A 144,179-nucleotide genomic window follows, 5' to 3' on the forward strand; every position below is an offset into this window, starting at 1 on the left:
TCCAATACCTCTGCCTAATTCTAATCCAACAAATTACTAAAGGCACAATGGGCCCGATCCAATTCCCTTTATTCTCCTAGGTGATATTTTCACATTATAAATAAAATGCCTTTTAAGCCACCAGCAAGCAAGGTAATACAAGAGAATAAGAGACACGTGTCACCTACTTTTTGGCACTTTTGCAAATGCAGAGTGCTGAAAAGTTAGTTTAAACAGAAGATGAAAAATTATAGGAGTTAACTTAGCAGAAAAAGTGAATTAAATCTGGCCTATTACCTTTTTCTAACTTAACCTGGCCTTCCTGACCACAAACTACTGATACAACCTACTTATTGCTAAGAAGGTTCAGCAGTCTTCCGGATGCCGAACTAAAATCATGTGATGCCAAATACTATTGTTTGATGTGAAGCCAAATACAGTTGTAGGCCCTGTGATGTCTATTGCCAGAGTAATGACTCAGAATCTGCCTGTTAACCCTTTCATTACAGGGGTCTGTGAGTGTAAGGAGATTCCAGCGCAGCATTGTCATCCCAGAGTTTCCCAGGGAGACTTTTCCCTGTAGGCCATGAAGTCTTTTCTGGAAAGTGCTGATTAGGGCTGCCTCCAATGCTAAATCAAGGTTGAGGTTTACATAAAACCAATGGATAAACAGACAGGAATTACAGGACACAGTCTGGATAATGGAATACATTATTCTTAGTGATATATGCTAAGAAGGCCAAAGCCTGTGAGAGAAAAATAAAAGAGCATAAGGTCAGTCCCTTCACAGGGGGGATCCCTACTGATGTTGTGGGGGTTTCCATAGCAATTTTAAAATCCCCTCCTCCCCTTTAATTTGCATCCTATATTCATAATTAAGGTATCTCACAGTGAGGATCCTGGGATAAATCTGGCAATTTCTGTTAACCCCTCCTGTTCTAGGTCAACACCTCAAATGATGCCTTAGGTCAGGTTTGGGTTTGCTGTTTAGGCCTAGTGCGGTGCAGCTCTGGTAAGGATTTCAGGAGATTTTAATATATTTTGCATTTTACATGATAAAATATGAACCATCTGGAAAATAAATCCTGATGTTTGAGGTGCCTGGGAACTTTCGAACTAAAGATGGCCCTACATGAGTTAACAGCCACCTAATTATACAAACAGTTCACTACTTTCCACTGTAAGTAGCCAGCTATAGGTGCCCCCAGTATAGGTAGCCAGGAATAGGTGCCCCCAGCAGGGGCATAGCTAGAAATGACTGGGCCCCATAGCAAAACATTTTTATGGCCCCCCCCCCACGACCTTCCAACCCTACGAAGCATATAGGTTAGCCAGACATGGCTGCCACTGCCCCCCCCCAGCATATAGGTTAGCCAGACATGGGTGCCACTGCCCCCCCAGCATATAGGTTAGCCAGACATGGGTGCCACTGCCCCCCCCAGCATATAGGTTAGCCAGACATGGGTGCCACTGCCCCCCAGCATATAGGTTAGCCAGATATGGGTGCCGCTGCCCCCCCAGCAAATAGGTTAGCCTAGGGTGACCACATTTTGATTTCCAAAAAAGAGGACGATCACAACAGCATGTGGGCGTGGTCATGGGTGGGGCCAAATATACAAGACCTTAGCAGTGTGCTGTCCAACTTCGCGGGTATGGAGGGCCATTTTTCTTCCAGACCACATGTTGGAGGGCCGGCCGACCACAAAATGCAATCTTATTGGCAGCAGATTTCCCCCCAAAATGCAATCTTATTGGCAGCAGATTTCCCCACAAAATGCAATCTTATTGGCAGCAGATTGGCCCACAAAATGCAATCTTATTGGCAGTAGATTTCCTCACAAAATGCAATCTTGTTGGCAGCAGATTTCCCCACAAATCCAATCTTATTGGCAGCAGATTTCCCCACAAATGCAATCTTATTGGCAGCAGATTTCCCCACAAATGCAATCTTATTGGCAGCAGATTTCCCCACAAATGCAATCTTATTGGCAGCAGATTTCCCCACAAAATGCAATCTTATTGGCAGCAGATTTCCCCACAAAATGCAATCTTATTGGCAGCAGATTTCCCCACAAATGCAATCTTATTTGCAGCAGATTTGCCCACACAATGCAATCTTATTGGCAGCAGAATTCCCCACAAATGCAATCTTATTGGCAGCAGAATTCCCCACAAATTGCAATCTTATTGGCAGCAGAATTCCCCACAAATGCAATCTTATTGGCAGCAGATTTCCCCACAAATGCAATCCTATTGGCAGCAGATTTCCCCACAAATGCAATCTTATTGGCAGCAGATTTCCCCACAAATGCAATCTTATTGGCAGCAGATTTCCCCCCGACCCCCATCCCCCCCTTCCCCCCGCAGCCAGCACCAGGCACAACAACATATACATATATACTTACAACAATTCTGCAGCTTGCGTGGGGTGGGGTGACGGGTCAGGTCGGGTCGCACCGGTCTCTGGTGACGCACGGGTGGCCTCCGGCTCTAGGGCACGCTTCTCCGCTCCGGGGCACGCTCCTCCGCTCCGGCTCCAGTCCAGACAGTCGGACTGAGGAGAGGCAGTGTAACAATTGGTGTAGCAACACAGACGTCTGTTTATTGTGTGATCTGCATTATCACCAACAATGCAGACACTATACCTGATTATTTGATGATCTGCACAGTCACCAATAATACAAGCATAGCTAACAGATATACTGAGTGTGAAGTGCTTGGTGCAACAGTACTGAATAGTTTTACAAGACTTCACCAGAGGAGCTGGTGGGTACTATCAGAAGAACCTCACCAGTGACAAGGGCTCACTGGTGAGTAGAGTGGTCAGACAGGCTAGGATTGGTAACAGGCGGGCATAGACAGTACAAAATCGGCAGGCAAGAGAGTAGTAATATACAGGCAGAGTCAGCAACAGAATCAGATGGGCAGAAGTATAGAATCGATAAGCAGGAGCAGAGGTCAGAGGTGAGCCAAAATCATACACAGAATATCAAGTAATAACAATAGTACAATAATCCTAGTCTTGTGTGAAATCCCTGGTTTCCTCCCCGATTAAAACACACCGGATACTGTCTAAGGTCTGAGCGCCAGTGGTGCTCACCGCCAGGTCGTGATCACGCTTACGCGTGGATTCACGACCATTTTGACGCATTCCGCCTCGGACACGCTAAGCCGTGAATAGATTTTCAACCACGAAAATCTACTTCGGCTTCGCGTGAATGCGAACAGAAATCCGCATTCACGCTCTTGAAACCCGGCGCTGAAGTCGTGGTTTGCGGAAATGCATCAAACTATGCGGAAGTGACACATTGCAGGCCAATCAGAGTGCCCCAGCCAGGCCCTAGCAACCAATCACAGGAGGGGAGCTATGCCCTCCCCTCCTGAATATAAAGCGGCGGCCATGATGGAAAAGCTCTGTCCTTGCTAGACTGTGGTGCTGAGAGGATTATCTCCAGGCCATTGTTGTTTGAGCAAGTGCATTTATTGTGTTAAAAACAAAGCGGTTTTTTTTGCTAACATTGCTCTTATACTGTACACAGTTAGCTAGTCAGTGAGTGATTGCTGTAGTTAGTTGTAGTCAGTGTAGTGTAGTGGGAGTGTGGGAGTCTAGTGATTATTTAACTGTGTGTAGTGCAGGCAGGTTCAGTGCTGCAGTGTAGTCAGTGTAGTGGGAGTGGGGATTATCTGTGTGTAGTGCAGGCAGGCAGGTTAGTGCAACTGCAGTGTTCACTTGTATATTCCAGTGACAGTTATACACTTGTACTATTTGCAGGCAGCCAGTCACACCACCGGCGCCGCCACTCTCTGCCAGCGCTGTTCATTCATTCTGTCAGTGACCTTGTGCCGTGCCCAGTGCCTACTGCTCGCTCGCTGGCATATGAGCATCTCATTACACAGTGTGACATCCTTGTGTGCCCACTGCATCCTTCAGTGACCTAGTTGTATATCCAGTGCCCACTGCTGTGCCCACTGCATCCTTCAGTGACCTTGTGCTGTGCCCACTGCATCCTTCAGTGACCTAGTTGTATATCCAGTGCCCACTGCTGTGCCCACTGCATCCTTCAGTGACCTTGTACTGTGCCCACTGCATCCTTCGGTGACCTAGTTGTATATCCAGTGCCCACTGCTGTGCCCACTGCATCCTTCAGTGACCTTGTACTGTGCCCACTGCATCCTTCAGTGACCTTGTACTGTGCCCACTGCATCCTTCAGTGACCTAGTTGTATATCCAGTGCCCACTGCTGTGCCCACTGCATCCTTCAGTGACCTTGTACTGTGCCCACTGCATCCTTCAGTGACCTAGGTGTATATCCAGTGCCCACTGCTGTGCCCACTGCATCCTTCAGTGACCTTGTACTGTGCCCACTGCATCCTTCAGTGACCTTGTACTGTGCCCACTGCATCCTTCAGTGACCTAGTTGTATATCCAGTGCCCACTGCTGTGCCCACTGCATCCTTCAGTGACCTTGTGCTGTGCCCACTGCATCCTTCAGTGACCTAGTTGTATATCCAGTGCCCACTGCTGTGCCCACTGCATCCTTCAGTGACCTTGTACTGTGCCCACTGCATCCTTCAGTGACCTTGTACTGTGCCCACTGCATCCTTCAGTGACCTAGTTGTATATCCAGTGCCCACTGCTGTGCCCACTGCATCCTTCAGTGACCTTGTACTGTGCCCACTGCATCCTTCAGTGACCTAGTTGTATATCCAGTGCCCACTGCTGTGCCCACTGCATCCTTCAGTGACCTAGTTGTATATCCAGTGCCCACTGCTGTGCCCACTGCATCCTTCAGTGACCTTGTACTGTGCCCACTGCATCCTTCAGTGACCTAGTTGTATATCCAGTGCCCACTGCTGTGCCCACTGCATCCTTCAGTGACCTTGTACTGTGCCCACTGCATCCTTCAGTGACCTAGTTGTATATCCAGTGCCCACTGCTGTGCCCACTGCATCCTTCAGTGACCTTGTACTGTGCCCACTGCATCCTTCAGTGCCGTTGTACTGTGCCTGGTGCATCCTTCAGTGACCTTGTACTGTGCCCACTGCATCCAGTGATTCATTACTAGCAACATGTCTGGCAGGGTTTCGCGGGGTGAGAGGAAAGGGAGTTCAATTGCCTCAGCCACTTCTGGGACTGCTCCACGTCCAGGGAGAGGACGCCCAGCTGTACGTGGTCGTGATGCAGCAGAAAGGGGGGCAGCAAAGCCTGGGCCAAGTCAGCGGACGCCATTGTCCAAATATTTTAAAGTTTCTGGTCCCTGTGTGGTGGTTGAGCAAATGGAACCTGACGTACTCATGGACATCATGACTTCCTCCCAGACCTCTACTGTGAGCACCACTCCAAGCAGCAGCAGCAGCCAACGTCCCACGCTTGTTGTGACATCCACCCCAGCACCCACTGGTCAGCAGCCCTCCCAGGATGACAGCGTTCTTTCCCTCAGTCCGGCTTCTGGGAACCTGCTGATGCAAGAAGCTCAGGACTTACTGGGGACTGATGTGGCAGAGATTGAGATCGGGCCACAATCACAAGCGTTGTTGAGTTCTGGTGATGAAGAAGAGGGGTCTGTGTCTGGGGATGTAGGGACAGAAGAGGAGGCGGTGGAGTCAGAGGAAGAGCTGGATTATGAAGATGCTGCTGATGATGACGACGTTGTGGACCCTAACTATGTGCAGCCTGCTGAGTCCGTGGAAGAATGGTCAGAGGCAGAGCAGGATGACGAGTCACCTCGGCCTAGGCAAGAATATCGCCATATGTCAGGCAGGGGCAGGGGCATCGGCAGCAGTGGGCGTGGAGGAAGTAGACAGGACACTGCTTCAGCCGGCACCACCACCATGCAACCCCCGGCAACTACTACCACACATTGTTCCGCAGCACCCTCTGCTAGTGGGGGCCGCAGTAAATTAAAGTCACCAGTGTGGGATTGCTTTGACGAATGTACTGATGACAAAAGGTATGCGGTGTGCAGGTTATGCAGCAAAAGATTGAGCCGTGGGAAAAGTCTGAGCAAGATGGGTACCTCATCCCTCCAGGGCCACCTGAGAAGCCGCCACTGCCGCGAGTATGCGGAGTTTAAGAGGAAGCAGGCACTGCTGGCAGGGGTTCCTGAGAGCAGAAGGCCCACCAGCGCAGCAGCATCATCCCTCCCTCAGGGTCGTGAATCCCCCACAGCAGCAGCAGTAGTAGCACGCAAGCGCTCTTCCACCTCGGCTACTCAGGACACAGACATTGAGGCTGGCAGCCAGTGTTCGTCTCTCTCCTCTGTCTCCCCTGCATCCCAGCGTCGTCAGACCCTGCTGAGCGACACCTTTCAGGGTCTGACCAAGCCTCTGCCTCCAAGCCACAGGCGGATCCGCAAACTAAATGGCTTGCTGGCCCGGGCCATGGCATCACAGCTGCTTCCCTATTCCCTGGTGCAGGAGGGGAGCGCCATGCGGACGCTGCTCCAATTTGGCATCCCCGAGTGGCAAGTCCCCAGTCGCCACTATTTCAGCAGGAGCGCGATCCCAGCACTCCACAAGTTTGCGGTGGAAAACGTGGCCCGTTCCCTGGACTACTCTGTGGGCAAGCGGGTCCACGTGACCATGGACTCGTGGAGTAGCAAATTTGGGACAGGTCGCTACCTGTCCTTTACGGCCCACTGGGTGACACTGATGGAAGGGAGGGAGGACAAGAGCGCATCAGCCCAGCTAGTGGTGCCACCACGCGGGATCAGGGGGGATGCAGAAGGGTCCTGTGACGACACTCCCTCTGCACCCGGAAAGCAAGCCCGCTTCGGCAGCAGCAGCGCCAAGCCTCGGCACTGCCAAGCCCTTTTAAAATTGGTGACCCTGGGGAAGGAGAGGCTTACGGCCACCAACGTCCTGGCCGCCCTCAGGAAGCAGGAGCGGAGGTGGCTGACCCCCAGAGGCCTGGAAGTGGGGTATGTGGCAGCCGATAACGGGGAAAACCTGGTGGCAGCAGTGCAGCAGGGAAACCTCCAGCACATCCCCTGCTTGGCCCACGTGCTCAATCTTGTGGTGCAGCGCTTCTTGCGCACCTACCAGGGGATGAGCGAGCTGCTGCAGGATGCCCGGGCGGTGGTACGCTTTTTCCGCCTGTCAGCCACTGCCTCTGCACTCTTGTCCACCTTACAGCAGCAGTATGGAAGGCCACAACACCGGATGATCATCGACATGCCAGTTCGCTGGAATTCGACTCTGGCCATGTTGGAGCGGCTGTGTCAGCACAGGCTGGCTCTTAGGGCCTACATGCTAGACCCAAGTGTCCCCAGCAACCAGCAAGTCCCCATGATTACTGCCACTCAGTGGACACTGATGCAGCAAGTATGCCTGGTGCTGAGTCCCTTCCTGGAGGCAACCAAGATGGTCAGTGAGGAGCGGGCCTCTGTGTGCCAGTGGGTGCCCTTGGTTTGTCTACTGGAGCAGGCAATGGACAATTTAATTGAGCGTGGGGATGAAGCCCTGAGGCAGTTGGAAGAACAGGAGCAGATGGCAGCACAGTCCAGCTCAGAGGAGGGCTCACAGCAGGTAGTGGAAGAGTTGGAGGTCCCTAACCTGAATGAGGAGGAGGAGGAGGAGCAGAGTGCAGCAGGCGTTGTACGTGGATGGCGGTTTGAGGAGGACAACGACATGGCACAGGAAGAGGACAGGCATGCGTTATGGGACAATGGCGAGGACGAGCAAGATCTTGCTGGCAGGGCCCACTTGTTTCCCATGGCTGTGCACATGTTGCGCTGCCTTCGCAGGGACCCCCGGGTGATCCAGATGCGTTCAAGGGAGGACATCTGGATTACCTTGATGCTTGATCCCCGTCTGAAAGGGAAGCTGGGAGACTTAATGACGCCATCCACCACCGAGCAACGCACAAGGGAGTTGAAGGAGGCCCTTGTGCGCAGACCACTGGAAGCATTCCCCCAGCCTTCCACCCCCACTGTAACTGCTCTCCCAAGCCAGCAAGAGGTGCCTGCCATTGCCACTAGCAGCACAACAACAACCACCAGCAGCAGCAGCAGCAACTGGCGCCCCGGAGACCTGAAGAGCCTAAGCAAGAGCCTGTATGCAGTGCAGCAGCCCAGAACAGAGGTGCCCGCCACAGCATCCACCACCAACCAGCACAAGCAACGACTGACCACCATGGTGTCTGACTATATGGGGTCATCCAGCGGGCTCAATGACACCGACAGCCCCGTGGACCCCTTGGAGTACTGGGTCAAGAGACTGGACATCTGGAGCGAGCTTTCCCAGTACGCCCTGGAACTCCTATCCTGCCCTCCTTCCAGTGTCCTCTCAGAGAGATGCTTTAGTGCGGCCAGTGGCATGGTCACAGAGAAGCGCTCTCGGCTCTCCCACGCCTCTGTGGACAAACTCACCTTCCTGAAAATCAACCAGGCTTGGGTGGAAGGTGAGTTCCTGGACCCTATTGTCGGACACAGGGGGACATGAAGTGGCTGCTGCATGTGCTGTCGTTAACTATGCCTGCCTTTATAAAGACAGTTACTACCTGCCTAGTGCCTACCTTGGTTAATTTTTTGGTGTTATGGTACTACTACCAGTAAGTTGCCATGGTCCTCCTTCTGAGCTGCTGAACTGACCGCCCGCTTTGTCCTCCTGACTCAGTCGCTACTACACTCTGCGTTCACACTGCCCGGGTCACTGGGTGCATTTAATTTTTTGGCCAGCACTATGACGCTGTGCTGCTACTACTAGCACCAGTATGTTGCCATGGTCCTTCTGTGCTGCTGCTGCTGCTGCTGCTGCTGCTGAACTGAACGTCCGCTTTGTCCTCCTCCTCCTCCTGACTCAGTCGCTACCACGGTACCACCAATGCACTCTGTCTGCGTTATCACGACCCGGGTCACCCGGGTGCATTTAATTTTTTGGCCAGCACTATGACGCTGTGCTGCTACTACTAGCACCAGTATGTTGCCATGGTCCTTCTGTGCTGCTGAATTGACCGCCGGCATTGTCCTCCTCCTCCTGACTCACTCGCTTCCACCAATGTACTCTGTCTGCGTTCACACTGCCCGGGTCACCGGGTGCATTAAATTTTTTGGCCAGCACTATGACGTTGTGGTGCTGCTACTACTACTACCAGTATGTTGCCGTGGCCCTTCTGTGCTGCTGAACTGACCGCCCGCATAGTCCTTCTCCTGACTCAGTCGCTACCACCACTGCACTCTGCGTTCACACTGCCCGTGTCCACTGACAACTCTGCTGCGATGTCATTGCTAATTGCTGCAAAAAAAACAAAAAAAAATTACAAAAACCTCTCTGGGGCCTTTTTGGCGTCAGCCACTCATCCTCCTCCAGCGGTACCTTCGCCGCCAAGTGCCATTGAAACTCGCCTTCACCTCTTTGACTGCTTAACGCGTATATCCCTTTTTAAAACCACTTATTACCAATTAATAGCCCCATTTAAAGTGTTGATTTCACTTTAAAATCCATTTTCTCTAGAAAAAAAAATTGGGGGGGAATTTTTTATGTTGAAGTTATGTTGCCTCTTATCACCTCGATAATCCATGCAATTTGGGGGATTGTAGCATGTATGGGGGCTTTGTTATTAACGTTAAAAGAAAATCAGCCTCCGGGCGGGAATCCACGTGATTACGCCATTCACGGCAGAAAATCCGCGTGGTTGCGTGGACGCGAACGAAAATCCGCATGCATTTTTTTTGCAACCACGCAGATTGCCGAATTCGTGGATGAGGCACATCCGAGCATCCCTGCTGAGCGCTCACACAGAGTATTCGCAACAGCAGACAAGTTGTGAGTGATTCGCAAAGGCTTAAGAAGCAGAGGAGACCCCACAACCGTGCCCACTCCAATCAGCCAATCAGGAGCGCCGCGAGTCTACTCTGACGTCAGCCGACCGGCTGGTCAGCTGACGCGCCTCCTCCCAGCATAAAGGTCCTGTCTGTGCGCGCGCCCGCGCGATACAGCAACCCTATGAGCAACTGACAATCCCGTCCTCGCCATGCTACACGCCGGAGGAACGGGTGAACCACCCGCCACGGAAAGCGAGGCAGCTGCGGAAGCACTCTGCGTGATAATAATTTTAAAAAAAAATGCTCTGAGCTACAGGCCCCCTGTGATGTAGGGCTGCCGCGGGCCCCATAGCAACTTCTATGGTTGCTATCGTGATTGCTACGCTCCTGGCCCCCAGTATAGTTAGCCAGGAATAGGTGCACCAAGAATAGGTAGCCAGGAATAGGTTCTGCCAGTATAGGTAGACAGGAATAGGTGCTCCCAGTGTAGGTAGATAGGGATAGGTGCTACAGTATAGGTAGACCGTAGCCAGGAATAAGTGCCTGCAGTATAGGTAGCCAGGAATAGGTGCTCTAGTACAGGTAGCCAGATGGAGGTGGACACAGCGGCGGGCACACAAGCAGAGGCTAAGGGGGTCATCAGTTACTTACATTGTCATTGCTCTGCATGTATCTACTGCTTCCTTTTTGTTGCGTTCCATCTCACAGTAACAGTGCCCCCTAGTGGGCGCTGTTACTTATGGATGGAATGCAGAAATAGGAAGTAAGTAGTACATGCAGCACTGGACCCCAACAATGTGAGTATTTGATGACCGCCTCAGCTGCTGCTCATGAGCTCACTGCTGCCCCCCCCCCCCCCCATGCTGCACGTGGGGAGGACGAGCGGGCCACCCAGCTCTGGGGCATCAGGGACAAACCCACCTGGGGGTGGCAGGTGGGCCTATGCCATTTCTGTCCACAGCCCCATTGTGGCTAGAACCAGCCCTGCTCCAATGACAATAAATTAAATGAATTGCGAGTTAAAGAAATTGATTTTTACAGTTGATATTGCAATGGACAGAGGTAGGACATTTATTTCTAAATGTATCTTTCCAATGTTTTGTATGATCATGAAAAAACAGTCTGGTCTGCTCCTGTAATGCCACTATATTAAGCAAGGAGTCTAAAGTTTTGAACAATGCATGATGCAGGTCATCATGCATTAGCATTAAAAAGAATATGAATTACAAAAGTTGAATGATTTCACAAGAAGCCAGCTCTTAACACTTGGTGGAGTGACTGCTTTACATCTCTCTCAGTAAATCCAGTGATAAGCTTGCATTCCCCGGTCAGCAGCATACCTACCACAAGTACGAACCGGAGATCCTACCACTCTCTCGCATTTTTAAACTGTTAACAGAATAGTAAAGCTTAAATTGCTTACATAACTAAATCTTTTCAGCACTGCACCTACAGTTTCTTGCATTGCTGACCCTAACATTATACTAATAGAAAGGAAGTGGCTGCACAGCTTGAAAAGGGAAGCACAGACACAACGAGTGCCCAAATAGCGCAATATGTCACCAACACAAGTATTATGAAGAGAACTAGAAATAGCAGTATTCACAAAGGTGGGTTGCACTGGGGGGCAACCGACCACACGAGGCAGGTGGAGATTCACCACCTTAGGGTTAGGCACCAGCAGGGAAGGGTTCTGTGTTAGAGTAGGGTTAGGTTTAGCCAAAGAATATATCAGTAAATATTAACAATATTTTGCTATCAAAATCCAGTAGTAGAATAACGCTAATCTTAGCGATATTTTGCTAATGGCAATCCCCTGTGCCATTTTTTCCAGGCTACTTTTTCATGTATGCAGTTGGGGAAACCCTACTTGTGTATGTAAATATAAAAAAAACCTGTTTGTATATGTATCTAGATGTGTTTTATGTTTTATATTTGGAGTGCTTGTGCACTGAGCTCAGGGGAGTAACAATAGCCCCTGCAAGGGATGCATCTGCAGGGGGGCCCTTAGGGGGAGAAGCCTGAGGGGAACCCCTGGCTCTGGGGCCCTCCAGGGCCATTTTTAGGGGAATGAGGGTATACCTTGCAGATAGGGGAGCAGCAGGCACAAACAGCAGCAGGGAGGGGGGTCCAACTCCCCTCCTCCCTCACCTTGGGCTACCATCACTGCTGCCCCATCCAGCAATGACAGCTAGGGGGCCCAGCCAAAGTTTCGCAGGGGGGGGGGGGCAGTGATTTCCAGTTATGCCCCTGACTGAGCTCCTTGTATTTAATAATTTTAGGCACTATTATTTGGCCAGAGGAAGTGAGCTCAGACCCAGGAAACGTGTTGCCAGTGCATAGTAAATTTCATTTCTATATGAAGTTGTCTTTATTAAGGTAAGCCACCTACTTTTTCCACTTTTAGTTGTTTTTAATCTAATTTTATATAACTCTGGGTGCCTCTTTATCCCCCTTTATTATACTAACAGTACCATCAGTTGCGGATCCAGCTTCAAATTTTTTGGAAAGGGCACAAAATGGGCACAATGACTGGCTGGGGGAGCCCCTTTGGGCATTAGAGATTATTATTATTATTGATTTATAAAGCGCCAACATATTCCGTGGTGCTGTACAAAGTAAGAAACAAACATGGGGTACATAATAATACAGACAATGGTGTACACCAAAATACAAGATACATAATTAGTGACAAAATACAAAGAATGATACAAAATACAAAATATAGAATTGGTAATGACAGTGATAAAAGTAACATGATGAATAAAATGTATAATTGGTTACCAAGACACAAAAGGGGGAGAGAGCCCTGCCCTTTCAAGCTTAAAATCTAAAGGGAATGGGGGGGGGGGGACAGGAGGAGGGGTAGTATGCAACAAATATATAGAGGCTGTGTGTTTTAGGATACCTAGTAGGAGTGCAATTTGGTCTTAGGACAAAGGGAAGTAGCCTAAGGTAGCGCATACGCTTGTCGGAACAAGTGTGTTTTTAGAGAGAGTTTAAAGGTAACAAAGGTAGGCGAGTGACGGATGTGTTGTGAGAGGGCATTCCAGAGGAGGGGTGAAGCGCGTGCAAAGTCTTGTAAACGTGAATGTGAGGAGTTGATTCTAGAGGAGGACAACAGAAGATCATGTGCCGATCTGAGATTGCAATTGGGTTTGTATCTGGAAATTAGTCAGGATATGTACCGGGGAGAGAGATTGTGGAGAGCTTTGTAGGTTAGGGTTAGGAGTTTGAACTGAATCCTCTGGTTAATTAGCAGCCAGTGAATAGCTTGACAAAGAGGGTCGGCAGAGGAAGATCGAGAAGAAAGATGAATGAGAGGAGCAGCTGAGTTCAGTACCGACTGGAGCGGGCCCTCTGTTAGAGATGGCCCAAACCTCCGATTTTTTTGCGAACTTCTGCATGGAGTTTTTGCATGGAGGAGTGGGATGGACGCCAAAAGTCCCGGGGAAAAATCTGGATTTGCTGCAAAGCAGTGTTTTAAGGGCAGAAATCCCATTGAAGCTAAATTGCAGGCCTAAAGTGCTTTAAAACATCTTGCATGTGTATACATCAATCGGGGACTGTAATTTGAGTACTGCTTCACACTAACACATTAAACTCACTGTGGAATGCACCGCAAACAGCTGTTTGTGTTGTGATGGCCGTGCTGGACTGGTGTGCACCATGGCGAGATTACAGGCGATAGCGGTTTTCAAGCCCATATGGTTGCCAGACTGAGGTAGCTCAATGACAGAACAACAGTGACTGTCCAGCTGATCAAATTTGGTCTGTCCACAATGAAGCAACGACCTTACTATCTTGGGTGTGCCTCCCCCCCCCCTCCAAGACACTCATATCGCCGTCGGTCATTACTTCATTGTGATATGCAAGCCCCTTCACTGCGGCAAGGTAATGATCATGAAGGGGAATTGGCACATGTACATGCCTTTTGTTTTGTTGTTGCAGCTGCAGTGCAGCCAGAAAAATTAGGCAGGCATGTACACGCACCAGAAAAAGTAGTATAGCGGCCTTAAAAATTCAGGAATCCACCTGGACCTGTTGGTGGTGGCGGAGAAGGCAGTCAAGTGGCCTGCGGGCAGAAGTGCTGTGTGGGGAGCGACTTAGTCTTGGGGCAGGCAGTCACACGGCAAGCAGGCAGAGATGCTGTGTGCGGGGACTGACTTAGTCTTGGGGCAGGCAGTAGTCCTCCAGGATCCATGCCTCATTCATTTTGATAAAGGTGAGGTACTGAACACTTTTGTGACTTAGGCGACTTCTCTTCTCAGTGACAATGCCTCCAACTGCGCTGAAGGTCCTTTCTGACAGGACGCTTGAGGCAGGGAAAGACAGAACTTGGATGGCAAATTGGGACAGCTCTGGCCACAGGTCTAACCTGCGCACCCAGTAGTCCAAGGGTTCATCGCTGCTCACAGTTTCTACATCCACACTTAAGGCCATGTAGTCGGCTACCTGCTGGTCCAGGCAATGGTGAAGGGTGGATCCAGAAGGGCTAAGGCGAGGCGTTGGACTAAAGAATGTCCGCATGTCTGACATCACCATAAGATCGCTGGAGCGTTCTGTCCTTGCCTGAGTGGATATGGGAGAAGGATTACTGGCAATGGTACCTTAATTGCGTTGTGCTGTGACATCACCCTTAAATGCATTGTAAAGCATAGTTGCCAGCTTATTCTGCAAGTGCTGCATCCTTTCTGCCTTCTGGTGATTTGGAAACATGTCCGCCACTTTGTGCCTATACCGAGGGTCTAGTAGCATGGCCACCCAGTAATTGTCATTCCCCTTGAGTTTTTTATACGGGGCACACAGACAGACAGGTACCGGACAGGCACAGTGACACTGCGTGCGCTCACATAGTTAGGTGGGTGCACTGTGAACAACAGGTAGGCTTATGCAGTGATGGGTATTACAATGTGCACCTGTCACACACAGACAGGTACCGGATAGGCACAGTGACACTGCATGCGCTCACGTAGGTAGGTGGGTGCACTGTGAACAACAGGTAGGTATATGCAGTGATGGGTATTACAATGTGCACCTGGCACAGTAGTAATAATTATACCACCAAGGGGCCAAAGCCCAGCTGCGACTGACTGACAGGGCTGTATATAATGCAAGTGGGCCACACAATAAAAAAATAGATCACAAGAACAAGATTAGCTCTCAAAAGAGCTGTTGAGGGGTGCTTTTTTAGCAATAAGAATCAGCAAGGAGCAAGCTAAGAAGCCTACAAGAGCCTAACTAAGCTTTCCCTATAGCTCTCTCTGCAGCAGCTCTCCCTTCTCTAATTACTGCAGGCACACGAGTGAGTCCAATTCCTGATGCTGCCTACCTTTTATAAGGGGGGGAGGGGGTGGGACTCCAGGAGGGAGTATAGTCTGATTGGCTACAATGTGCCTGCTGACTGTGATGTAGAGGGTCAAAGTTGACCCTCACGATGCACTACGGGGGCGAATTGAACTTCTAGAAAAGTTTGTGGTTCTCCGTGAACGCGAACCACCGAAGTTCGCTGGGAATCTTCGTGCCATCTCTATTGGGCACATGACAAGGAAAAAATGTACCCACCAATAATCTATTACAGTATGTAAAGTGTATTCAACAGATGTTTCATGCCATGTCCCATGCGACCTCAAACACTTTTACAACGGGAGGGGGAGATGGAGGTGAAGGGTGGATTACAATGGCTGCAGCTGCTGCTAATTCAGATCTTAGCCCTTAGATGAATGGAATCCAACATGAAACCCCAAATGAACTTTCCTCTTACTTGACATGACCTTTCTGACCTCCCAACTAGTGTCCATTTCCTTACTTCCTGAGCCTGCAGTGCCCACTTGCTAGGTGTAGGCACACCTGACTAACTACAAAATGACCACTGTCAGAAACTCTGACCACAGACTGTTTTTACCTGATTTCCTGCACCACTCTTGTACTGTCATCCGTTGGGAAATGCCTGTGGTCTCTGATATGAACAAGGTTGATGGTTTAAAACGGATCAAAGTTTGAAAATGGATCAAAGTGTTGTCTCCACTTTATAAAGCACCATTTCTACTACAAGCGGCTGTCTGTGTTGTTTATGTACACAAAAATGCATTACTTCTGACAGCCTATGTTAATCAAGGGGTTGGTTTATACTGAATGCATTTTTTCATGCACAAGAAAACACCTGACACCATGTTGCTTTTTTACAGACATTGCTTGATTTACCTATGCAATACAATAGAACGGCAGTGGAAAACATATGCATTTTTCTATACAAACATGCATGGTGTCCGGAAAGCCACATGCGGGCTTAAAAAGGAACTCCAGTGGAAATAATGTAATAAAAAAAAGTGCTTCATTTTTACAATAATTATGTATAAATGATTTAGTCAGTGTTTGCTCATTGTAAAATCTTTCCTCTCCCAGATTCACATTCTGACATGTATTACATGGTGACATTGTTACTGTGGGCAGGTTATGTAGCTGTTTCTAGCTGTTCTGGCTGTTATAGACAGCTGTAAACAGCCATTTCCTGTCTGTGAACATTGTTACATTGTGGCAGTTTGCCGAGAGTACCACGGTACCCAGAGCTTCTTGTGGGAGGGGTTTCACCACAATATCAGTCATACAGTGCCCCCTGATGGTCTGTTTGTGAAATGCAATAGATTTGTCATGTAAAAGGGGGTATCAGCTACTGATTGGGATAAAGTTAAATTCTTGGTCAGAGTTTCTCTTTAAAGTTAAAGTAAAAAAAAACTCTGTGGTTCTGGTGTACTCCCCTCCTCCTCCAGACTGATAGACCAGCAATAGCCAAAGTTTAACCCTCTGTATGCTGCTTCAGCTACTACAGTTCTTGCCTAACTGCTTTATACAGGGCAATGCTATTGGCCATCAATCTCCTACTGCTCCTATCCTGCGCCCAGCCCACAGAGATTTTCCAACACGTCCATCCAATCAGACTTTCAATCAATAACAGCACAAAATTATTTGATTGGATATGCATGAACAATACATTACTGGCAAATTCAATGAAAGTGATCAAAATCGATGTGTGTATCGTTAGCTTTAGATATTTTTTGCCTAACTCAGGTGAGAAAATGAAGGCTAATTAGTTCAGCAATGACAGGAACCAATTGTGAATATCACAAACAGAACTCAAGGGCTTTTGAGCATAGCAGATTGTTCAAAGGATGGTGCTATCATGGAAGAAAAGTTAGCTACAGTCTACAGATGTACTTGGATAACATGCTTCTAGCCTTTCTTACTAGCAAGCTTCTCCTGTGTGGACAGATAACACACAAATCATTACTGCCCCCCAACCTGTGGCTACCGACTCTAGCTGAACTAAAGGGAGGGGTAGGAGGCAGTATGGAGAGAAACACTGTCTGCGTAAATCCTTATCTGTTTAGTTGAGCATTCTGGCACAGAGCATGTTTTTAGAGACAGGAAGTTTTGAATCAGGATTATAGCATTTATTGGCTAACTTAAAAGAAAAACAGTAAGCTTTTGCCTAATAAGCCTTCTGCAGACCCTATTCCTAGAGACTGACAATGTTAGGACATACAGTTTACATACATGTAATACACAGAAGGAGGCAGAGACATTTTTTGCAAATATAAATGTCATCCAGATACATTAATTACAAGGGAGTTTGCAAGGAGTGTGAGGTATTTATGGCAGATAGATAAGACCATTTGCTTTGTTAACCCCTAATTAGACTCAGGCTGACATGGAGAGTTTTTTATGGGGTGGGGGGGTTCTCAGGAGGGGGCACAGTGATTCCCAGGGGGCCAGTGCCCGGTGCCCAGTGCAGGGCCGCCACTGAGTACCATAAATACAACAATGTGCAAAGATAGGCTTAATATACTTAATGAAGCATTCATGTTTTGCTTCCCCACTCTGGATCCACCCTCAGATTCTGCCTGCGATGTTCCTAGTGTCCGGGAAAGATTTGAAAGCAGCAACTGATTTTGTTATTGTTATTGTCTCTGCCCAGAACACCAGCAACTCAAACTGTGGCAATTGAATTTCCACCCCTAGAAATCCTAGCTGTGTACAGTTATTTTTTATAATTATACTGCTGTGCTTTCTCCATGGTAAAAGAATGAGGGATATGAAGGTTGTGATGTTTTATTCCCTTTCTCAAAATGCCAGTTGCTGACTGTCATGCTCATGTTTTGACTTCAGCATTGTCTGAGTTACTGACCTGGAGCAAGGCTACAGCCATCGGAGACACCTGAGTGAGATCACTCAGTCTGGGTCAATTATTCAGAAGATATTAGAGGCGCATGATAAGCACAACAGTTATATAAGTGGTATTTTTTAAAAGAATATCAGCAATAGTAGCCCCCATATTTCTCTCATTTTAGGCTTCTTTTCAGTAGACTCCTCAGCATTCCTTCTGCGAGCTGAAGGCCATGGCTCACCTTGCATCAGGAAACCTTGGTAGACACAGGGAAGCCAGTCATGCCATCTTTTAAACTGCGCTGACATCTGTTGTTATGGAAACGCTTAGGTGGATGTGAGCAAGCCGTGTTCCCACTGCTGAACTAAATAAAGAGAAAAAAAAACCAGGATGATGGCCCTTATCATGTACTGTGTCTACACAACCAACCAAGCTCTTTTCTTAACCTGCAACTTGCTGGAATGAAAAGAGGCAGGAATAGAGGAGCCCACATTTTGTCTGTCATGTGTTTATCAATCTCTTGTTTCTTTTTAAACAAAGAGAGTTCAGTTCTCACAGGTTTAAATCACACACTGATTTGAAAAAACATAACATTTGCCAAATCAGTCATTTGTTTTAATTACAAAAGACAGATTAAAATAATATGGATTATTCAGGTGTACTGGGGATGCTAGATAATGTATACAGTACAGTGACAAGTAAGGTGTGATGGTGTTAGGTCCTCATATACTGTGCTACATGCTAAATAGTAAGGTTTACTGAGATTTTGTACTTTACAGGCATTCACTAGCAGCTGTTTTTCAGAGATTTACTAAGAGGTATTCTTCAGAAGTTCACTGAGATTCACTAGTAAGTACTCAGCAGAGATTCCTAACAGATACTGTAACACTCACTTTTCCATGCTCTTGGTTGCACACCTATTACTGTGCACGCACACATTGCTGGACTTGGGTTTATACTCTTGGTCAGGGGCTTGCACACAAAGGAACACAAAGTACACATGTACGCAAGTACGCATGTACGCATAAACACAAGTATGCATGTGCAAGATCTGAAAATTTGTTCCAATGTAACTTCATCTTACCTATAACATACCCCTACTACAAGCACCCAGCGCTGTAAGTTCTGAAAGCTGTAATGAATATGCCCAGTCTTGTGCTGTGTGTTTAGCCTGCTTTTCTGCACCTGATTGCTTCTTAGATCCTGGTCCAGTTTGCCTATCCATAATCTACTCCATTAAGTTGACCTTGGCCTGTTACCTTGACTGGTCTGCCCAGACCTTGACTTGTTACTCTACTCAAGAATGTTGTTTGCTTGTACCAACCTCTACTTGTGACTTCAACTATCCCTGCCTGCTTCCTGCCCTGACTCAACCTAAACTTGGACTATGCTTTTGCCTATTCCCTAATGCCTTCAGACTGTGGTGTTACCTGTTCTCCTTGCCACCTGTAGGAGACCTCAGGGATCATGACCTGGTGGTCACTGGCAGAAAACACATCCACCACCCAGATGGTCCATCCTCCCTTGAAAGGGATTCTGGTGAAGGTCAGGTGGCGACCACTTAAAGAACAACTATCAAATAAACTGTTTTACTGTAAACACCACATACCTTAGAGCTTTTAGCCAGCAAAACTAAAATGCTTTTCAGAGGTCTTTCAGCACAGCCTGTGTGAAAAAAAACTTGTTTACCAGCTGTTTTGTAACAATTTTGTGAACTGTTTTGTGAACTGTAACCTGGCTGTAAACTGATTACTTTATGTTTACTTTACACTGAGTGGCAGAGAGCAACATATAGACAGGGATACGGAGCTTCAGCTGATGATTATTTATGCACATTTCAAGCTATATTTCTGCTTCCTATCATTTCGAGCATATTCTAGTCACAGAGCCAGTGAAGATTGTTTCTGACTTTCTGTATGCTGGATGTGCTGGGCACAGTCCTCCATAGTAATGCCCACAGTGAGAACTGTTCTCTGTAAATGTAATTCTCTTCATATAAAACATGAAAAGATAAAAAAAGCCTTTGATTTGCTATTTGCTAGTAATAACTGGAAATATATGTGGGATTTAGACTTTTAGTTAACTTTGATAGTTGTCCTTTAAGGCCTGTACCCCCTCGTGATTTGTCTGACGATTTTCTTGCTGACTGGCTATTTTTTAAGAGACAATTGTCCGTTTACACAATTTTGCACTGTGGGTACAGGCGCACAATCATGCGAACATCGCTTAGTGTCGCGCAGTGGCGGATCATATCTTTCTGAAGTATTTTTTGCGCCTGTCGTGTAACGTCGCTTGACGTCACATATACTCGCCAGCCGGAGAATAGAGGAAGATGGATCTGGGTAGTGCTCGTCGTCAGGGAGATGTCACTGGATCCATCTCCATGCATCGCGAGGTGAGTACATAGCTTTAGATTTTGCATCTTGGGGACATTCTCATCATTGCCTGTGGGAAGGTCAACAGTGCTCCACGCTAGATTCATGAACTGCCACCCTACTGAGACATACAAAGAGGCACTTTACCAGGGATGTAACTACAATTCTTTTAGCCCCCCAGCAAAAATTTTATGGGCCCCCTTAATGTTTACACACCTTACCTTGCCTTCCCTTGGTGACCTCACAGCCTTGGGGTCAATGTCACAAGGGTCATAAAACAAGTGTGGCCATCATGATCTTCACAACCATAATGTGTAGCCACAAAAACACCTGATCTGAAATATTGCAGGGAGGGAAGGTTAGTAGTTGTCCTCTCCCCCCATGTCTCTAAACCCCTTTGCAGTTGCTGCAGTCTGTTCCCCTGTAGTTATGCCCCTGCACTTTACAGAGATCCCTAAGAAATATTATACTGTGATTTACTAACAGCTACTCTATGGAGACATACAAAGATATTGCACTGTACAGAGACCAGTAAGAGGTACCTTATATAGATTCACATTCTTTCTCTAATGGTACATACAATACTTTCCTCAATTTGTGATCATTTAATTGAATTGTACAGAAAACCACACAGTATATGAAGAAAATTGATGTGAAATGATCAGAATTTTGTTGATCAGAAAGTTGGATTTTACAATCGTATCTGAAGAAAGTGCCATAATGGTACCATTTATGCAAACCATTGATAATGAACTTCCTATTACCTATGATCCTGCAAACATGATTGAATTAACACATTTGAGGAAAATATTTTACTGTTAATGGGCACCTTAATATTAGGTACAGATGATGCAATTTTCTATGAAATTGACTGGTTATCGGATTGGAAATTTGCATCATGTGTACATGTCTCGAGTGACCAGACGTCCCGGATTGCCCGGGACGCGTCCCGGATTCGGGGTCCGCTGACCCAGGCAGCATGAGGTCCCGGGAAACATCCCGCTTTTAGCAGCGGGACGTCCCGGCCTCGGGACTCTGGCCACTGTTTCTGCATGAACTGGCAGCGGCGTCTATAGACACCGTGCCAGTTCATTGCCTGCAGCCCCGCTCCAGCCTCCTCAGTGTCTTGTCTTCTTCCGGTGTTCCGACACCGGCAGGTGAGCAGGGCTACGGCAAGATGGCTGCCAAAGCCCTGTACTGGAGACTATTTGTGTCTCCAGTACAGGGTTCGGGTGCCATCTTGCCGTAGCCCTGTCAGCGCGGGAGACAAGAGAAGGAGGAAGGTGGTCCAGGGAGCAGTGCGTCAGAGGCCGGAGACTTCTGCCAGGTGAGTAAATGCTTTATTTTCCAGATGAAATGTTTACCCGCATTGCGTTTATTTTCTGGTAAAATGTTTGCCCGCATTGCGTTAATTTTCTGGTAAAATGTTTGGCCGCATTGCGCTAATTTTCTGGTGAAATGTTTGCCCGCATTGCGTTAATTTTCTGGTGAAATATTTGCCCGCATTGCGTTTATTTTCTGGCGAAATGTTTGCCCGCATTGCGTTTATTTTCTGGTGAAATGTTTGCCCGCATTGCGTTAATTTTCTGGTGAAATGTTTGCCCGCATTGCGTTAATTTTCTGGTGAAATGTTTTCCCGCATTGCGTTAATTTTCTGGTGAAATGTTTGCCCGCATTGCGTTAATTTTCTGGTGAAATGTTTGCCCGCATTGCGTTTATTTTCTAGTGAAATGTTTGCCCGCATTGTGTTAATTTTCTGGTGAAATGTTTGCCCGCATTGTGTTTATTTTGTACTGACATGTTGCCTGCATTGCGTTTATTTTGTACTGACATGTTTGCCCGCATTGTGTTTATTTTGTACTGACATGTTGCCCGCATTGCGTTTATTTTGTACTGACATGTTTGCCCGCATTGCGTTTATTTTGTACTGACATGTTGCCCGCATTGCGTTTATTTTATACTGACATGTTGCCTGCATTGCGTTTATTTTATACTGACATGTTGCCCATTGCGTTTATTTTGTGCTGACATGTTGCCCGCATTGCGTTTATTTTGTACTGACATGTTGCCCGCATTGCGTTTATTTTGTACTGACATGTTGCCTGCATTGCGTTTATTTTGTGCTGACATGTTGCCCATTGCGTTTATTTTCTGATGTCTGGGGTAACTGTTACTGCATTTATTATTTAATGGTCATAGATGGCTATGTTTGCTTCTTTGTGGTTACGGTATACTATTAGCATCACACAGTTTCTGCACACCCATGAAGCAAAGTCTCATTTGACCACATCATGGCGTAAACACTGCTTTCTTATGCCTCGTTGTTACATCATTACGTTAGCTCCGTCCATACAACGTCATGGCCACGCCCATTTTTCGCGCCCCCCCCCCCCTCCCTGCCCCAGGTTGGACCCACAAAAATCTGGTCACTCTATACATGTCCAAACTGCTCCCGATCGATAACAGGATAGATTTTCAGATCATCACTTCACAAAATTGATCCTGTTATCAGAAGCTGATTGGACTAGTCAGAAATAATCGTTGTGACCAGTCAATCTGATGGGAAGTTGCACCGTGTGTACCCAGCATTAGAGTAGGCAGTAAAAATAGATTTCTTTCCCTTATCTCTAGTGCTGGAGAATCAGAAAAGGTAGAGGCCTTATTCCTCAAGGAGGTTGGGCTACGTGCCATTGCCCAGCTGATACAGGGCTCTGGTGACACATCTATTGCAGGCTGCCAGCCCGTTATAACTAAATCTCGCTAGAGGGTTGAGTTGTTTTTACTGGTCACCAAATAGGGCTGCTGCTAGCTACAAGTGACCCACGCGTTAGCTTGAGGCCTTACCCTCTGCAGGGGCTTCTTGTTCTGTGCCTGCAGGTAACTATTTCCAGGAGCGCCACTACTGTGATTACCGATGGTGATCAGTATGATCACATCAGCAGATAGCAGGACTAGCTTCATGCTGCGCCCCCCAGCCCCTGCAATATTCGCCACTGCTGATGATCGCTATGATCATCAGCAATAGCACCCCCGTGTTTCTGTTCAACCTTTCCCAACACAGAACTGCTGGTCGTTCATGCCGCTTCGCCCCCTTTCCTTCTGAAAGCTGGGACGGCATTATGAGGCAATGAGACTCACTGCACTGTGCAGCAGCAGCTGGTCACTGGAGGACATTTCTGGCTCTGTATATCTCACCCCTCCCATTTCACTGGTCTGGCTTTCTGTGACCAGACTACCAGCAAGACATTCCATTCCTTTTTCCATTCATTGGTTTATTGCTGCACTGTGACAGGTCAAGACCCACTTGTTCAATGAAAAATGTTGAATGTGTAGTTGCTCCAGGTTTACCCTTCAAGTTATATGAATAAAGTTTGTTTTTTAATGACCACAGTGGACAGCATTGATCTGCTACATGTGCCAGACACATATGCATGTTTCTGCCCTCTTTGCCCAGCAGCTTTCTCAAACGTCTGAGCCCTTCAGCCTCCACTGTCACCCACTACCAGTTATGCCCTCCCATCCCCCCATGCCTGTACACAGCTGTGAGCAGGCACACAGTATTTAGTTGCCTATCAGATGACACAAAGTCTTGCATGTCCCAGCATTCAAAACCCAAATATTGATACTATATCTAATGGTAGTACACTTTGCAGAATTGCATGCATTTTTCAGGAGTGCATGATTCTGCAATGTGTGCTCCCAGCATCAGTGAACCAAAGATGCCCAGTCTAACTTACCTGGGGCTTCTCCTAGCCCACCATAGGCAAATGCAGGGGGGGGGGGGATTACAGCTGCCCATGATCCCTCCTCAGACCAGCGCCAGTGCAGTGTCTGGGGACAGGCACTAGTTGAGACACCAGAATATCTGCAGGTATCCTGCAGCTCACTGCACTGCCTCTGCTCCTTTCCCTGTTACAGTTGCCTTTGGATGGAGCAGCAGTGTGTGTACAGAGCATGGAGCAGCTCCGGAAAACTTGACAGAGTAGGTATGAGCACAGCCCTGTGCCCTGCTGTGTTAATGCTTCAATTTCCTCTTCATTACCAATGTCAGCTGTCCACATTATTATATGTATTTAAACTGCTCCTGATTGATCCCGATGTCTTTCGATCGGACAGGAAATTGCATTATGTGTACCCAGCATGACGTCTTACCATATTATTATACTGTATTGTGCGTGGCTGAGGGTAACTTTTCAGGAGTCCTCCCTTCGAAAATCCTGGGTTTGCCCCTGCCCACTGTAGTCCTTCAGGTTCCTCAGTGTCGTTCTGGTCTGATTCTTTTACCAGCTGTGCCCCTCTGAAAGCTGGCTGACAGTGCATGCCTGGGCACAGCCACGTGCCTCCTCAATCACGCTTCCATGGCCGGGAGCATTTGGCGCATGCGCAGTACCAATTTTTACTAACTGGGAAAGTGCACAATGCTCTCTGGCTACAGGAGCACAATTGAAGAGGCGTGCAGGCCGAGGTCATGCATGCAGCTTCCAGAGGGGGGCAGTTGCTAAATAAATCAGCACAGAATGATAGTGAGGGACCAGGAGGACTACAGGGGGGAAAGATAAGTTACACTGGGCACCTTAAATTGAGTTAAAGTGTACCTGAACCGCAGCTCAGGTTCAAAATCACATACTTGCCTTTATCCTAATGAGGCTTCACTCTGCGACCTGCGGTCCCTCAAAAGTCTTGCACACCGTACCGGCGGGGGGGGGGGGGGGGGGGGGGGGGGAGGTACGAGATTTATGTGTCGCTTGGAGCCAGAAAACCTTAGCTCCACCCCTGTCACCAGAGGTGCGCTTTAAATGACTTAAACGCAGTGAATGTGTAGAAATGCAATTATTTATGTACTTCATGCATGCATCCAGACCAACCAGTGAAAGATATGTATTTACCTAGGGCTGTCTCTGAGACAGCATGGAAATTTTATTGGAGCCATTGGAGAGTTGCGGATTTGTGTCTACTATTTGCACTAGTTACCTTCAGAAGATGTCTCTTACTACACCTCTATGTCAGTGGCGTAGTTAAGGAGCTTTAGGTCCTCGATGCAAGTTTTTCATTGCCCCCTAAGCACTCAATACATAACAATTGATACGGCACACCAAAACGCACCAAGGACAACGGCAGTGTCAGAGGGCGTACACCTAAAAATGGCGCAGGGTGAAAAATGGCGCACTGTTCCGCCAATAAATGTATCATGAAACGCTATATACCATTTTAATGTAATACATTAAACCGGTAAATAGCATTTTAAGATACATTTATTGGCTGAATGGTGCGCTATTAAAAATGCAGGGGGGCTAATGTTAGGCAGCGGGGGCTGGGAGGGAGAGGCAGCAGGACACTGGTGTCAGGCAGTGGGGTGGAGGGAGTAGGATTAGGTGGAGGGAAGATGTGTGCATAGGCAGTATACATTACCTAGGGCCAGCCGGCGATCTCTCCTTCACTTCTTTTGCAGGAATCCTGCAGCCAGCCAATCACCATGCGGGGAATGAAGCCACATGGTGATTGGCTGGATGCAGGACTACAGAAAACTAACTGAAAAAGTGAAGGAGAGAATGTTTGTTGCCTATGCATTGCACACATCCGATCCTCCCTCCACCTAATTCTACTCCCTCCACCCCGCTGCCTGACACCAACATCCTGCTGCCTCCTGACATCAACAAGGCTAAATAGTGTTTTATAATTTAACTTTTTGCAATACATTTTTAACATTTAACATGCTATTTAGCGTTTTACAGTATTTCTTAGTGCCCCCCCGTCAACTCCTCACAGCGCTGAGGACGTTCGTCCGCCTAGCCGCCCCTGGTTCCTAAGCTATTGCAGAGCTCAACCAAGTAAGTACTTGAACACGCTTTATATTAGCCTATCCTAGCAAGCAGTGGTTCTCTCCTTTTGTCTACCTCACTCTCCCTCACCCTTATACCACTAAGGTCAGGGGGCAGTCTTATATATAGGGGGCAGAGTCTTATATATATTAAGTTGGCTGTGTGGCCCATTTACCTGCATTGTCATCTTATCTTATTTCACAGCATCCCTTAAATTAAACCTACATTATTTGGATCTACACTTGATGACATTACATTGCATATAAAAAATTCTGAAGTATTGCTTCAAATTGAAATATATCTTTGAAAATGAACGAACAGTGTTTTAGCATTATTACTGTTTTAGTTATAAAGTACAACTGGTGGCAACACACGCCATACAATTTTTTAAATATCTGTTCAATTTAAGAATTGCAATCAATTTTTCTGACTGATTGTAACATTTCAAAAATATGACTAATGTACCACACCCGTATGTTAAATTTTTTCCCAATTATGATAAAAATAATTGGAAACTCTGAGAAAATTGCTAGGATGTGTATATTAATAAATTGACAATCTAACACACACCATACAATCTTTAGTAAGATTGAAGAAACATATCTGGCATTCCGGATCGATAAAAATCGAATAAAACGGGAAATCCGATCGGATTTTTCAGTCGAATGAAAAAAAAGCTTTCGATTTTTCGGGAGATCTGATAGTTTTTATTGAATTACCGTAAAATCGGATCATTTTATTGTATCGGGTGTGGTCACCTACATTTTGAAACATGAAAGGTTACATTTTTTTCTAGCTGCACTTGCTCCTCCACCTATAAGGTGTTGAGTTTGTGAGAGAGTGTTGATTTTCTGTTGTAGTAAAGGAGTCTCAAACAGTAAATAACTAAATGCCTACTCTATAGACTTGACCAGAAAAGCCTTGTGCACATGTTCAATAGTTGTCCCCTAGAATAATTGTTAAGCCAGTGCCGGATTTTCCATATGGCACTGTAGGCACGTGCCTACAAGCGCCTGATGATGGAGAGTCGGCTCACTCCCCTCTCCCCGAGCGCCTCCCTCCCTCCTTCCCTATGCAGAGTAGAGCGTAAATGAGAGGTCACCCAGCTCTCGGCTTTCCACTGACAATCGGGGGCACCACTACTTACTTAATTCTGAGAGTATTGGCTACCTAATGCTAAGGGGCACCTGTAGCTACCTATGAGGGGCAAGGGAAGTAAGGGAGAAGTGACAGCTGGGCCAGCCAGCACACTTGTTTGTAGGGGGTTTGTAGATTCATGGAGGGCGAAGTCTAGGATCCCAGGACATCTGTGCCTATAGGCTCCTGTGAGGTAAATCCGGCCTGTGTTAAACGATTGTTCTGGGTGACAAAGTACAAATGATCGCTGTATAGACAAACTTTTTGCCTACAGCCAAGCAGGTTGTTGCATTGTATATAGAGAGAAAAGGGATGACAAGTGCTGCTACATAGCAGGAAAAACAATAGTAAACAATAGACATCAAACAAATGACAGCGCTCATAGGCTGCAACTGAATTGTAGACCAGCCAATTGGTCTACAATTCAGTTGCAGCCTATGAGCGCTGTCATTTGTTTGATGTCTGTTTGAAAGACATGTGTATACCATTTTATGACTAGCAGCACTAGGGAAAAAAACATGTTTTTATCGTTAGACTAGCGGTAGGTCTTCCCCGAGAGGACCTGTCATCGCCATGGGGAAGTCTAGTAGGAAATAATTTGTGCACATAATATTTATACTGAAGCTAACGTCCTCCTTTGCTGTACCTGTTTTGAATGCATGTTGTGAATTTTAGTCCACAATTGTGGAGCTCTGCACATCTATTGCAGGTAGTCAATTCGGGTGCAGCCTGTTTGGAAGCGCTGCCAATGTCTCCTGCTGTACAAAACAATAGTAAACAATAGCACTCATTTCTAAATTCTTGTTTGGCAATCTGTCATGACCGATCACTAAACAATATTGGGCCCTATACTATTCCCTAACTCACCAGTGTTAAGTGCTGGTGAGTTCTAAAATCAGGTGATGATAGCGTCCCCTGATCCACTTACAGTTAGCAGGTGTAGTACAAAAACTTTCAATGCCTATATGTAACATTTACTATGTTTCTAATTCTTTTTTTATTGTTACTAAATAAAGTAATTAAATAAAACTAATACGCTAAAAGAAAAAAAAATAACTCATAACAAATCTTTAGCAGGGGCGTAGCAATAGGGGGTAGCAACCGCATCGGGGCCCTTGGGCCAGAGGGGCCCCGAAGGGCCCTCCATCAACTTCAGTATTAGCTCTCTATTGGTCCTGTGCTCATAATAATGTCTCCTATAGATACTTTGAATAGTGGTAATCATTAACAAGCTGCTCCCTTTTCCCTTCTTGCACCTCAGACACTGTATTTGTCCTCGGCAGGTTTTGGTGCGCCTTATCAATTGTTACGTATAGAGTGTTTGGGGGGGCCCCCAATGTAAAACTTGCATCAGGGCTCACAACTCCTTAGCTTTACCACTGCTCTTTAGAATGACTTAACCACAAAATAATAATACTGCTTAGAAGTTAAAGGGCTTTGCAAGTAGGATCTGCTCACCTACCAGACATTCTGGAAATAGACAATTCATAAACAAGTGGCTCTAGGTAGAGCAAGAAAATTAAGGAGCAACTAGGAGGCAAAGCCTGAATATTTGAAGCTGGCCATATATTGGTTGATTTTTTTCCAAGAGATGTAATCTGCTGGCTATCTGTTACCCCTACATGCCACATCGATAAGCTCATAGGGAACTTTTCCTCAATTGGTTGGGGATGAGAATTGGTGTGGTATTGACAGCTCCATAGCATTCTGCTACAGCAAGCTGTACAATTAGGTCCCATTCACTAATACTTACTATATACTTGGGGGCACTCTAGCTAATTAATAGTGAGGTCTGAGGGTACGTCTGGCTACCTAGTACTAAGGGGTATCTGTAGCTACCTATGATGGCCAAGGGAAGTAAGGGAGGAATGACAGCTGGGACAGCCAGCACACTTGCGGTGCAGTTCAGCGGGGGTTTGTAGGTTAATGGAGGGTGAAGTCTAGGGTGCCAGGACATCTGTGCCTATAGGGTCTTGTGATTTAAATAAGGGCCTGGGTTGGACTGATTCTCATTCTCTGCTGGAATCTAATCAAGATTAATTGACACAAGGAGGTACACAAACTGATCCTTTTTTGGCTAGTGATGAATTGATTGCTTGTCCATATGACCCATATGAGTGACTGGTTAAGGGCACCGCCTTTGACATGGGCAACCAGAGTTCGAATCCATTAACTTTAATAGCACTGGCCACTGGTCGTTCACTTTTCACCCTCTGTCACATGTCCCCTGGTGGCCAGACCGCACAATGTCTTCCAATCGGTTCCAGCACACAGACCATGCAATCTGTGGTTGCAATCGGTGCGCAGAAACCACTGGAATTTTGGCAGCAGACAGGCTAGAAGGGAGCTTGTGAGTTACAGTCAGTAACACAAATTACACACTATTTCAGGGTATTGACCTGCCACCACTCCTGTAGAAGGGCAGGAGACCTAACCTCACTGATACTAATACGTGCAAATAAAACAGTTAAAACACACTTTATTTTATCTAGCTATTAACAGTAGTAGTGACTCTTCGCAAGGCTAGGATTCGTTTTGTGTTGATGAATAGTAGGCATACCCAAAAAATAAATGACTTTTAGAAGTTAATTCTATCATCATCTAAAATCAACAATTATGGAGACAATAGTAGGCAGTATAAAAATAAAAAGGAAAGAAAATATGAATACTTAAGCTCAGGTAAAAATGTCCTTCTGGGTATGCACATTAAGTTTCTTTGTTTCCGGAGCAAAGTTCAAACAAATATGGTCGCTGCTCAGTCCTCAGAGTCCCTCTCAAGTTCTTTTGAATGACCCACATTTTTGGGTGGGGTCTCAGGTTTAGCCCAGGGGCTGGACAGGGTGCGGTTAACCTTCTTGTGGGTTTCTTGTGCCCACCATATATGACATTTTCTATATCTCAGCTTACGCTTCCCACACACACATAACAGTTACAGATTCAGAAACCTTACAATATGACAGTACATATGACATCAAACGTGGTTGGTGTCGCAGGTTCTGTCACGAAGTAGCGGAATACCTCGGGTTCTGGGTATGTCAGTGGCATCAATTTAATATTAAAATATTCACCAGATCCAGACCAGCAAAATGATATAACTTTCATACCTCTCATATAAACAGCATTCCTTAAACAGGCTAAAATCATATACTACATTTATGTTTAATGCTGATGGGAAGGCTCCGCTGTGGCTGGTGGCTGGCTGGTGGTTGCTTTTGCTCGAATCCCCAAATGATATCTTTTCAAAGGGCATGTTCACAGTTGGGTGTCAGAAATGTTCATGTAATTGCGCTCTTGGCATAACAGTTTATGCATCCACCTCTCCCCCCTTCATGGACTCACTCACCAGATGTTGGGGTCTCAACAAGACCAATTTGCGCCTTCGGGGTGTATGGCCCCCCGTCACCTCACGAACTCACTCTCTCTCTCCCTAGTCGGGTGCAGAGCTGATCCGAGCCTGGTTAGGTCCTTGAGGTTATGAAAGCATGTGGGGAGAAGAACACAGGAAGACCAGCCTCATATAGTGTAATTCTGATTTATTGAAAAGGGCAAATGTCCAATTTAAAAAACTATAAAAAGAAGCCAGCACTGCTCGGTACACATATGGTTCAAGTGGAGTCAACTCCTGTGTGGCTGCCAATGACCAACGTATCCCCTCAGTGTTAAACCGCCATGTGCTGCTCAATGCCGCTGAGATGCTAAGCCAGCTGCCAGCGCTTGCTCTACGTGTTACGTCACTCCGTGGCTCCGCCCTACGCATTTCGTTGCCTAGCAACTCATCAGGGGCTACACGGAGTGACGTGTGCGCCCTCAATTTATGATGCAATAAGACTTATGCAATTAAAACGATTCAATCATATTCTCATTTACTATTGTACTAAAACTTAATCCAAGTAAGTATCTTTTACTGATATTGTCATCCATGCACAGGATAGATTGTGCACACCCATGCCCCAGCGGGTGTCACCACCCCATACCATGCATACTCAAATCCATATTCATTGGATAACTTATGAATTCATCCTGTACCATACATACTCAGGTCCATACTCATTGGATAAATTAAAAATTCATCCTGCACACAGTAGTCCATAAACGACCAATATGCACTAAGCCCGTTATTACACATAACTGCAGGCCCACCATGAACACACCAGAGCTCAAAGGGCCTATCACAGTAATTATAAACACAAGCTCAGGACCTAGTATCCCAGCCCCACAATTAAATTGACCCAGCAAGTTCAACACAAACAAATGACATCGTACTCAGGGTTGACGGATAGCACTACACACAAGCCAGTAAGAGTCCATGCCAACAGCAAATGCCCTGTGCACAATGACAATAAAAAAAAAGGAAGTGAAGAAGATCAGGGTGATAAAATTGTTTCAAGAATTGTTCAGAAAGCAGTTTGTAAGGAACATGGAGGAAGCAGCTGCGGGTAGTCCTGCGTCCTCCGCAGCTGCCTCCATTCCGCTGCCCAGTGTGTCTGTAGGGAACATGGAGGAAGCAGCTGCGGGTAGTCTGGCATCCTCCACAGCTGCCTCCATTCCGTTGCCCACGGTGTCACTCGTGCCTCCGGCGTCTAGTACGCCGAGGACAGGTTTGTCAGCTGCCCATAGGGTTGTTGTGACGCGTGCGCGCGCGCACCGTCATGGCCTTTATGTGGCGAGGAGGCGGCTCAGCTGACCTACGGGTCGGCTGACGTCACGCCATGCGTCCGTCGCCACTGATTGGCTTAACGTAGGGGGGCGAGCTGCGAGGTGTCCTCGGGCTCTTAAGCCCGGAGGATTCAGTCTTTCTTTGTCTGTTGTTGCGAATGCTACGTGTTAGCACTCAGACCCTTAGATAGATCCGGTGTGCTTTAATCCGGGAGGAAACCAGGGATTTCACACAGACTAGGATTTATTATTGTTATTTGATATATTGCTTGATACTTGTGTATGACTCTGGCTCTCTTCTGACTTCCCTTTCGCTTAATGTCTCTGTACTATAGCCATCTGATCCTGTTGCTAACACTGCCTGAAATACCTTTATCCTCTTGCCTGCCGATTCTGTACTGTATCTTCCTGTCTGTTGCCAAACCGATCTGTCTGACTACTCTACTCACCAGTGAGCCCTTGTCACTGGTGAGGTTCTTTATTGTTAGTGCCCACCAGCTCCTCTGGTGAGGACTACTGTATTGATAGTCTCCACCAGCTCCTCTGGTGAAAACTACTGTATTGATATCATTCACCAGCTCCTCTGGTGAGAGTCCCTATACTGATAGTACTCACCAGCTCCTCCGGTGAGGGTTACTGTACTGATAACATCCTCCAGCTCCTCTGGTGAGAGTCGCTATACTGATAGTACTCACCAGCTCCTCTGGTGAGCTATCAAGTATTACTGTTACACCAAGCACTATTTATCATATACCTCCTGTGTGTGGCTACACTGTTACACCTTCTGTATTTGTTGTCACGGCAGCTTCTGATATACCAGCATTATAGGTGATTCTGCAGATCACCTTATAATCAGGTATATATCTGCATTATAGGTGATACTGCAGATCACCTAATAATCAGATTCTGCCTCTTGCTGACGCGTACGTTAAAAAGGGGCGCTGGGAAAAAAGGGTGCGGGGTTTTAAACGATAAGCATGGATAACGTTTAAAAATGTATTGTACTGTATTTCGTTTAAAATTAATGTTTTATAAAGTTATAAATCATTAAATAATGTGCATTAAATCGGCAATTGTAAAAACGTTAATCTTCCGTTTAAATAGTGAAACGTATAATAACGTTTAAAAAAAAATTACTAAGTACCCCTCCCTGTACCTACCCCTAACCCCTAGACCCCCCTGTTGATGCCTAAACCTAAGACCCCCCTGTTGGTGCCTAAGTAACCCTCCCTGTACCTACCCCTAACCCCTAGACCCCCCTGTTGGTGCCTAAACCTAAGACCCCCCTGTTGGTGCCTAAACCTAAGACCCCCCTGTTGGTGCCTAAACCTAAGACCCCCCTGTTGGTGCCTAAACCTAAGACCCCACTGTTGGTGCCTAAACCTAAGACCCCCCTGTTGGTGCCTAAACCTAAGACCCCCCTGTTGGTGCCTAAACCTAAGACACCCCTGTTGGTGCCTAAACCTAAGACCCCCCGGTTGGTGCCTAAACCTAAGACCCTCCTTAGTGCTCACTGTATTGTGTGTAGAATAATGTTTTAAAAACAGTAAGGGATAAAATATATTACAATTTACATTACGTACTGATCGCTTTGTTTCGTGAATAATAATGTTTTACAAACAGTAAGGGATAACATTTAAAATAATGTTTTATTGAAATAAGAAACGTAAATCATCACAAGCAGTTATAAAACATGAAAAATCTTCCGGCGCCGTTGGAAAACGTTATTATTCTCGGGCGCCCTTTTTTTCTGTTCGGCGCCCAGTAAACGATAATTATTATAGGAGTGAATGGCGGTGCCCGATTTGTCCACTAGCCTCCTGCGCCATTTTTTACTGTTACCCTTGCTGACACAGATCGTTACACAGTTTAAGTCTATCTCAATATTCAGACCTGCTGGCTCAAGAGTTTCTAATTAAAAAATGTTTTTTGTTTCTAATTTTGACAGTTCTCGAATCTTATTGCTGCCTCGCCAAGAAGGCTGCAATTTCTCTATGCCTATCATTGTCATATTCTTGAGCCTGCAGGAATGACCATTGACAAAATGCCTTGGGACACTATGATTTATGTGTCCTTTTTCAATCTTATAATAGTGTTCGCCCAATCGCTCTTTCAGCTCCCTGCTGGTCCTACCAATGTATTGCTTGCCACACATGCATGACAAGCAATACACAACATATTTCGTGAAACACGTAATAAATCCCCTTATTTTAAATTCATGGCCATTCGTGCTTGAAATTATGCTAGAGGCCCTTTTTGTAAGGCCACCCTGGCACAGTCTGCAAGATCTACATGGATAAAAGCCGTCTTTTTGCCATGGGTTTTTTTGTCTTTTGGGCGGGTTCACATAGCTAGGGGCCAACAAAGACTTCAAGTTATTGGCCTTCCTATAGATAAATTGTGGCCGATCTGTCAATGTAGGTCCTAATTGAGCATCTGTTTTCAGAATGTTCCAATTCTTTCTAGTTCACGATACTGACGGCTAAACCCTGTGATGAATGGTATACTATTGGGATCCCTTTCCCTGTTCTTTCTTTTGAGGGTCACACTTGGGTGTCACTGGCCCATGAAGAAACTTTTTTTGATCAAGTTAATTACACAAACAGGTCTGATCAGAGAGCATACTTGGCTCTCATGAAAAGAACTCTGCTAACAGCTATGAAGAAAACAGAGCCCCCCAGGCTTGACTGCAAGGACCTACACATCTAATTATGATCTGGCACGTCAACAACAATCGGTGCAGAAAACTGATTGCGATTGCGTTTTCTTTTCTCACGGCTCTTCAGTGACACCCTCCACTTTGTTTATTCAGTAAGGAGTTCTTAGGCAAAACTCCCTAACAGTGCAGGGTGGTCTCTTGAGCACTTCCCAGTGGCTTCAGTTCTTGAGCGCTTTGAGTCCGACAGGAGAAAAGCGCTATACAAATGTTTGGTATAAGGGTTGCTATGGCCTCAAATAAGTCAGGTCATAGTATATACAAAGAAAAAATAAGGTAGCTTCAACTAGACACCAGTTTTATGCTCTAGAGGCATGAAGCAGAAACATTTGCATCAGGTGCAGAGATTACAGGGTCGGCATGTTTGTACTGTGTTTACACTAACAGCATGCAGTCAGAGTAGGAGGAGAAGCGAGGGGAGAGCGAGGTGAAGAGGTCATCATTGGGGAAATGCAGCTTGTTGTGCTGTGTGAGGAGTTTGACAGTGAGTGAGGAGTGGAGAGGCAGGAGAGCAGAAGTGTTTCATTTGCAGAATGGAGGAGGTGGCACTGTTGTCCTGACTGGGGAGGAATAGAGTGGCTGAGGGTGAGCAGTTTGTCACAGACTCGCAGGCAGCCAGGTGTGCTATTGTGTTGAGCTGCAGCATGTCATGTGAGAATATTAAATCAAGCAGAGTAAATTACCGGTGCTGCGCGATCATTCCAATTTGGGGTGAGGGCGCGTCCTCACAAGTTTGCCCCCAGGCAGCAAAAAGTCTACAACCAGCTCTGCTAAACATTAAACTCTTTTATTATTATTGTGTATTTTATATAATGTTGACATTTTCTGCAGCGCTTTACAGAATTTATAGTCGCTAATTTCAAATGCCTCCCCCAGCCACTAATATTAGGCTGGCCTTATGCCCCTCTCGCTAGAATTTGGTAGCATTTGAGTCCTCCCAATAGCAGAATAGGAAGCTCACCTGCTTCAAACAGTACAGGGTCACATCTGCTGTTCTCATAGCTCAGCCTGGTCCGCAGCTCTGAATGGCTCCCATCCTGGTTGTTCTTGCATGTCATGTGACAGGACAGTTGTATGGCGCTGTGGTGCTGTGAAGAGTGGATCTGACCCTTTGCTGGAAGAGGAGGGTTCCTGCACTATTCTACATTTTTGGGATGGAGACAGAAAAGTGGGTCCCCTCTGTGGCTCCAGGCCCCACCCCCTGTGGTGGTGGAGATTGCAGGGTCTGCTATTACGCTCATGATAACCCATTCACTTATCTATGTTTTTGAGATGAGAGAGAAAGCCATGGTTTCCATAAGAAACGTATCCGAATACAGAGAGAACCTGCAAACTGCATGCAGATAGTGTTCTGGCCCAGATTTAAACTAAGGACCTCAGTGCAGCATGGCAAGAGTGCTATCCTCTATGCCAATGTGCCATCCATAATTCCGGGTAGTCTTAAAAGGCATTAGAACCAGTTTTGTGCTTTAATTGCTGTTTCTGTCAATATTGTAAATAAAAACCCCTATTTTCTGACCGGACAAATGAGTGGGTAAGTTAATTGAACAGCAACTGAGATGGCAAGAAATGAAATCTGTCTTTGTAACACGAGAAATGCGTAGGCCACAAGGGTCCATATTAAATGCATGGATGGAAGCACCACACAATGAGGGAGGAAACATCCCCCTGCAGGAACACAGAAAGCAATAAAAACATGAGGGGTTCTATCCCCTTTCCACACTATCCAAAACTTATTTTTCCCCAAAGTCAGACACATCTCTCCCTCTCTGTATGCAGTATGTTGTTTGCGCTATTGATGTACCGCTACTGACATCCCTTCGGAATGATTTAACATGATTATATTACACAAAAAGCTCCTCTCTTCACAAGAGTTCATTACTTGTTGACGCAAAAGGGAAACGTAATGACAGATGATGAAGTGGTCAGATTATTTTTTTTGGGGGGGGGGGGGGGGAAGGGGTGATGTCTAAGAGTTTGACAAACGGAGAAAAGTGGATGGAGACAACTAAGAAAAGAACAAAACAAAAACCAGCAATGAATTTTAGTTTAAGTTCTTAACAACCCTGGGTTTGTTTTGCTGAGATAGAGGGAATTCCAGTCACCCCCACCCCCTCTTGCACCCCTATTTCCTCCTCTGAAGAAAAAACTGCAGGTGCGGGAAAAAATGGGAAGATAGAAGCTTTAGAAAACAGAATCTGTAGCCAAACTGAGGGAATGGGAAGAGTCTGAAAGAGGAGGTTTGTGGCACCGATGTGAAGGATTAAGAATTTATGCACGTGGTAATCAGACTGACACGACAGTGTGTCCTGGACCGCAGCAATTCACTACTCAAATTGTGGGGGTCAAAAGGTCACTCAAGTTCACAGGGGCTCTGCTTTTGTCATGCAAATGTGGAGAACCAGTCACTACTGTTCTGGCAAAGGCTGGGTACACCAAAGGATGAGAAAAAAGGGGGGAGAAAATGCCAAGACTGGAAGAGAAGGAGGGGGTGTCTCTTAAAATTCTGTGTATAAAAAAAAATAACTACTTCATTGTGCGCAGAGCCTCCCAATTTTAACTCGTATTAATTGCCATCGTAAAAAGGCGAAAAAGAATGGGGGGGGGGGATTTCTGACTATAAAGGATAAAAAGGAAATCCGTTTGATTTATAGAATGGTAGCCTGGATGTCAGGCTCAGTGGATGTATGTGTGTGGTGTTTTTATTGTCCTAGCAGCATTCCTGTAACACAAACGTCTGCGGGCAGAAGGGTGGTTTTCAAAGGGCCTGGCAGCATGCCTTGACAGAGCCCCATTTTTTTTTTCATTGCTAGGGGCTGGTAAGAGAATCAAATGGTTTTCCTCTGCTCGTCTCTATCTCCCTCTGTCTTTCTGTCTCTCCTTTGCTTTCTCTCACCACCAGGCCTCTGTTCATTTCTTATTGGCTTGCAGCGGCAAAGGTAACCATGGTGACCAAAGCAGGCTATGAAAATTCATTTGTAGGTGCAATCTGTGATGCCAGATGATGAACGGAAAAGAAATACAGCTATAAATCCTGTGTTCTGACTGATTTATTTATTTTTGTGTGTCTTAAAGGGTTACTCTCCTTTTCAGGAGGAAAAAAGAAAACTAACCATGACAACTATATACTTTGCAAAGATTTTCGCAAACTTTCTGAACTCAGCTTACTTTTGTTTTGCTTTTAGCTTCTCTCAGGTCACTGTCAGTAACACAGATGAAGAGACTCAAGATCTGAAAGGAAGTGGTAAATGGGTTTGCTTACAAATATTCAGCACAGAGCTATGAACAGAGATATGCTCTCCCGATCCGATATGAGTGAGCACAGTTTCGTGAGAAGCATTATGGTACCTCATGTGCACCAGGAGGAGACCACAGCCAAGAGAGTGGAGCAACCTATATCTCCGCTGTGCTCCATCCTCCTGACTAGTGTTGGGCGAACACCTGGATGTTCGGGTTCGGGCCGAACAGGCCGAACATGGGCCAGATGTTCGGCATGTTCGGCCCGAATGCCGAACTCAATGGAAGTCAATGGGACCCCCGAACATGCCCATTTTGGGGGCCCTATGGGGTCGCAGGCATAAGGGGGGAGCATGCCCCGATCGCGGGGGGGGGGGTCGGAAATTCCCCCCACCCCCTCTGCTAGCGCTCCCCCCTCTGCCCGCTTCCCCATAAAAAAAGTTTAAGGCAAGTTAAATAGTACTTGGTGGCTGGCCTGGCACTGGCAGTGGAGTGAGGAGGAGGAGGAGTCCGAGTAGCAGAGTGACGCATTGAGGCCGGGCAGCGGGCGGTTCAGCGGTAGTACCCTTGTGGTACTTCCGCCCTTTCTCTGACCTCATGTCCTCTGCATACGAGGGTACGCGTCACGCGTACCCTCGTATGCGTCATCACGTAGAGGACGTGAGGTCAGAGAAAGGGCGGAAGTACCACAAGGGTACTACCGCTGAACCGCCCACTGCCCGGCCTCAACGCGTCACTCTGCTACTCGGACTCCTCCTCCTCCTCACTCCACTGCCAGTGCCAGGCCAACCACCAAGTACTATTTAACTTGCCTTAAACTTTTTTTATGGGGAAGCGGGCAGAGGGGGAGCGCTAGCGGAGGGGGTGGGGGGAATTTCTGACCCCCCCCCGCGATCGAAGCATGCTCCCCCCTTATGCCTGCGACCCCATAGGGGGGCTGTATTGCGGCATGTTCGGGCGAACAGGGCCCTGTTCGGCCGAACAGGGGCCCTGTTCGGCCCTGTTCGGCGGCCATTCAGTAGTTCGGGGCGAACCCGAACTTAAAAGGCCGAACACCATCAGGTGTTCGGCCGAACTCGAACATCACCCGAACAGGGTGATGTTCTGCAGAACCCGAACAGTGGCGAACACTGTTCGCCCAACACTACTCCTGACACGCGTACTTTACAGCGAAACTTACAGACTTAACCCTCTTTGCCGAACCAAAGAGGGTTAATGGGATCCCTTAAAATGTAGGTATCCCTTTGGTTAGTGCAATAACCCTGGTAGCAAATACAAACATGCTTTTTCCGGGGTTCCCAGCAGTTCAGCAGCAGTAACTGTGGGTGTTGTGTGAGGGGTGCCAACATGTGTCAGGGTTGCTGTGGGTGTTGGCAGGGGGTGCTATGGCTGCCAGCGATGGGTCCTATAGGTGTCAGCGGGAAGGTGTCCAGCAGCCGGCAGCAGTCACATGTGGACTAAGAGGCTTGCTATACTAAAGTATAGGGAGGTGGATTCCTATTGGTCTGTTAAAGGACCAATGGGGAGCCCAGCAACACATTTAAATAAACTTTGCCAGAGCTTGCTATACATTAGTATAGAAAGTCCCGGTAGTGGGTAGCAACATGTGCGGCAAGCAGTGGAGTAGCAATAGGGGATGCAAAGGTTGCAACCACACCGGGGCCCTTGAGCCAGAGGGGTCCACTAGGGGCCCTCCTTCATCCATCTTATTAGCTTTTCATTGGTGCTATACTGGTAATGTACGCCTCTGTATGTGCATTACATTGTGGTTATCCTTAACTAACTGTTTCCTTTACTCTAAACACACCGCTCTGACACTGCAGCTGGCCTTGGTATGTTTTGGGTCTCCATATCAATAGAGTGTTTGGGGCCCCACTTGCGGCTAGTGCATGTGTAACCCTCTAAAAGAGAGTATTGTAATGTGGGAGTGTAATGTACAGGTGTAATGTGAAATTAGCATGTTAAGTGAACTGTGCCTTTAAAAAGGGGTATTGAGAAGTAGGAATGTAATTTGCCTTTATTCTGTGAAATTGACATACTGTGTGCACTGTGCCTTTAACAGTGATAATGTGGAATCAAAACCACGCACAGATGGGCCCATGGGTCTAGTCCTGGAAAAAGAGGTGAGTGGACTCACCCTAAAATGGGCGTGGTTAAGCATAGCGTGGGCGTGGTCATGCGTGGGGCCAAATATACATGGCCTTAGCAGTGGTATAAAAGGTCTGCCAGGGGAAGTTTGAGCTCTGTCGTAGTGTATCCCCAAAAAGTAGATGTAATCTGACAGCATTTCACCAAAAATACACATAATCTGGCAGAGGTTCCTCCAAAATACAGATAATATGGCAGTTGTTCCCCCAAAATAGACAATCTGGCAGCAGCAGTTTCCTCAACATACACATAATCTGGAATCAGTTCCCCCAAAATACGCGAAACCTGGCAGTGGATCACCCAAAATACACGTAACACCCAAAATACATGTAATCTGGCAGCAGTGGTCCCCCAACATACACAATCTGGCAGCAGTTCCCCAAAATACACGTAATCTGGCATCACCAGAATAGGTGGCCAGGTATATAGATGTCCCCAAAATAGGTAGCCAGGTCTATAGGTGTCCCCAGTATAGCCAGGTGTCCCCAGTATATGTAACCAGGTGTTCAGGTGTCGCCAGTATAGCCAGGTGTATAGATGTCCGCAGTATATGTAACAAGCTGTATAGGTGTCCCCAGTATATGTAGCCAGGTGTATAGGTGTCCCCAGTATATGTAGCCAGGTGTATATGTGCCCCCAGTAAAGCCAGATGTATAGGTATCCCCAGTATATGTAGCCAGGTGTATAGGTGTCGCCAGTATAAGTAGCCAGGTGTATAGGTGTCCCCAGTATATGTAGCCAGGTGTATAGGTGCCCCCAGTATAGCCAGGTGTATAGATGTCCCCAGTATATGTAGCCAGGTGTATAGGTGCCCCCAGTATAGCCAGGTGTATAGGTGTCCCCAGTATATGTAGCCAGGTGTACAGGTGTCCCAAGTATATGTAGCCAGGTGTATAGGTGCCCCCAGTATAGCCAGGTGTATAGGTGTCCCCAGTATATGTAGCCAGATGTATAGGTGTCCCCAGTATATGTAGCCAAGTGTATAGATGCCCCCAGTATAGCCAGGTGTATAGGTGTCCCCAGTATATGTAGCCAGGTGTATAGGTATCCCCAGTATAGCCAGTCTATAGGCGTCCCCAGAATAGGTAGCCAGGTGTCCCCCAGCAGGAGGGGATCAGCGCAGTGGAGAGGAGCATTGTGCAGAGCAGTGGGGAAGGGTGGACGTCTCCCCACCTTCCCTCACCTTGGGGCTCCTCTTCCTGACTCTCCCCTCCAGAACGTTTGCGGCGGTGGCTGGCAGCGGCCATCAGTGGGCGGGACTTACCTCCTCCTCGTTCCGGCGTGTTGAAGCTGTGCGTGCCGCTAGTCTGGTCTAGTGAAGAACAGAGCAGCGGCACGCACAGCTTCAACTCGCCAGAACAGGAGGAGGTAAGTCCCGCCCACTGATGCCCACTGCCAGCCACCACCATTGCAAATGTTCTGGTGGGGAGAGCCAGGAAGAGGAGCCCCAAGGTGAGGGAAGGGGGGGGGGGGAGACATCCGTCCTTTCCCACTGCTCTGCTGCACAACACTCCTCTCCACTGCGCTGCTCCCCTCCACATATGCTAGAGTGAACGACGTCCACTCTCCAAAAAAAGTAGGTGGACGTCGTCCACCCGCGTTCACGCAGGACTCAACCCCTGGATGGGCCCAAGTGGCCAGATAGTCGCTTAGCAGGGTTGCTAAGGAGACCACATGAACAGAGAGGGGAATGTTCTGGAAGCCCCGCTTGAGCCAGAGCGGAGCAGAGTGAGACACAGAGCAGAGTAGAGGGGGCATGGCAGCCTGAGGGAACTGGTTTAAACCAGTTCTACTCACAGAGCCAGTCACTCAGAAGGTGGCGGTAAGGGAGGAAGGAGGCCAGTGAGAGCAGCCGTAGCAGCAGGGCCGGGCCGAGGCATAGGCTGGAGAGGCTCCAGCCTCAGGGCGCAGAGTAGGAGGGGGCGCAGAATTCATTCAGCTGTCATTCCTAATTGTGTTTGAAGCAGAAAGAAATAAGAAAAGGGGATACATGGCAGTGACTGCAAGCCAGATAACTAGATATTAAGGTGTTGGGGAGGTTGTGGGCCCTGTGGCGCCTCTTAGTCTAATAGCAATCAGTGTGTGATGGCTGGGGTGGCAGGGATGGAGGGACGCACTTTGGTGTCTCAGCCTTGGGTGCTGGAGGACCTTGTCCCGGCTCTGCGTAGCAGCCACCCCATGAGGCAGAACGGGGGCCAGGTGGCAGCATCCAGACCACCAGCAGAGCGGGAGCAGCAGTGACAGAGCCCAGGCAGTGACCAGAGGCAGTGTTGGAGATACAGCAGGCAAGATCCAGGCGGGCACAGGAGGAGAGAGATCCTGCAAGGCTAGATGAGTATAGGCCTTGCGCCAGCATCAAGCCACAGATTGTGATCAGAAGTGGGCCAGAGTTCATTGGAGGTTTTCTGAGTATAGTAAAAGTTAACCCAAGTTACTGAAGGGCATATTCTGATGAAAGTGGTGTGACTAAAATCTGCCTGTCTGATAAAGCTTTAAAGAGACAGTAACATTGTGATGATAATCAGCTTATTAATGCAAGATAGTGCTGCCCTGCCAATAAACAGACTGCAACCAAGTATATTAAGTGTGAGTGCCTTTTTTGTCATCAGAAAAGTGATCAGCCTCTAATAACCCCCTCAGAACTAATACAGCTCAGCCGCTGGCAGTGATCCTGACATTTTTCCTGTCAGTCTATTCAGTTCATAAGTCATCAGTTCATCAGTTGATTTGTTCTGCAGTGTTTACTAAAAGCCTGATTTAAGAAGTGAACTAAAGTGTTATTTTGTGTTGCTGGAGTGCACGGCCTGAGAGAGAGAGAGAGAGAGAGAGCAAAAGCCGTGGAGATAAAGAGAACCTGTCAGTAGTGAGAAATAATTAAGTCTGTTAACCTGTCAGCCGCAAAGAAGAAGATTGGAGGCGTGTCACTGCATCTTGTGTTACTAAGTGAACTACAGTGAAATACAAAGTGACATCTGTCTGAGATAAAGAGTCAACATAGTGGAGATACAATTTTTGCGACATATAAAAATTAGAGCTTATTCAGCATCAAGTTCAAATAGCATTAGAAAAGAATTCTATTGAAGGAGTGTGATATTGATGGTATAGCTGGGTGCATTGGTCAATTTTGTGCTTTTATTTTGTTTTCTTTTTATTTCTCTTACCCTTTTTGATTATTTGATTCTTTATTTATTTTGTTTATTATTTTGGGAAGTCCCTATCCAAACAAGTAGTTCCTAAGAGATACAGTAGTTTGATTATTGCAGTATATAGAGTAAAAGTCTGAGAGATCTTCTGAGTAAAGTGAACATTCATTTGGATGCCAAATTGCCAACCAACGAACGGTGGAAATTGCTTCAGTACCATAGTAAAGAGAGTCATGAGTCCCCTAAGGTTTTGCTGAGCAATATAGCTAGACTTGGCTACAATGGCCTGAGACTGTATAGTAACTGAATTGCTCAGTAGACCCATCCCTACCCAAGCCCCTATACCTCAGTGAATGGTACTGTGATGAAAGGTGTTGTACTGTAAAGTGGTTGATGATTGTACAAGAAGATCTGTTGTAGCTCAATTTTATTTAAAAGTTTCTGTGTAACTTAACCTTTTTATTCCGCAGCTTTTATAGGGGCACCGGCTGTGAAGAGGAGAAGATTGTAATTTTTTTGACTTGTGATGTGCAAGGAAACTGTATTTTTTGTGTTGAGAGTTACTGGTTGAGAAAAGTTACCAGTTGACCCCGTTAGGTCACAAATAAATCCTTGATATTCGCATCTGAGTTAGTGTCTGGTGGATTCCTCTCAGCCAAGTGCTAAGGATAAATCGGGTTATACATGGAGATCTTCAAACAAGGTCAAGAGATATTCGTGTAAGGCATTTCTGAGACCATTGGTGTGGGATCATTAATTAGAGGTAAGTCTTTATAGTTAATTAAGAACATTAAAGTACTTTTTTGGCTGCGATTTTACTTCAACTTAAACCTCTGTGTAAATGTGCAAATTTCCACGGCCAAATTTCAGTGCAGGGTGAAGGCGTAAGACCTGCTGAAAGAACCTAAGGACCAATGGGGCTCCTTGGAGCCCAAATTCTAAGATGCTTAGAGAGCTCTGAGCTATATAGCTCAGAGCTCTGTCGGGTCCGCGCAGGACGCTAAGTCCCCGCCGGCTCCCGCTGCCCTCCCCGCCTCTCCCACATGTCACCCACATGTCACCCACATGTGGGTGACAGATGTGGGCGGGGTGGACAGCGGGAGTCGGCGGGGACTTAGCGTCCTGCAAGGACGCGTAAGTGTATGCGGCGGCTGAGCGGCGAGTGACGTCGGGTGCGGCGTAGTTACAATGTAACAAAGTTGTTACATTGTAATAACTTTGTTACATTGTAACTGATAGAACATTTCCGAGGCTATTGTGAGGGATCATTTATTTAAAGGGACAGGTAAGTATTAATGGTTAATTAAGAATATTAAAGGACTTTTTTCGTGGTTATGTTTTTTGTTCAATTAAAATACTTTTTCTAAGTGTTTGTGTGTTTATTTACTTTTAACTCTTAAAGGAAATGGGTAAGGGGTACAAGTACCCCTATACTCATTTCTCCTGGGAGGGGGGGTGGGCATCTGGGGGACCCCTTTTTAAAGGAGACTCCCAGATGCCACCATGAACCCCTCCAGGAAATCGCGGCCTCCACCTCCACCGCCCATCGGAGGTGGAGCAGAGCCCCTTGTCCTTGGATTGGACAAGGGCTCAGAGGGGGAGGGGAAAGCTTGGCTGCCCCTCCCCTTCCGAGACCCCCCAATCCATGGACCATGCGGGCTGGTATAGTCAGGGTGCGGAGCCCCACGCGGCCGGTGCTCGCATTCTGGCTATACCAGCCTGCATGGGGGACAAGGGGTTAAAGAGGTCTGGGAGGGGGGACCCCACGTCGTTTTTTTTTTATATTTCCCACACTCAGAACGAAGTAAGTAAAACTCTTCCCACTTGGGGCAATCTATGAAAATAATACACTATTGTTACCTGTGCAAAAAAACCTGACATTTTCCACATTTAAAAGACATTTTTCCCCTTGAAACTTAGAAATCGATTTTCTCAAAAACTATAAGGTCTTTTTGAAAAAAAAAATTTTCCTCTTATTCCCACTGATCCCCTTAATATACCCTGGGAATTTGGTTTTTTTCTAAATTTTAAGCAGGCTTTGCTATTAACCGTTAAAGTCGGCGGGTTTTTAAATGTATACATTTTTCCTTTAAAACTTTAAAATCGATTTTCTGAAAAACTATAAGGTCTTTTTGAAAAAAAAAATTTTCCTCTCATTCCTTCTGATCTCCTTAATATATTCTCCAAATTTAAGGCTCTTAGCATTTAAGGGGGCTTTGCTATTAACCCTTAAAGTCGGCTGCTTTTTTATATTATACGGGAGCGTAATATTACGCGATTACGGCAGACTGTGTAATTTCAATAGGAGTTTACGGTCTTACGCGTAATTTGTTACGCGTAATAACGTAACTTACGGTCTACGCGTAATTAATTACGTGTAATACCGTAACCTTACACGTAAAGCTTGCGGTGCATTTGTAGTGATTTACGATGCGTAATTACGCTAATGCGAAATTTCGGCCCAGCACTGCTATGAAGTACCCGCTCCCCCAAACCCAGGCCTGGTGTTGCCATTAAGGCAAAGGGAGCAATCGCTCCAGGGCCCGACCACTTCCAGCCTCCGCCAGTCCTGCCAGGTGGTCTCGCCTAAACTGCTTCCCAGAGACCCTGCATGATTTGTGGCTTCATTGTAGCTCAATAGCTCAACCATCTTGGCACACTGCTCCATCTTCAGCCCCACTGCCTGCCTCTTCTCCATGAGCCTCCATTTCCACATAACCTGCACCCAGTCATGGAGAAGAGGCAGGCAGCAGGGCTGAAGACAGAGCATGGACAGAGCAACTTGCCGGGTAAGATGAGCAACAAAGCCACAATTCGTGCAAGGGCCCTGGGGAGATGTACAGGGAAAAGTAGAGGGGAGACCCACCTGGGGGAGGGGGGAGCAGCAGCTGGCTTGGGGTCCCTGCAAGGTGAGTTTGCAGCTGGGGAAGGAGGACCCACAGGTTACCTTTGCCCTGGGGCCACAGTGCCTCTTAAACTGGGCCTGCCCAAACCCTGGTTATATGTACCTCAAATTTGTGCCCCTTCACTCAAAAGTGAATATGTCCAGTAGTAATGTTAAGTTGAAGCTAATAGATGGATTTCTTTCAACTCCTTGAAGATGGTCCCCATATCATTGCCACAGCTGAGTTTCCTGATTTCACTTACATTTAGGCTCTCAGTTTCAGACTGTGATTTTCTTGCTGTTGTTGCTTGGATTGTATTATCCTGCTGTTTAGACTGTAAGGGGGAGGTAAAGGTTGAATTGGCCTAAGAAGATTGCAACCTATAGTACTGACAATCTTTTGGTGTAGGATGAGGCCAGTGTCTAGGCTACTTTAGTAGTGATATATTTGCCATTACCTAAGCAAGGAGATTCCAAACAGACAGGAAGAAGCTCTGCTTGCACTACACATGTAGGTAAACATTTGTCTTTGGAATTGGGCTTCAACAGACCCCTAGATATGGTCAGAATTGCCAAATTCTAAATCTGCTGCAATTTCGCACAGATTTCCAAAAGTATTACACTTTTTGTCGACTCCAGGTTTTCATTGTGAAATTGCATTTTTGCATTTATGTCCCTTGACCATGCTCGGTAGACATTTTTCACTATTTGTGTGAAATACCTTCATGCATTTCCCAAATGTAATTTTGCATAACTTTGAGAATTTAGATATCGGAATTCCGACTTTTAACTCAAAATTGTGAAATTCCAATGAGAAAAATCAGAATTTGGGATTCCCCAAATTCCCTGGACTTATTCCTACTACACATGTCTAACACTTTCTAAGCACTACGATACAGACACACAGTAAATTCTCCTTCTGTGGGTAATTGTGGATGGGCGCTAGGGTATTTTCTAATGAAATACAGAGAACTGCTAGATACTACAACCTTCCAGGGACCCATGTCAGTTTTTAGACAGCAGCTAACAAACACGCCTTGTCATTGGTAGGTTGCAAGGTTACAGAGAATTCAAAGGAGAATGGCACACGTAGGCAAATGGTTGCAAATGTCAAAATAGCTACCTGAATATAATAAATGTTAGTGTAATGTTATACAAATACTGCAGTAAGAAGTTTGTGACATTAGGGTAGATGCACACAATTGTGATAATATTGCCATGCACAGGCAGCGCGTGGCAATATTACCCTTACTTCCCCCAACAGTACTGTGATTTCTGCTATTAGCAGTTCTGGAGGTGTGTTAAGCTTCCAGGAACTACAAAGGGGCGATTTGCATATTCAGCAGTAATGCACTGTGGTAAACCTCATACGCCGTCGCTCACACATACGCTAAATTTCTGCTTTGCCTAGCATTTTTAGTAAGTTTTTTGGTCCTTTTTAACCCCATACACATGCCTAATAAATATACGCTCATCTAAAGGATTATTAGGAACACCATATTAATATGGTATTTGACCCCTTTCGCCTTCAGAACTGCCTTAATTCTACGTGGCATTGATTTAGCAAGGTGCTGAAAATTTTCTTTAGAAATGTTGGCCTATATTGATAGGATAGCATCTTGCAGTTGATGGAGATTTGTGTGATGCACATCCAGGGCACGAAGCTCCTGCTCCATCACATCCCAAAGATCAGTGGCATAGCTAGGGTATTTGATACCCGGTGCGGACTATTCACAGACAACTCCCCCTTTTCCCCGATCAAGCAATTTTTGTGTGGTGTGCGTGTGCATTGGGGGGTAGTGGAGGGAGTGGCATGCTGTGTTGCAGCCAAAGTTTGGGGAAAAGGAGTGAGTGCAGCGTGTGGGGCACACCACAAGGAAAATGGCTGTGGCCAAGGCAGGGTGTGTTCTGAGCCAACTGCAGTGTAGCAGCAGTGTAACTCAAAGGCAGTGGGCCTGCATTTCCTCCTAAAACACAGCTAGCAAAGTAAGGTAACTGCCATGACCCTAAAAATTAAGGCAGTTCTGAAGGCAAAAAGGGGCCAAACTCAGAATTAGTAAAACATACTTAATAAAGTGGCCAGTGCAATATATCAATTTTCGTAATGGTGGAGTAGTGGTTAGCACCTTGCAGCGCAGGGTCCTCGGGTCGCATCACAGTCAGGGCACTATCTACACAGAGTTTGTATGCTCTCCCTGTGTCTGCGTGGGTTTCCTCTGGTCAATCCGTTTTCCTCCCATGTCCCAAAAACATACAGATAAGTCAATTGGCTTCCCCCTAAATTGGCCCTTAACTGTGATACATACACTGCACGATACATACATAGACATATGACTATGGTAGGATTAGATTGTGAGCTCCTTTGAGGGACAGTCAGTGACATGACTATGTACTCTGTAAAGTGCTGCAGAAGATGTCAGTACTATATAAATACATAATAATAATATGATAGGACATTAGACTATGACTATGGTAGGCAGTGGTGTAGCTATAGCTACAGTGTCAGAGGTGCAAGAAGGGGATGGGGAGCAGTTTGTTAATGATTACCACTATTCAAAGCATCTATAGAAGTGATTATTAACACCACAGGACAAATAAACAGCTAATACTTTGGTTGATAAAGGGCCAGATGGGGCCCCTCTGGCCCAAGGGCCCTGATGCGGTCGCTACCTCTGCAACCCCTATTGCTACGCCACTGATGGTAGGATTAGATTGTGAGCTCCTCTGAGGACAGTCAGGGCCAGATTTGTATTCTATACTGCCCAAGGCCACTGTCAGCAGCTGCCCCCCTTCAGCATAGGTAGCCAGATGACCTTTTCCCCTCCCTCCAGTATAGGTAGCCCATTGACCCTTCCCTCTAGTATATGCAGCCATATGACCCTCCCCCACCTCCATTATAGGTAGCCAGACAACTATCACCCCTTCAGTTTAGATAGCCCCTTCCCTTTAGTATTAGAAGCCAGATGCCCCCCCACACACACACACACACACACGCACACTTCCATATAGATAGTCTGATGAGTGACCCTCCTTCCTCCAGTATAGGTAGCCAGGTGACCCTTTCCCTGCCCCCGGAATATAGCCTGCTGTCCACCCGCCCCTGATCCTGTGGTGCCCTAGGCCATGGCCTATGTGGCCTTGGCTTAAATCCAGCCCTGAGGACAGTCAGTGACATGGCTATGTACTCTGTACAGCACTGGGGAAGATGTCAGCGCTATATTAATACAAAATAAAGTCAATACTAGGGAAAAGTAAAGGTGACCATACATCAGACGACTCAGCGGTCTATCATCCATCTGGGCTCTGTGGCAGGCAGCAGTGGACAGTATAAATGCATGGGTAGGGGAGCACATTTACAGGGGCAGCGACGGAGGTGGCAGATTCCCGAGAGATTTCATGCTGAAAGTGATTGGGAATCACCCTGCGGTGTATGGGTGGACAAAAGATCTCTCTCTGATCAGATTGAATCAGAGAGAGATCTGTCTCTTAAAGGTAGCCATACATCTAGCGATGATGGGCAGATTTGACCAAGACACAGATCTCTCTCTGATCCAATCTGATAAGAGAGAGCTCTGTCAGCTGCCTATACATTGCAGGCCGATTCACCGATCAATTTCAGCATGAAATCTCTCGGGAATCGTCCAAGCATGCCACAACCTCCGCCTTGCCGCTGTTTGTGTATGTATGTATGTGTGTGAGTGAGTGTAATGTGTAAATATGCTGTATTGTGCATCTATACATTACCTGTCCTGTGTCGCGGTGGCCGTCCATCTTCCGCCTCTCTTCAATTATCCACATACACGCTACCGTTGTGGTACCTGTGATGTTGCGTCGGCATGCTATGCGCCAGCAGCATGTATGCGGGTAATTGAAGAGAGGCGGAAGATGGACGGCCACCGCGACACAGGACAGATATTGTATAAACGCACATTACAGCATATTTACACATTATATATACACACACACATATATTACGGGAACAGCGCCGGGGGTTTCGTCACCCATCCCGATATCACTCGCTGTTACCGTCGCACACCCTATCAAGCAACTTCGCCCTATGTCCGACTGACTAATACAGCCAATTTCAGCGTAAAATTGGTTACATTGTCCGCCAGGCATGATCTTGACGGCACAGATTTTCATCCGCTTTTGACTATAATAGGATGGTTGATCGCCCGCCAAGTTGCCTGATGTATGACCCCCATAAGAGTAAATGTATTGCAGCTTGCAGTAAACAGTACATGAAATAAAATAAAAAAACATTCATGTACTATGAACTAATATACAATAGAATCAATTACTGTTAAAATGAAAATAAACTGTCCCATTAAAAAAGAGAACATGTGTGTGCCATGCTAAGCAAAAGTGTAGATGAAAAAGGGAGAGGGAGGAGGCAGACATCGGCCAGAAAGTGCAGAGTGGAACTTCTTAACGTGCCCATACACTTAATCAATTTCCCGCCGATAGACAGCAGATTCGATCACTGTGATCGAATCTGCTGTGAAATCGATACGCAAATGCTGACCGATCGACCGATTTCCATCAGAAATTGATCGATCCCGTCGATCCGTCCATACGGAAAATTTCACTCGATTACCGGCGGGTCAGGAGTGCGGCGATAGCGGTGTTCGAATGTCCGACGACCGACGCTAGCGGCAATACATTACCTGTTCCGCTTGCGCATGTCCCCGCTGTCCCCGCAGTCCCTTCTCCGCACTGGGCTCCGGCTGGCTTCACTTACTTCCTGTCAGGGGAAGTTTAAACAGTAGAGCGCCCTCTACTGTTTAAACTTCCCCTGACAGGAAGTAAAGTGAAGCTGAAGCCCAGAGCGGAGAAGAGACAGCGGAGACCGGGGAACTCGCGCCAGCTGGATAAGGTAATGTATACAGGGGGCGGCAGCAGCGGCAGCTCCACAGATTGTGAATCGATTTCATTGTGAAATCGATTCAAAATCTGTTTGCAATGTAGGCAGCCAATAGATCCCTCTTTGATCAGATTCGATCACAGAGGGGATCTATCTGCTGGTCGATCTGGTGGCAATCGACCAGTGTATGGCTGCGTTTAAGCTAACAATAATAAAGATAAGATCACACAGAAACAAAAGACAGGACAGCTTATATGAACCTGGCTGCAGAGTACACAGGAATCCGAGGAGGATCGTTTCGCTCACAGACACGCTGCTCTCTCCTGCAGCTGCTGCTGGTCTCCCAGAGATTGTGTGGTTGGAGAGAGGCACCAGCATGGCAAAGGGCTTTACTGATTGGAGGGTGGGAAGAGAAGGGGAAATTATACTTTTGCTGTGGTCGGAGATCCCCTGCCTGTACCCAGAGCAATGCATTTTTGTAAATTGCAGGCGGCATTGAGCTCTACTGCAAGGAGGCATTATAGACAGGATGGCATTGGTAAGCCTGTCACCCCTGGCATAGTGTCAAGTGGGGTGCGGATCGCACCCCCGCACCCCCTAGTGACGCTAGTGCCAAAGATGCTCTATTGGGTTGAGATCTGGTGACTGTGGGGGCCATTTTAGTACAGAGAACTCATTGTCATGTTCAAGAAACCAATTTGAAATGATTAGGATTAGAGCTTTGTGACATGGTGCATTATCCTGCTGGAAGTAGCCATTAGAGGATGGGTACATGGTGGTCATGAATGGATGGACATGGTCAGAAACAATGTTTAGGTAGCCTGTGGCAATTAAACAATGCCCAATTGGCACTAAGGGGCCTAAAGTGTGCCAAGAAAAAATCCCCCACACCATTACACCACCACCACCAGCCTGCACAGTGGTAACAAGGCATGATGAATCCATGATCTCATTCTGTTTATGCCAAATTCTGACTCTCTCGAGACTCATCAGACCAGGCAACATTTTTCCAGTCTTCAACTGTCCAATTTTTTTGAACTCGTGCAAATTGTAGCCTCTTTTTCCCATTTGTAGTGGAGATGAGTGGTTCTCGGTGGGGTCTTCTGCTGTTGTAGCCCATCCGCCTCAAGGTTGTGCATGTTGTGGCTTCACTTTTCACAATTCTTTGCTTCATACCTCGGTTGTAACAAGTGGCTATTTCAACGTTGCTCTTCTATCAGCTTGAATTAGTCGGTCCATTCTCCTCTGACCTCTAGCATCAACAAGGCATTTTCGCCCACAGGACTGCCGCATACTGGATGTTTTTCCCTTTTCACACCATTCTTTGTAAATCCTAGAAATTGTTGTGCATGAAAATCCCAGTAACTGAGCAGATTGTGAAATACTCAGACTGGCCCATCTGGCACCAACAACCATGCCACACTCAAAATTGCTTAAATCCCCTTTCTTTCCCATTCTGACATTCAGTTTGGAGTTCAGGAGATTGTCTTGACCAGGACCACACTCCTAAATGCATTGAAGCAACTGCCATGTGATTGGTTGATTAGATAATTGCATTAATGAGAAATTAAACAGGTGTTCCTAATAATCCTAGGTGAGTGTATGTGTGTTGTATATGATGTTGAGAAATGGTACTCTATGCATCGTTTCCTAATTCAGTCTCTAAACAGGAAGCAGGAGGATCATTTTTACAGGAACAAGATGTATATTGAGAGCAATGTAATCAGGGGTGGTATAATAAAATAATTATAGTGGGAACATTTTAGTAAGGGCATTATAATGGGGGAAACTATATATCTACAATGTAGAGCCCTGTAATGGGGACAACAAAAGACTGAAAAGAGTCCTCTTGTCTCTTCAAATACAGTAGATTTTAAATGCATTATTGATTTAATTTTAGGGCAGCTTGCAGTTATTTTGTTGAATTCATAAGCACGCTTTTTATTAAAAATGATCCTGCTTTATGCATTGGTTTTCCCATTTTTACATATTAATCAGGAAAAGAGTAACTATAGTTCAGTTATCCATTAGAACAGCAGAATGTGAGCAGACACTTGAATCTGACAGTTAACTGCATTTAAAGTCAGAGTCTCCTATAGACGCTGATGCTAGGACAATGTTAATTTCATAATAAAATGGTTGAAACAGCTGTAGATGATAAAGTGCTGGATGGACAGCCTGAGAGTGGAGAACCCCTAGATCAAAGCTCCTCCAGGAGCCCGTGAAGACATTTCTGAGACATCATCTGGCTCTTGTGACAAACATGACCCAAAGGGCCTTGGTGATAAAAAATAGAAAGAAAAAAACTGGAACTGAGATTCCACCGCATGGGGTACCGTCTTGAGCTGTGACCTTGGACCTAGCCTTGCTCATTTCCATAATAATGTTAGTTAATATTAAACAAGTGTAATTGACAGCTATGTTCTCAGACATGCAAGAACCTTCAAGACCTCTTCCCCCTGCGTTTACCTGCTGCCTGCCACCCTGCTGAATTCCTTAGTAGGAATTATTACTGATAAATAAGGATACGTCTTGGGTCACCCTGTATTTATTTCCTAAACTGAGAGGAATACTGAAAATGCCTTTATATAGTTCCTTTTATAAAATGCTACTAGTCCGCCTATAATACTGATCTCTTGCTTTAAGCCTTTTGGGCCGGTTTACACTTGTGTTTCCAAATTAAACACCGACACCTGTATCAATGCGTGTACGCATGCAATTCCCTCTAGTTATGCTATGCATGGCTAAGGGGGATCGCATGCGTGGGGCAAAATTATGCTGCATGTCTTCTGTTTATTCCTGTTTGTGAATCAGAGAGCAGCCTATTGATTTCAATAGGCTGTGTTTCCCCCTCTGAAATTGCATGCTGAGGAACACAGTGAATTCACTTAAGTGGAAATGGGCAGTAAACATACCAGTGCAGTATATGTATTTTCATAACTTATTAAAATGTTGTCTGTTTCAATCAGCAGCTATCTATGAATTTTCAAAAACTGATGCTCCTATCTGACACTTTGGCCTTGATTCACAAAAGGGTGCTAAGTGTTAGCACGCCAGTGAAAAGGCACTTAGGACGCGAAAACGGCTGCTTCACGCGCTAATAAGTGTGCAAGCGTTTGCACGCGCAAACATTAGTGCGCAAAATAGCCTGAATAGCTATTTTACACGTGAACACTGCGACGTTTCGCGCGCACCGCTGCAAGGTTTCGGGAGCACCAATTTAACGCGCGATCAGTAACAGCTTTGGACATGCAAACTACTTAGCACTCTAGTTTGAACGTCCAAAGCTTTTAGGCGTGCTAACTATGTTAGCACCCTTTTGTGAATCAAGCCCTTTGACTTGTGAACACTTGCCACTGTATGCGCAAAAAAAGAGGTAGCTGAAATAGTGTTTGTGATTAGTGTATCCACAAAAACACCTGATCTGAAGTATAGTCCCGTATATCAGAGGAAGGGAAGGTTAGTAGCTGGGGCCCCAAAACTACTCTGGGCCCCCCTTTTTTTATCATTGGAGCAGTGGTGACAAGCAGCACTTGGTAGCTGTAATCAAAATTAGAAAAAAATAGAAAAAAAAAGAACAAGAGAAAAGGCTGAAAATCAAAGGGGGAAAACTATGAAGAGAGACCCTTATATATGAACCATACAGAATAAGACAGAAGCAAGCAGGAGTACATACAAATAGAGGAATGATACCTGGGAGGGGCAGACATGATCTTGGTGCTCCTAATTATTAATAGGAGCTTCCAGAATCCACAGTAAGAACCAGGTGAATTTGCAGGCCAACAACGTTTTATAAAAATATTTGAAACACATCCACAGTAAGAACCAGGTGAATTTGCAGGCCAACAACGTTTTATAAAAATATTTGAAACACATCCATTCCCCGCATACAGAGTAAATGCATCAGTGCAGCAGATGTGCCTGCTATTGATTCAGCTTAAAGGAATACTGTAGGGGGGGTCGGGGGAAAATGAGTTGAGCTTACCTGGGGCTTCTAATGGTCCCCCGCAGACATCATGTGCCCACGCAGCCACTCACCGATGCTCCAGCCCCACCTCCAGTTCACTTCTGGAATTTCCGACTTTAAAGTCTGAAAACCTCTGCACCTGCGTTGCCGTGTCCTCGTTCCCGCTGATGTTACCAGGAGCGTACTGCGGAGGCACAGACCATACTGGGCCTGCACAGTACGCTCCTGGTGACATCAGCGGGAGCGAGGACACGGCAACGCAGGCGCAGAGGTTTTCAGACTTTAAAGTCGGAAATTCCAGAAGTGAATTAGAGGCGGGGCCAGAGCATCGGTGAGCAGCTGCGTGGGCACAGGATGTCTGCAGGGGACCATTAGAAGCCCCGGGTAAGTTCAACTCATTTTCTCTCGACCCCCCCCCCCCCCCCTACAGTATTCCTTTAATGCATTCCACTTCACAGTCAGCGTGGCAAGGGGCCTGTTTTTGCTAAATGTGTTTATGCCAGTTTTTGGAGTATGCACCACCTGGACCACCAATTTAAAATAGTAAATCACCCTCCCTCTGCCTTTAACACCTTCAGACATATCAGATTTCCAAAATTATCTCATTAAATCTAAGAACAGTGCCAACAGTGGCAAAAGATGGAAATAATTATCTTTCCGGAAACATGAGTATTTGGGAATGTGTTGTACACATGTTTGCAAAGCAGTGAAAGTTGAAGCCTCAGTTCGGGCTTATATTTTTAATGCATGCTTTCTGGTATATATATATATGACTAGCTGATGGCCTGGCATTGCCCGGGTATGTATTTGGCTGGTGTTGGCTCCGTCCACTTTTTCTAACGCTAACACACAAATAGGCCTAGTCCACACTAGGTCCGGAAACGTATCCGTAGCTCCGTTTTTCAGTCCTGATTAAAAATGGAGCCACAGATACTAATGTTAAAAATAGCAGCCGACTTCACCCAAGAAAAAAAACGGATCCATCTGCGTTTGCAGGGACCCGTTTTCAAAACCTGAACGGAAGGTCCAGATCTACTGCATTTTCACACAACGGATCTGGACCCTGATACACGCAGGGGTAGTGGCAGGCAATGGGAAAACGGATTTCCCTCTACACAGGCAAATTTTGACACAGAAATGGATCTGTTTCTGTGTCACTGCCTGGGGGGGGGGGGAGAGGGGGCCGCCATGCTGGAGGGTGATAGCAGCCAGGACAGGAGTGACAACGGTCGGTGGGGAGGGGGACGCCCCCCCTCCCTCACTTGGGTCCTCCGTCCCTGCTACCCCTCTAGCTACTTTGCGCAAAGTAATTAAAAGGTTGCTATATAACTGAAAATAAAAATATGAGACTTTTTTCTTTGCTACTAATGTTCTATTAGTTATCTGTACTACACATACAATTAATTATATCATACATTTTTTTTTTTTGCTTCGGTGTCACTTTAAGGCCATGTATTTACTTGGGTGCCACGTTCGCTTGGGAAACAAAGGCGGCACCCAATTGGAAATAGGGCCTTATGGCTGCGAATCTCTATAGCCATAGGGATTCGGATGCGTGCAGGAATAAACTGCAGCATGCTATCCAGAATCGCACCAGCATACAACTTGGATCCAGGGAAATTGCATATTCGTTCAAGTGAAAACGGGCCCTAAAATAATTGTTTTATTTTCATCAACAAGGTGAAGTCTATCTCCAATCTACAGCAATCAATCAAGTTGCAGTAGCCAAAGATATACTGCAGCAGAGCCAAATCACCAGACTAGACAGGTCACACAAACTGTCATTCAAGTTTCTTTGCATATTTGCCTGTAGTTGGACGGTAGCTGTCAGCCATACTATCTCAGGAAAAAAAACATATATAAATAGACAAATACTTGCTCTACTTACATAAAATATGTATTGCACTGTCCACGTTTTGATTTAAGTGATTCTTCTACAGTAAAAATAGAGAAAACACTTCTTAGCAGTTCCCATTTTAACTGTGGCTATTTTGAAGCCAATCCTGATGTCATTTCCTCCCTTACTCTCCTCTGCCTGATTTGCCCATCCTTTACTATAGAAAGTGCATTGTCTCAGCATGAGAAATATTGGCCAATCAGAGAGGAACAGAGGTGTGGGAGGGGAAAACAGGAGGGAAAGAGGCTTCAGCCAATCAGGTTGCATTAGTTAAAGTGGACCCAAATTAAAAATACAAGATTTCAGAAATAAAATCTATTTTCTAAATTATAATAATAAATAGCAGCTTTTTTTCAGCTACATGATGACAAATATAAAATATTTTACATTTATTGGAGGAACCCCTCCCTTCCTTTCATATTGCCGGGACAGAATCCGGCAATCTGGTGGAGTAGGAGGTCTCTGGCAAAGGAGGAATTGCTAATGGCTGCCACCTGTATAACCCTAGTTATGAAAAGAGAAGGGTGAAAAGCATGCACTGAAAGGCTCATAGGCTTGAAGGAGTTTTTATTTATCTTTGCATGTGTCAGAGTGGTGCAACTAAATATTTTGAATTAAAAAAATGTTTGGTTTGGGTCCGCTTTAAGTCTGAGGGGAAGTAGAGAAGCAAAAAAGGACAACCCAGCATGCCCTGCAACTTCCTTTTTGTGTACCAAATTTTGTGTGCACCAAATAAGAGTCAGATAAACTAGGGAATGATCATTAAGCAACAAGAAAAGTTATAGTGATTTTAACTTTGCCTGATTAGCATCCCTATTACTTGTTTACCAGATAAAAATATACAATTTTTTTTGATTTTATGTCCAACAGTTACACTTTAACCTCCTTGGCGGTCTGATTCTTTCCAGATTTTAGGGTCTAAAAGCGGTGCAATTTTTTTTCAGTCTTTCAGACCCTAAAACCTGAAAAAAATCATTCTGGCAGGGAGATCTGCAGCAAAATAAAAAAAATGTACCTTCCTGGGCTCCTGTGCTGCAGTTTTCTCTTTGCCCACAAGATGGCGCTAATATACATATAAACGAACTTCTCTATATTTCTCTAATATAGAGAAGTTCGTTTTCAATATTAGCCCCGCCCCCGATGACATCACGCTGCCACCACCGCTCTGCTGCCACCACCACGGCTGCGCTGCTCCAACTGGCTGCCGGGTCCCCGGAAGAATAGCGGGGACATGGGGGATCCCGGCGGCCAGGGAAAGACCCCACACTGCCGGGGAGAGAGGCTGGAGTCCCGCTGCGCAGCGAGATCGCGCGCGGGACTCCACAACTTCAAGTAAAGCTCTGCAATGCATACCCCGACCTGAGCTCGGGATCACCGCTAATAGCTTCTTTTTTCTACCCCGAGCTCAGGTCGGGAAAACCGGCAAGGAGGTTAAAGGATGATAGACTATGCAAGGCTATCTGCTTTTATGTGTTCATTCAGTGAGGGTACAGCGGTTCACAAAAGTATTCGGCCCCCTTGAAGTTTCCACATTTTGTCACATTACTGCCACAAAAAATGATTCCAAACATTTTTTACAAATCAATAACTGCAAAGTGGGGTGTGCATAATTATTCAGCCCCCTGAGTCAATACTTTGTAGAACCACCTTTTGCTGCAATTACAGCTGACGGTCTTTTAGGGTATGTCTCTACCAGCTTTGCACATCTAGAGAATGAAATCCTTGCCCATTCTCCTTTGCAAAACAGCTCCAGCTAAGTCAGATTAGATGGAACAGCAGTTTTCAGATCTTGCCACAGATTCTCGATTGGATTTAGATCTGGACTTTGACTGGGCCATTCTAACACATGGATATGTTTTGTTTTAAACCACTCTATTGTTGCCCTGGCTATATGTTTAGGGTTGTTGTCCTGCTGGAAGGTGAACCTACGCCCCAGTCTCAAGTGTTTTGCAGACTCCAATAGGTTTTCTTCCAAGATTGCCCTGTTTTTGGCTCCATCCATCTTCCCATCAACTCTGACCAGCTTCCCTGTCCCTGCTGAAGAGAAGCACCCCCAGAGCACCCCCAGAGCATGATGCTGCCACCACTATATTTGACCATATTTGACAGTGGGGATGGTGTATTCTGAGTGATGTGCAGTGTTAGTTTTCCGCCACACATAGCGTTTTGTATTTTGGCCAAAAAGTTCCATTTTGGTCTCTCCTGACCAGAGCACCTTCTTCTACATGTTTGCTGTGTCCCCCACAAGGCTTGTGGCAAACTGCAAATGGGACTTCTTATGCTTTTCTGCGAACAATGGCTTTATTCTTGCCACTCTTCCATAAAGGCCAACTTTGTGCAGTGCACGACTAATAGTTGTTAGGCCTGTGAGTTTAGGTGGAAGGCCTTGTCTTGGTTGGATTACAGTTGTGCCATACTCCTTCTATTTTTGAATGATCGCTTGAACAGTGCTCCATGTTCAAGGCTTTGGAAATCTTTTTTTAGCCAATGGCCTCAATTCACGGAGCTTTATCGAACACTTTATCAAACGTTTGATAATTTTCCTCATGGGTAAAATTTAATTTTGAATTCACTAAGGTGTTATAGATTTATTGATCATTTCACCGATAAAACATTCGATAAATCTATAACACCTTAGTGAATTCAAAATTAGATTTTACCTATGAGGTAAATTATCAAATGTTTGATAAAGTGTTTGATAAAGCTCCGTGAATTGAGGTCAATGTCTGCTTTAAATTTCTCAATAACTTTATCCCTGACCTGTCTGGTGTGTTCTTTGGACTTCATGGTGTTGTTGCTCCCAAGATTCTCTTAGACAACCTCCGAGGCTGTCACAGAGCAGCTGTATTTGTACTGACATTATATTACACACAGGTGCACTCTATTTAGTCATTAGCACTCATCAGGCAATGTCTATGGGCAACTGACTGCACTCAGACCAAAGGGGGCTGAATAATTACGCGCACGCCACAATAACTGCAGTTATTGATTTATAAAAAATGTTTGGATTCATGTATGATTTTCGTTCCACTTCTCACATGTACACCACTTTGTATTGGTCTTTCACATGGAATTCCAATAAAATTGATTCATGTTTGTGGCAGTAATGTGACAAAATGTGGAAAACTTCAAGGGGGCCGAATACTTTTGCAAACCACTGTAAATTAACCTAAATGTGACAAAGCCTGGAAAAACACTTCAAGACTAAATGGCGTAGTGGAGAGTTGCTGTATTGTTGTCTGACCTCCCATTTGACACAACATACAGGCTGCCTATTATTTTCAAGTCTCCCCTTGCCCTGACTGCCCTGACATTGTCCTTGAGTGGTATAGAATGGTTGGTGGCCTGAATATACTCTGTAGGTGAATGTCTTTTATGAGTGCTCACTTCAAAACCTACACCTGCCTCATAACCTCATACTGTTAGAGGATCTAGCGCTCCTGTCACATTATGGCCACTGCTCTGACGAGCTGAATGTACTTAACCTGGGGTTCTAAACATTGTTGGGTCTTGATTTTTTTTTTTTTGAAAACTAGTAGTACGCAGTGACCATTGGGGTTGTCTATACTGACTGATGCTGTTGTTACATGTGCTCACTCCACTGGCTACCGATACAATGGAGAATTCTGTTTAAGATTGGCTTACTGACATTCAAATCCTTGCACAATCTGAGCCCTGGATACCTGAAGGACTTGTTGCAACTGCATCACACACCCCACAATCTTAGATCAAAAGGACGTAACACCTTGGTCACCCCCAGAGTCCACCTCAAAACCTTTGGAGACAGAGCCTTTTGTCATGCTGCCCCTACACTTTGGAACTCCCTGCCACATCCAATCAGGACAGCTCCATCCCTGGAAGCATTTAAGTCTAAACTGAAAACCTACCTCTTCAGTCTGGCATTCATGAACATCTGACTATCTCCTCTGTAACACAACCCAGCCTGCAACCCTGTATTGATCTGAGACACAACTATGCGCTTTGAGTCCTATGGGAGAAAAGCGCTTTACAAATGTTATTGTATTGTATTATTGTATTGTACATTGTGTCACACTATTTGGCTCTGCTCAGAAGCTATGCATGCACATCAGCGGCCAAGGCCCCAAAGTAGAAATATTGTGGGGCCCCCTGCACCTCCCCTTCACACACACACACATAAAGGCTGTTCTTAAATGCCTCTGTAGTGGCCAGCTATTACTATCCTCCCCATTTCCTGCAAAGTAGCACAGAAAGCGCCGTTATAATTATCTAGTCCATGTGGTATCAGTTAAAAAGGGCGCTAGAGCAGTCTGTGTAAAAAAGGGCACCGCTGGCATCAGTTTTGAATGTGTTTCCATGGATGTCTTCAAACATAAATCTGTACATTTCCGGTCCAGGTCAGTCCTGTCAGTTTTGTATCAGGTTTGTATGTATGTCTATGGGTGTGTTCATACATAAAAGGTGTACGTTTCTAGTCCAGTCAGGTAAAACTGATAGAAAATGAATGCAAAACTGATGCATAAATGACCAGTACTGGACTGGAAATGTGCAGATTTATGTGTAAACCAGGCCTTAGGGTTATATTCTGAAAGAGGCTAGATTTGGTCCCTTTTCTAAACAGAATTACACTAGCTACAAACAGGCACCCTTTTATAAATGAAATCACATTTATCGGCTATATCTGGTGCCCTTTTATAACCAAAATCATTTTTCCAGGCTGTGTCAGATGCCCTTTTATAACAGAAATCTTTTTTTCAAGCTACTGTATTTTTTGGACTATAAGACTCACTTTTTCTGTCCCAAAAATGGGGGAAAAAAGTCACTGCGTCTTTTAGTTTAAATGCAAGGAGTTCCTGACTCGTGAACATCTGCCAATATGAACCTCCGAAACGGAGGACACATGGGGGACAAAGGAGGTCACAGGGAGACACAAGAGCTACTAGGGAACATGAGGTACAAAGGGGGCATAATCCACAAGATGCCCCTTCACCATAGACACACCAGATTTAGTATATATATTTTTCCCCTGTTTATTGTTCTCTAAACCTAGGTGCGTCTTATGGACAGGAACGTCTTATAGTCCGAAAACTCCGGTAAATCCAGCGCCTTTCACTTTTCTCGGCTATATCCGGTGCTCTTTTATAACCGGAATCACTTTTCTTGACTATATCTAGCACCCTTTTATAACCAAAATCATTTTTTCTCGGCTATATCTGTCTAGTGATGAGCGTAATGACCTAATTACGTTTACGCAACATTTCACATAATTCGCGAAATTATGATTACTGCCGTAATTGAAATTTCATGAATTTCACAAAATTACAAATGTTGTGTTTTGGGGGAATTTCGTAATTACAATCGTTTTTTGTAATTCAGATCATTTACATAACACAAACAAATTAGAATTTCATATTAAACATGGAAATTCGTCTGTTCTCGAAATTGTGTTCCAGTCAAGAGCCTCCTGATACATTTAAAGCAACAGCACTTGCAGGTACCTTTGCATTATCAGATATTGCAAGGCCCAAAACCAAGTGTCTCAGCATGCATGACCACTAAGTGCACCTTGACAAAGAGCACTTGTCTTAGAAGTGGCTGCGGGTGGAGCCTCCTGATACATTTAAAGCGACAGCACATGCAGGGACTTTTGCATTATCAGATATTGCAAGGCCCAAAACCAAATGTCTCTGCATGCATGACTGCTAAGTGCATCTTGACAAAGAGCACCTGTCTTAGAAGTGGCTGCGGGTGGAGCCTCCTGATGCATTTAAAGTTACAGCACGTGCAGGGACCTTTGCATTATTAGATATTGCAAGGCCCAAAACCAAGTGTCTCAACATGACTACTAAGTGCATCATGTCAAAGAGCACCTGTCTTAGAAGTGGCTGCAGATAGAGTAACCTGATACATTTAAAGCAACAGCATGTGACTTTGCATTATCAGCAATTGCAATCAGTAATTGCAATCAATGAGTGACTTTCCTGAGTTTAGTCGTTACCTAAATGTGAATAATTACTATTAGAAATGAAATTACATGCATTTTCGTGATTAAATGAACTTTGTTTCTATAGAAAACATGAAATTATGAAATTTCGCGTTAAACATGAATTTGCGCTGAAACGCAAAATTACAAAACCGAAATTTTCTTTACGGAATTCTGAATTATGGTTTGTATGCCAATTATGAAATTATGAATCTGTGTCGTAGCGGCAAAATTTGCATCCGTAATTAAAGAAACGCAAAATACCGAAAATTTCAGCTCAACACTAAATCTGACGCCCTATCACTTTTCTCAGTTATATCCGGTGCCTTTTTATAACCCAAAAATCACTTTTCTCTGCTATTTTCGGCACCAGTAGCAGGAAAAAGGGCGCCAACTGAGGGTGAACGAAAAGGGTGCCGCCATAGATTCTAATGCAATTATCGTTAATATGGCAAAAAAAAAACAGAAAAAAGGTGCCCAATTAATATAGTTAACAGCATTAGAACATTACAGTTTTTGAAGTATGTTATAGTTTTAGAAGTTTGCAACATTATAGTTTTTGTCATATTATTTTGTTTGTATGTACAGATTTTACGTTATCAAAGATATTACCGTTTCTATGTGTAAAAGGGTGTTTCTGCAGAGGGAGTGGTTAGGGTTAGACACCACCAGGGGTAGTGGTTAGGGTTACACACCCCGGGGGGTTGGGGTTAGGCACCACCAGGGGGGTTAGGGTTAGGCACCACTGGGGTTGGAGGGGGTTAGGGTTAGGTGCCACCAGGGGAGGGTTCTGTGTGAGAGTAGGGTTGGGTTAAGCTGTATTATTGTTAGTTTTAGGCAACACCGGGGGTGGGGGATTTTTAGGGTTAGACACCACCAGGGGGGTGGTTAGGGTTAGACACCCCAGGGGGGTTAGGGTTAGGCACCACCGGGGGGGGGGGGTTAGGGTTAGGCACCACCAGGGGAGGGTTCTGTGTGAGAGTAGGGTTGGGTTAAGCTGTATTATTGTTGAATTACGTAACGACTTTTAACGTTAATATCTTTTCGTTATTATCTACCATCTGTTTTTAAAACTGTATTTATCGTTAACCAAGTTTGACGCTGTATGCTGACTTTCCCTGGCTCCTGATCACGTGACATGCATCAGGAGCTGGAGTATGTCAGCATACAGAATGTGGATGCCAGAAGAAAAAGGAGACTAGATGCAGTGTGGACTAGGTAAATATAAAACCACTCCCTGTGCTACTCTACAAAACAGAGGGAGTGAGGGCTCCTATAGCCACTGTATTGTTATGCTACTGTATGCATGCATGTTGTGTATGTTTTCCAGCTCTTTTTATTAAGCCCTTTTTAACATTCCTGGCTGAAGATTTTATAGAACTTGGTATCCTTGCCTGAACCATAGGAAGCTTGCCATTGCCAAAACAACCCATACCTGGAGTCCATCCAGCCACATTTATGGTTGTATTTGCTATATCACTTTCTATTTAAGCAGCCTTGGCATCTGGGACCAGCAATGTCTAGCCTGAGGAGGCAGGGCCGGATTTACCATAAGGCACTGTAGGCTTGTGCCTACAGGTGCCTTATACAGGAGAGGTAGTTCCCTCCCCAAATGTCCCCCTACCAATTTAATACTGGAATGGAGGCCAATCCGTAGTACCTATACTGCACAACATTACCAAATACTGGGTAAAATCTGTCTACCTAGTCAGGGGAGGAGGGAAGTCTACCTAATATGGAGGTGTGGCCTGAGTTGAAGGGCAGAGTTTAGGGCACCAGAACACCTGTGCCTACAGGCTCCTTTGTTGTAAATCTGGCACTGTGAGGAGGCATAAAGTTTCCCCCTGGTTACAGGGACGCTGAAACAGGATCACCTATCTTTCCCATTTTTCATAAAGTAAAGAGAATGATTGGGATGGATGATAGCAACTGTTGGATAGGCATTATGTTCAATGGCTAGTTGGTATCTAGATCCTGCAGACGCATGAGGCTGCCTGAAATAAGATAACTACTGCTACTTGTTCACAACTGCTACTTGTTCACAACTTTGCAAAGCAGAAATCTCTTGTAGAGAAATTATGTAAAGGCAAAATATTTGTACGTGGTGTATCATTTATAAGTTTAGCATCTTTCCTTATTTTAGTTCATGCTTTTTTTCTTAACTTTTTAGACATTAGTATTAGCATGTTGTGCTAGGGGTAGAGGCGACAGTGTCCCAAAGTGACTGCAGGCTGACAAGGACTTCCCATCTGACGTTGAATGAATTGATGACCTTGATTTATTGTACATGCTTAGTCCAAGTGGCCGCACAAGAGGCCTGTCGTATCTCATTGAGTGCCGTTTGGAGAGACTAGGCCTTTCGGTCTTTCCAACAAGGGGGGTTGTGGAGGGGGGGGGGGGTCATCATGTCTGCAGTGAGAATCATGTAGGGTAGACTTCCCCAAGATAGAGAAATGAGAATGGTGACAGGCCGTGAAATCCAAATGAATAGGCCTCATCCAGTCCAATCTGCGGGACATGTCTGAGGAATAAGTAAATTAGCTCCCCCATCCCCCCATTAAGTGCCTTAGTGTGGAGACTGCTGGAAAAGGGACACAGCTTAAAATATTCAGTCTAGGCAGAGTCTGGGGAAAGATCAAAGACGCTATCTAGTTGTGAAAGGCTTACCTCACGTCATCCCTTGAAAGCCTTTCTTTGCGTCTGGGCTTAGAGTTTAATCACAATTTAGTAGCTTATTTTAGGCCTCCTATTTTGTTGATAAAATAAGAGCTAAAGGATTTTTTTTGGGTGGGGTGGGGGGTTGTTTGCAGTTCGGTCTTTACTCTACTATGGAGTGTCATCAATCATCCCATGTAGAACTGCATCGCAGATTTTGGTGGGACCCCCCCCCCCCTTCTTAAAATTCCTATGCAAAGCTATGTTGTGATTGCATCTGGATGAGTAGTCGCTTAGTAGTAAAGGATCCTAATATTTTATTGTGGAAATCTAGGTAAACAGAAAAGTAAGGTGACATGTTCTAATTCTTTACTTTCTTAGACACTTAAAAACTTTTTTGGTTGAAGTTCCATTTTAAAGAGTCTGGGCCTAATACATTAAACTAACTTTTTTGTGTACATAACAAATATTTGATCTCATATTGTAAGGATTTTTTTTTCTTCAGTTTACCCCATCATTCACCAACAATTAAAAGGCTTGAGCAAGGTTTTATGTTATTTAAAGGGACACTTAAATCTGTGGAAAAAAATGAGTTTTACTCACCTGGGGCTTCCAGCAGCCCCCTGCAGCTGTATTGTGCCTACGCAGACTCCATCAGATGCTCCTGGCCCCGCCGGCAGCCACTTCCGGTTTTGGCGACAGGAGCCGAACAGGCAGGGAATGTGAGTGATTATTCGCGTTCCCAGCCACAATAGCGCCCTCTATGCTGCTATAGCATAGAGTATATATCATATAGCAGCATAGAGGGCACTATTGTGGCTGGGAACGCGAAGAATCACTCGCATTCCCTGCCTGTCGGCTCCTGTCGCCGAAACCGGAATTGGCTGCCGGCGGGGCCAGGAGCATCTGATGGAGTGTGCGTGGGCACAATACAGCTGCAGGGGGCTGCTGGAAGCCCCAGGTGAGTAAAACTCATTTTTTTCCACAGACTTAAGTGTCCCTTTAAGTGCCTAGTTATGCATATAAATTGATGTACGGTATATGCAAAAATTGGGCATAAAACAACTCAGTTCAAATTTAACAATCCTAACTTTGGCTCTGACAATTATAAGATCATCCTGTCAATATTTATTCTGGCAATATTTTATTCTGAAGTATTTGCGGTTCTTTTTGAGGACTCCCATGATCAAGGCTCCTGCCTTGTTGATAACAGGAGTCTCCTCAAGTTTCTTCCAGTCTTCTATTTTGCGTTTAAACTCTATGAAAGATTTCCACCCTCTTCAAGCTCTTCTGCTTAACTAACGTCTTGTGGCCAACTCCTCCTCTATTTATTACTTTAGTTGTGTCTCCAAATTGCATAGCCTGATCAGGACTGTAAGCAAAAGAAGCCAGTGGCAGTCTTTTAGTTGGGAAGAAGAGTCAAAGAGAATGTACCTCCTCAAAAGACTCATGATAATTGCAAGCAACATGACATTACAAATGTAAAAAGAGAGACGGCGCTAAGGATATACAAAAAATGCTGCACAGTGTCCTTAAATTAACCATGCACAGAAAAAGTTGAAATATCAAATCTATATGCTTCTACTTTCAATTAGAGATTATAATTGCCATCAACTGCATTTGATAGGTCCAATTTCGAACTGCAAACAAATTTTTAAAAAATGTGCATATAGCCTGAAAAATTTCATAGATCAACCTTCCCTTCTATGAACAAGACAGGAGCCATACTGTAGTGAAGTTATGTGTGTGTTTGTGCATGTGTGTTTGTGTGTTTGTGCATGTGGGGGCAAAACATTCAGAATACAATATTATAACACTTCTCAATGTTCCATTAGACTCTTAAGTTTTACACACTGCGCCAGTGTATATGGGGTCTGAGGATTTGGTACGCATTAGCTGAAACAAGGGGTGATTATCTGATTGGTATAGATTTGGAGTGATTGTTCCCCATGTGGTTCGGAGCAAAGCCCCTCTGCTGGCAGATGCAGGACTTGTTTAGGGGAAGCCATGCTGTTTTTTGCTGCCTCTTCATGGAGCGCCGCACCGAAAAACTCAGGGCTTCAGGGAATACTGAGTTACTACACAGTATTCCCCTTCTGGTATCCGGCCTAACAGGAAGTGATGCGCGCTTGTGGTCACTTCCTGTTTAGGAAATATGGAAGTGCAGGTAAGCGTATTGTAAAAATAGGCTTCCGCGCATGCGCGCCGCACCACCTCCATCATATTTAAAAATACATGTGTTGCCATAGACTTACTTGACTTCCAGCCCGACGCAGAGAGCCGCAAGCCGCCGCAGAACGTAAGTTTGGAAGTGCATTAGATAGGGCACTTCCGGCGCAGTGTACTGCAAAGTGAGGCGTGTGAACTCCCCCATTTCCTTAGGCTGTGGTAGCAGTGCGGCAATTTGCCGCACCACACCGCCACAGTGTGAAAGGGTCCTCTGGGCGAGTGCGCAAAAACCTATTCCCCACTGAGACTAAGGCACACTGTTTCAACAGTATAGGAAGCCAAAGGTAGCCCCCCCAGTATTAGTAGCCAGAAGTACCCTACAGTAGTTGGTAATCAAAGGGGTACCCAGTATTAAGTAGCAAGAGGTGCCCCCTAGCATTAGGCAGCCACCAGTATAGGTAGCTAGAGGTAGCCCCCTGTAGTTGATAGCCAAAGGGGCTTCAGTATTAGGTAGCCAGAGGTAGACCACAGTATAAGTAGCCAGAGTAGCCCCCAGTATTAGGTAACCAGAGAGGACCTCCACAATATAGATAGCCAGATGTGACCCCCAGTATAGATAACTAGGGCAGCCCCCAGTATTGCTATGGTTCCACTGGCATCTGGAATTAGGTAACCCCCCAGTACATGCCAGGGCTGGATTTCTGCAAAAGCCCCATAGGCTGCGGTCTTGGGCAGCTGCTAAACAAGGGGACAGCTGGACATAGAAGAGGAGGCTGCAAAGGGAACATGAAGACTCCAAATTGGGAGCAACACATAGAAGAGGGGAGTTGCTGCCCAAGGGAGGAAAGAGAGGAGCTGCACATGGAAGAGGAGCGGTGTTTCAGGTGTGTGATTCAGACAGACATTACTAATATATGAAAAATCAGCAGGATGCCAGACAACCAAATCCTCCTCAGGTCAGTTGTCCCTTTAGATACCTTGACAAACAGTGCAGGGAAGATTAACCTCCTTAGCAGTAACCTTGAGTCAGGCTCGGGCCGGAAAGCTGCAGCTCACAGTGGTAAGCCTGAGTGAGTTATATGCAGGGGCTGTTGCAGATCTCTCTGCGGTATGCATTTTTTTCCTGTTTTTAGTGTCTTAAAGCTTGTGAAAAAATTGCACCACTTTTAGACCCTAAAATCCAGAAGTAATAGGGAGATTAAGGGTGGGAGAGGGATCAGGGAATTTTGTTATACACTCATCATTGTCACTGCAGTAGTGGTTTCCTGTGAAATCTGAAAATTATCAATAGTTGCAAAGAATAATTGTTTGTGGAATGATGTACAAGTTCAACTGTTCAAACATCCCCCCTCCCCCCAGCCCTTGTTTTATCATTACTATATAGGCCATGCTATAATTTAAAGCCCTCCTCTTGCAAAACATTTTCATTGTAGTTTTGGATATTATGGAAGAGAGTACAAATGCCATTTTTTACAGCTGTCTGTCATAAATAGAGAATTTTTTTTTATATTTCTTTTCTGCTTCTGAGATGTACATAACCATATAAACATAGACAACCAGGGGCGAAACAACGGGGGGAAGAGGGCGTTGGGGGCAGAGCCGTAAAGGGTCCCCAACTACTACTTTACTCCCTCAAGGGGTACATCCTTCAGATCAGGTGTTTTCGTGGTACATATTTCATGTGTGTGAATATTATGATGTCCACACTTGTTTTATGACCCTTGCAAGATGGGCCCCTGGGGAGTGAGGGTCACCAAGGGTAGGCAAGGGAAGTGAACATTGGGGGGGCCCCTTCAAAGTTTTGCTGGGGGGTCCTATGATTTGTAGTTGTGCCACTGCAGACAACAGTGACATTCATTTATTCTCCACTGGTTTCCTTTTATATTAGCGCTTGAACATAGGCAATGCACTCATTGGTATTGAACAAAACATTCGGACCAACATTCTTTTAGTAGGTAAATGCAGTTTCAGACAACATATCACATATACAGTATGCTAGTAAGGTCACACACTACAATGATAAAGGCTTGGCAGCTGGCAACAGGGCTGGCTCTTCATAGAGATAAACTAGGCCATTGCCCAGGGCCCCAGAGCCTGTAAGGACCCCCCCAAGTCTTCAATCTGAACTACACTATTGAGGTGCTGGGAGGTGGCTGACAACTGGTCCAAGTAACATAATTGATAAAATTGTTTATTTTTTACACTATTTTCAATTATTAATCTTTCCTCTTGTCGATTTTGCTTTCTGAGATTTATCACAGGTGGCAACATCTTTAGTACTGGCAGGTGATCTCTGTAGAATGTTCATTTACTGAGAGTACTAAAGCCTGTATAAAAGATGTCTAGTCTCCCATAATCCTCTTGGGGGATAATTCTGCATTATAAACATCCTATATTTAGCCCCAGTGGGAGGGTGGAGCTAAATACCTATATATAGTAATATAAAATTATAGGAAGTATTTCTGATGCGGAAACCAGCATTTTAAAAGTAAAAGTGGGTAAAACTGAGAACGTTATTTGCAATGTAGTATTTACCCCCCCCCCCCCCCAGTATAGGTAGCCAGATATAGGTGCCCCCAGTATAGGTAGCCAGGTATAGGTGCCTCCAGTATAGGTAGCCAGTCATAGGTACCCACTGTATAGGTAGCCAGGTATAGGTGGCCCCAGTATAGGTTAGCCAGGTAAAAGTGCCCCAGTATAGGTTAGCCAGGTATAGGTGCCCCGGTGTAGATTAGCCAGGTATAAGGTCCCCAGTATTGGTTAGGCAGGTACAGGTGCCCCCAGTATAGGTTAGCTAGGTATAGGTTCCCTCAGTATAGGTTAGCCAGGTATAGGTACCCCAGTATAGGTAGCCAGGTATAGGTGCCCATTATATGGTAGCCAGGTATAGGTGCCTCCAGTATAGGTTAGCTAGGTATAGGTGCGCTAATCAGGAAGTAGTAAGAGTAAGCGGCGCTGAAGACAGAACATCCTGGCAGCAGTGAACCTCGCACGGAGCCCGGAAGGTGAGTCTTTAGTACACCACTCCCACTACCATACATTTTTCTCTGCAATGGAGGGGGGGGAGGAGAGGGAGGGAGGAGTTGGGCTGAGTCCCAGTGTGCCACTGTTCCCCCCTCCATCACTTCACAGGGTGTACCCTCCTCCCTCATTGCACCTCGGGCAGACACCCACCTCACCCGCCCCCAGAAACAGGGGCTGCATATATCATTAGTGCATACAGGACTATGGGAAGCAGAAAAGAGGCAACGTTGAAGAGGTACAAGAGGCTGGAGCGAGCTAAGGAGGGAAGTAGAGGAGGGAGCAGAAAAGATGAGATATGACACTCCGTTGTACACTCTGCAATGTTGGGGGGGGGGGGGGGACAAAGGCCTCCTAATACTGCTATATGGGGGTGGTTGCATAAAGGCCACCTACTACTGCTACATGGGGGGGGGGGGGACTTTATTCAGTTTTTCCCCATTTTGCCTAAAACTGGCCCTGGAGAGGTGCAGAGAAGCTGTCAGACAAGCAGGCAGCACCCCTGCAGAGTTTGGCATACAGTAGGTGTACAGAATATTGGTAACAGAAAAGTGCATGTAGCAGCCAGAGGGTTCCAGTGTAAAGTGCAGTTTAAACATTTGTATTGGATACATTTATTTAAACCTTTTAATATAAATGTAGCACTGAATAAGGTTGAAAGTTGCCTTTTCATAGCCTTCTCTCAATACAATTACAGCCGTATTGTTGTATTATAAAACAACTTGCATGCTGCCACCTATTATTCAGTCGGGCCAGGATCACAACAATTGGAAGACCTCCAAGATGCTGATGTGAAATATGTAGCAGCAGTGAGGCCTACAGCATGTTCGTGGTAAGCACAGAGAAGCAAGAAAGCAGCATCACTTCCATTGCAAGGGCAGAATTAGCTGAGAACCTGTTGTGCTTCATTTGTCTGTAAAATGAAAAAAAAAAAAAAAAAAAGAATGATGGGAAATTCCTCACACATAACGATTTCAAGGCTTAGCTGGGAGCAGCAAGTTGAAGGACAAGAAAAAGCCTGAGAATTTGCACAACAGTATTAGGTAGACTGTGTGCAGGGTGTCTTAGAGCCTCTAGTGGCCACAGTTGTGTAATGCAGCTTGCATCATGATCGTAACAAAATTATTTTCTTTGAAAGCATAAAATTCTAGCCTTTCATAATGTTTTTTTATTATGTACAAGTAACATTGTAAAGAATAAGCAATGTTATCCATTACATGATATTTAACATGTTTCTTGTTTAAGGAATTGTAGCAAGAAGAATATGGAGGCTACCTTTACTTTTTTATAAGCTTCACTTGCCTGTTTGATTTGCTGATCCTCTCTCTCTCTCTCTCTCTCTCCCGTACAGGCACTCATGGCGGACAGGGATAAAGATGCAGGACAGAGTAGGAGGTGTGCTAACGGCCAGATGAGTCTGCAACACTCACTACGGGCCCAGGGGGTACATAATTTACATGGAGGTAGATCAGCCGGGGTCTTTCGGTTATTAGGAAATCAAATGCCGCTACTGCTTTGCATCCGACCGAGCCCTTTCGAGCGAGATCTTTGGAGCCTGCCTGATCAATCAATTTGATCAAACTTGACTGTAAAATGATTGAAATGACAAATGATGGCTACGTTGTGACATTGATCTCTGTAAGATGCAATCATTATGATCGAATAGGCCAGATATCAATGCCGAAAATCAAGTAATGTATAGGCACAGGGATGGTCAATGAGATGCAAATTATTCTGAGTTGATGTAAATTGTATGCTAATATTATGTAAAATATATGCAGCTTGAAACGGGACCAATCAAATTTAGTTGCTGTTGCATTTGATTGGTGCCCTTTTTAAGTTGCAAATATTTCCACAAAACTGTACATCAGCTCAGACTTATTTGCAACTTATTAACAATTTCTTGTCTCTAGTCCTTAGAGTCAGTGCCCTAGGACATGTATGCAAATTAGATGCTCTAATCTCACTTTGCTGATTTGACGCTGGTTGCATGCTTGTTGCAGTCAAGAACCAATGAAGTGAAAAGACCATCATGGCAATGGAAAATTAACATATACAATAGACTTTTAACCACTTCAGTCTATCTGGATGACTATAGTCATCCAGATAGACACCTCTCAAGCCTAACTGGATGCGTATACACGTCCAGTGTTATAGCGGCGAGTGCGCCCGCATGTCCACACGACCCCCACTATTACCTGGCGGCATTTCTGTAGCAGCGATTGGGAAAGGGAACTGTTGCTTGTTTCAGGTGTGATTCAGACACTTCTGCAGCCAAATAGATCAGCAAGGCTGCCAGGCAACTGGTATTGTTTAGAAGAAAATAAATATGGCAGCCTCCATATCACTCTCACGTAGGTTGTCCTTTACGGTAAAATGGACTGTAGGTGGAAGCAGGGGCGTAGCTAGAAATCAATGGGCCCCATAGCAATTTTTTTTCATGCCCCCCACCACAGTAAATTACATACACACATTATGGGAATATTATTGTGGCTCTGTTCCCCAGCTGTCCTCCTCTGACTGCTGCATGTATGGCCCCCTTGGCCAGGAGCATTCTGCTCTTATGCAAATAAAAAATTGCTTACATCAAAAGTCAGCACAGGTTTAAAAAGTCATTGTATGTAGGGAATAATAAATTCTTCACCACAATACATCAAATGCTCAGAGGTAGGTATCCGCCAAACATCAAAACAAGAAAAGGCTTACCAGCTCCCAACAATCCACATTGTAAGGTTGTAAAATGGCTCAGGTCACAGATAACGCCCAGGGAACATCAGACGTCGTGAAGATCCAGTGGACATCCGTATGGAGGTAAAGTTTCAGGAATTTACATAGGAAAACAAAAATGGCAATATCTAAGCGTAACCCGTTTATTTAGATAACATTTCTTTAAAAGGCAGTAGATATAAAAACAATAAGTCACATACAGGGCCCATAAACTGGGAACCCCGGAAGATTAGCACGCATGTAATGGTCAATCATAGATCAATAGACAATGGTGCTGCCTGTTACCTTCCCGACCGGTTTCGCAGTCTTGCGTCATCAGGGGAGAGGAAAAAAACTGTACATGTGCAGAAAGTTCCAGGCAACAAGAGGAGGATCAAAGATATGTGCGGCCATGCAGCCGATGACTGGCTGAGTCACCCAGCTTTTCAGAGTGGGACAGCGGAGGAATGGAGTAGCGTGGAATGATGGTGAGGGAGCAGGAGGACTTCAGGGGCTGAAAGAAACCCCAGGTAAGTAACTTGACACATTAATATTTTCTTCAAGCAATACTGAATTGAATAAAAGAAACAGATACTTACCTATGGCAACGGAAGGCCCTGGGACCTATAGAGCCTTCCTGCTCCTCTCACAGTCCCCTCGTTCCAGCACTGTCAGCCCCTTTAGATGCCATGGAAGGCTTCAGGAGCCTGAGTGCTCCCGAAGATGGACGGCTCCATACTGCGCATGCGTGTGTGTGTGTGGGGGGGTCACCCCAGCAATCCTGAATGGCCCTGCACCCATGATAAAAAAAAAAGCACAAAACAAAAATAGACAGCAGGACAGGTGGGCCCCCTAGTTGTGGTGAAGGGATCCGGGCCCCATAGCAATTGCTCTGGTTGCTATACTGGGGGCACCCATATCTATCTAACCTATACTGGAGGCACCAGGGCCGGCACTATAATAGGGGCAAACAAGGCAATTGCCTCAGTGCCCCAGAGCCTGTAGGGCCTACAAGGTTGCTGCTCTTTGAAACTGTCACTACACAGGGGCCCGGCAGCCCATCCTAATTGATCAAAACAGTATCATGCTTGATGCAGGGGCTGATCTTCCTCATAAGCTGCTCTGTGCAGCACCTGGCATGTGTACAGGTTTTCTCCCTCTCCTCGGCTGCAGCGTTTGCCAGACTGCTTGAAACTGGGAGAGAAGATCAAAGCTGCAGAGTAAGCCCCGCCCCCTATGGATAAAGCCCCGCCCTCACAGACATGGTAGAGATTTGTCAGGTAATTTCTCTCTCACCCAGGCACCTCTCTCCCCTTTCCAATTCGTTAGTGAACCCTTCAGCCTGCAGCCCCCAGGAGACCTGTTTTCTTCTCCTCCTGTACCCTAGCCCTCGCTCCTGCAGACCCCAGTAGCCCCCCTGTTCTCCCGCACCCTCACTCTCCCTCCAGTAGCCCCCTGTTCTCCACCCTGCACTCTCCCCCCCTCCTCCCCTGCAGACCCCAGTAGTCCCCCTGTTCTCTCGCACCCCCACTCTCCCTGCAGTAGCCCCCTGTTCTCCACCCTGCACTCTCACCCCCTGCCCCCCATTCAGACCCCCAAGGCCAAAAAGGCCACGGCCTAGGGCGACAAAATCAGATAAGATAAGAAGGGCGGCATGACTTGGAGAGAGAAGAGGTCATTTGTCAAAGTAAATCATCTCTTCTGATCCCGCAACGCAGCCAGCCAGCGCCCTGCTCTGCTGAATGCCAGCGTTCCCAATCCCTGCTTCTCTCTCTCACATTTCCTGATGTGTTATAACAATCAGGATCAATCATAAACTGTGAGTTGCAGCTTGCGCCAATTGGTTTAATTCAGCAGCTGATTGGACCAGGCGATCCCCAAAAACCTCAATGTTAAATAGTTATGAAAATGTCCACAGCGCTTAAAAGATAAATATCTTTAATGATCCAAATTCATAAAACAATGATAATTGATCCTAGGCCACAAGAAAACTTATAGCACCTTCCCCACTCTATACAAACATTCAACTCTCACACCACTCGCTCTGTCTCACTGCAGTGAGTGCGTGCAAAAATGCCGTAAAAAAAGGGATCCCAGTAAAGAATCAAAAAAAAACCAAAGTTCCACAGGCACATGAATAAAAGGTTCAAGTTGTAGGCGTCGCACTGATTCCAATGCAAGTCCCAGTCAGCCTGCCTGCCCAGCAGTAGCTGACCCAAAGTTCAATCTTCAATCAAATTGGCAATAATGTTGCTCATACGTTACCCTCCTGAATTGGGGCAAGATCACGGCTCCACGTTCTGCCTCAATCCGTCACCCGTTTGGCCAGTTACGTGGTTGCGGAGAGGCTAGTTGTATAGCACTGTCGGGGCTAGATTCCGGATAGATGCGGAAGTGAAACGCTCCACAGCGGTGGATTAGTTTTCAGGGACGTCACTCTAACGTGCGGCGCAGGGTTGCTGACGTTTCAAGGGGTACGCCCCTCTTCCTCAGAGCTGTCCATTCGCCGCCAGTCCACCGCTTATGAGCGTCCACTCCTCCTCAGAACTCCGCCCCTTCACCATGGAGATTAACCAGCGTATTATGACTTCCTCATTCCTCTATTAGCACGCAGTATAACCCCTCTGCATTACACATAGGTAGTCACTGATGTTTGTTTATTACTTGACATTTACTCAGCATTTCTCCGGCATTTTCAACATTCCTTAGCATTTTCTCAGCATTTATATAGCCTTTTTATGGCGTTTTTCGTCAGTTAGTGGAATCGCATTCTTTGTTTATGACATAATGTATAGGTGAAAAACCAGCCTATATATTCATTTATTCCAGTCTAATTCTCACAGGGAGACTGTTCTAATCCTCTTACTTTATCATAAAAATTTGATTGTAACAATAATTGTAAAAATATTTGTAAAAATATGTATACATATAATCATACTAAAATCCACATGTCCACAATTCTCACATCAATCTTCAAGCACTCCTCCTCCATTTTCAACAGATAGCCTAAAAAACACACATATGATTGTGGCCTAGGATCAATCATAACTGTCACCTGATAATCCATTCCTCTGTATGGTGGACATACAGATCAATGTGAGAAATACCAGAGATTTACAGTGGCTTGTAAAAGTATTCAGCCCCCTTGAAGTTTTCCACATTTTGTCACATAACTGCCACAAACATGAATCAATTTTATTGGAACTCCACGTTAAAGACCAATACAAAGTGGTGTACATGTGAGAAGTGGTACAAAAATCATACATGATTCCAAACATTTTTTTTAAAATAAATAACTGCAAAGTGGGGTGTGCATAATTATTCAGCCTCCTGAGTCAATACTTTGTAGAACCACCTTTTTGCTGCAATTACAGCTGCCAGTCTTTTAGGGTATGTCTCTACCAGCTGTGTACATCTAGAGACTGAAATCCTTGCCCATTCTTCTTCGCAAAACAACTCCAGCTCAGTCAGATTAGATAGACAGTGTTTGTGAACAGCAGTTTTCAGCTCTTGCCACAGATTCTCGATTGGATTTAGATCTGGACTTTGACTGGGCCATTCTAACACATGGATATGTTTTGTTTTAAACCATTCCATTGTTGCCCTGGCTTTATGTTTAGCGTCGTTGTCCTGCTGGAAGGTGAACCTCCGCCCCAGTCTCAAGTCTTTGGCAGACTCCAAGAGGTTTTCTTCCAAGATTGCCCTGAATTTGGCTCCATCCATCTTCCTATCAACTCTGATGAGCTTCCCTGTCCCTGTTGAAGAGAAGCACCCACAGAGCATGATGCTGCCACCACCATATTTGACAGTGGGGATGGTGTGTTCAGAGAGATGTGCAGTGTTAGTTTTCCGCCACACACAGCATTTTGGCCAAAAAGTTCCATTTTGGTCTCATCTGACCAGGGCACCTTCTTCCACGTTTGCTGTGTCCCCAACATGGCTTGTGTCAAACTGCAGTGATTGGCATTACAAATGTGCAGCTGTCACACTCACACACATACAGGCTACAGGTATGGTGAACAGGTGCAATGACTGGTGGTATTAACAATGTATGCGCTCACGTAGGTAGGTAGGTAGGTGCACTGAACAGTGAACAGGTGCAGTGATTGGTATTACAAATGTGCAGCTGTCACACACAGGTACCGTGAACAGGTGCAGTGACTGGTGGTATATTACACTGCTTGCGGTCACGTAGGTGCACTGAACAGGTTACAGGTATGCACTGCAGTGATTGGTATTACAAATGTGCAGCTGTCACACACACACAGGTACCATGAACAGGTGCAATGACTGGTGGTATTAACAATGCGTACGCTCACGTAGGTAGGTGCACTGAACAGTGAACAGGTGCAGTGATTGGGATTACAAATGTGCAGCTGTCACACACACACACAGGTACCGTGAACAGGTGCAATAACAGGTGGTATTAACAATGCGTGCGCTCACGTAGGTAGGTAGGTAGGTGCACTGAACAGTGAACAGGTGCAGTGATTGTGATTACAAATGTGCAGCTGCCTGTCACACACACAGGTAGTCACTGAATGTGCTGGGCCTGGCAGTGGCACAGTAGGAATTACCACCAAGGAGCCAAAGGCCAGCTGCGACTGACTGACAGGGCTGTATATAATGCAAGTGGACCACAAAAAAAAAAATAGATCACAAGAACAAGATTATATCTCAAAAGACCTGTTGAGGGGTGTTTTTTAGGAATAAGAATAAGCAAGGAGCAAGCTAACAAGCCTACAAGAGCCTAACTAAGCTTTCCCTATAGCTCTTTCTGCAGCAGCTATCCCTTCTCTAATTACTGCAGGCACACGAGTGAGTCCAATGCCTGACGCTGCCTGCCTTTTATAAGGGGGGGGGGGGGGGTTCCAGGAGGGAGTGTAGCCTAATTGGCTACAATGTGCCTGCTGACCGTGATGTAGAGGGTCAAAGTTGACCCTAATGATGTAGTATAGGGGCGGACCGAACCTCCGAAAAGTTTGCGGTTTTCCACGATCGCAAACCACGGACGTTCGCTGATTCCTGTTCGCCTGCGAACCGTTCGGGCCATCTCTATTTACAGTGCGTTTAAGGGTGATGTCACAGCACAACTCAATAAAGGTACCACTGCCAGTAATTCTTCTTACATGTCCACGCAGGCAAGGACAGGACGCTCCAGCGATCTCATGGTGATATCGGACATGCGGACATTCTTTAGTCAAACGCCTCGCCTTAGCGCTTCCGGATCCACCCTCCACCAATGCCTGGACCGGCAAGTAGCTGACTACCTGGCCTTAAGTGTGGATGTAGACACTGTGAGCAGCGATGAACCCTTGGACTACTGGGTGCGCAGGCTTGACCTGTGGCCAGAGCTGTCCCAATTTGCCATCCAAGTTCTGTCTTGCCTTGTCTCAAGCCAGAGCAGGATCATCCACCAGGCATCTTAGGCAGGTTCTTGGGGCCTAGTGGGTGTCAAGGGGCCCACTTCCTCCTTTGACCTCTCTTCACTTCAGCTTACCACAAAAAAGAACCACAAGGGGGGCGCAAATCTACTACATTGCCTAGGGCCCCATTACATCTTAATCCCTCTCTGCCTCAAGCGTCCTGTCAGAAAGAACCTTCAGCGCAGCTGGAGGCATTGTCACTGAGAAGAGAAGTCGCCTAGGTCAAAAAAGTGTTCAGTACCTCACCTTTATCAAAATGAATGAGGCATGGATCCCGGAGGGATACTGCCCGCCCGAAGACTAAGTCAGTCTCCACACACAGAATTTTTAAGGCCGTTGCTAGCAGCGGCCGCTATAATAATTTTTCTGGTGCGTGTACATGCCTGCCTAATTTTTCTGGCTGCAACAACAAAACAAGAGGCATGTACATGTGTCAATTCCCCTTCGTGATCATTACCTTGCCGCGGTCAAGGGGCTTGCGTATCACAATGAAGCAATGACCGCTGGCTATATGAGTGTCTCGGGGGGGGGGGGGGGGGTACAGTGGCACAGTAGGAATTACCACCAAGGAGCCAAAGGCCAGCTGCGACTGACTGACAGGGCTGTCTATAATGTAAGTGGGCCACAAAAAAAAAAAATAGATCACAAGAACAAGATTATATTGAGGTTCGCGAACCAAAAATCGGAGGTTCGAGCCATCTCTAGTTGCATTTTTTTTTCAGACACGCCACACCTATAATGCACAGTACGACTCTTCAGCTGTGGTGCGATGCTTCCGAATCACATCGCAAACGCAGTGCATAAGTATAAAAGGACTCTCATGGAAAAACAACATTATGCAGCAAAGATCTAATATCCATGCACATGAAAGGATGAAGGCCTGCAACTGAGTGCGTGTTGTGCTGGCCTCTATAGGTACTTTCACACTGACATGTTTGGTTGCGTTGTAACTAACACTGTTTTTCACACCATAAAGTTTTGTGTACATGTCCAAGTGTCTGCATGTGCATGTGTGTGTATCTGGAAGGTGCTGTGATACAGAAATAAAGCCTTTAATGCAACCAATTCAAATTATTGGAGAAGAGGAAACAGACCACGTCAGCAAAGTATAATTTAACATTGCAGCTGCACTTTAAAATCTTAACTGAAATTCTGAATCTCCATTACTCTAGGATTTTTTTATGAAAACCTGAGCAATTAATGTAGCATTGTAACAAAAACAAAAAAAAAACCTATTGAAAACCTTGTATTCTTGTGTTCAAAGTCTTCGAAGGTCAGGCAGGGAATTCTGGAGCCTTTACAACTCCCATCTGAATGATAATGGTGAATCCCTGTGATTATCTAATACTTGTGTGAGTTGAACCTGCTGGATAAACCCCAGCTAGTAATATTCTTTGTGAATGGGGAGCATTGTGTTCAAGCAATAACAAACTCAGTGTGCATGTGGGACAACAAAGAGGAAGCACTGCGTCAGGATTGGGGGATGCTGTGAGAAACGCATCACCCTCTTATTCCTAAAACTGATTCTAAAAGGGTAAAATGATTGGAATTAATCCACTTAAATAGAATAACAGGCCCACACTGCTGCTCCAAGAGTAAAGCACTATATATATATATATATATATATATATATATATATATATATATATATATATATATATATATATATATATATATATATATATATATATATATATATATATATTAGAGGTGGCACGATCCTCCGATTTTCGGTTCGCAAACTTCCGCAAAAGTTCGGTTTGCGCGAACTTTCGCGAACAGCAATAGACTTCAATGGGGAGGCGAACTTTGAAAACTACAAACACTTATGCTGGCCAGAAAAATGATGGAAAAGATGTTTCAAGGGGTCTAACACCTGGAGGGGGGCATGGCGGAGTGGGATAGATGTCAAAAGTCCCAGGGAAAAATTGACGCAAGCAGCGTTTTAAGGGCAGAAATCACATTGAATGCTAAATTGCAGGCCTAAAGTGCTTTAAAACACAATCTGGGAGTGTAATTAGAGTACTGCTTCACACTGACACACCAAACTCACTTTTGGTGGTGGCGGAGAAGGCAGTCAAGCGGCCTGCGGGCAGAGGTGCTGTGTGGGGAGCGACTTAGTCTTGGGGCAGGCAGTCACATGGCGTGCAGGCAGAGATGCTGTGTGTGGGGACTGACTTAGTCTTGGGGCGGGCAGTAGTCCTCCGGGATCCATGCCTCATTCATTTTGATAAAGGTGAGGTACTGAACACTTTTGTGACTTAGGCGACTTCTCTTCTCAGTGACAATGCCTCCAGCTGTGCTGAAGGTCCTTTATGACAGGACGCTTGAGGCAGGGCAAGACAGAACTTGGATGGCAAATTGGGACAGCTCTGGCCACAGGTCAAGCCTGCACACCCAGTAGTCCAAGGGTTCATCGCTGCTCATAGTGTCTACATCCACACTTAAGGCCAGGTAGTCAGCTACCTGCCGGTCCAGGCGTTGGTGGAGGGTGGATCCGCAAGCGCTAAGGTGAGGCGTTTGACTAAATAATGTCTGCATGTCCGACATCACCATGAGATCACTGGAGCGTCCTGTCCTTGCCTGCGTAGACATGGGAGAAGGATTACTGGCAGTGGTACCTTTATTGCGTTGTGCTGTGACATCACCCTTAAACGCATTGTAAAGCATAGTTGCCAGCTTGCTCTGCAACTGCAGCATCCTTTCTGCCTTCAGGTGAGTTGGTAACAAGTCTGCCACTGTGTACTTATACCGAGGGTCTAGTAGCATGGCCACCCAGTACAGCTCATTCCCCTTGAGTTTTTTTTTATACAGGGGTCCCTTAACAGGCTGGACAGCATGATGCTGCACAAAGTTGGATGCAGACGTACTATCCATCTTCTCTTGCTCTTCCTCAGTACCACAATACCACGGGAATGTTGAGCAGCACAAGCCCCCTGCAACGCCTGCTGTGGTTGTTCTTCTGCCGCCGCCTCCTCCTCCAAAGAAACACCTTCCTCATCATCCGAGTCTGACTCCTCTTCCCCACACGACTCTTCCTCCTCTTCCTCCTCCCCCCTCTGTGCTGCCGCAGGTGTTGAGGAAACATCTGGTTCTGATGAAAATTTATCCCACAATGCTTCCTCCCGTAACTGTTCCTGATCACGCTCCTCCACAGCTTGATCCACCACTCTATGCACGGCACGCTCCAGGAAGTAAGCATCCGGGATCAAGTCGCTGATGGTGCCTTCACTGCGACTCACCACCGATCAGTTCTGAGAGCGCCGAAGTTGGGAGCCCCATAGCAGCAATGTTATGCTGCGCGGGGCGCATAGTAGTAATTCAGGACTCCGGCGGCTGCCAGACCCCGAATTACATCTCCCTTCAAGTTGTGACTACTCGGAGGGGGAATAGTATTTAATGCCGCCTCGGAGTTTTATGGCAGCGGTGAGAGCTGTCATTCAGCTCTCCCCGCGCCGAACTGAGCGGCACCGAGTTAATATGTACTCGACTCACCAGGTTGGTCACCTCCTCAAACGGCCACATGAGCCTGCATGCATTTCGCATGATTGTCCAGTTGTTGGGCCAGAACATCCCCCTCTCCCCAGACTGTGTCCTTCTACTGTAGTTGTACAGGTACTGGGTGATGGCTTTCTCCTGTTCTAGCAGACGAGAGAACATAAGGAGGGTCGAATTTCAGTGAGTCGGGCTATCACAAATCAGGCGTCTCACCCGCAACTTGTTTCTCCGCTGAATGTCCGCAAAGCGTGCCATGACCGTGTAAGACCGCCTGAAATGCCCACACAACTTCCTGGCCTGCTTCAGGATGTCCTCTAAGCCTGGGTACTTTGACACAAATATTTGAATGACTAGATTCAGCACATGTGCCATGCAGGGTACATGTGTCAGCTTTCTTAAATTCAAAGCGGAAATGAGATTGCTGCCGTTGTCACACACCACGTTGCCGATCTCCAGCTGGTGTGGGGTCAGCCACTGATCCACCTGTTTGTTAAGAGCAGCCAGGAGAGCTGCTCCAGTGTGACTCTCCGCTTTGAGGCAAGACATGTCTAAGATGGCGTGACACCATCGTACCTGGCATGCAGCATAGGCCCTGGGGAGATGGGGCTGTGTAGCTGGAGAGGAGATCGCAGCACCAGTAGAGTTGAACTGCCACTCAGCCAAGGAGGAGGGGGACGACGACAGCGAAGAGGATGTAGCAGGAGGAGAGGAGGTGGCAGGAGGCCTGCCTGCAAGCCGTGGAGGTGTCACTAGTTGGTCCGCTGCACAGCCACGTACTCCCTGCTTGCAATCGGTCACCAGGTTGACCCAATTGGCTGTGTAAGTAATGTACCTGCCCTGACCGTGCTTGGCAGACCAGGCATCCGTGGTCAGGTGGACCCTTGACCCAACACTGTGTGCCAGAGATGACACCACTTGCCTCTCAACTTCACGGTACAGTTTGGGTATCACCTTTTTAGAGAAATAATTGCGGCCTGGCATCTTCCACTGCGGTGTCCCAATGGCCACACATTTACGGAAGGCCTCGGAGTCCACCAGCTGGTATAGTAACAGCTGGCGAGCTAACAGTTCCGCCAAGCCAGCTGTCAGATGCCGGGCAAGGGGATGACTGGCAGAAGTTGGCTTCTTCTGCTCAAAGATTTCCCTCATGGACACCTGGCTGCTGTGGGCAGAGGAGCAGGAACCGCTCAAGGTCAGAGGCGGAGTGGAGGAGGATGGCTATGAAGGTGCAAGGGAGAAAGCAGCTGAAGATGTTGCACCTGAAGGAGGAAGAGGAGGAGGAGGGTGGCTTTTCTTTTGTGGGCTGCTTTTCCTCTGGTGCTCTTCCCATTGCAGTTTGTGCCTTTTCTCCATGTGCCTTCGTAAGGCAGTTGTCCCTATGTGAGTGTTGGCCTTTCCACGGCTCAATTTTTGGAGGCAGAGAGAACAGATGGCATTGCTCTGATCTATGGCAGAGACACTAAAAAATGTCCAAACCGCTGAGCTCCCCTGGGGTGATGGCACTATGGTGGCCTCAGCAGCTGATGTTGAAGGGCATGTTGGCTGGCTGTCCATAGGTGGCGATACATGGCACCGGACACTGCCACCAGCTGTTTCTGATGATGAGCTCCCTCTGCTTCTTTCAGGAACTCATCTCCTCCTACTCCTCTCTGACTCCCCCTCTGAACTGTCCCCCTGTTCATCCCCTCTATTGGGAACATACGTGGCATCCGTATCATCGTCATCATCATAATCATCCTGCCCAGCTTCGCTTGCCTCAGACACCTCCAAGACTGCACCAACAGCAAGTACTTCATCATCCTCCTCCTCACACATTACGTCCATAGTGTCGCCTAACTCAGACATGTGAGGTGGTGTAACTTGCTTAGCGCCTTCATCTGGTTGTAACAATAATGGCTGTGCATCAGTGATTTCCCCACCAAATAACTCCTGCAAACTGTCAAATGGAACGGATGTGGTGCTAGAAGTAGCGCTGGTGGCTGCGGAAGATGAGGTGTTCTGTGTTAAATAGTCAACCACGTCCTGACAATCTTGGGAGTTGATGGGACGTGCCTTCTTCTGAGCACTGTACTTTGGTCCAGGGCCGCACAAAATCACATCAGCATGACCTCGCACAGACCTGCCGGATGGCCTTCCTCTGGGTCTGCCTCTACCTCTGCCTCTACCTGTTTTGGCCATATCGGGGGGGATGAAGTGAAATGTATGCACTGACTTGACTAATACAATGTGCAGTCACACAGGTGCAGTTAACAGGTATTCACGGAGTGGTATATCACACTGCGTGCACTCATGTAGGTATGTGGGTGCACTGAACACAACAGGTAGGTATATCCAGTGATAGGTATTACGAATGTGCACCTGTCACACACAGACAGGTACCGGACAGGCACAGTGACACTGCATGCGCCCACTTAGGTAGGTGGGTGCACTGTGAACAACAGGTAGGTATATGCAGTGATGGGTATTACAATGTGCACCTGTCACACACAGACAGGTACCGGACAGGCACAGTGACACTGCATGCGCTCACGTAGGTAGGTGGGTGCACTGTGAACAACAGGTAGGTATATGCAGTGATGGGTATTACAATGTGCACCTGTCACACACAGACAGGTACCGGACAGGCACAGTGACACTGCATGCGCTCACGTAGGTAGGTGGGTGCACTGTGAACAACAGATAGGTATATGCAGTGATGGCTATTACAAATGTGCACCTGTCACACACAGACAGGTACTGGACAGGCACAGTGACACTGCGTGCGCTCACGTAGGTAGGTGGGTGCACTGTGAACAACAGGTAGGTATATGCAGTGATGGGTATTACAATGTGCACCTGTCACACACAGAAAGGTACCGGACAGGCGCAGTGACACTGCGTGCGCTTACGTGGGTAGGGGGGTGCACTGAAGTGAACAATAGGTAGTAGGTATATGCAGTGATGGGTATTACAATGTGCACCTGTCACACACAGACAGGTACTGGACAGGCACTGTGACACTGCATGCACTCACGTAGGTAGGTGGGTGCACTGAAGTGAACAACAGGTAGGTATATGCAGTGATGGGTATTACAATGTGCACCTGTCACACACAGACAGGTACCGGACAGGCACAGTGACACTGCATGCGCTCACGTAGGTAGGTGGGTGCACTATGAACAACAGGTAGGTATATGCAGTGATGGATATTACAATGTGCACCTGTCACACACAGATAGGTACCGGACAGGCACAGTGACACTGCATGCGCTCACGTAGGTAGGTGGGTGCACTGTGAACAACAGAAAGGTATATGCAGTGATGGCTATTACAAATGTGCACCTGTCACACACAGACAGATACTGGACAGGCACAGTGACACTGCGTGCGCTTACGTAGGTAGGGGGGTGCACTGAAGTGAACAATAGGTAGTAGGTATATGCAGTGATGGGTATTACAATGTGCACCTGTCACACACAGGCAGGTACTGGACAGGCACTGTGACACTGCGTGCGCTCACGTAGGTAGGTGGGTTCACTGTGAACAACAGGTAGGTATATGCAGTGATGGGTATTACAATGTGCACCTGTCACACACAGACAGGTACCGGACAGGCACAGTGACACTGCGTGTGCTCACGTAGGTAGGTGGGTGCACTGAAGGCAACAGCAGGTAGTAGGTATATGCAGTATACCTTTATGTGTGGGCCACACACAAAAAAAATAGATCACAAGAACAAGATTAGCTCTCAAAAGAGCTGTTGAGGGGTGTTTTTTTAGCAATAACAATCAGCTAGGACCAAGCTAACAAGCCTACAAGAGCCTAACTAAGCTTTCCTTATGAGTGTCTGCAGCAGCTATCCCTTCTCTAATTACTGCAGGCACACGAGTGAGTCCAATGCCTGACGCTGCCTGCCTTTTATAAGGGGGGGTGGGGCTCCAGGAGGGAGTATAGCCTAATTGGCTACAATGTGCCTGCTGACTGTGATGTAGAGGGTCAAGCTGACCCTCATGATGCACTATGGGGGCGAACCGAACTTGAGGAAACGTTTGCGGTTCTCGGCGATCGCGAACCCCAGAAGTTCGCCTGGAACCATTTGCCGGCGAACTGTTTGGGCCATCTCTAATATATATATATATATATATATATATATATATATATATATATATATATATATATATATATATATATATATATATACACAGTGGCTTGCAAAAGTATTCGGCCCCCTTAAAGTATTCCACATTTTGTCACATTACTGCCACAAACATGAATCAATTTTATTGGAATTCCACATGAAAGACCAATACAAAGTGGTGTACACGAGAGAAGTGGAACAAAAATCATACATGATTCCAAACATTTTTTACAAATAAATAACTGCAAAGTGGGGTGTTCAGCCCCCTGAGTCAATTCTTTGTAGAACCACCTTTTGATGCAATTACAGCTGCCAGTCTTTTAGGGTACCAGCTTTGCACATCTAGAGACTGAAATCCTTGTCCATTCTTCTTTGCAAAACAGCTCCAGCTCAGTCAGATTTTCAGATCTTGCCACAGATTCTCGATTGGATTTAGACCTGGACTTTGGTTGGGCCATTCTAACACATGGATATGTTTTGTTTTAAACCATTCCATTGTTGCCCTGGCTTTATGTTTAGGGTCGTTGTCCTGCTGGAAGGTGAACGTCCACCCCAGTCTCAAGTCTTGCAGACTCCAAAAGGTTTTCTTCCAAGATTGCCCTGTATTTGGCTACATACATCTTCCCATCAACTCTGACCAGCTTCCCTGTCTCTGCTGAAGAGAAGCACCCCCAGAGCATGATGCTGCCACCACCATATTTGACAGTGGGGATGGTGTGTTCAGAGTGATGTGCAGTGTTAGTTTTCCACCACACATAGCGTTTTGCATTTTGGCCAAAAAAGTTCCATTTTGATCTCATCTGACCAGAGCACCTTCTTCCACATTTTTGCTGTGTGCCCCACATGGCTTGTGACAAACTGCAAATGGGACTTCTTATGCTTTTCTGTCAACAATGGATTTCTTCTTGCCACTCTTCCATAAAGGCCAACTTTGTGCAGTGCAGTAATAGTTGTCCAATGGGCAGATTCCCCCACCTGAGCTGTAGATCTCTGCAGCTCATCCAGAGTCACCATGGGCCTCTTGATTGCATTTCTGATCAGCGCTCTCCTTGTTCGGCCTGTGAGTTTAGGTGGACGGCCTTGTCTTGGAAGGAGTTTGGCACAACTCTAAACCTACCATTTCTGAATGATCGCTTGAACAGTGCTCCGTAGGACGTTCAAGGCTTTGGAAATCTTTTTGTAGCCTAAGCCTGCTTTAAATTTCTCAATAACTTTATCCCTGACCTGTCTGGTGTGTTCTTTGGACTTCATGGTGTTGTTGCTCCCAATATTCTCTTAGACAACCTCTGAGGCCGTCACAGAGCAGCTGTATTTGTACAGACATTAGATTACACACAGGTGCACTCTGTTTAGTCATTAGCACTCATCAGGCAATGTCTATGGCAAATTGACTGCACTCAGACCAAAGGGGGCTGAATACTTACACACACAGCACTTTGCAGTTATTTATTTGTAAAAAAAATGTTTGGAATCATGTATGATTTCCGTTCCACTTCTCTCGTGTACACCCCTTTTATTGGTCTTTCATGTGAAATTCCAATAAAATTGATTCATGTTTGTGGCAGTAATGTGACAAAATGTGGAAAACTTCAAGGGGGCCGAATACTTTTGCAAGCCACTGTATATATATATATATATATATATATATATATATATATATATATATATATATATATTAGAGATGGCCCGAAAAAAAATATATATATATTGTACAAATGTGCCTATGTAGGACTACGGAGCTGCAGTGTAACGATTGGTGTAACACAGAGAGGGTCTGATTACCGGTGAACTGCAGTATCACCGAGAATACAGAATATACCCGATTATTGATGATCTGCAGTATCACCGATAATCAGATATATCTTCTAACCTCTGGACACCTGAGATAACAAGTGAGTGTTAGGTGCAACAGTAATACTTTGAGTACTGCACAGAAGTATGTTCCTTCCGTTGGCCTAGACTCTCCCGGGGGAGGAGCTAGGCTGAGAGTAGGAAGGACGGAGCGTGAGTGACACCAGTGAGAGGGTGTCACTAACAGGTCTGGGAACTGCCTCTAACAGTAAGGCCAGTTCTCGAGGTCGGGCAAGCCAGGTCGTTAACACACAGACAGATAAGGTACAGATTCAGGAGACAGATACGGAATCCAATGAACAGGCAGGGTTTGGCCACGGAGTATCAGAATAGCAAGGTACAGAATCAGGAGGCAAATACAGAGTCCAGGAATGAGCAGAGTTTGGCAACAGGATATCAGAAATAGCAAGGTACAGAATCAGAGTTCAGAGGGATAGTCAGGCAGGCAGAAGGTCATAACAAATAATACAGCTCAATATTCCTGACGCTAAGGTGTGAGTTCCTTGATCGTCAACACCTTTGGAAACTATGCTAGAACACAGATACAGACAAGGTCTGAGTGGTACCACGTAGTGATCGCAACGCCAGACACCAGAGAAATGACCAGCACCCAGTATATATACTATAGCGCTCACCAGCGCCACCCCTAAGTGCTGGACCAATGGAAGGTGGTGAAAATGTCAGCTGATCAGCTTGATCAGCTGACTCTTCTCTGGCTGTCATATAAGCTCTGCCTCTCAGCGTCCTTCTGAACCTGTGTGGACTAGCAGTCCCAGCCACACCAGACATGTTTTGCAAAGTATCAGCTGATTCGGGCGCGGGGCCGCCGCACCGCTCTCAATGCAAGCGCCGGACTCCCCGTGTCCAACCATCATGTCAGAGGCATCGCTATGCGTACAAACCGCCGCATCCAACGCGGACTCCACCGCTCTGTTTATGCGGCGTGCAGCGGTTTCTCCGCGTTGTGCCGCCATGCTGGACGCGGAAACAGCCGCCTCATCCAAAACACTTGCGGCGGCTTTTCCGCGTTTCTTCACATGCAGGCTGCTTTTCCTGAGGCAGCTTGGTCTTTCTTTCTGGTTTATGGTATATTTTAAAGAAAACCTGAACTGAAAATTAAAAGTCAAAATAACCATGCACAGGTCATACTTACCTCTTGCGTAGTCTACTCCTCAATCTCTTTCTCCTCTCCTGTGTCCTGTTTGTCCACTGTGATCAATGGAATTCTCCATCCTCCATTTTGAAAATGGCCATTACCCCATAAAAGTTTCCTGGTCAGCACACTGTTAAACTGTAACATCGCCCACCTGAGCCATGGGGAAGCATGGAAATTACCTGGCACGTCAGTTGTCTTCTCAGCTATAACTGACAGCAACTGATATCTTTCAGTTCTGACAAAATGTTGTCAGAATTGGAAGGGATTATTGCAAGAAGAAAATGGCGAGCTTCTGAGAGGAACTGATGGCGAGGTAACTATGTAATGTTTATTTGAAGTTACCTCATGTATTTATTGTAAATAATTTTACTCAGTACAGGTTCCCTTTAAGCATAGATAGTGCATGAACTGACCTTGATGTTAGATGTTAGTTTTGAATGAGGTAAATATGAATCACACAAAAGAAGTACACTTCATATACACTTCATGTACACTTTCAGGCCACTTTTACATGTGGCCAAAAAAAACCCTCCATTGCGTTACCCTCTGCTGACGCAAGGGGCCACTAAAGTCAATGGGGCCTTGTACATTTAATGCGGTGCGATGCAAAGCGCTGAAAGCATCAGATGTGATGTAAAGTCAACAGCGCATTAGGGTGCGCCTTCTGCGGCGAGGCTGTGTAACCATTGTTAAGTCATATAAGTGTATGGGTTGGGTTAAGCTGTATTGTTGAATTATGTAACAATTTATTTGTCTGTTTTAACAACGGAATTTATCATTAACAAAGTTTGACAATTATGTTTATCGTTATCAGATTTCGTTATCCACCTGCGCCTAGTGTTGGGCGAACAGTGTTCGCCACTGTTCGGGTTCTGCAGAACATCACCCTGTTCGGGTGATGTTCGAGTTCGGCCGAACACCTGATGGTGTTCGGCCAAACCGTTCGGCCACATGGCCGAACAAAGAGCGCATGGCCGAACGTTCCCCGAACGGGTCACGTGGTTCGGACCCGAACGCGCTCTGATTGGCCGAACTGTCACGTGGTTCGGGTAAATAAATACCCGAACCACGTCATATCTCCGCCATTTGTCTGTGGGTTTAGCTTTGGGCAGGCAGGGTAGTTCGCGCTCCAGCCACGCTAGCCAGGGTCCCCCCAGTCATTGTGTCGCTGCTGGGAATAGTAGTACACCGCTCGCTCAGCCACACTATATAGCATTGTGTTTACTGCCACTCTGTGTACCTCGCTCAGCCACACTATATAGCATTCTGTTTACTGCCACTCTGTGTAGCATTGTGTTTACTGCCACTCTGTGTCTGCTGGGAATAGTAGTACACCGCTCGCTCAGCCACACTATATAGCATTCTGTTTACTGCCACTCTGTGTACCTCGCTCAGCCACACTATATAGCATTGTGTTTACTGCCACTTTGTGTCTGCTGGGAATAGTAGTACACCGCTCGCTCAGCCACACTATATAGCATTGTGTTTACTGCCACTCTGTGTACCTCGCTCAGCCACACTATATAGCATTGTGTTTACTGCCACTCTGTGTCTGCTGGAAACAGTACTACACCACTCGCTCAGCCACACTATATAGCATTGTGTTTACTGCCACTCTGTGTACCTCGCTCAGTCACACTATATAGCATTCTGTTTACTGCCACTCTGTGTCTGCTGGGAATAGTAGTACACCGCTCGCTTAGCCACACTATATAGCATTCTGTTTACTGCCACTCTGTGTACCTCGCTCAGCCACACTATATAGCATTGTGTTTACTGCCACTCTGTGTCTGCTGGGAACAGTAGTACACTGCCGCTCAATCAGTCACCCCATTACTATATAGCATTGCTGGGATCTGTAGTACTCTGCTCACCCACCCATACCATTGTACTGCCAGTCACTGTGTATATTGCTGGGATCTGTAGTACTTCCCTCACCGTCAACCACTATATAGCATTGCGTACTCTGCCAGTCAGTGTGTATATTGCTGGGATCAGTAACACTCCACTCAACGTCAACCACTATATGAGCTCACCATGAGTTCCTCAGAGACCTCCACTGTGAGCAGCACTCCCAACAACAGCAACAGCCAATGCCCCACGCAAGCTATAACATCCACCCCAGCAGCCAGTGGTCAGCAGCAGCCCTCCCCGGAGGAGAACGTAGTGTCCATCGGTCCGGCGCCAGAGCGATTATTGAGTGCTGCCATTGAGGAGATGATGGGGCCTGATGTGGAGGAGGAGGTCGGGCTCAGGCCAGCATCCCAAGTTAATGTTGAGGACGATGAGGGGTCTGTGTCTGGGGATGTTGGGGTGGCAGAGGTGGTGGGTGGGTCAGACTCAGGAGAAGAGTTGTATGATGAGGATGATGATCGGGACCATCTGTATGTGCCTCAGAGTCCGACCCCGGAAAACATGTTGTATCGTGTGTTTAGGTACTAAAATCTGCGTTCCCACTTCCCAGTACTGCCCGGGTCCATGGATCCATATAATTTTTTGGGCAGCACTATCAAACTGTGGTACTATGAGTGAGTTGCCATGGTCCTTCTGTGCTGTCACACTCACCGTCTGTCTGCAGATGGATTGTTCAACACAGCTACGCCATCTGACATGTAGTCCTAGACCATCTTCTCCAGGCGATTGGTGTTGGAGGTCGTGGAACTGCCCGATTGCTGTTCTGTGGGCTGCTGCATGGGTGTCAGAAAATGTTCCCACTCCAAGGACACTGCCAATACCATTCCCTTTTGGGCACTAGCAGCAGCTTGTGTTCTTTGCTGCCCTCCTGGTCCTCCTGGGTTTGCTCCTGGTCAGTCTGTCGGCGTACAACTGGCTAGAGAAGGAGGAGGATGTCAATCTCCTCTCTAAAGTCTTCATCCTCAAGGGCCTGCTGGAATTGTTCCATTTTTGACCTGTCTGACACTTTCTTCAATCAGTTTTTTAACATTGTGTTTGTATAAACTGGGTATAAATCCAGTAATTGGTGTTGTCCAGAATAATGAATAATAATGAATAGTGAATAGTGAATAATGCGCGGGCCGCGTTCAATGCAGTCTAGCATAAATTGAGCCATGTGTGCCAGAGAATCCTGCCAGACTCCTCTGTCTTCATGTTCTTGTGAGCGTTGTGATTGTTGTGATGCACCATATTCGTCACCAGCATCACTTTCTTCCTCTTCTGCTGTCCATTCCCGCTAAATTGTGCAAAAAAGTCCAACGTGCACCGATCTGTCCCTTGGCAGTGGGGGCATCCAATTCCTGCTCCAACTCCAGCTGTTCCTCGTCCTGTTCTTTGTCATAGCTGGGACCAGCGTTTCCTGAGGCAGGTTGCCTGATGTTGGTATCATCACGCTGATCGTTTTCATCTTCAGATTCCCCCACTTGCATCATGCCAGCGGTTTCCATCTTCAACATTGATTTCTTCAGTAAACACAGCAGTGGTATTGTAATGCTGACTGTAGAGTTGTCACTGATCAGTCACAAGCAACGTGGATTGCTCAAAATTTTGGAGGACTTGGCAGAGATCCAACATGGTGGCCCTATCAGATCCACAGAAGCTTGGTAGCTAGCTGCTGGAAGACGCCTCGGCACTGCGCAAAAGCGTGCTAGCATGTGCAGCGTAGAATTCCAGCGCGTAGGGAGGGACATCACCCAGCGAGCGATGGTGCGCTACATTGAAGCGCTCCTGCATCTCTTGGTGAGTCCTTCAGAAGCGGTATTGGACTTTAAAAAATGTTTTGTTTTTTTTCCTTCAACAGAAGATCTGCCACGTTGGAGTGAGGAGGACGCCGCCGACCCCGACACCAAGCTGAACCCCGGCGAACTCCAAGCAGAGGATCTTCAGGAACACTCAAGGCTTTGAGCAAGCTGAGGAGGATCAGCAGTCCCGACGAGACCTCTCCTCATATGTGACTGTGTGCAGTGGAGTAGAGCTCCCCAGAACAACCTCTCACTTGTCACTTTGTCACTGGTCACTTTGTCACTTTGTCACTTTGTCACTTTGTCACGTGTCACTTTGTCACTTGTCACTTTGTCATTTTTTTTACTTTGTCATTTTGTCACTTTGTCAGTCACTTTGTCACTTTGTCACTGGTCACTTTGTCACTTTTCACTTTGTCACTTGTCACTTGGTCACTTGTCCAGATGATCTCGGTACACCTCCTGCGATTCAAATTCCTGCACACATTGCTCTGGGATTTGGGTGTGATGAATGATGCATCTAACTGGCCACCGGAGGCAATTGAGGCCTTCAAAACATTGAAAGCAGCTTTCTGTTCCGCCCCCATTTTGCGTCATGTTGAGTTGTTGACGTCATGTTCATCCTCGGCCTCGCCTTGCATTTCAGTGCGAGGTGCATTTTCCACAGAAAAAGGTTGTGAATCCGGGCACAACATTTGTGGCTGTTCCATTGACCTTTCACAGGTAGAAGATTGTGGGGGTGGGAATAGCTCCTCCGAATAGCCCATTGTGTCCTGAAAACTACTCATTGCATTGCTTTGCGCACGCATTTTTTTGTCCTCATGCAAGGCCTGAGTTGCGCATGAAAGCGTGGCCTTCTCCTCCTGCGCCTCCTCCTGTTCCATCACGTCTGCTGCTGCTGGGTTAGTGTTGCCGCCCGGTCCCTGTTTATTGAACCTCTTATCTTTATTACATTTATGACTGCATGGCGGTACAAAGAATGCTATCCGCACGCTTCTTGTCCTCATGCAAGGCCTGAGTTGCGCCTGAAAGCGTGGCCTTCTCCTCCTGCGCCTCCTCCTGTTCCATCACGTGTGCTGCTGCTGGGTTAGCGTTGCCGGTCCCTGTTTATGGAACCTCTCATCTTTATTACATTTATGACTGCATAGCGGTAAAAAGCATGCTATCCGCACGCTTCTTGTCCTCCTGCAAGGCCTGGGTTGTTGTGTCTCAAAGCGTGGCCTTCTCCTCCTGCGCCTCCTCCTGTTCCATCACGTGTGCTGCTGCTGCTGCTGGGTTAGCGTTGCCGGTCCCTGTTTATGGAACCTCTCATCTTTATTACATTTATGACTGCATGGCGGTAAAAAGCATGCTATCCGCACGCTTCTTGTCCTCATGCAAGGCCTGGGTTGTTGTGTCTCAAAAAGCGTGGCCTTCTCCTCCTGCGCCTCCTCCTCCTGTTCCATCACGTGTGCTGCTGCTGGTGCTGGGTTAGCGTTACCGGTCCCTTTTCCTGGAACCTCTTCTCTGTATTACATTTATGACTGCATGGCGACAAAAAGCATGTTACCTGTGCAAAGAAACATGACATTTTCCACATTTAAAAGACAGTTTTTCCTTTGAAACTTTACAATCAATTTTCTCAAAAACTTTAAGCTCTTTTTCAAATATTTTTTTCCCTCTTGTACCCACTCCCAAGGTGCACATACCCTGCAAATTTGGGGTATGTAGCATGTAAGGAAGCTTTACAAAGCACGAAAGTTCGGGTCTTCCATTATGTTCGGAGTTCGGCGCGAACACCCGAACATCGCGGCGATGTTCGGCGAACGTTCGCGAACCCGAACATCTAGGTGTTCGCCCAACACTACCTGCGCCATTACTTTGGCATGCCACAGTCCAGTTGTTAGACCCCTTGAAACAACTTTTCCATCACTTTTGTGGCCAGAAACAGTCTTTGTAGGTTTTAAAATGCGCCTACCCATTGAAGTCTCCGGTGGTTGTTCGCGAACATTTGCGGAAGTTTGCGTTCGCTGTTCAAATTCTATGTTCGCGGCATCTCTACCCTACATACCTATACTAAAGGCACCTACACACCTATACTGAGTGCACCTACATACCTATACTGTGGGGAACCAACATACCTATACTGCGAGCACCTACATACCTATATTGTGGGCACCTACATACGTATACTGAGGGCACCTAAATACTTATACTGAGGGCCCCTACTTAACTATACTGCGGGCACCTACATACCTATACTGCAGGCACCTACATACCTATACTAAGGGCACCTACATACTTATACTGCGGACACCTAAAAACCTATACTTAGGGCACCTACATACCTATACCGAGGGCACCTACACCTGAATTTCTATACTGGGGGAACCTATGCTTGGCTACCTATACTGAGGGAACCTATGCCTGGCTACCTATACTGAGGGTACCTACACCTGACTTCCTATACTGGGAGCACCTATAGCTGGCTACCTATACTAAGGGCACCTACATCTGAATTTCTATACTGGGGGCACCTATGCTTGGCTACCTATACTGGAGACACCTATGCCTGGCTACCTATACTGAGGGCACCTACACCTGGCTACCTATAGTGAGGGCACCAACACCTGGCTACCTATATTGAAGGTACCTACACCTGGCTACCTATACTGAGGGCACCAACACCTGACTACCTATATTAAGTGCACCTACACCTGACTTCCTTTACTGGGGCACCTATTCCTGGCTAACTACCTATACTAAGTCTGAAGGCATTTTATCAGGAGTGGTCGCATCGTGGCTAAAACCCACAGTGCAAATTGTTGGTGCTGTGTTATCATTCCAAATTAAGGAGGGGGGGGGGGGTAACTGTCCCACTGATTGTTTTTATTAATACTGAATGGTTCTAGGCTTTATTTTGGGTGTATTTCCATCCATTTTGTGGTTATTATTAGTATTTTTCTGTTATACATATGTGATGTGTCACAGAGATCTGAGCATTTGGAGTGATGTGTCATGACTTCAAAAAGGTTGGGAACCACTGTTGTAAATGGTGGTGGGCACAGGAGTGAGGTGGCTAGTGGGTGGGCATAGCATCCAGTGGCTGGACCCGGGTGGGGGGGGGGGGGGAGGCAGGACTGATGATGTGTGAGGGGCCCCAACATTTCTGATGGCGGCCCTGGTACTAGGTGCTGTGTATAGCTAGTAGCAATCAAGCTGGGGGACTACAGAATCACCTTGCTTTAACTAAGTACACACAGCTCTAATCTTTGTAAATGTATAAAGCAGGGGTCACAATTGTGAAAATCCACAGTGGAATCACATGTAATGATAGTCTTTGGTGCCGTTGCATTTTTCAGAGACATATGGTATTTTGCATAGCAATTTTGCACAATTCATGCATTTTTTAACAAAATTAATGGCTACTGTAATAAAATCAATGTGTTAAAAGGAACCCTAAAAATCACCGATGTGCAGCACAGATGCAAGTGTGATCCCTCCCTAACAATTCTGCACAGCACACATTAAGGCCTATTGGTAAAACAGACCTAGCTACAAGCTACTGTATCTCTCCCTGAAGCATACACTTCGCTCCCTGTCTTTGTCTATCCTATCACACATACAACACAAGATAGAGTGATAAATAGAGATGGCCCGAACGGTTCGACGCAAACTTCAGTGGTTCGCGTTTGCTGTGAACCGCGAACTATATGCAAGTCTGACCCGCCCCCTATACTACATCATTATGCTCAACTTTGACCCTCCACATCACAGTCAGCAGACACAGGGTAGCCAATCAGGGTACACTACCTCCTGGAGCCACCCCCCCCCCCCCCTTATAAAAGGCAGGCAGCGTCGGCCATTTCCCTCACTCGTGTGGCTGCAGTAATTAGAGAAGGGAGAGTTGCTGCAGAGACATAGGGAAAGCTTAGTTAGGCTAAAGTTAGGCTTGTTAGCTTGCTCCTTGCTGATACTATTGCTAAAAACCACCCCTCAACAGCTCTTTTGAGACCTAGGGCTTGATTCACAAAGCGGTGCAAAGTGTTTGCACGCCAGTGAAAAGCCCCTTATCACGCCTAAACTCACTTTAGGCATGATAAGAAGCAACTCGCGCGAATTTTCCGCGCGCAAAGTTTTGCGCGCGCAACCGCGCACGCGCGTGCGCTGCGGCGCCCGATTCGCGCGAAGCTCCCATTAAGCCCTATGGGACTTTGCGCGCGTACGCGCGGAAACTTCGCGCGATAAAGAGCAAAAATCGGTGATAACTCAGTGGTGCAAAGGTTATCACGCCTAAAGTCTTTTAGGCGTGATAAATGGGTTATCACCGCTTTGTGAATCAAGCCCTTAATGTTGTTCTTGTGATCTATTTTTTTTTTGTGTTTGTGTGTGTCCCACTGACACTTGCATATACAGCCCTGTCAGTCAGTCGCAGCTGGCCCTTGGCCCCTTGCTAATTCCTACTGTGCCACTGCCAGGCCCAGAACATTCAGTGCCTACCTTTTCACTGCACGTGAGTGACAAGCAGCTGCACATTAGTAATACCAATCACTGCATACCTGTTTATGTTTACTGCAGCTGCGTGACAGAAGCACACAGTGCTATATACCAGTCACTGCACCTGTTCACGGTACCTGTGTGTGTGTGACAGCTGCACATTGTATTGATACTAGTCACTGCATACCTGTTCAGTGCACCTACGTGACCGCACGCAGTGTTATATTATATACCAGTCACTGCATACCTGTTCAAGGTACCTGTGTGTGTGTGACAGCTGCACATTTGTAATACCAGTCACTGCATACCTGTTCACTGCACCTGTGTGACCGCACGCTTTTTTATATACCAGTCCGTGCGTACCTGTTAACTGCACCTGTGTAACCGCACATTGTTGTACCATCAGTCACTGCAACCTGTTTACTGCACCTGTGTAACCGCACATTGTTGTACCAGCATTCACTGCAACCTTTTCACTGCACCTGTGTAACCGCATATTGTATTAGTCAAGTCAGTGCATACCTTTCACTTCATTCCCCCAATATGGACAAAACAAGAGGCAGAGCCAGAGGCCGGCCACCTGGCAGGTCTGTTCGAGGTCTCGCTGTTGTGATTTTGTGCAGCCCTCGACCAAAGTACAGTGTTCAGTAGAAGGCACATGCCATCAACCCCCAATATTGTCAGGACGTAGTTGACTATTTAACACAGAACACCTCATCTTCCTGAGCTTCCACATGGAAGCCTGACATATCTTCCTCCTCCTGCTCTGATTCTGGCACCCCACTTAACACTCCGTCGGCGGCCATCACCAAAGTGCCATCATCCCAGGGCTCAGCGGTGTGTACATTTTTTTGTGTGTCTGCCTCAGATGAGAGCAATGCCATTTATACTCTCTGCCACCAAAAATTGAGCCATGGAAAAACCAAGACCCGCGTAGGGACAACTACCTTACGAAGGCACATGATTACAAAGCACAAACTGCAATGGGATGACCACCTGAGGAAAAGCAGCACACAAAAGCAAAGCCACACACCGCAGTGTAAGATACCATCACGCAATTATTTCTCAAAAAAGGCGATACCCAAACTGTACCGTGATGTTGAAAGGCAAGTGGTGTTATCTCTGGCACACAGCATTGGGTCAAGGGTCCATCTGACCACGGATGCCTGGTCTGCCCAAAGACTAAGTCAGTCCCCACACACAGCATCTCTGTCTGCACGCTGTGTGACTGCCTGCTCCAAGACTACGGTAAGACGGTCCCTACACAGCATCTCTGCTTGCAGATCGCTTGACTGCCTTCTCCACCACCACCAACAGGGTCCAGGACTCCAGGTGGCTTCCTGAATTTTTAAGGCCGCTGCTAACGGCGGCCGCTATAATAATTTTTCTGGTGCGTGTACACATTGCCACACACAAGCAATAGAACACAGCAATACATGCATGCAGCTACATTTGAGTCGTCAGCAGGTGCTCGTCGTCAGCCAATCAGGATGCACTGTCATACACCCTTTACCTGCCATACCACATCTAGCAGCCATTAGCATTCAGGTGGGAGGCTTCAGTTGGACGCAAATCGCAAGATTGCGTCGCTAGCAGGACCGCCCCGTGCAGGCATCCCTCCCACAGGGGTCCCTCCCTAACCGCTCACCTGTCCGCCATGTCCTAGAGCTGAAAAAAACGTTTAAAAACACACGATTGGTTCGCACGATGGCCAGGGGCCCCGGACCCCTCTCACTGGCCGGGGCCCCAAGGCCAATGCGCGATACCTGGAGGGGAGTGCAGGTGGGCCTGGACCTCTCACACCCAGGCTCTGGACCTCTCACATCCAGAAAACCCACCAACACTGCCTCCATACTGAATGCTAAATTTGACACACACAAGCAATAGAACACAGCAATACATGCATGCAGCTACATTTGAGTCGTCAGCAGGTGCTCGTCAGCCAATCAGGATGCACTGTCATACACCCTTTACCTGCCATACCACATCTAGCAGCCATTAGCATTCAGGTGGGAGGCTTCAGTTGGACGCAAATTGCAAGATTGCGTCGCTAGCAGGACCACCCCGTGCAGGCATCCCTCCCACAGGGGTCACTCCCTAATCGCTCACCTGTCCGCCATGTCCTAGAGCTGAAAAAAAAACATTTAAAAACACACGATTGGTTCGCACGATGGCCAGGGGCCCCGGACCTCTCTCACTGGCCGGGGCCCCAAGGCCAATGCGCGATACCTGGAGGGGAGTGCAGGTGGGCCTGGACCTCTCACACCCAGGCTCTGGACCTCTCACATCCAGAAAACCACCAACACTGCCTCCATACTGAATGCTAAATTCGACACACACAAGCAATAGAACACAGCAATACATGCATGCAGCTACATTTGAGTCGTCAGCAGGTGCTCGTCAGCCAATCAGGATGCACTGTCATACACCCTTTACCTGCCATACCACATCTAGCAGCTATTAGCATTCAGGTGGGAGGCTTCAGTTAGACGCAAATCGCAAGATTGCGTCGCTAGCAGGACCGCCCCGTGCAGGCATCCCTCCCACAGGGGTCCCTCCCTAACCGCTCACCTGTCCACCATGTCCTAGAGCTGAAAAAAAAACGTTTAAAAACACACGATTGGTTCGCACGATGGCCAGGGGCCCCGGACCTCTCTCACTGGCCGGGGCCACAAGGCCAATGCGCGATACCTGGAGGGGAGTGCAGGTGGGCCTGGACCTCTCACACCCAGTGTACACATTGCCTGCCTAATTTTTCTGGCTGCACTACAGCTGCACTACAGCTGCAACAACAAAACAAAAGGCATGTATATGTGTGTCAATTCCCCTTCGTGATCCTTACCTTGCCGTGGTGAAGGGGCTTGCGTATCACAAAGAAGCAATGACCGCCGGCTATATGAAAGTGTTGGGGGGCACACCAAAGATTATAAGGTCATTGCTTTATTGTGGACAGAACAAATTTGATCAGTTTGACGGTCACTGTTGTTCTGTCATTGAGCTACCTCAGCCCGGTGACCATATGGGCTTGAAAACCACTATCACCTGCACTCTGGCCATGGTGCGCACCAGTCCAGCACGGCCGTCACTACACTGTTTGCGGTGTGTTACACAGTGAGTTTGGTCTGTCAGTGTGAAGCAGTACACTAATTACACTCCCTGATTGATGTATACACATGCAAGATGTTTTAAAGCTCTGTGGACCTCCAATTTAGCATGCAATGTGATTTCTGCCCTTAAAACGCTGCTGTGCATCAAATCCAGATTTTTCCCCAGGACTTTTGGCGTGTATCCCACTCCACCATGGCCCCCTCCAGGTGTTAGACCTCTTGAAACATCTTTTCCATCACTTTTGTGGCAAGCCTAAATGTTTTTAGTTTTCTAAGTTCGCCTCCCTATTGAAGACTATTGTGGTTCGCGAAAGTTTGTGCGAACCGAACTTTTGCGGAAGTTTGCGTTCGAGGTTCGCGAACCTAAAATCGGAGGTTCGAGCCACCTCTAGTGATAAACCCCTCCCTCCACTCCCCCCCCCCCCCCATCCTTTCTATCTGCCTGTAGTGAGATCTGCTATCATTGCTGCTGGGTCTTGCTAGGCATCCTGGGAGAAAATCATTCACTCAGCAAATGGCCATTCAGCCATTCAGGGCTTTCTGACAAAATATTGGCGCTGTACTGCCCCTATGTTTTTCCCTCGACTGTTTGGTGAGAATTGACCACATGGTGAATCACTGGGCATTTCTCATGGGAAACTTCAGTGAAAAAGGCCTGATTCACTGGTCGAATACACACCTGTGAGCCCTCAGGAGACTTCGGAAGTATGTACTTGTGTCCCCGAATGCTTCCGAAGATTCCAGTTTGTACTAAGCACATGTGAGTACACTTGGGTGTGGAGCCACCGGTCTTTGGATGCACTCGAGTACACTTACTCGAGTAAGTGCTTCCGAAGCCACCTGAGGTGGCAGATTACACAGGGATGACGATGGTGGAACAAGGGGTGCAAGAGCGGCCAGGGAAAGCTCAGTAGGATCCAGAGCCTTCCCTGTCCTTAGGTAAGTACAGGGGCATAGCAATAGGGGTTGCAGAGGTTGTGACCACATCGGGGCCCTTGGGCCAGAGGGGCCTCGAAGGGCCCTCCCTCAAGTACAGTTTTAGCTTTAGTATTGGACCTGTGCTCATACTTTGAATAGTGGTAATCATTAAGAGACTGTTCCCCATCCCCTTCTTGCACCTCTGACACTGTAGTTGCCATTGGCAGGTTTTGGTGCACCATATTAATTGTTATGTATCAAGTGCTTGGGGGGCCCCATTGCAACATTTGCATCGGGCCCACAGCTCCTTAGCTACGCCACTGGGTAAGTATCAAACTTTTTGGGGGGATTTACACTCACTTAACTCCTGAACTAATGCTTCAAATATGAAAAGATCCCACAAAAGCCGCTAACAGTATGCAATAGTCGGCCTCTCAGCCTCTTATACATAGATTTTCCAAGGCTCTGGACAGTGATTTAAGCATTAGCCGGCTAGAAAGAGGCATCGCTTTTTTCAAAACGCAATAAAGCTGTAGTTCTCACCTTTCCACAGCAATATCTTCAGCAAAGTTCCAAATGCAATATTTTACAATAATGTTGCAGAGGCAGAGGTTAATACTTTTTATAACGCAGAATCAGCTAAAAAGAGAAAATACTGTGTGTTAGCAAATAAACATGCTAACACACAATATCAAAAAGGGATTTAAAAAATAAAATAATACTTCAGTGGTGCTAGACCAAAAATGACCATCCTGGGAATTTTATCTTGCTAGATCGGGTTTAAATAATATTCAAGGTTATCTTAAAGTCTAGAATAATGGTTATTGGTCGTATTCTTACCCGGCCTTCTCATAGGTTCTGACCTTGGGCTTGATTCACTAAAGCATGCTAAGTGTTAGCACGCCAGTGAAAAGCCCCTTAGCACATGCAAAGTGCCTTTGCACTCAGAAATATGCGCACAAAAGTTTGCGCGCGCAAAGTGTAGCGCCGCTCGTGAAACGTCGTACCGGTGCGCGTGAAACGTTGCACCGTCCACGTGTAAAATAAGCATACTTTGCACGCGGACGGTGCAACGTTTTGCATGCACCAAATAGCGCACGATCAGTAACAACTTTGCCTGTGCAAACTACTTAGTGCAAAGGTTTTAGGCGTGCTAATTGTCTTAGCACGCTTTAGTGAATCAAGCCCCTTGTGTTCCATTGGGCTGCAAGGGTGTCCATACATTGATCGATATTGTGGGACGGTCAACCTTTCCAATTTGATAATTTTATGGTACTGCAACATGGCGGTCCGATCGGTCTTTTGATAGGTTTCTGTCCAGAATTGGTCAAATGGATCGATCCGGAATGGCAAAAATACCTCAGTTGCAAGGGCTTGATCGGGAATGTGGTGGTATCAGTGTTATTGATATCACAACTATCAACGGACCTGATGGACCCCAAATGCAAAGCGCCCTCCCCCCCCCCCCCCCCCCGTGCCCATGATGCTCAGTGTCCATGTTCAAAGTCTCTTGATAAAAAAACACTTTTCAGCATTCGAAACGACGACAGTCCATTGTGCATCAGCCTGGCAGCTATGCACGATACAGTCTGCTAGACATGCCTTCTATGCTGCTGAAAGCGGAGAGCTTTAAATACCTTTGAGCTATAATTACATCCTTGAGCTACTGTAAATACTCACATACTGTATAAGCTGACCCATGTATAAGCCGAGTTACCAACTTTTCCCTCAGAAACCAGGAAAAAGTTATTGACTTGTCTATAAGCCCCCTCCCCAGTATAGCCCCCTCCACAAGCCAGGGGACACAGGCAGGGCCGGACTTAGGTTGGTTTCACATAACCCTGAGCGAAGCCTGATTTTGGTGCCCCCCTTCATCCTCTCCGCATACACACACACACACACACACAGGCCCATATGCAATTCACCTTTTCTCCTAGGAAAGTCTTTCCCGACCTTTTTGAAGTTTGACACATCATGCCAGATGCTCAGATCTCCATGACACACAGGGCGGTTTTGTACTTTTCGCCGCCCAAGGCCCACTATCACCAGCCGCCCCTGAAAAAAGTATCCCAACCAAGACACACACATGCATGAGCACATCTTATAATTCCAGCAAGAGCAGCCGGGTTGCCCAGTGTAGGTAGCGACAGCGCCCAGTATACATAGCCAGATCACCCTCCTCAGTATAGGTAGCCAGAGATGTCCCCCCCTCCGTAAAGTTAGACAGATGCCTCACCCCCTTTAAGTATAGGTAGCCAGATGTTAGTGCAGTAAACAGAGGAAAGTGTAGTAAACTGGAGCCCATCCCTTACAGGTAGCCAGCCAGATGTTCCCCTACAGTATAAGTAGAACATGCCACCCCTTCAGTATAGGTAACTCCCCTTCTGGGCTCCCTTTAGCCCACATGTGTCAAACTCTGGCCCGTGGACCAAATTTGGCCCGCAGAGCCATAAAAATTGGCCTGCCGGTGGTTTTATGATTTACATTCCCAGCTCCGACCCCTCCCGTCCCTGATCTGCTCTTCTGGTGGCCGGCTCTGCCCTCCCTTCTCGTATGAGTGATACAGCGTGGCTATGGTCTATCACTCCCTTGCTCCGCCTCTCAAGGAAGGAAGGAAGGCTTATCTCTTCCTCCTCGGCCTGCTAGCCCACCCCCTCTCCTTCCCCGCTGACGCTCCTTTACCTCATGGAGTCAGCGGCCCGTCCTGCACCAAAGTCTGCTACCTTCATCCTGTTCGCTACATGCCCAGCCCCCGGCATGCAGCACAGGAATCACCTGTGCCACGAAGACACCAGAGCGGCTCCCTCGGTAACGTCGCGTATCCTGTATATGCGACGTTACCGTGGGAGCCGCTCTGGTGTCTTCGCGTCGCAGGTGATTCCTGTGTTGCATGCCAGGGGCCGACCATGTAGTGAACAGAATGAAGGGAGCAGACTTCAGTGCAGGATAGTCTGCCGACTCCATGAGGTAAAGGAGCGGCGGTGGGGGAAGGAGGGGGAGGATAAGGCTGGCTACCTACTGGGGGCACCTACTAGCTAACCCATACTGGGGCCACCTACCTAGCTAACCTATAGTGGGGGCACCTACCTAGCTAACCTATAGTGGGGACACCTACCTATCTAGCCTATACTGTGCACCTATGTAGCTAACCTATACTGGGGAAACCTACTTAGCTAAGCTATACTGGAGGCACCTACCTAGTTAACCAATATTGGGGGAACCTATGCCCGATTAACCTACACTGGGGGCACCTACCTAGCTAACCTATTCTGGGGCAAACTATAATGGTTGCACCTATGCCTGACTAACCTATCCTGGGGGCACCTACCTAGCTAACCTCTACTGGGGGCACCTATGCCTAGATAACCTATAGTGGGGGCACCTACCCGGCTAACCTATACTAGGTGCACCTATGCCTGTCTACCTATACTGGGGTCACTTACCTAGCTAACCTAAACTGGGTGCACCTATGCCTTGCTACCTATACTGGGGGCACCTATATCTGGCCACCTGCCTTCCTATACCAAGGGTGTTGTTTCTTTTTTGTTCCACCGCGGCTATGGCATGCGGTGCAAATTGTCAGGAATTTTGTGCAATCATTCCAAATGGGGGGGCGAATAAATATGACTGTTGGCCCTCGACCTGGTCTAAGTTTTTCATTTTGGCCCTCCGTCTTTTTGAGTTTGACACCCCTGCTTTAGCCAGATGACACCACCCTTCTCAGGATAGATAGATAGAGATAAATGATGGAGGGATAAATAGAGAGCGAGGGAAGGGAGACATATATACAGCGCTACGGAAGATGTTAGCGCTATATAAATGATAATAAAAAATAATAATAATATAGGAATGGATCATATACACACGCACACACACAGAGAGAGAGAGAGAGAGAGAGAGAGAGAGAGAGAGAGAGAGAGAGAGAGACAGAGACAGATATAGGGATGGATGGATAGACAGAGGTATGAATAGATAATATAGGAATGGATGAATAAAGAGAAAGGGATGGACAGAGAATAAGATATATATGTACTGCAGCATCATTCTCTGGGGTTTCTTCTCTTCAGCAGGAACAGGGAAGCTGGTCAAAGTTGATAGGAAGATGGATGGAGCCAAATACAGGGCAATCTTAGAAGAAAACCTCTTGGAGTCTGTAAAAGACTTGAGACTGGGGCAGAGGTTCACCTTCAAGCAGGACAACGACCCTAAACATAAAGCCAGGTCAACAATGGAATGGTTTACAACAAAACCTATCCATGTGTTAGAATGGCCCAGTCAAAGTCCAGATCTAAATCCAATCGAGAATCTGTGTCAAGATCTAAAAAATGCTGTTCACAAACGCTGTTCATTTAATCTGACTGAGCTGGAGCTGTTTTGCAAAGAAGAATGGGCAAGGATTTCAGTCTCTAGACGTGCAAAGCTGGTAGAGACATACCCTAAAAGACTGGCAGCTGTAATTGCAGCAAAAGGTGGTTCTACAAAGCATTGACTCGGGGCTGAATAATTAAGCACACCCCACTTTGCAGTTATTTATTTGTAAAAAAAATTTGGAATCATGTATGATTTTTGTTCCACTTCTCACGTGTACACCACTTTGTATTGGTCTTTCATGTGGAATTCCAATAAAATTGATGCATGTTTGTGGCAGTAATGTCACAAAACGTGGAAAACGTCAAGGGGGCCGAATGCTTTTGCAAGCCACTATATATATATATATATATATATATATATATATATATATATATACACAGAGAAAGAGAGAGAGAGAGAGAGAGAGAGAGATAAAGACACAGATAGTGATGGATGGATGGAGAGAGATGGCGATAAAGACATAGATAGGGATGGATGTATGAATGGATGCATGGAGAGAGACTCAGATATGGATGGATGCATGGAGAGAAAGACGCAGATAGGGATGGATGGATGGTTGGATAGAGAGAGAGAGACAGAGAGAAAGACACAGATAGGGATGGATGGATGGAGAGAGAGAGAGAGACAGAGAGAAAGACACAGATAGCGATGGATGGATGGATGGTTGAATAGAGAGAGAGAGAGACAGAAAGAAGGACACAGATAGGGATGGAAGGATAAAGAGAGAGAGAGAGAAAGAAAGAGAGAGAAAGACACAGATAGGAATGGATGGATGGATGGATGGATGGATGGATGGATGGATGCATGGAGAGAGACAGAGAGAAAGACACAGATATGGATGGAAGGGGAGAGAGAGAATCCCTGTGCTGTTACTGCCATTTAAAAAACAAGTTCCCCTCACCTGTGGCTCCCTTCGATCCCCTGGCACCCAGACTGTCAGCCCTGTAGTTCAGCGGAGTATGGCTCGGCAGCATTGATGACAGAGCGAGTGAAGCAGCACTGTATACTTCAAATACAGGAAGTGCTCATTCAGGAAGTTAACATTTCCTGTATTTGAGGTACACAGCGCCACCACTGGGCTCTCTCTGTCATCACTATTGCCGGGTCGCCCACGGATGAACTACAGGGCTGACAGTATGTGCCGGAGATCGGAGGGAGCCGCGAGTGAGGGGAATAGAAAGCCCTGCACATGTGCCCTTAGAAGCTGGCGCGCTGAGCGACCGCTCCGGTCGCTCAGGCCAAAGGCCGGCCGTGGACACACACAGGTAGTCTTTAGTAGCGCACTCTGCACACCGTGTTGCAGGGGTTGGGGGGCACAGACACAGCAGGGAGCCAGCTGAAAAGAGCAGGATCACTAGTGCATGTCATGATCCTACTGCTTCTCTGCCAGGAAAAAAAATACTTGCTTTATCATCCGTTTTGCTCCACTGACTCACATATAAGCCAACAGGGTAACTTTTCCGCACAGTTTTTGTGCTGAAATATTAGGCATATACGCGGGTATATAAGGTATATTGGATGTTGGCTGGATATGTTCACTTTTTGATGTAAATAAACCTGTCATTTGAAAACTTCAGTGCTGGTTGATACGATTTCTTGGAGCATGCTATAGGTTTCTACACTTGACACTGGCACATGTGCAACATCAAAACATGTGCCAAGCAAAAAAATGAACAGCGCTACTTAAAAACAGATGAGTGCTTACCTGCAAAAGAGTGCAAGCCCCACTTATGGGATATAATACACACTGAGCATACACATGACCTGTCTACCACTTGGAGGATGTTAGTTTCCTATAACAGCTTGCATGCAACTTGTTAAGTACTTGTCCCTCCCACTGTTGAAGAAGTCTTTCCTCCATGGGAGGGGACCTAACACTAACTAAATCCTACCTATGCATATGCATAGCCTGGGCGCGCTACCAAGTAAAATTTAAAATTGCGCAAAAAAGTGGGATCAGCGCATCACCAGGCTGCCTCTGAATGGCCTCTGCTCAGAGATGCGCTGAGCCCCCCCAGAAACTACAAACGCACCTTGAACCCAAACAGAGGCTCTGCATATACACCAAAGGCAAAACTGTTAAGTGGGAGCAGCTGACCAGAAATAAATTAAAACATAGCAAAGAAATGAACAGCGCTACTTAAAAACAGATGAGTGCTTACCTGCAAAAGAGTGCAAGCCCCACTTATGGGATAAAATACACACTGAGCATACACATGACCTGTCTACCACTTGGAGGATGTTAGTTTCCTATAACAGCTTGCATGCAACTTGTTAAGTACTTGTCCCTCCCACTGTCGAAGAAGTCTTTCCTCCATGGGAGAGGACCTAACACTAACTAAATCCTACCTATGCATATGCATAGCCTGGGCGCGCTACCAAGTAAAATTGAAAATTGCGCAAAAAAGTGGGATCAGCGCATCACCAGGCCGCCTCTGAATGGCCTCTGCCCAGAGATGCGCTGAGCCCCCCCAGAAACTACAAACGCACCTTGAACCCAAACAGAGGCTCTGCATATACACCAAAGGCAAAACTGTTAAGTGGGAGCAGCTGACAAGAAATAAATTAAAACATAGCAAAGAAATGAACAGCGCTACTTAAAAACAGATGAGTGCTTACCTGCAAAAGAGTGCAAGCCCCACTTATGGGATAAAATACACACTGAGCATACACATGACCTGTCTACCACTTGGAGGATGTTAGTTTCCTATAACAGCTTGCATGCAACTTGTTAAGTACTTGTCCCTCCCACTGTCGAAGAAGTCTTTCCTCCATGGGAGAGGACCTAACACTAACTAAATCCTACCTATGCATATGCATAGCCTGGGCGCGCTACCAAGTAAAATTGAAAATTGCGCAAAAAAGTGGGATCAGCGCATCACCAGGCCGCCTCTGAATGGCCTCTGCCCAGAGATGCGCTGAGCCCCCCCAGAAACTACAAACGCACCTTGAACCCAAACAGAGGCTCTGCATATACACCAAAGGCAAAACTGTTAAGTGGGAGCAGCTGACAAGAAATAAATTAAAACATAGCAAAGAAATGAACAGCGCTACTTAAAAACAGATGAGTGCTTACCTGCAAAAGAGTGCAAGCCCCACTTATGGGATAAAATACACACTGAGCATACACATGACCTGTCTACCACTTGGAGGATGTTAGTTTCCTATAACAGCTTGCATGCAACTTGTTAAGTACTTGTCCCTCCCACTGTCGAAGAAGTCTTTCCTCCATGGGAGGGGACCTAACACTAACTAAATCCTACCTATGCATATGCATAGCCTGGGCGCGCTACCAAGTAAAATTGAAAATTGTGCAAAAAAGTGGGATCAGCGCATCACCAGGCCGCCTCTGAATGGCCTCTGCTCAGAGATGCGCTGAGCCCCCCCAGAAACTACAAACGCACCTTGAACCCAAACAGAGGCTCTGCATATACACCAAAGGCAAAACTGTTAAGTGGGAGCAGCTGACCAGAAATAAATTAAAACATAGCAAAGGAATGAACAGCGCTACTTAAAAACAGATAAGTGCTTACCTGCAAAAGAGCGCAAGCCCCACTTATGGGATAAAATACACACTGAGCATACACATGACCTGTCTACCACTTGGAGGATGTTAGTTTCCTATAACAGCTTGCATGCAACTTGTTAAGTACTTGTCCCTCCCACTTTCGAAGAAGTCTTTCCTCCATGTGCCAAGCCGTGTTATTCTGGCTCCCTCGATGATGCCTAACACAGGAGATAGCCAGAAGTCACATAGGCTGAGAGGAAAACTCTGAGCCTGGGCATGGGGCTGACACTTTACACTGGGGAGGGTGGGTTGCAGCAGGCGGATGATTTGCAATCACGCTGAAATCTATTGCAAATTGTTGAGCAGTGTGTGGGCAGGCAGTATATCCCTCTCTGATCAGATTCTATATATCCACGTTCCATCCTGATTTGTGGACCATGGTGTAACTCCAAGTCTCCAACCCTTCAGTGGGGAAGATTACAGGCAGCACACACAAAATTACCTCCTACAGGTTCCAGGTGCTGAAGGACCCATCTGTCTGCTCTGCACCTCCACTGCAGCATCCTTTCTGCCTTCTGGTAATTTGGTAACATTTCCACCACTTTGTGCTTATACTTAGGGTCTAGTAGCGTTGCCACCCAGTACAGCTCATTCCCCTTGAGTTTTTTTATACGGGTTCCCTCAACAGGCTGGACAGCATAAAAGACCCCATCTGCAAAAAGTCGGATGCCAACCTACTAGTCATCTCCTCTTGCTCTTCCTTAGTGATGTCAGGTAAGTTCTCCTCCTCCCCCCAGCCATGAACAATACCATGGGAAAGGTGAGCAGTACAAGCCCCCTGTGACGCCTGCTGCGGTTGTTCTTCCGCCTCCTCTTCAAAACACCACCTTCCTCCTCTTCCTGTTCACACTCCTCTATAGCTTGATCCACCACTCTACGCATGCCACGCTCCAGGAAAAAAGCATATGGGATCAAGTCACTAACGGTGCCTTCACTGCGACTCACAGGTTTGTCACCTCCTCAAATGGACATATGAGCCTGCAGGCATTACGCATGAGTGTCCAGTACTTCGGCCAGAAAATGCCCAGCTCCCCAAAGCCTGATCTTTGACCGTAGCTGTACAGATACTCGTTGGCGGCTTTCCCCTGTTGTAGCAGGCGGTCAAACGTGAGGAGCGTTGAATTCCAGCAAGACGGGCTATCGCAAATCAAGCACCTCTCCGGCAAGTTGTTTCTCTGCTGTATATCAGCCAAGTAGGAACGCCTGAAATGCCCACACACCTTCCTGGACTGCTTCAGGACCTCCTGTAAGCCTGGGTACATACACACAAATCTTTGGATTATAAGATTTAGCACATGTGCCATGCAGGGTACATGTGTCAAGCTGCCCAAACTCAAAGCCGAAATGAGATTTCTGCCATTGTCACACAGCACGTTGCCGATCTCCAGTTGGTGCGGGGTCAGCCACTGATCCACCTGTTTGTTTAGAGCTGCCAGGAGTGCTGCTCCGGTTTGACTCTCGGCTTTGAGGCAAGACATGTCCAAGATGGCGTAACATTGTCGTACCTGGCATGTGGAATAGGCCCTGGGGAGCTGGGGGTGTGCAGTTTAAAAAGGAGAATGCAGCAGTAGAGTAGCACTCAGCCGATGAGGAGGAGGATGGCAGTGCAGAGGATGTAGCAGTAGGAGTAGGAGGAGAAGGAGAGGAGGTGGCAGTAGGCCTGCCTGCAAGCCATGGAGGTGTCACAACTAGGTCCATTGCACAGCCACGTTCTCCCTGCTTGCCAGCGGTCACCAGGTTGACCCAATGTTCTGTATAAGTAATGTACCTACCCTGACCGTGCTTTGCAGACCAGGCATCCGTGGTCATTTGGACCCTTGACCCAACGCTGTGTGCCAGAGATGACACCACTTGCCTTTCAACATCACGGTACAGTTTGGGTATCGCCTTTTTAGAAAAATAATTGTGGCCTGGTATCTTCCACTGCGGTGTCCCAATCGCCACACATTTTTGGAAGACCTCAGAGTTCACCAGCTGGGATGGTAACAGCTGGCAAGCTAACAGTTCTGCCAAGCCAGCTGTCAGACGCCGGACAAGAGGGTGACTGGCAGACATTGGCTTATTCCGCTCAAAGATTTCCTTAATGGACACCTGGCTGCTGTGGGCAGAGGAGCAGGAACTGCTCAAGGTGAGAGGCGGAGTGGAGGAGGGTGGCTGTGAAGGTGCATGGGATAAAGCGGCTGAAGATGCTGCACCTGAAGAAGGAAAAGGAGGCGGAGGGTGGCTTTGCTTTTCCTCAGGTGGTCATCCCATTGTTGTTTGTGCTTTCTCATCATGTGCCTTTGTAAGGCAGTTGTTCCTACGTGGGTCTTGCTCTTTCCACGACTCACAAAAAAAATGTCCACACCGGTGAGCCCTGGGATGATAGCATTTTGGTGGTGGCAGCAGCAGCTGACCTTGAAGGGCATGTTGGCTGGCTGTCCATAGGTGGTGATACATGCCGCCGGACACTGCCACGAGCTGTTTCTGATGACGAGCTCCCCCTGCTTCTTACAGCAACTCGACTCCCCCTCTAAACTGTCCCCCTATTCATCTTGTCTATTGGGAACCCACATGACATCCATGGCAGGATCATCATCATCATCATAATCATCCTCCACAGTTTCGCTTATATCAGACACCTCCAAAACTGCACCAACAACAGGTACTTCATCATCCACACACCTTACGTCTATACTGACGCCTAACTCAGACATATGAGGTGGTGTAACATTCTTAGCGCCTTCATCTTGTAACAATAATGGCTGTGAATCAGTTAATTCCCCACCAAATAACTCCTGCGAACTGTCAAATGGAGCGGATGTGGTGCTAGTAGTAGCAGTGGTGGCTGCCAGCTGAGTGTTAAGTGGGGTGCCAGAATCAGAGCTGGAGGAGGAAGATATGTCACGGTTCCGTGCGGAAGCTGAGGAAGATGAGGTGTTATGTGTTAAATAGTCAACTACGTCCTGACAATCTTGGGGGTTGATGGAACGTGCCTTCTGAACACTGTACTTTGGTCGAGGGCCGCACGAAATCACTCCAGCACAACCTCGAACAGACCTGCCGGGTGGCCTGCCTCTGGCTCTGCCTGTTGTTTTGTCCATATTGGGGGGGGGTGAAGTGAAAGATATGCAATGACTCGTATAATACAATGTGCAGTCACACAGATGCAGTGAAAGGTATGCACTGACTGGTATAATACAATGTGCAGTCACAGAGATGCAGTGAAAGGTATGCACTGCCTGGTATAATACAATGGGCCTGATTCACAAAGCGGTGATAACTCAGTTATCACGCCTAAAAGACTTTAGGCGTGATAAGCCGTGCACTGCTGAGTTAGCACTGCTTTTGCTCTTTATCGCGCGCAAAGTCCCGCGCGCAAAGTTTTGCGCGCGCAATCGCGCAATTCCGCGCGCAGTGCCCATAGGGTTTAATGGGCACATCGCGCGAACTGCACCGTGCGCCGGGCGATTTCACGCGCAAAACTTTGCACGCGGAATTTCGCGCGAGTTTCATTTTATCACGCCTAAACTGAGTTTAGGCGTGATAAAGGGCTTTTCACAGGCGTGCAAACACTTTGCACTGCTTTGTGAATCAGGCCCAATGTGCGGTCACAGAGATGCAGTGAAAGGTATGCACTGACTGGTTTAATACAATGTGCAGTCACACAGATGCAATGAAAGGTATGCACTAACTGGTATAATACAATGTGCAGTCAGAGATGCAGTGAAAGGTATGCACTGACTGGTATAATACAACGTGCAGTCACAGAGATGCAGTGAAAGGTATGCACTGACTGGTATATAAAACAATGTGCAGTCGCAGAGATGCAGTGAAAGGTCTGCACTGACTGGTATAATACAATGTGCAGTCACACAGATGCAGTGAAAGGTATGCACTGACTGTGCTGGGTCTGGCACAGTATAGCAAGGGCCAGCTGCGACAGACAGGGCTATATATGCAGTGTCAGTGGCACACACACACACACACACACACACACACACACACACACAAAAACATATCACAAGAACATTAGCTCTCAAAAGAGCTTTTTTGGGGGGTGCTTTTCAGCAACAAATATCAGCAAAGAGCAAGCTAACAAGAGCTAACTAACACTTTCCCTATCTCTCCAGCAACCTCTCCCTTCTCTCACTAAGCAGGCAGCATATAGAGTGAGAAAATGGCCGACGCAGCCGCGTTTTATAGGGGGAGGGGGGCGGGGTTCCAGGAGGGAGTGCAGCCTGATTGGCTGCCATGTGTCTGCTGACTGTGATGTAGAGGGTCAAAGTTTAGCCTAATGATGTGGTATAAAGGGTGGGTCGAACTCGCTATGTGTTCGCAGTTCAGCGCAAACGCGAACCCCTGGGGCCGGCGAACCGTTCGGGCCATCTCTAGTACTGTGCACACGCAGTACAAAAAAAAGAATTAACCGTGCATTCGCAGTACATTTACAGAGTCGTCGCTCTAACAAAGCCACCGGGGGAAGAACGAAGGGAGCATGAGGAACATCACTGACTAAGAGAGGCTGGAAGAAGCCCCAGGTAAGTTCATTATGGCTTTTTTTGGTCCTGCTCAGGGTCCCTTTAAAAAGCCAAGTTCCTAAGGTAACAATATATGTTTTTTTTCTTTTATATTCTGTCACTTTGTATTCATTTTACAAGTCTTTTATTTTGGTACAGAATATGTGAAAAATTAATTGCTTTTGATTCAGTTTGTGACTACAAAGAATACGCAAGACATGGGCCTCAACCCTAAAACTCTCTAAACTCTATTCTACTACATCATGGTTGAAATGTTACCACATGTCTCTTAACCACCCTGGCGTTCAGGATTTCCGTGCAATAAGTGTTTCAATTAATTTCCAATAATTTTCAACCATTTTTTTTTGCATCCAATTTTTTTTATATTGAATTCAATATAGGTTATTGTATTGAATTCAATAAAAAAAAAGTGTTTTCTGCAAGATGTTGATGACGCTGTATGACCCTGGTGTCATCAACACCGATCACCGGGGGGACATGTGATCGCCGAGGGAGAAGCAAAATCGGTCAAGGGACATGGAAGAAGACACTGGGGAAGCTATCAGAGGTACGCGACGAGGGATCAGCATGCCAATGGTGAGTATAAGACCCAGATGTATAGGTAGCAAGATGTGCAGTCAGGTATAGTTAGCCAGATGTATAGTTAGCCAGATGTGCAGCCAGGTATAGTTAGCCAGGTATAGTTAGGCCAGGTATAGTTAGCCAGATGTATAGTTAGCCAGATGTATAGTTAGCCAGATGTGCAGCCAGGTATAGTTAGCCAGATGTGCAGCCAGATATATGACGTCACCAAGTCTCGTAATGTAACTGTACAAAGAACGAGACTTTCGGAGATGGAGGAGGAAGTGCTGCTGCCGTCGCTGGAGAAAGCCCTCGGGTGAGTACATCTATTTACTCAACGAGCTGAGACGGGGGGGGGGGGGAGAAATAGGGAGGGGGGGGAGGAGGGGGATAGGCCACCCGCACAGCCACAATAGAAGGGGGATCCCACCACCTGCACAGAGGGGGATCTCCCGCCCGCAAAGCCACAATAGAAGAGGGATCCCCCACCCGCACAGAGGGGGATCCCCCCACCCGCACAGCCACAATAGAAGGGGGATCCCCCCACCCGCACAGAGGGGGATCCCCTGCCCGCACAGCCACAATAGAAGGGGGATCCCCCCGCCCGCACAGAGGGGGATCCCCACCAGCACAGCCTCCGCATACAAGGGGGAACCCCCGCACATTCTCTGCCCTGCTGGCTGCCAAGGGATTCCCTAGGGTGGCTGGATGCTTGTTCTGCACGCTGTGGGTAGCACAGATCGCTACCCACAGCATGCAGTCAGGCATCCAGCCATCCTGGGGAATCCCTCTGATGATGGAAAAATGCAGCCGGTGGGGCAGAGAAACAGGAAATCTCCCTGTCGGCATGGACGAGCTCAGCTTGTCATTAACGTTTTTTGCAAGTTTTTGCTGGACAAACTTAGCTCGTCCATACCGCCAGGAAGGTTAAAGTATTACTGTTTTATGTTGTATTGAGTTTCTCCCAACCTATTTTTTATGTGGCATGGGTCCAAGCTATAAAACACACCAAAATGCATTTTACAACTTGTTACAGTTAAAATGATACCACACGTGCATCATTTAGTAACGAAGTGGTAGTGCAGTCTCCACAAATATACTGGACAAATATATTCGTCCAGTTGTCATTAAGTGGTTAAAGGAGCACGCATTGCTATGTAAGCAACGCGTGTACTGCTGCAGCAGTGCTCTTTTGTGAATCAAGCTCAATGTGCTGTGTTGTCAATTGACACTTTTCAGAAAGGAACTGATCGTTTTGGAACATCACGTGAAATCAATATGTGTATGGCCAGCTCATTGTTCTTTGGATAGTTTGTTAATACATATGTGCATTCATTTTATATAAAGATCCAGAACCCTAAATGGCCAGTGCATAATAAATTTCCTATTTTCATTATTCCCGTGTCATCTTATAGGTAAGCCACCTCTCTTAATTCAATTTTTGTTGCTTTTAATTCATTTTATTTTGATTTAGGCGCCTTTTAACTCCTTGTGAATCTCACCCTGTCTATGGGGGGATGTTGGTCGCCTGTGGCTCAGCCACAGCTATTAACAGATTTTGATAGAGAGCGACCACACCCAGAACGTTTGGGATAGCCAAGTGGGGACAGGTTTGTGAATCTCCGCCTGCCTGATGTGGTTGGTTGCCCAGTCTTGCAACCGCGTGTATCAAAAAAGGGCGCCTGGAAAAAAGGGCGCGGGGTATAGCCGAAGTTGTAAGTTTTAATGCAAAACCATATTTTTCGTTTAAGAGGTTGTAAACGAAAATTTTGTGCTAAATAGGTTAAATAAACGGAAATGAAATGGCAAAATACCGTCTATAACAACAAACGAATTCTGAAAAAAACATAAAATCGCGTCTATAACAAAAACGATATTTACACTTGTATTAAGCATAGCAATGCAATGGTAGGTTTTACAGATATTTTACTGTAATTATACCTAACTGTAGGCTCACACAGATCTCTCCCTATCCCTATCCCTAACCCCTAGACCCCCTCTTTGTTTAAATATACATAATTTAATAAATTGTATATATTACATATATTATGCTGTAACTATACTTAACCTTACTCTCACACAGAGCCCTCCCTGTACCTATCCCTAACCTCTAGACTCCCCTGGTGGTGCCTAACCCTAAGACCCCCCCTGGTGGTGCCAAACCCTAAGACCCCCCCTGGTGGTGCCTAACCCTAAGACCCCCCTGGTGGTGCCTAACCCTAAGACCCCCCTGGTGGTGCCTAACCCTAAGACCCCCCTGGTGGTGCCTAACCCTAAGACCCCCCCTGGTGGTGCCTAACCCTAAGACCCCCCTGGTGGTGCCTAACCCTAAGACCCCCCTGGTGGTGCCTAACCCTAAGACCCCCCTAGTGGTGCCTAACCCTGGTTGCGTATATTATACTGAACCTATGCCTAACCCTCCCTGTACCTATCCCTAACCCCTAGACCCCCCTGGTAATGCCTAAACCTAACCATCCCCACTGCACAAACACTCTAAACACATATAAACAATAATATATTTAATCCTTAAAATACTTCTCTACAAATAACATGAATAATTTATCTTCTCTACAAATAACTTGAATAAAATAATTTATATATTTGTAATAGAATAAATAGCCTCAAAATAGCCTTAAAATCACGTATACATTAATATTATAAATAGAGAAAAGTATATATAAATATATACAATACAATAGATAGCCTTACAATCATGTACGCATTAGAAAACTTAAAATAACAGTAATATTAAAAGTGATATTTTAGTTACTATATTCAACGCACTATAAGAGTAAAAACAAAGTTTATACCAAAAGCGATGTATTTCTAATACAATAAGGTTGAAAACTGTATTTAAGCATTATACATATGAAAACAAATTTTTAAATGATCAAAGAAGTGTAAACGAAAATGTAGTTGTTATACTTTTGTAAGCGAAATTTTAAAACTAAAAAATAAGTTAAAACTGATATAAGCAAAATTTAAAAACGAAAAAATAAGTATAACACAAACTCAAAACGAACTTGTAAACGATATTTGTTATAAACCTTATTTTGTAAACAAAAACTTTTGTTAACACGATCCCTGTAACCGCTATTTCTCGGGCGCCCTTTTTTCCTGCCGGGCGCAGAATAGCCGATATTTTGCATTGCAGTCTATGGCGGCGGCCTTTTTGTCCACTATCTCTGTGCGCCCTTTTTTACTAGCCCGCTTGCAACCTATCTTTGGGAGTATCACTCTGCTTCTCTAATCTTTTGCTTGAAAGTGACGTATTGCAATATTTAGGCCACCATTGTCTCTGTGCTTTCTTTTAAGGAGTCAAATCACCTCATCCCTGCTTTCACCAGTCAATACGGCATTTATGAATATGTAGCTTTCTGTTGCTGGTCTGATACATCACACACTACTTTTGGATAGTGTGAGATGAATTAGAACCGGTTTGGTGTTGTATTACTGTTTGATACTCCTGCAGGACAATTTAATCTTTTGATAGGAAGTGAAAAAAATTCTCTAATGGGACAGATCTTTTGATAGGAAGTGGAAAAATCTCTCTAATGGGACAGAAAGATGTTTTATTTATTTATTTATATATATATACTGTACATGGGGACACAGTTAAAATCCCTGTCATGTTTACTGCTGGTCCTCACTATCTGTTGCCAGCAATGAAGCCAAAGAGTTCCATGGAGGTCCCAGGAACAGGAAGTGAGGGGAGATCTCCTTATTGGTGACAATTTGACTGTAGTATAAACCCAAAAAAAATTCTAACCTCCTTTATACTAGTTTTTAAAAAAAAAATCCTCAAAGTGGATTTGAGGAAAGTACATTTTATGCCCAAAAATGCACTTTGAAAATGTTTTCTACATCTTCAAAAAGATCCCTGAAATCACTCAGTGGGTAGAGAAGGAATGATGTGCAGTTCCCATCCACCCAATTTATCGCAGCCAAATCATTTCTCTCTTTTGCATTCCTACATCAATAGGCCTCATATATTGTCTTTTGTTCCGCCGCTAATCAGTACCAATCACACTTAAAAGAAGATTAATTATGCAGCTGCTAGCGGAACTGTTTCACTGTTCCGGGCCCCTTCCTCTTCCAAATGAGAAACAAGAAGGGATTTTTGGATCTTGATGCCTTCGCATTGTCTTGGCGGTATGCTCTATAAGATAATGCTACTTTTCAATGCCATCTTTGAGCTATTGTCAGCGACTATACTGATGTCTGCATCTCTACGTGCAAGCAAAACACAGAGCCCCACACACGGATGCACACAGGAGTCGACAGGCAGGCGGAAAGATGGACGGACAGACGCCCACTGTGACAATGATGTGTTGATCTGTCCCCCTCATTACCAAATTTGCTTGCTATGTGTCTGACATGTTAAAAGTGCATTCCTTTCATAGTCGTTCCCTGGCTGCTCTTGCTAAATTACACTGAGATTTCATGGGAAGATATAGACTGTAAATGGGTATTGTGACCAATCTTCAGCACTGACACATTGGCTTATTTGAGCAGGGTAAAAAATAAATAAAGAAATAACAAGAACGGCCAATTAAAAGAACAATAATAATGTTAAATGAGTTCTCATGATAATTTAACATTGCTTTAATATTAACTAAGCTAATAAAATGGTATATAAAATATGTAATGGTGGTGAGATCTGAAAGTAGAAAGTATTAGTACTATTATTTTGATTTGACTTAATTATTATTGAAAAAAGGCTGTTCTATGTGCAACAAGAAAAATAAGTCATTTATTAAATCAAATAGTACTAGCCATAAATAGGAGAAAAAGCTTTTCATTCCTAAAGGCAGTTTTAAAAAAAAAATAACAATGTACAGAGCATTTTAAAAAAAGGGATGCATTTTTTTGTGATGGAAAATTATAGTTTATGGGTATGCTATATTTATGATATATGAAAACAAATCAAATAATGTTACAAATTTTGTTATTATTGATCGGGCAGTAGTTTGGTGTTTTAATGGAAACTCTTAGAAAATAGAAAAAAAAATGTTTGTTATGGCTTAGACAACCACTTACTCTTCAGCTAAATATTCAAGAAAAAAAGATATTTGATTGGTTGTTCTATTTAGACCTTTGTTTTGAAGGATCAGTGTCATTGTATGCTTCTTCTGAAGATAACTGCTCACCTGTTTGCAGGGCTTTTTGCTGCCTGAGGCAAACTTGTGAGAATCCGCCCCCCTGATTTGGAATGACAGCACAGCAACCAACAATTTACTCTGCTTCATTTAATGTTCTCACATGACATGCTGCAGCTTAACACAATGCACACTGGCTGGCTGTGAGTCTGTGACATACAAACTGTGCACCCTCAGCCAGTCGCCCATCCTCCATTCCTCCTCAGTCAGGACAGCAGTGCCACCTCCTCCCTTCTGCTGTGCAAGTCAACACTGCTGCTCTTCTGCCTCTCCCTCCTCACTCACTCAGCAAAACAAGCTGCTTTTCCCCAATTATGACCTCTTCACCTCGCTCACCTTTCACTTCTCCTTCTACTCTGACTGCATGCTGTTAGTGTAAACACAGTCAAAAATACTTCCCCTGTAAACTCTGAAATGGATGCAAATGTTTCACCTTGCTTCATGAGAGAACTGGCCCTGCCTGTTTGACAAGAATTATGTTTAGAAACTGTAAACCTAGTAGGGAGGGATCACACTTGTGCTGTTCGGCAGCATTTTGCTGCAGTGTGAGATCACATGCGAAAACAGCATGTAATGAGTTCCTATGGGGCCACTGTGTTTTCAGGAGGCATCTGCGATTCTGCATAGCACTAAAAAAAAGAGACAACCTTCACCACTTTTCGAATAATGCATGCAACTCCTCACTGAAATCCACATGCATTAAAATGCACACAAAATGCACATATGGGGCTTGATTCACTAAACCGTGATAACTCATATCACGGCCGTGCTAGCATTTTTGCACATGTTTTCGTTTTTGCGCAAAAACGCAAAAAAGCTGGCACGGCCGTGATATGAGTTATCACGGTTTAGTGACTCAAGCCCATTGTGCAGCAAAACGCTTGTGGGAACCTTCTGTGGTTCCTGCGGACACAAGTGTGATCCCTCCCTAAATGTTCAGGGCGTACATAAAATACGCTTTAGGTCCAAAAACAAATGTACAAACATTTGAGAATTTCAAGCACGCAATGTACTTATGAGGCAAGCCACATGTACTCCAAGAACATTTGAGTAAGCAATTTAAAAATGGTTAGTCATAGAGGATGACTGTTTACATAATGATCCACAAAAAAGGCAGAGGCCTGAGGGTAGGTTCACACTATGGGGTTGATTCACTATATCGTGATAACACATAGCATGGTTGCGCTATGCGTTTACGCACGTAAAGGTTTGTGCTTGCTCGCTAACAAAAGTCTTTGCGTGTTAAAACAGCAGTTAACACGCGAAGACCTTTGTTAGCGAGCAAACGCAAATTTTTGCATGCGTAAACATATGCACGGTAATATTGCACAATAAACGCATAGAGCAGCCGTGCTATGTGTTAGCAGAGTATAATGAATCAACCCCCATGCATGTTACTGCGCACTGCATTGTAAGATGTGAACACGCTGTATATTCAAAAATTGTTGTTATAATGGACCACTTTATTAAAACACACTGTCTACAGCGCCTTTCTAGATAACATACGCTGACGAGCATGCTACCACAGCAATCTTCATAGTATGAAAAGTAGCGCGCAGGTAATATAGTGCAAGTAATAATGTGCAAACTGCACATTGTGTTATGCACGCGGTATAGCAAACACCCAAAGTGTGAACTTACCGTAAATGTTCATATATGTACTGTACATATGCAAATAGTATGTTTTCCCCATTTGCTGCGTCTTTGTCAAATGATGCTTTTAGCGCTCAATCAGATTATGGGGAACTCTTTTTTTTTTTTTTTATATTGGCCTTGTTAGTAGGATGAACATTGTTTTTGTGTTATGTCTTTATGCTCATTTCGATTGTTTGAACTTTAGATACAATTACATGATTTTATGATGTATTGAGAACATGAAAATAAATATATTTGTAATACTGTATTTGAGCTTTAATGCAACAGTGACAGCCATACTATGCCAGGAAAAAATACACATATATAAGTACGGTAGATAAATACTTACATAACATGTATTGTACTGTCCACATTTTGATTTCAGTTAATCTTATATTGTTAATAAAAAGAAAATCTGTTCCAATCATTTTCCATCTTTACTGGCTCTGGCTGAAGCCAGTCCTGATTTCCTTTCCTCCCTTACTCTTATTTTCTCCTGCCTGAAATGGTGTATGCATTGCAGGCCCCCCTCCCCGCTTTGTAAAAACTACACTGTCATATCTAGCTTATTTTGTAAACACATGTGAGCACAGCATACTGTAGATCGGATTCCAGCAGCTTCTGCAGAGGGGTAAGGTGTATTTTCATTCTTAGCCTTAGTCTGTCATACTGAACTGCCCTCAGCCAATCAGTGAGGAACACTAATGTGGGAGAGGAGGTAACAAGCTTCCCTCCCCCCGGCAATGTATCAGAATAGAGCCAGGCTGACTGAGATAAGACTCATTTCAGCAAACACATTTATGATTATATTGGAATGCTTGCAATACAGACTACACATAGATTACATAATGAACACAGAGCAGTTGGTAAATGGAATTTGATTTCATGGCTGACAATCCAACTTTAAATAGGACCTAAACTCTTCCCCAGGGGAGAAGGAAAACACAGAGAAACCCACCCTGTTTGTATTTAGAGATGTATAGTATAGTATAGTATAGCCTGTATAGTACTGGGAATACACCATGACATTATTTGGCAGATAGATGGCTCGATAAATAATTTCTAACAGGTCCGATCTGATTTCGATCGTTTTTCTTATTGATTTTCTCATTGCAGTGAATGGAAATTGATTGGAAAAATCATTGGAAAATTGATCGGCCAATAGCAGTTCTGCAGAAAAAACTCATTGGGCCAGATTTATCAAAGCATTGCGGACAGTTTTTTCTTCTTAAACAGTTCTATCCAGCAGGGGAACAGTTCTACATGATAATAAGAAACTTCTTAAATCCTACTTAAAGCGGAATATAACCCTGCATTTCAACTTTGCTCTAAACCATTATTTACAGCATATTATATGCAACCAGCATTTTTTTTTACTAGACCAGCATTGGAAGGGTTAAACACAGAGGTTTAAAGTTCCGTGGAGAGATATTCAGAAGTTCAGATAGATACATTTAACTAAATAGAATGTGACAAGTGATAAATGTTACACACTCTTTGGCTGTCCTCCAGCTCCTTCTGTCAGAGAGAGTGAGTCACATTCCACACTTAGATACATTTATGTAAACAAAATGTATGTATTTAAGCTTTGGATGCATCTGCAGTTCTCTCCAGGAACTTTAAAGCTCTGTGTAACCCTTCCAATGCTGGTCTAGTAAAAAAAAAAAAAAAATGCTGGTTGCATATAATATACTGTAAATAATGTTTTAGAGCAAAGTTGAAATGCAGGGTTATATTCCGCTTTAATAGCAGAGGTTTAGCATTTCTAGAGCTGCACTATAGTTAAGAAAAGTGCAAATCCATCTCTAAACTGCTGCAGCTTAAAGGAGTTATCAGGCATTGGCAAATAAAATAAGGGCTACTTACCCGGGGCTTCATCCAGCCCCAAGCTCCCAGCATGTCCCTCGCCGCAGCTCTGCGGTGAGCCATTTGCCGCCGCTGCCTCTGGATCCCTGGTGATGACATCAGGCTGACCTGGAGGTTGGCATGTACTGCCTCTCGGTCCCCGGCGATGATGTCAATCACCGCCACGTGGACCGGAGCGTAGTGCGCAGGTGCAGTAGTTCTGCGCCTGCGCAGTAAGCTCCGGACCACGCGGCGATGATTGACAGCGCTGAGCACGCAGCTTGGGGCTGGATGAAGCCCCGGGTAGGTCGCCCTTATTTTACTTGCCAATGCCTGATAACGCCTTTAAGAAGTGCTTAATAGCAGTTCTACAGTTATTGCAGCAGTGCAGGCTAGACATGACTTGTGAAGGGCTCCTTCCCCCTGCTGAATTCCTCTTCATAGCCTGCTGGTATCAACACAACAAGATGTATTGGTTACACTCAGCAACAGCAATTTGCCTCACGTACTGCACTGTCCGATTAACCTTCCTAGCTCCTCCTATTTTACAACAGTTTAAGAAGGAATCTGCACTATCTAGTGATTTCTTAAGATGTCTGAGACAGTTCTGCATGGGTTTCTAAAAACCTACCAATATTTTGTCTCAGACACTCTTGATAAATATCCCCAATTGTGTATTCCCAGCATTATTCTCCATGATCTGCTAGTAATGAGCCACTGTAATTTGAGTTGTCACCTCTGTCTGAACTGTCCCTCGGTATGCTGTTCAGAGTTTATAAGTAAACACAGGAGTTTAATCCTGTATGTGTTCCTAGCAAACCAGGAAGTATCTACACTGCAGCATCTCTGAATGAGCTATATAAGCTTTAACAAGGAAATGTTTATCTGTAAAGTTTATTATGTTTTTGCTTATCTTTTAGAGCAGAGAGGAAGTCCTAGGTCTAGGTCCATTTTAACATCTTAAGGACCATAGGCTTTACGCATACATTTGAAATCGGCGCCGGTAGACTTGCGTGCAGGATACAGCCGGTATATGGCTGATCCTGCTTCTGCACAAGTTTGGTCCGTGTTAATTACTATTCCCCCTCTGACGGCGCTGACGTTACTCACCGAGCGCTGCTATAGCTGTAATTCCTATGGTGGCGCCGCCTGTGCCCAAATCTACCTGCGCTGAAAAGCACTGCTCCGAGGCCCCCCCCCCCCCCCCCCCCATGACCAGGCTATTTTATACAAATTAGGGCTCTGCAGCTTTAAGTACCCGCTGCAGAGCCATACAAGTCAACACACAAGTGATCCCCCCCTTTTCTGCCCACTAACAGAGCTTTCTGTTGGCGGGCTCTGATCAGTCCCACAGTGTTTGTTTATTTCTATATTTATTTATGTATATTTTTTAAATAAATATACCAATCACTCCTGTGTCTCCCAGGGGGACAGCCAAGTGACACGGCTGTCCCCGGTACAGCGATGCCGTAGATCGCAGCGCTGTACAGTGTAAATAATTGGCAAACGCCGATGGGAGACTGATGACGGAGCGTAGATGCGCACACATCTGCGCGATCGATCTCCTGCAAATTCCTACCCCAGGACTTGACGCCTATTGGCGTTAGGCGGTCCTTGGGCTGCCGACGCGTTTACCCCAATCAGCATGACGTTAGAAGGTTTAGATAACTTTCCAATTAGTGCATTTCCAGATATGTAGCTAAAAAACTGCAAGCACATGTAATAACTTTCCAATTAGAGCATTTCCAGATATGTAGCTAAAGAAACTGCAAACATGTAATAAAAGCTATAGACTGCATTACACTGCAACTGCATATGTAACAATGGGTCGTTGGGAACACATAAAGGTGTAGCAGTAGGGGATGCAGAGATTTTGATCGCACCGGGTCCTTGGATCAGCGGGGCCCACCTACGACCATTGTATTAACCTTTCATTAGTGCTATGCCAGTAATGATCACCTCTATATGTGCTCTAAATATGTGCTCTATATGTGCTCTTTCCCCTTCACCTGTTTACACTGTGGATGTCCTTGGAAGGCTTTGGTGCTCCATATTAATTGTTAAAAAAAGAGTGCTTGAGGGGGACCAATGTAAAAATCACAATGGAGCCCAAAGCTCCTTAATTACACCACTGGAAACACAGCCTATAAGTCTATCCCTTGGTGATTGCCACTACATGTTCAACTGCAAATTCCCACGTCGTTTGTCATGCCTCAACAGAATCCACTGCATAGCTAACATGCAGTTGTGAACATACTGCTACAAAAGAATCCCATTGTATTTTCTATGTGATTATATTGTCCATCACAACACAATAATAATTTACTTTTTTACCTGAGGGAGGGAAACAGAGGGAGGGCGAAAAACGCTGTGGAAAGGGGGCTTTGAGGAGCCGTCCGCTAGGCCAAAACAGCCGGCGGCGATCAGTCCCCCCCAGCAGGACATCCCCCTAGTGGGGAAAAAAGGGAGGGAAGTCTGGTCGCCGTGGCTGAAATCTGATCTGTGCTGTGGGCTGGAGAGCCCACACAGCACAGATCAGGCGAAAATAAGCTGGTTACAATTATCACCCAGGAGAAAAAGTTTATATCGCATATGGGCCAATGTGTCAGTGTGACAGTAGACTAACTCAGGAATACCAAGATAGCTCATTGCGACCCAGAACTAATAGGAAGTAAAGAGCTATAAGATACCAAAAAGCCCTCTATTAACAAGCAATGCTAAATGTAATTGTGCCTTCTTAAAACAGAAGGTATTTGGGATAATTTAGCTTTAAATCATTTCTGAATATACAAATCATCTCTTTATTTTTCCTGGGAAACCACATTTCCTCACTTGAGGCCGTTTTTACACCTATGGAAGGTATTTCTATGCAATGCGTCGACCCCCCCCCCCCCCCTTGCATCGCACCACAACACCAAAAAAACATTTAATACAACCCTGCGGCAGGGTCGTATGCCTAGTGCCACCCTATCACTTGCACGCCACTCGCACGCTCGTCACCACCCCTTGTGGTGTGACGTGCTCCCTGCTGGACAGAAAGTATGTCACTGAGATTCCTGGCGTATTTGTATCAATCAGAGCATGCCTACCACACCAACAAATTATTTTTTTTTGCGTTGCGCATTGACTTCAATACATTCCACTGCCATTACATCGTCATGGAAGTTACACAGTAACATGCTACTGACTTTGTGGTAGGTCAGCAGCATGTGGATACCTCCGATGCACTGCGGATAGTGTACTGGGACTTGTTCACTTTCTTTGCTGTTGCATTACCCTGCATGCAGAAAGGGTAATGCAATGCAAAAAAGTGACCAAGTGTAAAAGGGGCTTAGAGCTAAATTAGCCCAAATACCATCTGCTTTAAAGTGAATCTTAAGCATAAAAAAAGATACTTACCTGAGGAGAGGGAAGGCTCTGGGTCCTATGGAGCCTTTCCATTCCTCTACTCATCTCCCTATTCACCCCAGGTTTCTGAGTGCTCCGGTAGACAGGCCTCTCTGTACTCCACACGCACATACGCAGTAAGGCGCAGCCTGTCTTTGGGAGCCCGAGTGCTTCCAAAGACTTCCAAAGCCCACCAACAGCAGAAGAGAGCAGTCTCCAAGACTGCTAACAGGGGAGCCTGCAGGGGAATGAGGAGATGAGGAGAGGAACGGGAAGACTCTATAGGACCCACTTACTTAGGTAAGTATCTGTTTTTTTGTGTTTTTAATCATTCATATGTATACCTTCTTAGTGGTTTTGGATTGCCATTAGCTATCTCTTATTCCTTAGTACTGATCCAAGCCCTATTTCATAGAGCAGTGTTTCTCAAACCTGTCCTCATGACTCCCCAATGGTGCATGTTTTGCAGGTAGAGTCACCTATGCACAGGTGGGTAATAAGTGTATAAGCTAGGTGGATTCCATGTAGCTGAGACACTAATTACCCCACCTGTGCATTGGGTGCGGTTGCCTGCAAACATGCACCATTGGGAAACACTGCCATAGAGCCATACCAATCCATGCCATGCACTGATGAGGACCAAAAAGTTGGAAAGTTGGCTGTTTGTTGTTGCATTACTGTGGCTCTGTAAAACCTATTAGTTACAGGCACACTATATACCAGTGGTTCTGGATGTGCCTTGCTTTCACGGCCATAAAGAGATGACTTACATATTTTGGAGTGATGTATCCTGGGAAACCACAGTTGCTTGCTTGTAGCTAAATCAACGCAAATACCTTCCTTTTTAAGAAGGTAAAAGTACATTTAGTAGCCTAACTGATAAATGTATAAGACACTGATTAGTATTAACAATGCATATAGTGCCAGTATCGTCACTGGCATTGTACCATGAAAGTAATAAAAAATAATTTCAACCGACACCTGCAACTTTTTCATGAATGTGTAATGAGTGTAATGGCTCTGAGGCTCTGCCTCTGACACAGTAGACCAGGGTTTGAATAATTGGCTCTACCTATTCAGTAAGGAGACCTTGGGCAAGACTCCCTAACATTGCTACTGCCTATAGAGCACACCGTAGTGACTACAGCTCTGGTTCTTTGATTGTGAGCCCCTCTAAGGTACAGTTGAGTGACAAGACAACATATTATATACTCTGTACAGTGCAGTGAAAGATGTCAGCGCTATATAAATACTAAATAATAATAATAGTCTGCAAATGTAAGGCAGACTTTATGCAGCTTGGAATTGGACCAATTAAAATTGTCATAGGGTGCATTTGATTGGCCCAATTCACATCTGCTTACAATTTGCACCCAAGATCTATACAGACCAGGTTTAGCATTCCCCCTGCTTCCCCCTAATGTGCAGGTGTATTCATAGAATAAGCAATTTCTAGCTGTCCCTGCTCTAAGCATTAGCAGAGAGGAGGAGCACAGAGCAAAAATGCTGTTACAGTAATATATATATTTTTTTTTTTTTTAAAGTGCTGCAATTAGGATACATTTTGATTATAGTTGTATGCCCGGCAAGATGATTAACTGTCAAGACTTACGTTTACAAAAAGAGTTCAGACTTGGTATAATCTTTGGAGGAATACCACAAAGTATGTGTTGTTATACTATATAGAATATTTACATTCAGCCTGTGCTCCTTTTTGGGTTAAGTGTCTGAACAAGCCAACTGGTATGTTCATGTTGCTCTGCTTTTTTTTGTCATTCCTGCAAGATTCATAGAGAAATTAAATAGCTAACACTCTGCAGTAATACTTTTCTGAATATTTCCCCTTTCTGTATTTTTACACTTGTATCCAGGGGTAAATAACAAGGTTGGCAAAAATGCAAAACCAGTTAAGCTCCCAGAGATCTCGAAAAAATAAAATAAAAAGTATTGCTGAGTGTCATGGTAGACTTCAAAAATAATAGTTAAAAAGAACAGAAAACAGAAGTTTCATGTCTAAAATTTGATAATAACTCTAAACACTGTTGATCCTTATTGTTTGTCCTCCCCAGAAGTCTTCACTGTGATCTCTGCTCTACATATCATGGGCTATCTGTTTAATGTCTCTGCAGGATGAAATTCTCTGCATTTTCAGCACATCCTTGGCAGGTGACCTTGGGCTAACTTGCAATGTAATTTTGATTTTGAGCTAATTTCACCCCAAATGCAGTGAAGAACAATCCTTTAAGTGCATTAACGTGTTATACCCATATCCCAAAATTACTTCAAGGTCAGCAGCTATTATATGTGGAAGACACCATCTAATTAAAGCTCCCTATAGAGTCCTCTTCTTAGTGTTTGTAGCAATGATATGTAGTCATTTCTACTGCTACAGCTATATTAAAATATCGGAGTAAGCCGTAAAGACTTGATAATCACAATGACATGAATAGGAAGAAAAAATCCCCACATTCTTTGTTAAATGCAATTTATATCATGTCATTGGAATAATTTCCATATATATATTTTAAAGCATCACTTTAATTTCTCATATTGTTTAGTAATATTCTTATTCTTAAATGATTAACTGATTTGCCAGGAAAGTCTAAACATTTAAGTGATATTTTAACATCGTCATTTAAAAAAAAAAAATCAATACAATTTTTATTTCAGTTGTGAGTTTTCTCGTAACACTCTTTTTTTCTATATTTTATTTGATCTGATGCCAGAAAGAAATGCAATTTTTTAGCAGAGTAAAATATACATCGGAAGAATTGCATCATGTGCATAGTGTCCTTCCCAAAAATGTATTGAAGAAAATGAATTATTACATCTGATAATATAGAATTAATGGAAACAGAATACTTAAGTTATTTAAATATATTTAAAATAAAAGATTTCAGATTCTATTTTGTCTTTAACCATAACATTGGTTATCTTTTTATTAATATGCTTTGGTGTTTTATACTAATCTTTTACTGATGTTCCCAAATCCATTGCCTGCGGAAACACTGAAAATTTAGTATAATAGGATTAATCGTTTTAATATATTTTTGGTTAATTCCAGTTACGACAGATGGAAAGTAGGGCGTTAGGTTTCTGTTCCAATTATTATAATTTAATGTGCATCATTAAAATTTAAGGCTGATTTCTTAAACAAAGATAGTCCCAATTATTTATTATTTTCATTGATCCTTATTTTTAGTTTACTCCAGATAGCTATGTGTTATTAAATATATAATTTCCTTCTGAAAAACACTATGCTAAAACATTTTATATGTCTGAAATATATATTTACTATAGTCAAATTAGTATAATTATTGTCCTTTAAAACACACATTTATTCAATCTTGTTTTATTTAAGAAATGAAAAGTTTTCCATTAAAACTTAGATAATAAGATCAGATGAAAATAAAAAAAAAACCTGAATAAAGCTTGAAATTAACAAATATTTACTATGTTCATTTAAAACAGGCATTTTACTGAATTACTGCTTAATTACACTAAGAAATTATATCAATCTACGGTCAATTTACCAAGGTTGTCTTGAACTGGAAGACACTGAGCAATGTAACCTGGTCTGGATTTGTTTCCAAGTCTGCTATTAAGTGATAAAAGGTTGAAACCCTTAAGTGGGTCATGTTAGAAAATGGTGGGGGTTTCTGAAAAGTTAGTGAAATAGAATGAATTCTAAGGATATTGCATACATGCACCCACACCAAGAGCTTATTTTTAATAAATGCTTAGCTTACTGCAGACTTTTTTCAATCAATTTGTTGTTTCCTATTTTCTTCACTGTACTCTGGACAATTTCAGTAAATCACCGTGGATGTGATTGATAAATAAAAAATTTTTGGTTAAAATCTAATTCAGTTAAACAGAGTTTAATTTTTTTTTACTTAAGCCATGAAAAAATTACTTTTTTTTTTTAGAAAACTGACGGTTTTATTTACTTATCATCTGATATAGTTAGCTACATAATAAGTGTCAAACAAGCAGATTATCTGAGAAACTCCTAAAAATACCCTACATGCTATACATGTCCATTCTGCTTTAACCCCCCCAAAAAACTTCCTGGCCATATGAATCATTTTTACTTACTTATGAAGGGGATATGTATTAACCTGGATGCACAGAGCCCACACTCACACCGTGATAGAGCAGATATTAATCCACCACACTGTAGCATAATTTCCAGTAAGATGCCTCAACAAAATTGATTGCACCTGTCAGTATGCAGGGCTCTAAACTACTCATCCAGAAACAAAAACTACTTTACCTTCTTCATGCAGGTAAGATTTCCCTATATGCAGGTAAGATTTCCCACCATTTAAAATGTAATCCCAAAGCAGAAGATTTTAGGCATGTTCACATTAAGACTTTTTTTTTCCGATCTTCTTTTTGATTCAGATGATTTATTCTGAAAAGCTAATCCAATAACACTTTTTTTTTACATTCGGTACTCATTCTTTTTGATACTTGTCTGTTGAAGCTAATGCTAATGAAAAACGATATCAAAGATATTTAAACACTTAAGCTCACAACACACCAAGCAGTACAACACTAGTGGTTTGAACAATTCTTAGTTAACGTTTCTTAGTTAACCTATACACGCATCGATTTTCTCATTGCAGATTCAATCACTTTGATTGAATCAGATGGGAAATGATTCCTTTAAAATGTCTGATTGATAGAATTTTGAACAATTTGGACTAAAAATGGATCAAAAGTGTAAATGGGGCAGGATGGAAAATTTAGGTTGATCCAGGTGGGGCAAGAGCGGTGGCAGATTGAGGACCCATAGTGTTACACTGCATGGAACAGTGCACAGCTGTGGTTAAATTACTCTTCAAAAGATTCCCTGTTGGAAACTATTGAAAATCGATGAGCTGTGTGTGGTAGGAATTAATTCCTTCTAAATCGATTCCTTTCAGAAAAAAAATCATCGTTTGGAACACTGGATGGAAATCTATACGTGTATGACCAGTTTTAGATTTCTACTGAAATCTAATCGAGACTGAGTGGATGATGTGGTAGAGAATGAACTTTCACTTGTAATATTGAGTTGTTATCAAACCACGTAAGGGCCAGTTTGCGTCAAAGAATGCATTTTACTTCTGCATGTTTATTTTAATACAAGTAGCTTTTAGTTTTTCATGGTGACCTTAGAGTTATTTCCTTGTTTACATTGACCCTGGGATGGGATGTGTACATTCCCATACAATTGTATGAGCAATGAGTTCACATCAGCAGCGCCAAAGCAACACACATAGGGGTTTATTCACTAAACTGTGATAACTCAAATATCACACCTTATCAAAGATATCACACCTTATCAAAGTTAACACGCCTTATCAGAGTAGCATAGCGAGCGCTATGAACCCGCAGGGGCTCAGGGCAGGATGAGTGCCATTGTCAATTAGCAGGCATAAGTTTGTAGCACTTGCTATGCTACTCTGATAAGGCATGTTAACTTTGATAAGGTGTGATATCTTTGAGAAGGTGTAATATTTGAGTTATCACGGTTTAGTGAATTAAGCCCATAGTGTGAACTCACCCTTACTCATTTTAAACATCTTGCCATGTGCAGAAACGTGACCAAGTTCTTCCATACAACATCCAGGCCACAATACACATTGTCACATTACGAATCAGCTGATTTCGGTGTGTGGCTCTGAGAGCCCAGCTACGAAACTGGGCGCCGTCATAGCAGCAATGCTACGATGCGCACCCCGCGTAGCGGTAATTCGGGGCTCTGGCGTCTGCGACAATTCTGGCGTCTGTAACACCGCCTCAGAGTTTAGCAGCAGCAGGTAGAGCCGTCATTCGTCTCTCCCCGCGCCGAACTGAGCGGCGCCGATATGACATGCACCCGTCACGTTAATATATGTCGGAATAGTCACCATCCGCTTTGTGGAAAGAGGGTCTTGATTGACATTTGTAATATCTGAATTGTGTAATTAAAAGTTTGAAGTATAGTACTGGTATCTAGAGTTACATTACAATACACCTCTGCAGCATTTTAAGAAGACAAATAAAGATGTTTGCTAGTTTCCAGCTAAAAGATATTTGAACTAATGGCCCCTGGTTTATCTTTGAAGCAATTACATCAATGACATAAGGCTATTATGTCAAAAGTCACATGAATTTTTATGTTCAAAGCACTGTCATTAACTCAGAAATAAAAACCTGAGCATATGATGATGCTATACATATTTATAATTTACCTTCAGTAAAAACTACACATCAAAGAGATAAGTAGTTTGAGTTAAAAAGCCTGCCAATTTAATATGCAGACTTTCACTGCAGAAATCAAATTTGGCCTCAACCTTTCAATTTCCAAGCCTGTCTTTGACTCTTGTATGGCTACTTTCTCACTGAATCTGTTATGTTGCAATGCACTATATAATTTGCAATGCAATGCGATTATCGAGTAAAATTATGTTCACATCTGCGTGTAAGTGGTGCAGTGCAGCGGTTTTCCATCTAAATAACACACAGAATTCTGTGTACTACAGGATGATGTGTACGATATAAGCATACATAATGGACTGTATGCTTTACTGTAGGCATCACATTGTGTGCAAAGAGCATGATGGGACTTTTCCACACTGTTGTATTGTGATTCTGTTTTCAGGATGTGCACTGCAACCTTCGCTCCTCCCAAGAAATTCTCCTGGCCTCTAAGCTGATCACCTCCTCTCATGCTCGCATCCAGGACTTTACACGAGCATCAGCCCTTATCTGGAACTCTCTTCCACAGCCTGTACGTCATGCTCCAAACCTGGACATCTTCAAACGCACTCTTAAAACACACCTTTTCAGACAAGCTTATAACATTCTATAGCCCTTTATTTACTTATTTGTCACAATGTAATCAGAGGCAAAGAATCACTGCCTCATCCATCCTCCACCCTCTTACCTAGTGTGTCCCCCACTACCCATTAGATTGTAAGCTCGCAAGGGCAGGGTCATCCTCCTAATGTTTACTGTCTTTGTAACAATATTTGTGCTGCTTGGAACTCTGCTGTATATTTGTTAGTTGTATCTATGTTCCCCTTGTCGTCTTATTGTGCTTTGTAAAGCGCTGCGGAATATGTTGGCGCTATATATATAAAAAATAATAATAATAATAATGTGCATATTGTAAAAGTGGCCTTAAATGATAGGTGAATCCTCTGATCATAAGGGAATCAGGGGTTCAACTCACTTTAATTTCCCTTCAACAGCCTTAACTCTGGAACTACTGATTAATTTAGTGTCCAGTTTCCACCAAAGGTAATTTCGGAGGGTGTATTTTATTACCATCAGATCAGCGTCTATGGTTTTAGGATCAGTCATATGGAATCCTTATCCACAAAAGTAGTACATGAGCAATCAACATTCCACTTGTTAGAAAATTTAACGTGCTGTTGAAGGGTAAATTGCAATATTACAAGACCAGTTCATTGTCATGCTGCTAATAAGCAGATTGGTTTCTTTGGAGTTTAAAGGAATACCGTAATGGAAAAAAAAGTGAGTGTAACTTACCTGGGGCTTCTACCGACTCCCCGCAAAAGTCCTGTGCCCACCCTAGGACAAAACGATTCCCCAGCTCCCTGCCGTGGGTCGCTTCCGGTATTTGCGACTGCGTAAGAAGCTTCCAACAACATCAGCGGGAGCAAGGACGCGTGCAGCCAGGGCTGCGCAGGCACAGTGGCCCACCGACATTAAGGCCACAAATATCAAAGCGAGCGGGGGCCGGGGAATCATTTTGGCCCAGTGAGGACACAGGACTTCTGCGGGGGCGATAGAAGCCCCAGGTAAGATAAACTCACTTTTTTTCCATTACAGTATTGCTTTAAGTCTGTTTTTACAAAACTTTGTACTTCTCTCAAGTTTGTCATATTTATGTTAAAAAAAAAAAAAATAGCTAGCCATTTTAGCTGTCTATTATCTTACAATGTGCTACACATTGTTTTGCTCATCTAATTTTGCTGTTGTTGTATTCAGCTTTGGGAGCAATTCTGATGTCATGTATTTTATGATGCTTTTCTGTGAAACCAGAGGATGTAAACATATATGATATCTGGTAAGATGTATTGGAAAGGTTCTGAAATACATGCAAATACATAAGAAAGTGCCTATGCTGAATTAATGTAAAAACTTACAAAATTAACACATGTAATGTAACCCATAAATCTTCACAGACTTTGTTTAACCGTATAAACTCTTTAAATTACATTACATTTTCAACACTAAACCATAGTTTGAAATCCCCCTGAAGACAAATGGAGAGTAGAAATTAAAATCATATCTATAATAAAAGTGATAAAATGACTGAGAACGTAATGCTGGTAGCTCATGTATTTAAAGGGAAGGTCCAAGCAAAAAAAAAAAAGGAGTTTAACTTACCTGGGGCTTCTACCAACCCCATGTAGCCATCCTGTGCCCTCGTAGTCGCTCACTGCTGCTCCAGTCCCCCGCTGGCAGCTTTCTGACCTCGGAGGTCAGGGCCACATTGCATACATTTTTACGCATTCCAGCTAGTGCAGGAACAAAAATGTACGCTTTGCACCACTAACGCGTAAAAATGTATGTGTTAATGTTCCTGCACTAGCGGGAATGTGTAAAAATGTACGCATTTCGGCCCTGACCTCCGAGGTCAGAAAGCTGCCAGCGGGGGACTGGAGCAGCAGTGAGTGACTACGAGGGCACAGGATGGCTGCATGGGGCTGGTAGAAGCCCCAGGTAAGTGAAACTCATTTTTTTTTTTGCTTGGACCTTCCCTTTAAGGAAAATATAAAAGCTTGTATCACTTACAGTGATGTAAGGGTATACTATTGCTTGGATCAGCACTTTTTAATTAAATTTACATTTTGGTATTTTGCCAATTTAAGGTGTTCATATTAACACATAATTTTTAACTGCTGAGCATATATATTACATTACATTTCTTTTTATTCAAAAGGGTTACATTCAGCTAAAAAGGGGGTGTTTAAATAAGGCGGAACAATTTTAGAAATGCACAAATATGTTTTATTTATTTAAGGTACAGTTTGGTTAGTACATTGACATTCAAGATGTGTTTTGCCAGCTAGGCCTTGAACAGACTGGCCGAATGTCTGTTAAGGTGTTAAATAACATACTGTATTTTTTAATTCCTTCTATAAGAGTTGTAATTTTACTAGTGACCTTACACCTTTAGATTTTTTTTTTTTATGTACTTTGTTAGCATTTTACCTTGATACTTATAAGACTTCTAGGTAAAAACTTAGACAACTTTATGACAAGCATCAGCATATTTTCTTAAAACGAAAAAAAAAACTGTGAACTGAAAATGAACACGGGAAATAGCTTGAACAAAACCCCTGACAGCCTAGAAAGAAAATGTTTCTGGTATAACTACTCATATTTGCTCCCTTCCTCATTTGCATACTAATTAAATAAACTTTTTTCCCCCAAAAAATCAATTTGTTCACTTTATAAATTGTCTTGTTGTCTAATTGTCAATTGTCTAATTGTCTTGTATTAGAATTTGTGAATTGTGAACTGTAAAAGTATTCACACTATCAGTTTGACTTATTCACAACTTATTCACACATATATAATTTTGCTAATTAAAAAAAGTTGTTGGAAAAAAGCAGAGGTTGTTGAGATCAGTGGCTTTATAAATAGGCCCAAATCTTAAAACAGACAAATGACAATAAAATATGTTTGAAACAGCAATGCAAAAAAAATAAATAATAATAATACTGGTCATGAGGGCAAAAATAAACATCGGTTATGAATAAGCTACTTTAAATTAGTGTTCATACAATGTTTCATCAGTTTGATGGTTATGAACTGAGGTAGAAAAAGGGTTTCCCAAAAATAAATTATCTCTATATTTGACTTTTAAGGTCTATTTCAAGAAGTCTCAGTTTATGGGAAAATACAATTTGGAAGATTTTTATCTGGTGAGAATCTAGAAAGCTACTTTGAGCATTGGCTATGATTATTTGTATAATGATAAAGAAAAAAGGGTAAAAGTTCTCCTGATTTTAATTAATCTACCAAAAGAAGGGGATAAGCCAAAAAGAGGCACAAATAAGTGGGAATGCAGTAGATGCAATTCCTGAAGGAGAGGATATCTTCCTATTGTGTGGGTTCTGATCCTCTTGTTTAGATGGAGGGACCTTGAGGATGATATTCAACCACCAACTGTGACCAAACAGAAAATGTTGGCAGATTCCTCTATTAAATTGGCTTATGTCAAAGAAGTGTCATGTCCTTCGAAGGGGAAAGATTTGTGAGACTAAGTCAGAGGGCTAAGGAAAAATGTTGTTTTCTTATGGGAACTGATATCATGAATTTAATCATTTTTACCACCCAGAAGTTGGCTCTTTTCATATATTACTATACTCTTTTTATATCTTGATTTATGAAGTTTAAAAATGCGATAAAGCGCCTAAGGTTTAAGTTGTAGAAGGAGTTTTATTGGACTGTGAAAACCTGAAATCCTTTCTGTCAATTATTAATTATTTTTTTTTTTTTTTTTCAATTTAACTTAAATCTTCCTCTTGACATTAAACTTAATTGTTTCCCTTTTTCATCAGAAAAAAATTAAGTGTATTCATTTTGTATACAATAGAAACTTTTGAAAATAAAAGTGGCACTGCACTTAGTCAGACATTATTGGATAGGAAGGCAGCTATGCATGAAAAATTAAGTTCCCACCTATTCCTCATCTACATACAGTCACATTTTTCTAAAAAAATATATTTTCTGCCCATGGTTTATATATGCAAATGTATTTATATTTTATGCTTGTTGCCAGCCATATTTCTGCATATATGGCTGGGGTCAATATGAACAGTTTCCCTGCTGTTCCTCAAAAGCACTCTGAGCCTTATGTTGCAATTTTCATCTATCTGGATATAGACAATGTCAGAAGCAGGAAATTTGGGTGCATGAGGCAAGTGGACAAAAAGGGCACCACCATTCACTCCCACAATAAATATTGTTTGATGAGCGCTGAACAGGAAAAAAGGGCGCCGGAGATTATTAACATTTTCAAACGGCGCCCAGAGATTTTTAATGTTTTCTAACGGCGCTTGTGATGATTTAAGTTTACAAAATGCGCCCGTGACGAATAACGTTTACAAAAATACTAAACATATTTATTGTATTTAACTAAAACATTATTTAAAATGTTATCCCTTACTGTTTATAAAACATTATTATTGACAAAATAAAGCGATCAGTACGTAACGTAAATTGTAATATATTTTTTACAGTCACTATTTGTAAAACATTATTCTCCACATAATAAAGCTATCACTAAGGGGGGTTTTAGGGTGAGACACCACCAGGGGGGTCTTAGGTATAGGCACCACCAGGTGAGATTTAGGGTTAGGCACCACCAGGGGGGTCTTAGGGTTAGGCACCACCAGGGGGGTCTTAGGGTTAGGCACTACCAGGGGAGATTTAGGGTTAGGCAATACTAGGGGGGTCTTAGGGTTAGGCACCACCAGGGGGCATTTAGGGTTAGGCACCACCAGGGGGGTCTTACGGTTAGGCACCACTAGGGGTGATTTAGGGTTAAATTTTTATTAGAAAATAAATCAAGAAAATAGCATACAGGAAAATAAATAAGGTTAAAAGTATGCTACAATAAACTGAGTGTAGCTTCATCGCATACAACATAAACAAGGATTAGTATGCAATACTGAAAGCACAAAAAAAAGAAACAACTTACTGCATATATATACAGAAAAAGCAAAAAAAAAAAGCTTATATAAGCCATAACACAGAACATCTTGTACAGTGTATCATAACACAAAAAAAGAATATGCGTTGAGGAAACATCATTCGCTCTCATTCACACCAACTGGACACCATAAAAAAATAACTAAAATACACATAACATACACCACCACCCAAAAAGAACACATGACAAAACCTACACTACAACATTCAGACAACAAGACAGAAAAAAAAAGAACAGAAAAACACAACACACACCACCACCCAAAAAGTGAAAGACAAACACCAACACTACACCATACATTCCTCATACACACCGCGGGACTTTTACGCCCAATAAGAAAGTACTCAAACACATAAGACTGAGGACTCTACATAAGACAAGACAAAAATAAAATAACTCCAATACAGGACAACACCTCACCTACACATAGAAAGAAGCACAAAGGGATACTCCCCATGTGCCTGCGGCCAAACTTCAAAAATATCAAGAAAAAGTCAAAAATCTAAGGTTAAAAAAGAGAAGCGATAGTCAAGCTACACCCAGGAGAGACTTCCACCAAGTCAAGGAGGCTTTATGTTCTGCCAAGCCAGAACCCAAGCTCCTCTCCCCAGCTTCTTCCTCTCCAAGTACCGGATGGTCCCCACCTCACCGAGAATAGTGCTCACCACCACCTGGACGGGCAAGTCTTTCTTCCTAATAGCTAAATCACACCGTGCCAACTATAAGTGTCTCCTGACCACTAAGCTAACTACATACAAAGTGCCCAAATCATAACCCTGATGCTGATTAAAAGCTCCATAGGCCCACTCGGCATAACTGAGATGCGCCAGAAATGGGATATTCAGGGCCCTCCCCACCTGTTTGTACACCTCCACGTTGAAAGGGCACGACATCAGGAAATGGTTCATGGTCTCCTCAACAGTGCACGCCTGTCGAGGACAAAACTCTATAGGAAGGAACCACAGGGTGGATGATAACCCTGGCGCTGATTGAAAGCTCCATTGGCCCACTCAGCATAACTGAGATGCGCCAGAAATGGGATATTCAGGGCCCTCCCCACCTGTTTGTACACCTCCACGTTGAAAGGGCACGACATCAGGAAATGGTTCATGGTCTCCTCAACAGCGCACCCCTGTCGAGGACAACCACGTTCCGCCACACCCCGACACTTCATGTTCCCTCCAACGTAAAGCTTGCCCTGGAAGGTAAGCCAGGCGATGTCCGACAATTTATTCGGAACCCGCGGCAAATTCAGTAAACGCAAGCCCTCCTCTAAAATTGTGCCTGGGCAATCCCTCAAGGCCAGTGAGTCAGGAAAGTAGGAGTCCACCAACCTAGCCGACAGGACTTTCCTGTCGACCGATCTGATGTCCTCCACCTTCAATCCCCACTGCTGCAGTTTCTTCAGGCAAGGCAAGCCATAGGTTGGAAGATAGTCGTAACGTGTTCTCAGATTTTTCACTGGGCCACCGCTCTTCCATTCTCTAAGGAAAGGCTCACACCAAGTCTGCAAGATACCTACCCAGCTAGGCGGGTTCTCCATCAACAAACTACCAATATTATGTTTGATAAAAATCAAGGAGAAAAAAACGATCGGGTTGACCATACCTAGGCCACCCTCCCGCCTAGCTTTGTAGGTAATATTTCTGCGCACATGGTTTAGCCTGTTTCCCCACAACATTGGGAAAAACAGGCCATTGACCCTGGTGTACAGGGATGCTGGCAAAATCGTGACATAGCTGACATATAACAGTATTGGTACCAGATAAGTCTTGATCAGGTCAACCCTTTCTCTAAAGGTCAAACTCCAACCTTTCCAGCGAGCAACTTTCCTGTCGACATCAGATAGTTTGCTTACCCAATTTCGCAGGCCATAATCGCCTGGGCCAAATTTGATGCTGAGAATCTTGATTTCGTCTTGAGGCATGGGAAAGGATCCGGGAAGTCTAAAGGACTCTCCAACTTTGCCCATCCAGAAGGTCTCACACTTATCCAGATTGATCTTTGAACCTGATGCCAATGAGTACCTGGTGATCTCCTCAGCAACCACCAACGCCTCCTCTGCATTCGAGACCACCACAGTAACATCACCGGCATATGCCACCACCTTCAGAGATGAGCTACCAGAGATGCCCACCGGAACCCCACCAAGTATGCTGCCCTCTAGCCTTCTCACGAAGGGGTCGATGGCGAACACGTACAGCAGAGAACTCAGCGGACAACCCTGGCGGACCCCCGAGCTCACCTCAAAAGGCTGGCCGACCCATCCATTGATCAGCATGAAACTTTCGGCCTCCTTGTATAAAGTTCGCAGCCAATCTACAAACCTCCCCTGCAAACCATATACAGTAAGCAGCCACCATAGGTACTTGTGATTGACCCGATCAAAGGCTTTGGACTGATCCAACGTCAGCAAGAACTTTCCCCAGCCTTCAGCCCTGCACCGTTCCAGGACTTCCCGGACAGCTAACAGTGCTGAGAGCGTGCTCCTACCCACAACAGAGCAGTGCTGATGGCGAGAAAGTACGTCTGTCACCTGGGACAACCGCCAAAACAAAATTTTCGCCAGGATCTTCCTGTCGACGTTGAGAAGACTGATGGGATGCCAATTCTCAATCATCTCAGGATCACGACCCTTTGACAACAGGATTACTGCAGATTTCCTCATGGAGGGCAGTAACTGGCCCCCAGCAAGGCAATCATTAAACACACTAGCCAATTGAGGGGCCAGGATGGACACGAAAGCCTTGTAAAACTTGGCCACCAGTCCATCCAGACCCGGGGTCTTTTTAGGCGCAAGGCCACCAATGGCTCTTGCCACTTCATCTGCAGTAATCTCTGTGGTCAAATCTATGGCAGAGATATCAACATCCTCCAGACCTGGTGTGGCAGCCAAGAAGTCTTCCATCCTCGCCTGGTCAAGTGGCTTCTCCCCAAGCAGATCAGCGTAAAACCCTCTAGCAATGGCTAGGATCTCCGACCTGGACTTTGTCAGAGACCCCGAACCATCCCTGAGAACGATGACCGTCTTAAGCGCCGAGCTTTGTTTGAAACTCTGGTAAGGGTCAGGCGAGTGGTATTTACAATAATCCCTTTCCAGAGCCAAAAAAGCCAGCCGGTTGTACTGCTGCTGCTTAAGGCGAAGTTTGACCTCGGAGATCTCCCCCGGATCTCCGCCCTCAGAGACGAGGACAGTCAACCTCTCCCTTAGAGTTTGGTAAGCCAGATTTCTATCAATACTCCTACGAGTTGCTAGACCCTTGAAAAATCTAACAACATGTTTCTTAACCTCTTCCCACCACTCAGACCTATTATCAAAGCAGTCCAGGATAGAAACCTGTGCCTGAAAAAACTCCTCAAAGGATTGTCTCACCTCATCTTCCAGAAGCAGGGTCGAATTCATCCTCCAAATACCCCGACCTCTGGGAGGAGCATCCGAAGCATTCAAGCCCACCGACAGAATAAGGTGATCTGAGAACTCCACCGCCAACAACTTAGGAGTTGAAGTGATGATGCTCTCTAAAAACAAAAAACCTGTCTATCCTAGACCTACTACTACCTCTATAAAAAGTGAACCCTGTGAGATCTGGGGAGTGACGAATGTGCACATCCACCAGATCAGCCTCATTAGCTATTCTAACTTAATATCTACTATCTACACCTATCTGGACCTGGGCCCTTGCCCTGTCCATGGCCCTAGTGACGGTGTTAAAATCACCACCCAGGATCACAGGATAGGCTGAAAAAAGGTATGGCCTGATCTGCGTAAGAAGGCGATTTCTCTCCCCCTTAGACTTGGGGTTGGCATAGATGTTAATTAGCCTGAGATCCTGCCCCCTAACGCAGACGTCTAACACCAGACACATACCCATCTCCACCTCAATTACTCGCCAGCAAGTTACCATGTCAGCCCTAAAGAGGACTGCCACACCACTACCAGGCTCTCCCGCAAGAGACCAAAAACTCGGACCGGACACCCAGTCCCTTTCGGCCAACCAAAGGTCAGCCACAGAGGTGAGCTTGGTCTCCTGCAGGAAAAACACATCAGCCTCGTGGGCAGCCAAAATCGAGAAAGCCAATTTTCGAACTCTGGTCATTTTGATGCTGGCAACGTTGCTCGTTGCCAACATGAGTGGTGGGGGAACCGCCATCAGAGTGATTAAGGTTTCCCTTTATACTTCTTTAAACAAAGACAAAAAGGCAAAACAAAAGGACAACATTCACAAAAAAGAAAAGACATCAACACAACTACAATGCCTCCCCAACAGGGGCTGAAACCTCGGTCACCATCTCCTCTTCTTCAGAGGCGAGAGGAGAAGTAGCCAAAACCTCAAACCTATTTGTTAGGCTTAAATCTTTGTCTTTCTGCTTCCTCTGAGAGGCAGCTACTCTCTTAGCCTCCCTTTTCTCCTCAGGGAGGACTTTAGACAGGGGTTTAACCCCTTTTTTCTTTTTTATTTTAAACCGCTGCTCCAGGTAATCTTTCTCTTCCTGGGACAGGTGTTCCCGTTTCCAGGGAGAAAGAGCTGCATCCGTTGGCTGGGGAACTGAAAACGCATAAGTGGTAGGAACAGGGCAGGTTGGCACAAGACCACTACCAGATGTGGTCAGAGAAGAGAGAGCAGGGGGGGAGGGGGGGGGACAGTGATAGGGGGGGTCAGGGGGGGAGGGAGCACCACTGGACCTGGCGGGCCAGGGGAGGGAGAGGACACAGCAGGGGCCGGGGGGCCAGGGGGGAAGGGGCACAGCAGGGGCTGGGGGGGCAGGGATAGGAGGGGGCAGAGCCACCTGAATGAGAACCGGTGGCAGAAGGGACTTTTGTCCTCCTAGGGGCCTTTTGGGGTTGAGGAACTGAAGGTTCAACTGCAGGAGCAGCAGAGAGAGGTCTAAGACCTCCCCCTCCTCTACTCCTCGCAGGTTTGGGTCGCTGCTCCTTGGGAGGAGGGTTGCCTCCGCCCTGAACAGCATCCCGGACAGGAGCCAATGATTCAGACCCAGACTGCCTATCAGAGGCCAAGCTGACTGGAAGAGAACCAGGGAAAGGGACAATAGAATACGGGGTAACACTGGACATAGACACGTTAGGGACTGGACCGGACTGAACAGACACACTGGGGGCAGCCACAGAGACTTCCTGGATCTCCTCCATATTAGCCAACATGGCTCTCTTCAAATCCGAGGGCATTGTCGTCCAGGAGACTGGGCACTCTGTGTATGGGTGTCCGAATTCGAAACAAAAATTGCATTGAATGCATTTACAGGACGACGCAGAGTGCCTAAACTCCTGGCAGCGGCTGCACCTCGGATCTGGGCAGCTGCTAGCCAAATGTCCCCACTTACCACACCTATTACAGGTCCTGGGCTGGCCCGGGTAATAGGTGATTATCTTGTCCCGCCCTATGAGGGCGGAACGGGGAATATGGGTGATGACCCCTTCCTTTACATGGAGCTTGATCGCCACCCCATACTCCCCCCACCAGATCCCGGGCTCATCCAGGACCTTGTGTGGAGGGGACATTATGTCTGCATAATGTTGGAACCAAGTCATTAGGTCCCGTACCGGGATGCTTTCATTTTGCACAACGATGTGTGCCTTCCTCTCCAGCAATTGCCTGGACAGGGGAACGACTTGGAAACCATGCCACTCATTGCCCACAGATTCCTTTAGTCGCTCCTCTAAAAAGGACTCCATGCCCTGCTGGGAGAGGAAGAACACATCAAAATACTGCGGAGGGTCCCCTGGAGCCAGAATTGCAAAAAGGTCTGCTGGCCTAATCCCCAGGTCGAGGAGGTACTTGACAAACTCCCTCTTAGTAGGGATAGAGGATGCATGCTCCTATTTGAAGCGCACAATGTTCCTACGACCTGGGGCATGGGCCTCCAATTCTGTCTCCAGGG

This window comes from Hyperolius riggenbachi, chromosome 9, assembly GCF_040937935.1.
Source record: "Hyperolius riggenbachi isolate aHypRig1 chromosome 9, aHypRig1.pri, whole genome shotgun sequence".
Classification (NCBI taxonomy): domain Eukaryota; kingdom Metazoa; phylum Chordata; class Amphibia; order Anura; family Hyperoliidae; genus Hyperolius; species Hyperolius riggenbachi.